Source organism: Apus apus, chromosome 2 (genome assembly GCF_020740795.1).
Source record: "Apus apus isolate bApuApu2 chromosome 2, bApuApu2.pri.cur, whole genome shotgun sequence".
NCBI lineage: Eukaryota > Metazoa > Chordata > Aves > Apodiformes > Apodidae > Apus > Apus apus.
The window spans coordinates 71,547,676-71,655,647 of record NC_067283.1 but is presented as its reverse complement, the minus strand read 5'-3'; the positions used below and the strand labels follow the sequence as shown (position 1 = coordinate 71,655,647).

Sequence of the window (107,972 nt, the reverse complement as noted above, 5' to 3'; positions counted from 1 at the left end):
TTGAGTAATTTTTCCCCATTTCTTGCCTATTAAAAGAGAAAAAAAAAAAAATTACCAGTGGCCTGAACTGCCAACTGCAAAGGGGACTGTGTGAACAGTTTGCTTAGTTTGAGAAGTTCTGGCTTTTCCAGTCCCTGCAATACACATCGAGTGTAGATCCCTGCACCTGTTTCATGCCTGTCAGTAGGCCATCACTTCTTTTCCTTATAGGTTCAGGGAATGTGCTGAAGTATGAGATGAGATCCTCCTGCGTGTCCAAGCCTTGTCTAGCTCGGTGGTACTTAGAGAACTGGGGAGGCTTTTGAGGGTGCCTGCCAAATTTCATCTGCTAGAGTAGGAGAACCAAGTTAATCAGTTGATTAAAAATAAAGGGATGGATCTACCCCTGCAAAGAAATGCTTCCTGGATTGCAGGTAGTTTCTGCCTTTTGGTGTCATATCTCTGGCACGCCTTGTGGACTGTGTTAAGCTGTGGAAGAAGGAAAGAGATCCCTGCATCTGGAAATGCACAGGTAGTAGATATACTTTTAATAAATTAGATATATTTCACTGATCAGTGTCAATATTGTTTAAGGGGATGAATGCTGCTCCCGTTCATTCATGGAGTGGCACATATTCTTCTCCTTAATGAGAGTCTACCTGGCAGTAAATCCTAGACTCTTGATGATATGGTTGTCAGGAAGGTGCATCTCTCTGCTTGCGGCCGGAGTGCTTTGTGTTACCATTAAAACATGATGCATCCTCTAGTGACCTCTACTGGGTGCAGTACACGGGACTGATTGCCTCAAGGTTACCCTCTTTGGCCACGGTGGGAGCACGCTTGCCAGCCCTTATTACGGGACTCCGTGATCCCTAGTAAGGCTTATGCCCGTTAATTTCCTGTTGTTGTAAAGTGAATGTAATATTATCTCTTGAAAGACCTAGCAACTCTGGTTACTACATCACTAAATGTTGTGTTCAAAGATAGTATGTACATTTGCTGTGATTTCACAAAGTAATACAGTGCTGTGATAATCCATCATGTTTTATCTCCAGAGCTTCTAGAAGAATTATTGACAGGAAACATTGCTTAAATTAAACAGATGTATGAGTTTAGGAAGGCGAAAAGGAAGACACTTGTTCTAAAGTAGCTCCAGGGATGCAGATTGCCAGAATGCTGAGGATTAGAATTAGTTTGCTGCAAATGTAATTTTTCATTCTTTCTGTGAAGAGATCCACCTGCAGAATCTCAACACTGTTTTTATGTCAAAGGTTTGAGATCGGAAAAGTCTGCAAACTCACACTTGCATATTCTTTTAGCACTATTAGCCAAAAGAACCATGACCTAGTGTGAATATGTAACAAATTTTTTCACACATTGTTTGAGGAGCTTGCAGTACAATGATACGGAGAATAATTGCAATATTGCTACACATATCAGCAGTCAAGATTAATAAGAGTTATAAAGAAATCGAAGAAAGCAAAAAAAAAAAAAAGTGTAGCATTCTTTGTATACTCTTCCATGATGACCTATGAAGCTCATTATATGAATGTCCTCTAATCCATCAGAAAAACTGGTTGGACTTGATGATCTTCAAGGTCTTTTCCAACCAGGAAGATTCTGTGAAAAAAAAATTCTTTCAGAAATCTGTACTGATGTTCGTCTCAGCAAAAGCAAACCAGACAGATCTTATTAAGGTTTTTGATGCTGTTTCTAATTATACTGATTCTACTTCTATGACATACATGCATGGATAAACAGAGATAAAAGCTAAGGGGATGCTCGGAAAGTAAAAACATGTTCAAAATGTCTTTATTCATGTGATTAATTAGTACTTAATTTGATAGTGTCAGTTACTGAATTATGATTTTTATTTTTTTTTTTAATGTTCACTTTAATGATCTTTAAGCCCATTGGTTAGCCAGTTTGATAGATGATGAAGAACCAAATGTTCAGTACCATTCTGTCAAGGAGAATGTTGTCCCTGGTATGCAGCTCGGTTGAATCTAAAGTTCAGTCACATTTAATTGCTGAAACTGCTAAAAGTGTAGTATTGTGCTTTTCATGCAAGACAAACAAGTGATAAAGAGAAGATAATTAATAGACATGTTAAAAATCTGTTCCTTATAAAAAGTGGTTCCTGTAGATCTGGTGGCAAATTAAAAAATCAAATCTGTGGCTGCTGGTTTGCATTTTGTCTTTGATGCAGTCTGCAGTTGTTGCTGCATCCACAGATGAGCTTGAAAAAAAGATCTATTTTTTTGCTTATGCCTAGCTCACTAGGATTTTTCATTTTTTCTTGCCTAAATTGTAATTTGTAAGGAAAAAGAAGTTTATTTCATTCCACCGTCCTATCCTTATTGCAGTTCTACTGTTTTGCTACTGTCAACTTATTTTCCAGCTTATAATACTTAAGGCCAATGTACTAAATGGTATTTGTCAACAATAGAGCTATATCCATTGCACTGCAAAGAAAACAGATTTAAAAATACCCTGTGTTACGACTACCAAAGATTGCTTTCCAGTTCTTATCTACAGTAAAGTATTTTTTCCTCAATTTTGCATGTCAGTCACTGTCGGAGCTCTTTGCTGGTTTTGTTGCACACATCATGAAATCACTTTTGAAATTTGGATAAGTTATAAGTTTTGCTGTTCTTTTGAGTTAAATTGTCTCTCATTAAGTGCAAGTTTCCCAGGCTGTCTCCTAAGTACTCATACATAGACAGGTGGCATGGACTCAGAAGTATTTCAAGTGCAAGGGCAAGTGTCCTTGCCAGGGAGAAGGGCTGTGCTCATGCAGGGGACTCCTGGATAATCTGAATCCTTAGCTTTGGGAGAAAATGCGCCAACATCAACCGGAGACCAACACTGCTATGTCATCTCAGGACTCCATGGAATGTCCATTCCAAACTCATCGTCCTCCCTCTCTTTCTAGAGAAGTATTGTAGTCATCTGCAAGTAAACTGTTCCTAGAGCTCCCTAGTTTCTCTGCATGCTGCTTTGTTTCCCATGGCTCTCAGACCTATGAAGGTTTGGACAAATGGCTGGTGTGATCAGAAAAGCTGGTCATCTCTACCACAGTTCGTATTTGGGAATGGTACTTTCTTCAACTCCCAAAGTGTGAGGGAAGAAGAGGGATGGGATCTAAAGAGCCCTATGGGTCTTGCTCAATTTTTTGTGGTTCTGGAGAAAATGTGAGTTTGGCTTCCTAGGGGAGTGTGAGGTAACAGTGCTACTTTATGGTCGTGATGGTCCTTCTTCAAAACAGCATTAATCAAAAAGAAAATTTAGAGCGATAACAAGTAATTTTCAGTAAATCCATTTTCTTTCTGTATGTGATGCTACAGCAGAATACTACAGCCAGTGTCAGTTAACTGTACTTTCAGGAAGCCTGTATCTGTTCAGTGAGTTGTAAAGGGCCTTTGGTAATAATTACGTGCGTTATGTGCAAGCAGAGACCTTAACTGAGATTGTGTGAGGCACAGTACAGGTCAGATCCCCTCCACAGAATTAATTATCTGAACAGCTGGTTAAGGGAGATGTAAATTGAGAAACAGGTAAAGAGATGGATGAAGAGTCTCAGGTCATACTCTCAGTCAGTGACATCCATACAGAGACATCTGTAATATGGAAATTAAATTGCTGACCCTCTGTCTAGTATCCTCTCTGCATCGCTATATGCTGAGATCTGAGGGAAAGCAGGCCTCTGGTCCCTCAGCCTACTGGATCCCAGCCACTTCATGAGTGCTGATTACTTTGCAAAGGTCCTGCACAGCATTTGTTCCAGGATCTAAAATTTCAAAAATCTGTAGCAGCTTCTAGATGTTTTCTGTATTTTTCTGATGTTTATTTACATGCAATTCACTCCTTCCTCCCCCAGGTAATTCTCCTTGGCTTTTATTTAGATCCTGTGAATACCGGGGTGAGAGGTTTATCGTAAACTTTGGAATATGTAACTGTGAAAACATATGCAAATCAGATCAGTTTTGATACAGCAAAGGCATAGATATTTATTTCAGTGTAAAAAATGTTGAATCTTGTCTGTCTTCCGTTTAAAACTCCTCTTTGACCTTAGATGCATGGCTTAGCAAAGAATTGTTTTGATCGTGATCATTCAAAGGTGTCTCATTACAGATTACCTACCCAGCCAATTTGTAATATACACGGAGATGCAGGGAGATACATCCAGACCATCCCTGTGACCTTTCTCTTCTGGCACCCTTGTGCAATATCTAGTGGACACATGTAGCAGAAGTCACGGTGCAGCAAAAGTGACTTTCCAGTGCTGAGTGCATTGTGAAGATTCCAAACAGGGGCCTTTGCATAGGAAAGGTCACATTCCTGTCACCTCAAATGGAAGCCTCACATGTAATGAGCATTTTAAGGAGCTGAGGATCGTAATTTTTCCCTTTATATGGAAAATCCAACAGAATTCCTGGTATTTGGTCCTTCTGTGTTTGCTGAAAATGGTTTGTTTTTCACTTCTGAGTTAAACAAATCCCTTAATTTTTTATATTGAAACCGTAACTGTTAGTTGGACATGTATTGTATAGTGTACAAGTGAGGATTTTTTGAAAGTCCTGTGTAGTGAAGGACTTTTATGTGCCTGAATGACATTTGAAAATGAAACTCCTGAGAGAACTGAAAATGGGGGCTCTATAATATGACCTTATGCTAAAGAAAGCACACAACATGTTGTTATAATACGCATAAAGAGATTTGTTATTGGTACTAAAGAGGGAAGAGAGTGTATTTTTTCTATAATTCCCTGTCTTCACGGATAACTAGGCAGACATACTGGTACACACGACGTCCATAACTTCAGGCCGGGACTAAAGAGTGATGGCTCAGATGCATGGGCACATAGGTTTAATTTCAGCTATGACACTAATTATGAGCCTCTAACTGACCTCATATCTTAAATAGTGACTGTAGTTGAAGACGCTAGGAGAAAATTACAGCGGTTTATCTTAACTATTGGCAGTGAGACAACAAGATGCAGGATGATTTTCTGTTGACCTTTGACGATGCCACTGCCCTTAATGTAATCATTACATTTTAAAGGACATGTTCACCAAGAGAATTGTTGCTTTTGTCAAACCAAACACTTTCTGCTGTCTCTCTGAAATTTCTGGTAGACCTATGTTTGGTCATTCTAAATTTGGAGAAATTAATTAAAGCCTCTTGGTCCTTCATGGTTTAGACCATCCCAGAGGCATCTTATGTCTCCTATTTATACCTACCCTATGTATTTCTGCCAACTCATATGTTAAGAGGGCTTTATTAAGGTTTCATAAGAAGCCTGTCAGAATAGAAATACACACTATGGAAATGTAGCTTGCTCATGGGGGCATCTAAAGTGTTGGAGGTTCTAAACATGAGTCCATGTAGCACCACTAAAATGGAAGAATGAACAGAATTCAGAAGCTTAGGACAAATGAATCAGACTAATTGACTAGAGCTATTAACTTATGTTTCTATAAAGAGGTATTTTTATTTGAGTCACTTGTAATCCTTTAAGTTGTCTTTCTTTCAAGACCATATTCTAGCTGCTAAAAGACAGATCTGTCTCCGTGTTGCATCTTTCCAGCACTACATCCAAGATCTGTATGTTTAAACTCTGTTGTGTACGTGCTTCATTTTCAGTTGCGCAATAACTCACTGTCTGTTGGAATAGTGCAAAGGTATGGATTTATCCAAATACTTAAATTGCCCATGTTTCTGAAGGCATTTTCTCTTCACTGTTATGATTCCACATACTGCTACTGCCTCTCCAGTCATGTTAGTTGCCAGGTTCATTAAGCACAGTATTTACAGCACTTTCCTTGCTGTAAGGTGAACACCTTGTGGACATAATGCTGCATAATAAAATCTGGATTTCTAGTCTTTATAATATAGTTTTACAACAAATATAAGTTACAAATTCTATTGTAAGTCACTTATTAAAAATTGTTTACATTTATCAGGCATCTCTTTGGAGAACAAGTATGAAAATCTTTAGCTTTTCCATCCAATTCACAATTGAAATTCCAACAAGTCAAACAGATTTTATTATTTAAAGAATCTCTATAAAACATTTTCTGGCTGCCACCAGTTGCCAATTTAACTGATTAAAAATGGTTGTTAGGGCTAGCATGGAATTGTAAAGGAAGTTTGTGTGATGCCTCTTTGCACTTTTCCTTGCTTACACCTGTGCTGTACATGCCCCCCCCGCTTCATTAGCAGTAATTTAATGCATGGTTAAATAGTTCAGGAGGCTGGCACAGGAGGAGCAATTGGTTCTTATGTCCTCAGGCAATACAAAGTTTCCCTGCATTAGAGATTGTTTATGGACAGTGTGAGTGAGTGACAGTTGTCACATCAAAGACGTGACAGTCTAAGTAGGCAGGCTTTTACAGAACTGTGTGGAGGAGCAGGAGCTCAGAGGGATGGAAAGAAGCACTCAAGGTCACCCAGCAGATCTATGCCAGAAGCAGGGCTATATGCCAGACTTTCTGACTTCCAGGCCGGGGCCTGGGACATACTGCCACCACAGCATGACCCCCTTACAATGAAAGAAATGTCTTCCTTATCCCAACTGTTTCTTATATCTGGAATTCTATTCTCTGACACACATTGTTTGAAAGCCTTTGTGTTATTAGCTAGCATTTGCCAAGTATGTGGAATATCCTTTTTTTTTTTTCCCCTCACAAATTCTTCAGGCATCTCCATTTCAGCATCATGTGACTGTGGTAGAGAAAATTGGCTTCTTAGCTATTTCTGGGTTCCAAAATTGGTGGAAGGCTTAATTGAAAGAATATGGGTTGGCAATAATTATTTAAGCTCTACTTCCAGATCTGCCAATTCTCCCATAGTTCCCAGGATCTCCTGCATCTGGAATCATACCATTAATGTATACAGTGTCTGGAACTATGAATCATTTTCCAAAATCTTAAGCAGGCACCAAAGAAAAAATTAGACTCTTAAAAGTATCCCCCTGCATTATCAAATGGCATTTTGTGTTAAAGCTTGGAAATGATAATAATTTATAGGAATTCATTAATACAAGGAAGGTCAAAAAGAAAGTGGATGTCTGTAGTGTTATATACAAATTTTGTCAGCATGATGTTGGAGTGGGAATTCATTTGAGTGTCAAATGAAGCACTGAAGTTTATGCCAAATACACATTTTATAGAAAAAAAATCCACAAACAAATAAAACCATAAACATTGCTTTGGAGTATCTCTTTATTCATTGTTCAGTATGAGTCCTGTTTTTGTTTTGTTGTTTTTTTTCTTCTCAGCTTATGTAGATATAATTCCTTTGGTCTTTGTGATACTCCAGTGTAGTCCAAAATGATCATTCAGTATTAGAAATAACTAGATGAAGCTAAAGTGTAGCTTTCTGAACTACACAGGATATTTGAAATGCTGCTATCTGTTGGTCAATTATAATTGCAAACAAGTAAGTACTCTCTGTTCCAGTGGAAAGCTGAGATTTTCTGTCTTCCAGTGAGCTGAAATGACATGCTAAAGAATATATTAGAATTGCAGAATCACAGAATGGTTTGGGTTGGAAGCAACCTTAAAGATAATCTAGTTCCAGCACCTCTGCATGAGCAGGGACAACTCCCACTTCTACCTCCCAGGATGCTCAAGGACCCATCCAACCCAGCCTTGAACACTTCCAGGGATGGGGCATCCACAGCTTCTCTGGGCAGCCTGGGTGAGACACAAGCCTTGTGTCTCACCACCCTCATAGTGAAGAATTTATTCATAATGTCTAATCCTCTTCCAACTTAAAGCCATTCCCCCTCATCCTATCATTACAAAGAGCTCTTATACTAAGTATAAATAAAAATGAAAGGAGAATGACACAACAAAGCAATGAAGTTCATGTTCAGTGAACTTGTCTTTGTTGCTAGCCTTTGCTTTACAAGTATAATGCTTTAATCACATCAGAGGATTTCTTCCAGCTTCATTCTGTAGAGTTTGATTTTTATTAGGATTTTTCTGTCACATGGATTTTCTGATAAGCCTTCTTTTGCTGATTCCTTGGAATAGATTGAAGTCTAAAGAATAAAGGGAGAGCTGAAAGACAAATTGGAGGAGTGAAGAAAAGTTGGGCCCTTTTTAATTTCTTCTTAAATTGTCAGAGACCCAGATTGCTTCTCTTTTACAGAAGTTCTCCATTTAGATAAAACAAAGCTGAAGTTCTTTGGAGTTATTCTGGTTGACACAAGCCAAAATTTGGTCTGCTATTTTTCACTGGGCAGAAAATAAGGAAGCCTGCATTAGGATGGCTCCCTGTCCTCATCAAAAAGTGGAATATCAGTAAATGAAATGTGCATTTCATATAAAACTTGCCCAGCTGCCACCGGATAATTGTCAGAATTGTGGTCAAGTGGGAGTTTCAGTTGTATCCCTGAAATGCAAATTTAGTCTATGAAGCTGGATTTTTTTTACCTATTTATTTACTTACTTATTTAATTTATTAATTTATAGCAATTTGGAACCAGCTGGGTTCATTTGTCTTTATTCTTTTCCAATGCTTTCATGCTAGTTTTCCCTGGAACTGACCCAGCATCTCTGTTCTGACAACATCAGCTATTTCTTCTGACAGTCATACCAGTAGGACTAGTATGGGAGATTTGGGATATGGAAGATAGGAATTTAGACTAACATCTCTTTACTGTCTGAGCATCAGTTTAAAATCTGTAGTATATATAGTATATATGCACAGCTATCTGATCAAATGGTGTGGGCTGGGAATTGTTTGAAGGATTGTTCACAGTAATGGAAATCTGAATGCAATGAAGAGATAGAAGAAAATTGCATTCAGATGAACTGTGATCTATGGATTACATAAGATGTAAAACTTCAAACTTAGCAGGCTTATGTTTTTATTAGGAACCACTGCCAAACATTTGCCTTGTTTTAGAAATCATAATGCAGAAAACCCTAAATTCATTTTCTAAAAATAAACCACTGAATTTTATGAGCTGCAGTAGTAGGTCTCCAGATGCATCCCCATCACCTTATCTGTTATTAGCTTACTGGTGTTCAAGAAGAGTGTCTGCAAGACCAGTAAGAGAGGCAGGCTGACAGATGCACAACTGATCCCTGTGTATATGCGGGCACATGCCTGAACGCTCAGCAGTCTGCCCCTTGCTCTGCTTGTAATAAGTTGGCGCAAGAATAAGCCTGTCTCCAGCAAAGAGAAGTCCTTACCGATTAGTGAGGGCTATTTTTTCAGATACTTTGCAAGTGATATTTGAGTTCTGACTCACCTCAAAGCGTGGACCCTAGATACCTTGCATACTTTGGTTTTTTTTCTTTCGAGGGACTGATAAAGAGCAACTGCAGTTTACAGTGACCTCCAGTGGTGAAAAACCTTTTTGGAAGAATGGCGTAGCTAATACCCCTATTTTACCTGAAAGTCATTCCTCACAGGGTTTAGGTGTTTCAGTCCGCTAAAGCATATTACATTCGGATTTATGTATCGTGTTCTCTACTTTGTTTCTATTGCTGCTTTTTAACTAACTCTTGGATTTTTCTTCTTTCTACTCTTTCTCCTCTCAGGATCTTCTTGGGTTTTGGATTGACAATAGTTCACAATAGTCATACTGGAGCCATATTATGTATGAGTTGTATGAAGCTTTGCTGATTATGTGTTTCTGTATACGATGGCGTGTGATCAGTTCTGGTCTTCCCTCAGAAATCTTATTTTCTGTAGTCTCGGTGCTCACAGTTTCTTTCAGCTCCTTCACATCTGCCTTTCTGGCTTTCCCATGTATTTACAAAGTCTCTGATACATTGTTCATTAAGGACTTTTTCCATTTCTCTTAAGCTTCTTCAGTGTTCCGTGTTAAGGGTTGATTCTGCAACGGTTTAGCCATCTGGCTAGCCCAGAACCCACAAAGAGAATGAAAGAGTAGATTTTTGGAATCAGTGACACTGGGATAGGGCACTGGGGATAGGGGAAGATATTTTCATATTCTACAAGGCATGATATACCTTTTTGCTCAAGAGTCTTTCCTAGAATTTTTTATAAGAAGGATACTTGTCTTTGCCTATGCTGAATTCTGTGCTGTGGGCAGCATGGATTAGCCTGATTGCTGTGAAATGATTGGCATTCTTTACTTCAATTTCTTAGCATTACTGGCCTTTCCCTGTAGAAAATAGAGAACTGTCTTCGGAAATGAAAGTGGAGCTGAATTCTACAATGAGCAAAGATGTCAGGTCATTTGTGGTTTTCTAGAGGTGGGGAGGACATTTTTGGGGGTTAATATGATACAGGAATCACTTGCCTTTCTCAAATGGTTTTCATTCTTTTACACTTCATATACCAAGTAAATGTGCTCTGTGGTAGACATGCAAGAGATCAGAAATCATGAGACTTCAGCCAGCTGCTGTGAATGTAAATTCACATGTGCGTGACCTGAGTGGACACATTCCGAGTTGCCAATGAGCCTATAATGGGTGTTGTCTTTTCCTGGGAATATCTAGATAGAGAAACAGAAAAAAACAGGTATGAAGATCAAGTTTCAGAATTTGCAAAAGAAGTCTTGTTTGCTGAATTTCTGAACCAGGTTTTGCTGTTTATAATGGTTCTTTAAACCTCATGGACTTTGTTTGGGATGATATTTTAGGGTTTGTCAGAATGAAGTACCTTGTCTTGCTTGAGACAGGCTAAAACTTGGCAAATAAACTAAGCAACTGAACGCACAACAGAGCAGCCCACTGAGAGATAAATCATGAAACATTCTTATGCAAACTGTGCTTGGACTGTCTGTGTCATAAATCCTTCCTGGAGAGATTGGTTGGATGGTGTTGCATTTCTTTTAGAGAAGTTTTCCATACCTTTGCCACAACCACAGTGCCTGGGAGTGAAAGATCCTGTTGTCCCTGGAAAAGAAAAGGGAGTGTTTCCTGTCTTGACTACATTTCTGCTTTCCTTACACTGGACCGCCAGGGACATCTATGCTTATAAATGGGAATATTCAAGTCCTAAGAGATTAGGGAGCTTGGATGCCATGCTGGCAAGGAGCCAGTTAACTTCCTGGGAATTTCTCAGTAGTCTGCTCCTTGTGAAGGCTGCAAGTGCCTGGAAGTTGAGTGCATGTTTCTAATAGCTGTAGAATAAACATGTATAAGAGTAGCCTCTTTGTTTGAGTTTCCAGGCTAACAAAAAAAAACCAGGGCTCACATTGGAGTTGGGGTGAAGAACTGGTGATAGGCATAGCCATGTCTGGTTCTGCAGTGGCCGGCATATTCTGCTCACCCTGTAAGGTTTCAATGGTAATCTGCAGGCAGTGGAACACAAACATCAGGTTTCATGCCCCTCTGAGAGGCTGTGGGACCTCTGAAGAGATGCTGATGATATCAGAGCAGCTTGAAAGGTTAGAAGACTAGTTGTCAGCAGCACAGCAGGTGGTGGAGTGACAAAGGTTCAGACCTGTGACACGAAATGTAATGTGCAATGGCTGTAGCTGGCTGCTCTGTTCTGGCTTACAAACCATTTATATCAAAGCTAACTGAGAACTGAAGTACCTGCAGATGGTGATGAGTCTTGTGGGCTTAGGAGACTTTCTAAACACGATGTTCAATGATACGAATGTGAACTATAACAAGTCCACCTCTCCAATTGTTTCTGCTCCTTAAATGGCTCCAGGCATATTCATTTATCACTGCTAATAATAGATGGGATTTGCAAATGGCTCATATACGAAGGAATTAATACCAAGCATTATCAAAATGTCTCATAGCCTCAAACCATAGTTTTGGATGTTCTCTGTGAACCTACTTTCTAGGAGTACTTCCCAAGGACAATGCTGTTTCCTTTTTTGGTTCGGCAGTGGTAGGTATCTTGACAACGAGCTGTTTTCTGAGGTACTCTTGAGAATCACTAGATAATCTTTAGGAACTAATGCAAGATAATTAGAATACATTCTTAAAAACTGCTCATCCTATCAAAAAATCTATAGATCTGTGACTTCGTGTATTAACATAAAAAAATTAAAGCTGCTTGCATCCACCAGTCTTATTTCCCAGCTCAAGATGAAGCAGGAGAGAAACAAGACTTGTGCCTTCAGATGATCAGTGTCTAGATAAGGAGTGAAAGATATCACTGTACAAGGCACTTCTGATGCCTTCCTTAGAGACTTTCATCTATCCCATCTTGGATGAAGGAAAGCCAGGATGCAAGCCACTAAAACACTTTCCAATTTAAAGACATTTGCAGCGTTGCTTGTTTTGAATGATTTGAATGATTTGAATGATTATTACTCTACCCATAGATTGGGAAGGTAAGATGGGAAGAGAGGAGAGGGTGGAAGAGCAGAAACTGTTTATTTGTTTACTTACTGATTGATTGATTTTTCCTTCAGTATTCCTGACTCTTTCTCATCTGTATTCTGCTGACTTATATTCTTCTGTTGATATTTAAAAGGCAAACTAAATTTTAAAACAGTTGTACTCAAATTGTCTGTCCTGATCTTGAGCAGACTAATTCGCAGTGCTGTGTGGGGGACTGCAGCACTAATGGAGCAGACTGAAACCTTTTACTTTGCAATCAGGTTTCAGTCTGTCTCTACAATGTCTAGTGAGCTCTGAAAGCCGAGAAAACTCAAAAAAGGGTTTATTCACGTTCAGGCACACCTCTGAGTTTCTATTTGAGTCTTAAGTTATTGTCCCCACAATGGAATCAGGTATCTGATTCATGTGAACTGTTTCTTGTATGTAATGCTCCCTCACTGCCCCATGTCCAGCGAAAATTCTCCTTGATCAGGATTAGCTGGTTCAGGCAGGTGAATGTATGTTAGTGTGCTGAAATGGTGTGATTTAGAGCCTATCAGCAGCTCCCTACTCAATCTTCACATATACAGTACTAGCCCATGGACTAAGTAAATTGTTCTTCTTTGAAAGTTTCTTCATACTTCAGGGGCCTAAGAGATGTTCTACATGAAGTTAGTGTGAGGTTCGGTCACATTTGAACACCCAGGTTACAAGAATCAACAGCTTTGCACAAATGCTTCCTAACAGTGACCTGAGCACAGTGATAATTTGTTCAAGAGGAGCAGAGGGCTGACAGGGCCTTGATACTCAGATTGGACTGTTTCAAGAAATCACGTCCTTTCAGCTGTTACTCTTGGTTTGTGTCTATGGGTTATTTTTCATATAGCAGTAAGCAACATGTGAGCATTCCTTTAGAAAGCAGAAAGGTTAAAATGTATTACTTATTTTAACTATCATTACTCAAAAGAGGCATAATTGTTCTTTCTGTGAGTGTGAAGCATATCCACTCTGTTTCAGCTCTGATTACATCCATGACAGTTAAAGATACTCCTTTGGATAGCTTTGGATATCAGTTCTTTGCATTTCCATAGCTTGATGTCTCCTTCCAATCTCAAAACACTCAAAACATCATATGACTCCTTGCTTGTCTAGAGACACACCTGTATGAACAAATAAATGTTTGGCAAAGAGATGTCAGGCTCACCTAAGAGAGCAATCCCTTAATCACCTTTGCCTTGGCTGCCTGAATCCTTGACAGCCAATGGTGAAGCTACAGAGATACCATCCCCCCAGGGAGGTTCCAGGGCAGTATCTGCTCCCCGCTCTGCCACATGTAACACTTTGTTCCTTGCAGTTACAGCTCTGATCCATGACACTTAATTCTGGATGGTGGCAGTGTGGACATCTGATCCTTCATGCTTGATCTTGGACACTGGATCTCCCTTAGGAAAATTACTGGTACCTGATCTGCCTGATCATAGCTACTTGATATATGGCGATGTTCCCCATTGTGGCTTGTTTACCACTGAAAGTAAATTTGAAACAGCTAGTACAGCAAAACTGAATAATTGAAGGATTTGGCTGTAGACTGAGGATACTGTGGCCAAAACATGATGTTAAGAAACCATATATTTTAAGGAAAATGGCAAGAAGTAGTAGTGCAGGTGTAAAAGGACAAAAGAAAGAAAAAATATAAAAAAACCACCTGTGCCAATCCCAAGTAATTTGTGTTATCAAACATTCATGCTCTGCCTTAACCCTGTTTGTTGTGCTCAACACAGACTAGCATTTAAAATAAAACAAATAATAGCTACCCCCAGGTTTGTGTAAGATCATCTTTGTAGGTAAAATTTAGTTGTTCTGTTTCACAGTAAGTATGCTGCTGCTCTATCAGTAAGTTTCCAGAAGCTAACAAAGCCTTTGACTAAGCAAGCTGGTTGAAAACAGTTGCAAAGAATTTTACAATCTGGCTCAATTCATAAGGTTTTCAGTTTTGTTGTAATAATTTTGTGCCCCTGAAGAGAGGGCTTCAATAAGCAAAACCACACTGAAATGAAAAATAGATGTGCTTTATTCCAGTAGGGTTGTAAGCATTGCTTTACCTTCTTCCCTAGTTAATTTTATTTGGAAGTAGCACATCGTCATGTGTCCATCAGTCTTCTGTTTTCATGAGCCATCATTTTCCAACATATTCCAGTGTTTTGTTTCAAAATTCTTTGGTTAGCTCCAGTGACAACTATTTTTAATTCTCGCATTGGATCATATGAATTGGTCAGGGAATAGAAACTTGCACTCCTGGTAATCACAATTCATTTTCCATAGTGTCAGTTGAAAAATTTAGGCAAAAAAAGAAAATGCAGCAATCATGAAATTCAATCCCACGGGCAGAAAGGTCAATGAGGTCACGACACAGCTTTCAAATGTTTCCAGGTGCAAGCAGGATGGGAGAGAAGCCGAAGAGCCCAGAGTCTTTCATGCTGTTAGGTAGGATAGACCTGGAAGTAAATATCGCCGCTATGTTGGGGGGGCAGAAAGAAGGGATTACAAATAAATAAGCAGGAGTTTTCATGTGACTATTCTGGATTTCGAGGTCAGCCAGCATCCCAGCTGCAGGGGGCTAGTAGTGCTGCATAAAATCAGGGAATATGAGGTGAGATTCTTCCCCCATGAGATCCTTCTCTTCTGACAGTCAGACAGCAGCCCATGGCCAGAAGTTACATCTTCACTATTACTAATAATGAAGCTCTCCTTTTTAATTTTCTCCAGTGCCTTTTTATCTGTCCATTTACCTTATCGCCCCATCAATATCCTGTGGCAGGAAGCTCCACAACAAGTAATTAGTGTGAGAATCTTTTGTTTCTCATTTGAACCTGATGTGCAATAGTTGCATAATGTGTCCCCATCTCCACTGGGCAAAATGGCAGTCAGTCATTCTGCATTTATCTTGTCACAGCAATCATGATTTTCTAGAGCCATGATACTATTTACAAGCATATGTATGACTTTGTCTACTGAGATTAAGGCAAAAGCATTAGTTAGAAAAAGCATATTTATTTTAAAAATACAAATAGGAAAAGGAGAGCAAGTGTGTGAGAGAGGAACAAACTGTTTTATGAGACTGTAAAACCAGCTAAGCAGGCTAATAAGAAACTGAATGGTGTGGCCTAATTTCAAAGTGAGATTGCTGTGTGAAATTGCCCTGCCTTTCAAAGAAGCATGGATTTCTTCCAGCTCATGAAAACTGCCTTTCCAAAGGGTGAAAGGTAGATATTTTGAGAGGAATTTTGAGAGCACTTTGCAATGCTCATCTGTGTTGTGTGAGGAAATAATTTGTGATGTCTGATCAGTTCTCATATATTTTATACCCTTAGGCCATACCTTTAGGACAAGGTCAAATCTATGATGCCTGCTGATACCATTTCTCCAAACATCAATGAGAAATACATTGATAGGAGTCATAACAAAAATGCCACTTGCCACATCTCACAAAATCAAAGACATACTACTTAATGTTTTGAGACAAGAAGAGGCTGTTTTCTTGTTCTCTCTAGTTTGAGCCTACCCCCATGGTGCAGAAGGATCAAGGTTGGAGCACTGCCTCTTTCCCAGGACAAAGGCAGACATAATTTAAATGATGCTGAAAGCCATAATTCAAAGTTCTGTGACCATGACAAACTGTCTTGTAAGCATAGTTGTAAACATTTTCAAAGTGGGGGTGAAAGGTGAGGTTGATCTTCTTTGCCCATAGTCCTTGAAGAGTTAGCTGTCTAATCAAAGCTGGTCTCCTTTAGTCAGAAGGGAGAGCAAAATCACCAGGGACACTTCCCATTTGTCCTCCACTGTAACATGGGCTGAACTGTCCTGTAGACATCGCTCAGTTTTTTTCTCCCTTGTCTACAGAGGATGCTTACCTTAGGCAAAACAACTTTTAGATTAGTGGAGTTAGATTTGTTGGTTTTAGAAGTTATGTAGCTTCATTTTCCGTATGTTTGCATCCACCTTCACCACTGTAATAATACTAATTGCTGGCTATTTTATTGAAGAGGAGAGGAAAGCCAGACAGGAATATCAGTAGGGCTTTATCTACATATGCCTTTCCTTCAAATAGGAAAGATAAAAAATGTGTAACATATACCTGTGATCCAAAAAAGTTTAAAAGGGGAAAAAAAAACCCAAGAAGCCTATAACGTAAGCATTCACCATCTGCATGAAGTGAAAGGGACATTTTGATCCTCTGCTCTGCCCTTCAACAGGGCAGAAGCCATGGAAATCAGCCAGGTAGTTTCTGTGTGGAGCCCAAAAACTTGTGATCAAATTAGAGCGAGTGATGTTAATGGAGTTCTGTAAATAGAAGTGAACAGATGACGATAGGTCAGGGGAAGAGAGGAAAGGGTCTTTGAGGTAAGAGTAGAATTTGTTTCATAACAAGACTGCTCTTCTCATGTTTCCCTGTCCCAGAAGCAGAGTCACTAAACACTCCGGAATCCAGATCTGATCTTTCGTTAACATAAATACAACAAACTTATTCTAAGCAATATTATGTTTACTTTCAATACTGAAAAAAGATAACTATTTAGCCCAAAAACACATAAAGAAATGTAAAAGATCTGTTAGTTTTCTTACATCACGTGGCTTTGTTTCTTAATCCTTGTATTTTTTCAAATTATTTTTTCTATTTTTGAGGGTTTATTAAATGTTATATTACTGCATAATACAGATTGATCACTATGGTCAGCTGTACATGCAGCAAGAATCTTAACATTTCTGTTCACTGCTTCTTTGCATTTTAACAATGCAAATTTAGAGGTTGCCTGAAGTTCCACTTATACAGAAGCACGGGAAAGTTACAGGTGCAGGCAGACCGTGCTGGCTAAATATTGTCACCCTCTTTTCTCAGATAGGATAAAAAGCCAGTTAGTGATTGTGTCAACTACATGGGGCAATTGGGGAAGGTAAGGGTACAAACTTTTGCTCTGTCTTCCCTTTTTTTGGACACGTTTCTAGGAGTGCAACAAGGCTCTCCTGAGGGCAATGCTTGCTATGACCATCTGCTTCATTAAGAAACTAGGCCTGTTTACCAGTGCATGCAGCTGGTGTTCTGCATGAGTTGCTCAGGGGATGACTGCTTTTCTCTTCAGCTTCTGAAGTGTTCCCACTCCTAGATCATAAAAGTATAGCTGTTTTCACCTGCCTGTTCAAGCAGGCCCTTCAAATGTTTGAAAGTAAATGCAAACAGCGGGCAAAACTTTTCCCTAAAGGCTTTTCAAAGAGCAATCAGAAATGCTTCTGGATGCACATAACAACATCAGATGGTTAAGCACACTGACACATGACCACTCTCAGCAAAGGTTCTCTTGCACCTGTTTTGGCTGCCTGTGTGGAAGTTCCTTCCTAAATGGATCATACTTCAGATGTGGTGCCTTTAACTTAAAATCATCCTCTTAAAACTAATGCTGAAACCTGCAACATGGACTTAGCAAAGGCTTAAAGCCTCCACTTCAGTAGCTTGCAGGTGTGCACTGTAACTGAATTTTAATTTGGAGCAGGTGACAATGGGAAAGCAGAATGCATACGTTTTGGCAAAGAAGTGATACAACTGCTGAGCCCAAGTAGGCAGATCAGGTCCATTGGTTTGATTCTTCTGTACTCACTGGGAAAAAATATCCAGGTTTAGACACTCATGAGCTAGATAAAGCTATTCATTTTGGACTCTAGTTTAATAATGCTGACAGCCAAAATTCTTCAAAGTCTAATGAAAGACTGCCTCACACTTTCTGGAAGAAAAAAAGAAAAAGAAAACAACTCTGGTAGTTGCATGAAATCAGGGTTTTAAGAAAACAGACTGCAGTTGTGTAGGTGATACGATGTGGTAGTGAGGTGAGGCTTCTCAGCAGGCAGCATAGCAATAATAAGATATTTTTTCCTAAAAGGAAAAATAAAAGTAATTCATCAGCATTTACAGGCTGAAACACACTGTTTCAGCAGTGGAATATTAATGAACCACTAATGCCAGGCTCTCTTTTATTTAGCCAGCTTTTGTAACACTGGTGTACTTTATTGTTTGTTCAAACTGCAGACTTATCCAGGGTTGCATGTTGATAAAATTTCTATGAAAAGAAACTTCTGTCTGGAAAAAGGTACAGCTGGCCAAAGGAAGTGCTCTTCTTGCTTAGCCAGTTGGCCCAAAGGCCAAGCACTTCAAATCTTATGTGGTTTTACTTAGCATACACATTAAGGTAAGGGAATAGTGCTTCAGTTATAGTTGCTGTGAGCCAGCTGTGTGTCTTTTGGGTCATTGTGCTTGTCAGATGCCCAAAGTGACCTCTGAAAGCATTTTCCCTGCAGCATTTCTATGAAATAAATACTTATCTTCTTTACTGGATGATGCTGCTGTTATTTTACTCCTGGCCTGCCTTAAGGAACACTGCTTCTCATGAAAAGCACTGAGAAGTTGACAAGTACACATGTACAGCCACAGAGTTTCTCCCTCAGTTCTTCTGGACAGTCCTAACATCTGGTCACATGCTACTGTTTTGAGGATCCTCCTGGATGATAAAAAGGAGCCTGTTACCAACAACTTGATTCTTCAGGACTTTTGTTTCTTCCCATTGAGTGCATGCTTCCTTACTCACTCTGTTCCATTTAAACAGGTTCTTTACTGATTCTAGAGTGCCTGAAGGGTGTCAGAGAGTGAAGTGAAAGCACGGGAGAAAAGATGTCAGGGGTACATCTGCCAGTGCCACTGCAGGCTCTCGAAGGCAAGAGAAGCATCTGCAAGGTAAATTCTGCCCGGTCTCCCTGCATCTGCAAGGAAAGTCTTCCCTTAATTTGATGGCCTTCAGGAAAGTGAGTTCCATGCAGCTTGCCTATAGCTATTAAGACTCTATTAAGTCCCTGGTGTAAGAGCCTTAGAAGTTGGAGAGGTCTGAGTAGTTTTTTTTTTTTTTTTTTTTTTTATTCAGTTAGTAAAGGCAGGTAATTATCAGCAAGAGTCCTGTCCCCAGCTTTTCTGTAAGAAGTGACAACAATATATTTAGCACACATAAAACATCTTTTTAAGTGTCTTATTTTCTTGGAAATAATTTAATTTGAAATGTCTCACAATATTAAGGTCAATACTGATATTAATTTTTGGAAGTTTCAAGTTGAACTATTAAAGCATGAAAAATTAAAACAAAAAGGCTTTATTATAGAACGTATTTGGTGAATCTCAGCTTGTTTGATATATATTAGTGTCCTGCCAGCTACCATATCACCTTTTACATCTCATCAGGTATTTGAAAACTGAGGAAGTACCACACAGGGTCTTTGTAATGGTTGTTCATAATGTTAATTTCCTGAATGTCTTTTTTTGGGCACTAGATTTGGCTGATCTTTACAGCTAAGTGGACAGGCATCTGGAATGATCATATAGTTGGAATATGTGGGGGTTAAAGGAGACAAAAATAGGTGGTGATTGTGATGGCTTTCAAAGTTCAGCTCTAAGTCTGAGAATTTGCCATGTTTCATCTTGGAATAAATTCACTAGAGGGAAGAAAATAGCTATAAGTGAAGGCTTGTAGCTAAAAGGCATTTCTGTCACTGAAAATATCCACCAACATAAGATGGTATTAGTACATGCACCCCTGTCAGGGCAGGAAGACAGAGAGGGAGATTTCTGTGACCTTTATTTACCTTCTATTCATTCATTCATTCTGTCATATGAAATTGAGCAGAATGGACTGTTTGTATTGGTATAAAATGAACAGATCAAACCAGAGAAAACTTGTAATACTTAACTTCCTGAATTTTAGGGCTTTTTAATATAGCTCAAATGTTAAATTTCATGTAACACCCTTCCTTTGAATTCTTCATCCCTAAAGCATAAAGGTATGCTGTGGAAACTTGCCAGACACAAGTTACAATCTATCAAAATATCAACAAATATTTGACAGAATTAGCAAACCCTACAAATAAAATAAACTCAAATTATGCCTTCCCTAAAAACACTATTCTCCAATATATACATTTCATGGTGCTTTTTCTCTTCTTCTGTGCAGTCCTGGATCCTGACACATGCTGAATATGAATGTGGCATTTATTTCACTTTTTTTTGACACTAAACTTTCCAGAAGAAGAAGAGATGGGTCAAGGTATTTTCTGCACACAGCTTTTTGTGCAAATTTACTTAGCTGAAGTCTGTTTAATTCCAACTCTAGTTGCAGTCATACTGGTAGAAAAATGTTTGATTCAGCAGAGCCCGCTGGGGTAAATAACCAGTGCCTTGGCTCACCTACAAAATGAGTGGATTCCTAGTTTTGGAGCAGTGTCTTAGCAGTGGAGCAGAATAAAATAATTTCTTAGTGAGTATAGGATGCAGAAACAGCCTAATAGTACTTGTGGAGAGTGTTGACTGCTATTTATAAAAAAAACCCAAACAAGCAAAAATCCCCAAACTTCCCAGTTCTGCACTTCTGTAGCTGGTCTCACAGTAGAAGGCAGCGGGGAGCAAACCACCATGAATGAAAATGTGTCAGTCGTAATACAGCAGAAATGCAGGACATACCCCTTGATTCCATGCTGGGACTGTCACTAGCCTGGGTGCTGTTACCTCTGCAGTATTCTTACAGCAGAGAAAATAGGTTAACTCTTAATAACTCTGAAGATATGCCTTTGCTTTTTAAAGGTTAGTTTCGTAAAGCTATCTGATCACAGAGTGACAGCCTGAGACACACATGGAGCTCAACTGCTTTTGCTATTGATACTGCCTCTTGGATGGGCAGCCACCACAGAGGATGTCCACAGTTTCTGACCAGGGCTCTGATACCATGGACTGGACAGTAGGTAAGTTTTGCAGCTTGAAGGAAGCTGAGCTATCAGTATGTTTCTTCTGGAGAAGATAATACATTCTTTGTAAAAATTCTACCTCCCAACAGGCCAGGCAGCTTCAGGGCTCTTATCCACAGCTCTTTTAAAGATGTTTAATCAATACAGTTTCCCTTGCTCACTGAAATTACATTTGCTGTATTTTTAGTATGTTCTGATGGAGTGAAAGGTGTTACTTACATCCAATTTTCCATATAACCACTTCTGATGACTGTCCCTTTCAAGTCTTTTCAGCCTATCCATCCTGAATTAACTTTTTTGTAAGAAAAGACCTTTCGTGGTTTATAAATTTTAATACAGGATGCTAGCTGCCAGAAAGTTTTGGATTGCTACCAAAGATTTTAAACCAGTCTACCCAGCAGATGAAATGAGGTACAGCTCCTGCTGCACCTGGAGACAGTACTTCTTTCATTGCTCTGTTTCAGAATTATGACACCTCTGCTGTAGCCTCAGAAAGTCAGGAATTTTCCTTTAAACAGGCTTCCTGGAAATAGCGTTTTAGGCTATTAATGTGTAATTTATCACAGTATTTTTCAGCCTTAAGAAACTCTGGCTTCTGTGGTTTGTTTTGTTTTTAGTATAGTAAAATGGGGACAGCTAAGCGGAGGTGATACTCTTGATGTGATATCTTGACAGCAGGAGTTGATGACAGTGGAATTAACGCTCAGTGAAAGAACATTGTGCGCTTGGACAGTGCAGTGCTTTGAACCAGTGATTTGTGCTTGTCCTGGATGAACGCTGCACCGTGCAACTTTGGATTACCTCTCCTGTGCAAATGTATGAAAGAGATCTGCAGAACTCCAGACTACAAGTATCACCCTCAGACCACGGGTAGTGTCTCCCATTATCGGATTAGTCTTCAAACATCTAGGTCTTTTCTACAGAAATATATACAGCTCAATTATCTTTTTTTTTTTTTTTTTTTTTTTTTTTTAACCACAAAAGAGTGGTCATATGAACTCCTACAGAGAGGCTCAAAATTTGAAGGTGGTGGTATATCTAAAAGTCTGCCTGCAGGCTGGTCGCTGAACTGTAACCAGAATCTCTCTGTAGTTTGTTTCAGGAACTTGCTTTCATGATTTATCGCTAAGGTATGTCCAGGATACTTAGTTACCAAGGTCATTATAGTAAAGGAAGTCAGAATTCATAATTAATTAACAAGTCGTAGAGTAGTTGTATGTAGAGAGCCCTGTGGAACAGTAAATTCCCTAGTCCTACCTCATGAAGTTCAGTGCCAGACTTTTCTTGCAGTATGCTCCTGCCCTGTATGAAGCTCTTTCCTTTTCTGACCTTAAGCAGAGTTCCAGACTAGGGTTTTGGGCAGACCCCAGGGGAGGCATAAAGGTATATCACTTATGACACAGTATGTCACTTAATCTTAGACATACAGTTATTTCAGCCCCCATGGTGAAAGAGTCCAACATGACTTCTGGTTGTAGACATGTAACATTTTGGATAAATTCCCTGATCCGTGTTGATGAATCTTTTTTGGTTGAGAGGGGTAGGAGGGAGGAGGAAAAGAGAATGGTTTTCCTTTTCTAGCATCATGGACATGTGTGAACTTTCAGTAAACAGCATGGCTTTATGATTCTGGTTCATAAACTTCATGCTTGCTCTCTAATCTATTTCAGAGCTGAGCAGCTGTAAGCTTTTATTGTTTCTCAGGAAGCTGTTGTGTACTAGAGAAAGACTAGACATGCCTTAGCTCTCAGTTGTGCACTACTGTATGCAGCACTTGCTGCTTCATGACCAGCATATAGCAAATCCTTGAATATTTTAAGTAGAGGCACTTCTGTTCCCCAAAATTGGAGGTTGTTTTTTCTTTGAAGTTTTTTTGAGGTTTGAACCTTACTGAGATTTCTACAGAAATATTCTGTAAATGATTCAGAGTTCTTCTTCAAAACACCTTATTTGCAAACGATTAAAGGAGGCAGCCTTCTTTGCTAGGGATGTCTCCAGTTTATGACCACTATCACAATGGGAAAAAATACAGACATGATTTTTCTGTAAAACACAACTGATGATTCAGATATAAAAGATATTATTGGAACTTCTCTGCTAGGTCCTATGGCCAGTCCAGCCACAAAATGGGCATCATTATGGCCTATCAGAGAACATATATTGCCTACTCTTTCTTAGCTTATGACTGAGTTTTCATCAAGAGGATGAATACAGATTCACTGTCAGCTAAAAGCTGAAGACAAGAAAGTGGTCAAGATTGCGGGAGAGAATTCATTTTTTAAGGAAGGAAGGGGAACACAGCAGTTTCACATATATAGGGCAGGGATATATAAGGCGTGAAACAGACACTGAAAGGCATAGAAGAAATGAAAGGTCAGCAGAAAAGTAAGAGAGTGGTAGATAATCTTACAGAGGTCTTAAGTTATTAAAATTAAAAGACAGTAGGTAGTAATTTTATTACCTGAGCTTCTGCTAAGTTGACTTCTGCTGTATGTTTTTGAATTGACATTTTTCCTTTATCTGTCCTGATATTTTATTTTAGGAATTTGAGGAATTTCTTTTTACTAGAAGAGGAAATCAGTATGTACAAAGGAAAGCAAATTCTGACATTGTTTTCTGGGAGACAGAGCATAACGTGTTCACTTGTACCATTTAAACAAAGGAATTTATTATATGTCCATGGCTGCTCACAGATCCTCTTCAATTCCTTTTCACATAGGAAGGCAAGTTCTTCAGAAAAATATTAAAGAAATATTTTCCCGTTTTTTTATCAATACTGATAACTTATTGAAAATTATATTTATTTATAACTATATACTTGAGAAAATACGTATACAAAACAGTAAACTTCAAATGCATTAAATGTATCTGTATAGGATAAGAGAACAAGCTGTTCTTGTCATCCATGGATAGCACAAGAAGAAATTAACTTAAATTGCACTGGGGGAAATTTAGATTATGCTTTAGGAAAACCCTCCAACAGAAAAATTGTCAGCACTGCACCAGGTTGTTTAGAGAAGTTTTGGAAACTGCAGCACTGGGAGTCTTTAAGAATAAACTCAGTGTGTGAGACAAACGTTCATACAAGAAAGAACTGGATTTGCTCCACGATGCCTTTTAGCTGCATAAAGACAGCTGACTTTAGAATCATAGAATCATAGAATGTCTGGGGTTGCAAAGGACCTCTAAAGGTCATCTAGTCCAACCCCTCCTACAATAAGCAGGAACATCTCACACTAGAACAGATTGCTCAGAGCCCCATCAAGCCTGACCTTGAATGTCTCCAGGGATGGGGCCTCCCCCACCTCTCTAGGCAACACATTCCAGTGATCCACCATCCTCATATTAAAGAACTTTTTCCTAATGTCCAACCTAAATCTACCCTTCTCTAGCTTAAAACCATTACCCCTTTTCCTGTTATTACATGCCCTTGTCTTCCCCAGCCTTCTTAAGCTCCTTTCAGGTACTGGAAGGTTGCTGTAAGGTCCCCTCCAAAGTCTTCTCTTCTTCAGGCTGAACAACCCCAACAAGGCTGAGAAGCCTTCAGCCCCAACTGTCTTCATAAGAGAGGTGCTCCACCCTCTGATCATTTTTGTTGCCCTCCTCTGGATGTGATCCAACAGGTCCACATCCTTCTTGTGTTGGGGGCTCCAGAGCTGGATGCAGTACTCATCAGGTGAGGTCTCATCAGGGCAGAGGAGAGAAGCAGAATCACCTCTCTTGATCTGCTGGCCACACTTCTCTTGATACAGCCCAGGATGGAGTTGGCCTTCTGGGCTGCAATTCCACATTGGTGGCTCATGTCCAGCTTTTAATCCACTAGTATCCCCAGGTCTTTTTCCACAGGGCTGCTCTCTAGTGTGTCTTCCCTCAGTCTGTATTGATATCTCTGGTTGCCCAGGACTAGGTGCAGGACCCTGCACTTGGTGTTGTTGAACCTCATGAGGTTCACCTGGGCCCACTTCTCCAGCTTGTGCAGGTCCCTCTGGATGGAATCCTGTCCCTCTGGTGTATCAGCCACACCACCCAGCTTGGTGTCATCAGCAAATGATCTCAGTGCCACTGTCAGTATAATTAATGAAGATACTAAACAACACTGGTCCCAGTACAGACCCCTGAGGGACACCACTAGTCATGTTTTCCATCTGGATTTAGAGCCATTGACCACTACCCTCTGGATGTGACCATCCAGCCAGTTCCTTATCCACTGAACAGTCCACCCATCAAACCCATATCTATTCAACTTAGAAAGAAGGATGTTGTGGGAGACCTTGTCAAAGGCCTTGCAGAAGTCCAGGTAGATTACACCCACAGGTCCATCTTGCCTTCTAGTTTGACCAGCAGGTCTTGGCTCAGCCATGGTCGTTTCTTGCCTTCCTTGCCTGATTTCCTGCACTTGGGGATTGAGATCTCTTGTGCTTTACAAAAAGCATCCTTAAAGATCTGCCAGCTCTGTTCTGCTCCCTTGTCCCTGAGGGCCATTTCCCAGGGGGTCCTACTTACTAACTCCTTGAAGAGTTGGAAGTTTGCTTTCCTAAATTTAGAGTCCTGTCAATGTTTCTCATCTGCCTCATACCCCTCAGGACAGTGAACTGCACTAGTACATGATCACTGCAGCCCAGTCTGCCTTCAACTTTGACATCCCTGATGAGTTCACTTGCATTTGTGACCATCAGGGCCAATAACACAGCCCCTCGAGTAGGGCTGTCAATTTCTTGTCTTAAGAGTTGTCATCTAGGCACTTCAGGAGCCTCCTCCATTGCCTACAGCTTGCCGTGCTACTTTTCCAAAAGGTTGTCAAGGTGGTTGAAATCCCCCAGCAGGATGAGAGCCTGTGAGCGTGATGTCTCCTTGAGCTGGAGTAAGAAGGCTTCATCTATAGGCTCCACTTGATCAGGCTGCCTATAATAGATTCCAACCACAAGACTCCCTTTGTTGTCCTGATCCCTAATTCCTACCCATAAGCTTTTGACATGCTCATGGCTGTTCTTTAGGGACAACTCTTCACATTGCATCTACTTCTTTACATAGAGGGCAACACCTCCACCCCTTCTTGCTCTCCTGTCCCTTCTGAACAAACTGTAGCCATCAATAGCCACACTCCAGTCACAGGATTCATCCCAGCAAGTTTCTATAACTGCCCCAATGTCATAGCTTTCCTGTAGCACGGTAGCTTCCAACTCCTCCTGTTTGTTGCCCATACTGCTTGCATTGGTGTAGAGGCACTTCACTTTCCTCCAGATCTTCCCACTATTTTAATAGTACATGTAGAGGAAGATTCAATGTGGATATAACGTGAAATACATTATGGCCTAACCACTCTTACCTGGATTGCATACAATTTCAGATAATGCACCTGTGAGTCATCAATCTAGGTTGTTTTATACCATCATTTTTTCCAAAGGTGGAGGTGACCTTTGGTCTAAACTGGTCTAAATTCCCAGTTATAAGTCAGAGCTAATTGTTCACTCTTCCCTTCATCCCCCACTTAATATATACCCTATGCAAACCTGATCCTTGCCAGGATGTAGGTACAGAAATGTCAGGAGAACATACGCTGCTTACACATACGAGTGAGCAATGGCTGGAATGTGGAACATGCGTCATACACATGCTGCAAGCTCATGCATGGCAGGTGGCCCCATGTTATTGCTGAGGAAGAAACACCCCAAGCCTTCACAAGAGTAAAATATCAAACTGGGAGATTTGCAAGTACCTTGTCTAGAGTGACTCAATATTGATAAACATGGTACCATGCTCTCCCGATAAGGTTTGGTGATAGCAGTCTTCCAGGAAATGCAGCATATCCCAGTATGTGGCTTACAGCCCAAGAAAGTTGGAATAAGGCTCTGTGACTCAAAACATTTCCACTTGTACTGTTGTTTATGTTTGATGCCAGCAGCCATAAATTCACAAGGTGCTCTGTTTCACCCTTTAATGATTAGGAAATACAAATAATTGAACTGAGCTGAACTAAACTGAAAAGATTCAGGCTAAGAAAGTGGGGAGGGAAGGGAAAATTCCTTTTAATATGGGTTCAGTAGAACAAGATGAGGTAAAGCAAGGCAGTTAACATCTCAGGAGTATGATTAGAGGACCAAGAGTTGTGGAAAACTAAATGAACAACATTTTTAAACAGAAAGCAGGGCTTTTTTTTTTCTTTTTTTTTTTTTTTTTTTGCTTTTTTTTTTTTCCCCGCCACTGATAACTTGTCACCTGAAATTTAAAAAACCCAGTTATTACCTCTTTGGACTGATTACAGACTGTTTGAATATTTTGGGCTATGAGAGGGTTTTTTTTAAAGATGTTTTTCTGACATCCTGACATTTCTGGCTGATATCCAGATGCTGTGGAACTTGAGGTCCTGCTGTCATTCATAGGCTTCAGGTCAGAACATGCTAAAAGCTTGGTCTGAGCATCTCTGAACTGGAGGCTTGCTGTTCAGAAGCAGACAGCTAACAGAGCTTGGGTGGCAGACAGGCTTGTCTGCTTGTGATAATTTCCTAATGCTAACCAGCTTCCCATATTTGTGTGTGAAGACCAGGTGACACTGACTGCAGTCTGAGTTCAAGAGAGAAAGCATGAGGAAGACTTCTCTAGCTTGTCCAGTCTTCACTTAGCCCCTTCAGCTGTGGCTATCCAAAGTATGGTGTTTTATCCCATCTTTTACAGACTCATTGTATCATGCCTGTAGACATGTTAAAACTGTGAAAGTTGCAGTAGCAGCACCTTATCCATGGATACTTCATTGCTATTTCTTCCCAATACTATATACTTTGAAAATTACACATGCTTCTTTAAAGGCTTTTTCAACTGAACTTGAAATAAAAAACAAAGATGGGTTAATTTTTTAATATAAAACCAGTTAAAAGAATTCAACATCGACAGAGCAGCAATTGTGTGAAAGAAATAAAACTCTTTTGGCAGATTATTAAACACCATACATTTTCACAGTTGATTAGTACTATGTTATATAGTGCAGGTGTTTGTTACACCTGTATGCAAAAATTCCCAGGTTCAATGTCAGCAGCCTGTGGGCTGATCCTGTCACCACTATGGTGCAGTGGCCTAGTGTTAAAATTCGGAAGTGTTATATTAGGCAATGTTAGGCATATGGATAATTGAGTAATCTTCAAAACCAGTGGAATTCTTTTATTTCTAAAGTATATTTCTTCAGTATTTTGGTGAGCTGTTTTTTCTTTGTTTTCCGTTCATGAAGGGTAACAATTGCTGCAGCTCATATGATTGAACTGCATCAGACGTCTTAGTAGTTTTGGTGCTGGGCAAATCCAATGACCAGTCATCACTAAAATTTGAGATGAAAATAAGAAAGTTGGTTTATGGGCTTAAGTGTTAATGTTAGGTACAGTTGCTAAGATACTCTTTCAGTGACTAGTAAAAGTGTATTCAGGTATTTGCCTATTAAAAATATCTCAGATTATTATTTAATTTCATAAAGGAATGTTAAAATACCTTGAATAATAATATATTTTTTACAGAAGACCCTCTCTGAAGTAATTAAGTCTTACTGAACTCTTAAAAGGTATCTGAGTATGTAAGATTATTTCCAGTATACACAGAAAGAGGCAAGGATCACAGATTCCTAGCTGCAAAGAAGCTACGAGCAAGAGCTTTCTGAACCCAGATAGCAATCTGATGTTAGTTAGCTTTCTTACATTTATTCTTCTTTTCTAGCCACTACACAGCAGTTTTCTCTTCCAGTTCACCTCAGCTTCAGACAGAACTACTAACACATACTGATGAGCTTTTAATGAAGCATTTTTATAGTTTTCTTTCTACGTTTTAAAAGTGTCTGGCATTTTTTAATGTCATGGCATAATATTAAATCAATAGGACTTCACAGATGATACTTGATAATAGGATCTTACCTCACAGAGCTTAATTTTTTTATTAGTGTTTATAGTATTGGTTTGAGGTATTTCACATAATGTTACCCTGGGCAACAGTTAGGAGAGATTTAAATGTTTAACATATGTGGCTGTGTGCACTAATATAACAGATGATTTTACCATTACTATCTGTATGTCCTTTTTTTAAAAATAATTTTCACACATTTCCAAAATTATATTATTTTTGGAGAGCATCCTTGTGGCGGACAGGCTTTGCCTGTGAAATCCCCCAGAGCAGGCATCCTAGCTGGATGGGTGGCAATGTTTAATAAACCTTTAATGTTTTTTTTGTGCAGGGAGTGTGGGGGACAGGGAAGCTCACCATGAACTCCTACAGGGATGTTTAATCCAAAATAAATGGCTCTTCAAACCTGGCCATTTCACAGACATGTAAACACCTGTCCTGGAAGTTTGGGTCTAACAGGGGCTTCTGCAGATGTGGAACTGTCAAGAGAGTTTAGTTTATGTTTCTAACAGAGGTGAGCAGAAGAAGGCAAGGGGATTCGAACATAATCACTCTCTGTTGGAATCAGCGTGATGTTCTTTGCTTTAGTAATGTTTTCTCTTTTTCTTTTCAACTGCTGTTCTGTGTATTAGTCTTTCAATGAAATAGGGATCCCTAAACTCCCTCTTTTTTTCTTTATTTTTTTTTCCCTTTTTCCTATTTTAAAACAATTTAACCTTCTCAATCCACTCAGTGAATATGCTATGCACCATAACATGTGGTGGTCACCTCTTGATAATGTTTGTTATGTAAAAAAGAAATTTCAATCCATGTTTTAGGGTCATGCATGGACATGCTTCACCTTTCAGTGTCAGTAACATGCTGCTCTCAGAAGGTGAAAAAATGTACCTAGGAACATTTTTCTTATATTAACCTGTGGTAATCAGAGAACAAGCTCCTGAATTAGCTTGTAAACACTGACTACATGTTGATTAATAAATGCCTGTGGGAGAATGCCTTTGGAAACTTTTGAAAACTTCAGGCTCTAAAAAACATCTTTGGCACCTAAAAGAAGAAAAGACCTTTCATATTCTCCATTTAGTGAACTGATGCATTTTTCAAAGACTATTTAGTGTGTTGGATATCAGAATTAATTATATGCTCTGTCTTATTATCCCTCGTGCTCTCCATTTAAAGGATGAAGAAACTGAGGTTGGCAAACAAAGTAATTCTCTAGGATCACAAAAGAAGCTCTTGATTATGGAGTAGAGCAGCAGTCTGGCTGTTCACAGCAGCAGCTGTAAAGTCAGCTGGCTGACTTTACATATTGATTTTTCTAGGAGGTACAGCACAAGTGCGGACTGACCCTATGTGTGGTCAATCTGTGACAGTCATTTGTCCAAGGTAGCCTTTTCTTCATATTTCAGAGCCAGCCTTTCTCCATCAAAGTGACCCATACTGATTTGTTTCTTGCTCATGTGGAATATAGTTGGCTTGAGATGAGAAATTCTGGTTTTGTTACTTATTTTTAATTCAGTTTTTATTTTTCTAACAATCATGAAAAACATTCAGCAATTCAGACATACTCCTATGGGAATCCTGTTCCCAGTCACGAGGTTTTGTCGTTGTCCAGTGTTGTCTTTCTGAAAGAAATTGAGGCCCTTTTCCTTTTGAGTGTTGTTTGAGTTACAAGTGCTAATCACTGGTTTTGAAATGTTTACTGGCAGTCAAACGAAGCAAAGAACTGTCAAACTTTGTATTTTGTCATCATATGACCAGATCATAGTAGAATGTAAGAGCCTCTTCATTTATAGCACATCAGTGCAGTCTTGTAAATTAAGATATTGGCTATGAAAAGAATTGCTTGTGTATAAACGGTATGTGGTACCAGCTATGTGGTAGCTGAAATATTGGGTAGAGAAAGGGGATCTGATTTTTTCAAGTATCTTCATTCCCGTGTCTCCTTTGTATTTTACTTTCTTTAATGTATTTGTTTTTTAACAACTTTCTGTCTGGCATAGCAGGCTTTTCAAGCAATAGAGGTTTTAATCTGAAAAGCTCACCTTAAGACATAGTAATTTCAAGCAGCCACATTTAAGGTCCCTGTAAGGACCCTTATTCTCTTCAGAGCAGGAGATCACCTTACATACCAGGCATTTGAAAAGCAACAACACCACTACCAAAGTGTCTCAACCCTTCTCATGTGTCACATAGCCTTTTTGCTGTCAAATTCCATTGGAGTGCAAACAGTTCAGTCCCTGGAAGGGCTGATGTCACTGAACCAAGTGCATTTAGGATGTGCATTGCTAATTCACTGCATTTGGGAAAAAATATATATACACATGTATATCCATAAAAGAATGGAACAAAAGCAATTTTTGTTCCTAAATAATTTGGATGATTTCTTCTATTTAAGTCAAATATATGAGAGTATTTTATAAATTAGTTGAGCTACAGTTGCCAAACTTGGCTGCATATCTGAGCAGTCTGGATGGGAAGCCTTTGCAACTGATATTGTCCTCAAGCAGCTGATCGTCAGAGCATTTCCTTCCCCTACCCAAACCAGCAAAATGACCACATCCAGCAGGCAGAGCTTTTCTATGTCTGTGGTCAACAACCTGGCCAAAATACTTGACCCAAACGCTGTGCAAGACCAAGGGCCTGATAATGGAATGGAATCCCTCCAAATTCTTCATGTTGCAAGTAGTGATGTGAGCACATCTGAAAGTTTTACCATCATGGATATGAAATTTGCCTCCCTTGAACAGAAAATAGACAAGCTTTTGGCTCTACAAGACAATGTCCTTAAGAAGCTTAACAGCGTTTCCCAAGAAGTCTGTTGCATTGAAAAAGACATTGAGAGTGTAAAGGCAGAAACATCTGAACCTGGATCGAGAATGGGAAGAAACAAAACTCGGAGGAGTAATGAGATGAAGATGGTTTGCCTTAAAATGGAAAAATCTCTTTCTGTTATAAACAGGAATGCAAAGCAGCAGGTTAAAAGACTAGATGGACTGGAACAAAGTGTTTCTGGATTACAGAAGCTTTTAGGGTCTTTGATTGAGAATGTTAAAACATTACTAATTCATGATTCAAGTGTAAAATACCATGTTAAAAAACGTAAACTTTTCAAAGCATGTGATTATAGAAAAGGAGCTGGACAACATTTTAAGATGCACGTATTCTCGGAGACAACAGCTGATGCCCTGCTCAAGAAGAAAAGAGAAAAGGTGAGCCCAGGTTTGTGTTTCGTCTTGTCAGGAATCGTTGCAAGCTATGGATATGTTCTACTGTATACTTGGCTTTTTCATTTTGTTAACATTTAAGAGACAACAATCAATATACTATAAAAATGAAAAGTAGTAGAACAAATTGAGCAAGTTTCCGATATAAATATATCTGAAGATACAGAAAGCCTACTACGTGATAAGTACCTTCATTTTTTTCTAATGATTTCTTTACAATTGTAAAACAAATGTGGGTGACAAAGATTGACACAGACTTCAGGAGGCCTTGGTTCTGGCTGTGCATTTTACTGTGATCCTCTCTGGATTTAGAATTATCTGGGGGAATCAAGTTGTAGCAGTCATGTTATATGCAGTGGGGTCTAGAGCTTAGGAAAACTGGTAAAAATCCTTCTTGGGTCAGGGCATGTACATATGTATGTCCTTTATTTCAAAGAACAATTTAAGCGTGATGTTCTGATCTGGTATTTCTGCTGACATCAGTGAGGGGTGGGGACTTCTAAACTGGGATCTGAGGTAGGGTTACTGCAACTGGAGCTGCAGCTTGTGTAAACTTCCTCAGGGGAAAAAAATTCCTTTGTCACCATAATGGGAGTTTTGTCATGTTCTTTACAGGTCTTCCTAAAAGACCACAAAAATCTCTTGAAAGGCTCCATTGATTATAGTAGGCTCTTGTAAGGCAGTTGGACTATTCCTTGTTTGGTAAAGAAGCCCAGTAACATTAGAAAATTAAGGAATTTCTTCTGACAAAGAGTGTTGATGTTTAATTAACCTACAGTGAACCAAAAAAGTTGTTTTCATATTGTTTTCTGTTTTGTGTTACTTTTTTTTTCTATCCAAAAATTCACAGACAGGCATTAACATCTTGGTACATTTGAAGAATTCTTGAGTTTGTTTTTCTGAAGTTTTTGGCCTGGAAAAGCATAATACAAAAGTATTATTGGAAATGTCATTCCTTGAAAAAAAGAAGCACCCAATATTACTCAGACTAGTGTGGTCAGCAAACCAGGTGCTTTTCAGCTTAGTCATTCTTAGGCAGCCCCACTTCTCAGGTAGACAAGGAGCTTTTGAGTCATCTTAGGAAACTATAAAAATAGTGGTCAGTGCTGAGGAGCAGCAGAGAAACATCTTGTAAAGAACTGGCTGATCTGCTTCTATGTAAGGATATAGAATGTGCAACCTTATTTCCAGAACATCATTAACTGAAGGGAAAAGTTGCAACCCTGCCAAAGGAGACCAACAACAAGTTGGGTTTTGCAGGCCCTTCTTGAACCAGATCTTACTGGTTTCAATAAAGGAGTTTTAACAAAAGATAAGTTTTCTTCCTTTGCACCATCACTTGTTGAGAAAGGATTATTTTGAGCATCTGAGTTTAGGGCTTCTTTTGCTGTTCCAAACATCAAGAGAGCGATTAGATATTGGAATGGACTTCCCAGGGAAGTGGTGGAGGCACTGTCCCTGGATATGTTCAAGAAAAGACTGGATGTGGCACTTAGTGCCATGGTCCAGCCGATGTGGTCGTGTTAGGTCATAGGCTGGACTTGATGATCTTAAAGGTCTTTTCCAGCCTTGGTTATTCTGTGATTCTGTGAAAACATCTGTTTTAAAAGTCCCATTGCAGCGAGACCCATAGGTCATGTCTGTAATGCTTGCAATCACTGCAGTTTGTGGTAGAGCTCTACCTGTCGCAGTGAAAATACATCTTAATGTAAACTATTTATAAATATAAACTGAATCAGGGCTGGGATGTTAATGAACTGGCAGCTCCTGGAGGCCAGAATAGGTCCAAAACTCTCTGAGCTAGAAACACAAGGTAAAAGAAAGGAAGGGACCATGCAGACTTTGTTGGTGAATGTGTGGGAGTTTGTGGGTGTAGCAGAAGGGGCAGGTCAGAGGATGAGCTCCTGCTCGGGCACACACAGAGGAGCCAGAAGGGCGGAGACGTATGGGGGGAAGGGGAGCTTGAATGTGATGGAAGCAGAGGCAGCCTACTCACAAAGACCCAAAGAAGAGAGGGGTGAGCAGGGTCTCTGCTTTTTTTTTTCCCAACAGCAGGTCCATTTGTAATCCCCTCACTGATTTATCTTTGTTTAGTCAGACTCTCAGTGATGTTGAGTAGACTTGGTAGGAGCTTATCTAGCATGAGGGCTTAGGAAAGATGGCACGAGTGTGTCTGGAATCACACTGGTGATATTATTACATTGTTAATATTTTGTTTGGTTTATGAGATAGCATACATATGTTAGCTTGTCATTACCTTCCTCTCCATGCATATGATTTATTAGTTAAGGGCCACCATAAAATTATCAAGCTATCCTGTGAACAACAGCTGGCTTTAGTAAACACTTAGTCATCTTGGGTTTAAGTAAAAACAGACTTGAATTCAGCCTTGCATTAAGAATAATGAAACATGCTATGATATCCTTCAGCAGAGACTGCTGAGCTTGGCTGCCAGTTTAGTAGGAGTCAGTATTTACTGGCATTCAGGTTGCTTGAGGGGGTTGGAATCTTTGAGCAAGTTAGTAAAAAGAGTGGTCCACGAGAGACTGAAGTTGGTTGCTTGTGCCTCTGCCTGCCATTTATTCAAACTGGATTTACAAATGAGGTTTTTAATTGTTATGGCAAAAGCAAAAATAAAAGCAAAGGAATAGAAAAATGATGGATCTCACCCATGTGAGTTTTACGTCTTAAATATACCAGGTGGCATAGCAATGAACAAACATACCTGATTATACAGAAAGCAATTCTTGCTTCTGTTAACACAATCCTTATCACTGCCTCCAGTCCACACTTGACAGCAGTTTTGAACAGTGCTGACTTTTGAACAATGTTGAACTTCAACAAGAACAAGTGTCAGGTCCTGCACTATGGTCACAACAAGCCCATGCAATGCTACAGGCTTGGGGAAGAGTGGCTGGAAAGCTACCCAGCAGAAAGGACCCGGGGTGTTCATCAACAGCCATCTGAATATAAAAGCCAGCAGTGAGCCAAGGTGGCCAGGAAAACCAACAGCATCCTGGCTTGTATCAGGAATAGTGTGGCCAGCAGGAATAGGGAAGTGATTGTCTCTCTGTACTCAGCACTGGTGAGGCTGCACCTCGAGTACTGTGTTCAGTTTGGGGCCCCTCACTACAAGAAGGACATTGAGATGCTGGAGTGTGTCCAGAGAAGGGCAACAAAGCTGGTGAAGGGTCTGGAAAGCAAACCTTGTGAGGAGTGGTTAAGAGAATGGGGACTGTTTAGTGTGAAAAGGAGGCTGAGGGGAGACCTTATCACTCTCTGCATCTACTTGAAAGGAGGTTGGGGGCAACAGGGAACGGCAGTGGGAAGGGGTGGTCAGTCTCTTCTCACTAGTAACTATTGATGAGAGGAAGTGGCTTCATGCTGTGCCAAGGGAGGTTTAGGTTGGATGTTAGGAAAAAACCATCTTTATTAAATCCTGTAACAGGCTGCTCGCAGAAGTGGTTGAATCACCATCCCTGAATGTACTTAAAAATTATATAGATAAGGTGCTTAGGGACAAGATTTAGCACTGGTAGAGCTAGGTTAGTAGAGTTAAGTTAAAGGTTGGATTGGATGGTCTTACAGGTCTTTTCCAACCTGAACCATTCTATGATTCTATGAATCTATGACCCTGCAGGAGTGCTAGCTGCCAGGCAATAAGACTAGCACATCTTTCATCTAAGGTGGACCCTTTATGGCAGCACTGAGCAGCCCTGCAATCACTTTAGGCATAGACAGTCCTATTCTGTTTCCTTTCAGCCATGAGTGAGGTGATCCGTTCACTACAGTTAGTTCAGAAAGACAGTATCCAGTTCCGTGCACTGCCAGAGATGGTCATCTGCTTTGGATGACGTGCCTATTTGTCATCTACCCTGCCCCAGCTCTGAGCAAAGGCCACCTCTTTCTTCTAATGACTGAGCTGTCTGACAAACACTTGGCTGTCCCCAGCCTGGTTCTGCAAAATAATTTAATCATTCTTAATTGCTAGTAGGTGGTGCAATAGGTGCCCATGGATACAACTGGATAAGGCAGTGGATTTTGTCTACATACTGCTTTCCCATCCTTTCCTCTTTGGAGAGGTGTTGCTCTTTGCTTTATTATTTGTAGGAGTGTTTTTTTAATTTTTCCTAACTGGTTTATTTTACAGAACTGGATTAAGTAGAGAGGAGCAAAAAGGCAGAACAACAGGGATGGAAGAGGGGGAATGGGAGAGGGGTAAAGAGGAGGTGATAAGCAACTGGGGTGTGTAATGTCTCTTCTGACTTCACCAGCAGCTGGAATAGTTTCCAAATCATAAGCTCCACACGGACTTTTTGTGCTCTTGCAAAATATAGGGATTGCTCTCCTCTGAAGCAAAATTTCTGCTTTTCTGCCTTTTACTGCCATGCTGAAGTACCTCCACCGCCTCATACAGGAGGTTAGTTTATTTCTGTTTTGAGTTGGAGTTATAACATTGTGTAGCCTGCAGACAACTTAATGCTTTGTTGGTGCTGCCAAATGTCCGCCAGTCATTTTCCACTGAGTGCAGTGTGACCCTGTCACCACATGGCTGAAAGAGGTAGCATGTATTACTTGTCATTTTAAGTTATTTTCTCACTACTACCACCCAGGGAAATCAGCAGATCTATGGTATGGGTCTTTAAATGTCTTGAGTTTTTCCTCAAATTCACCTTTTTAAGTAGTCTGTGACAATCCTCCCACAAAATGACTCAATTTTCAGTCCTACTCCTTCCACTTATAAAGAAAGTAAGAAATTCACTTATTTCCTCCAAATTAAACAGTTTAGAGATTCTATACCATTAACCTGCATATACTCACCTGGAGAGTCAGAAAGTCCCTTTTGTTGCCATTGTAAAGTGGTGTTGAACTTTCTGCAGTTGCCTGTAGGTTGCTGTAGCTTTGGTCTCCTGCCATTTCTACAGGCTTTCCCACAGGACTAATAACTATTAGCAGTTTGAGGCTGTTTCCCTCACTAAAAACACCCCAGCAGTGGGAGCTATGCTTTCTATTTGAACCCTCTGTCCCTTTTGTGCGGGTATCACACTACAGTTGCAACCCACAGACTGCTTTAGGAGTTGCAATGAAACTGCTGTTTGCCATGTGTGTTTTAATATCCATTCAGCCTCAGTCTATAACTGTTCTGATTCCTTCATTTTGCCTACAAATCCTAATGGGTCCCTTATGCGTTATTTAAATTCTCTCCAGATTGTTCATGTTCTGTGAAGTTTTCATATTCCAGCCAAATAGGCAGGAATTGTTTGTTTTTTTTTTGTTTTTTTTTTTTTTCATCTTCCTGCAAGAGTTTCTGTCATCCTTGGTGGTTTTGAGGTTAGAGGACTGGCAGATGGGTTGTCCACTCTTTGGGCATTGCAGCCAGTCAGCACCTCCTGGTATACTCGGGAATTCTCTTCTTCCCCTCAGGACAGATGGCTTTACCTCAATATGTTCTTGGTAGAGTTATTCCAGTTTTTGAGTGAGCTATAACATATTAGAGTTATTACTCTCTCTCTGACTTTCTCTGTCCATAAAACTGGTATGTTTTCTCCAGACAAGACATTTTCATCTTGCTTTGTGCCATTTTCTCTCTTACTGACACAGGAGGTTCATTCATGCCCTTCCAATTCAGGATGCTGTTTGATTTTTCTTTCATTTAGCCTCTGAAGTTGCTGCCTGCTCTATAATGTTCCCTGGGTAGGATCCTGCCCTAGGCATGGTTGTTGCGGTTTTGCTCTCTCTACAGCTCTGAGGAATTTGTGGAACCAAAGCAGCCACAGCTGATTTCTAAATACCTGCACGCCACCTCAAATGTCTTATGGGCATGACATTAACACCAGAATGTTACAATTACCATTTAAGGAATCCATTATAATTCCTTTGCAAAACTGGAGAGACCTGATGATGAAGAGATAACTGTTAAAAGCAGGAGAGCAAGACAAGGAGATTAGCAGGGAGCAGTCCTGTAAAAGCAGAAGGTTCCTTGAAGAGGTAAGCCAGTGGTAGGAGGGATTTGCTCAGGCAAGAGGTCATCACGCACTCCAGTTGTCTAAAATCTACATTTTGTCATCAGATATCCTACCCATTTAGTCTGTTTTCAGGTGAGGACTCCTCTCAACCCCTATCAGATACATCTGCCAGTAGTGAGGGTACCAGGCTTGCGTGCCTCCTCCAGTAGAAGACTGCCATTGCAACTAAATGTGGGGTCTCCACTACACTGACTTTTGATGGCAAGGGTGGCTTCTCGGGAATGCAAGTAATTTGGTGCCATCCTGGCAGCACCCTGGGTTTTGTGCACGTGTGCACCAAAGAGAAGGAGTTGTGATGGCTGGCTGGGCAGCAGCCCCAGCAGAGCCTGGGAGGAGTCCCACCACATTCCACTCACTGGGTGCTGCCTGCATAGTGAGATGCCACAGGAGAAGATCTATAAAGGGGAAATAAAGAGATCTCAGGTCTTTCCCCTCCATCCAAACCCCCCTTCTCAATAAATGAAGTGAGTAATTTGGGAACCTGTGTTTCTGGATCCTAATTCAAATTGAGTCATCAAAGCTGTCAGGGATGACTTCTGAAGTTTGTAACCCTTTGGAAATCTTCCAGCAGTGTGATATCTCAAAAGCAGCTTAGGAAGGGTGGTTCAAGTAGTCTGAAGATATTTGCCATTTGTATCACCACATGCTTAGCTCAAGTAGTTAGTAAAGCTGAGAAATAGCCTCTTAACAATGAGGGTACTTAACTGATATTGTAGCAAAACATTGCCTGAGTAGTTTGACAGATTGGTGGTTTATGCCTGCAGTTAAAAAAGCTCTGCCACTGATTTGGCTTTCAAGACAAAGATTTTTTCCCCTCCTTCCTCACACTGTGACAATAGTGGAGTCCACTTTAGAGCAGAAGCCATGTAATGGCAATGGAGAAAATATGGAAGAGTATCACCACAAAGTTTTGAGCATATGGCACAGGTACATATGAGGCACATATGCACCTCTGAAGCACACAGAACCCCATCAGCTATCGCACATGTGAGGTCATTGAGCAGTATAGAGAAGGGTCATAGAATCATAGAAGGTTCAGGTTGGAAAAGACCTGTAAGAACATCCAGTCCAACCTTTAACATAACTCTGCTAACCTCTGCTCTACAGCCCCACTACTAAACCACATCCCAAAGCCCCATATCTCTATGATTTTTTAAACAAAAAGCATTCAACCACCTCCCTGGCAGCCTGTTCCAGTGCTTAATAATGCATTTTGTACAGACGTTTTTCCTAACATCCAACCTAAACCTCTCCTGGTGTAACTTGAAGCCACTTCCTCTCATCCTATTGCTAGTTACTAGCAAGAAGAGGGTCAGATGTGAGGCTGTCTAATATGTTGGTTAGACAAGCAGCCAGAGTCTCCAGTGGTTATGCTTGCCTGATGTTACCCCTGATTTTTCAGCTGAGAAACTCAGAAGTGATAGGAGCAGGTTGATTTGATTTCCCAGGTGCAGTGAAAGGACATGTGTCAAAGCCAGGTAATGCTGAATGCTCTGGTCTTAGGAGATGGACTGGTAGCCTCAGATTTGCAGGCCTCTGTGTACTCCAGAGGCATTAAAATTATACCAATCAATTTGAGTTTAACAAAATCTCTCTCTGAAGCTCTTCTTATGCCTGATGCTGACTCTGTTAAATGACAGTGCCTAGACCTCAAGATGAAGATAAAGATGTTTAAAAACAACCTGTTACTGTTAGTACAATATGCTGTGCCTTCACCATAGCAGATGGCGTGCTCGAGGCCATGGCATCTGTCAGGGGCCACATGAAAGCTTCTTGTACTCTTCACTGCAGGACTCTGTTTTGAGAAGAATGTCCTGGCAGGGGGAAGCATCCAGTTGAAACAGGACAGCTACTGCTTCACCAGTGCAGCAAGTGGAAAGTCTCAAAACTGAAGTGGGAAACAGACAAGGCTTTGGCTTCACTGGTCTTCAGTTTCTCACTTAGGATGGTGTTATTCCAAGGGATTTTTCAGTATTTAGAATATGTTTTGATGCAGAGGTTGTTACCTCATTACCAAAGTGCTTTCAAGGCAGCAGGTCACATAGAAATTCTCCTGTATTTCCTAGTGGGGGAATTACTATTCTCATGGCTCAGAGGTCATTTCTGTGTATGATTAAACAATATTTGTGACCTGAGTTTGATTTATACAGAAGAATTATTTCTTTATCTAGTTCAAGGAACTCTCTAAAGATTATGGAAGAGTCAAAAACTTTGCCTGAAGATGCCAGCAGTTTGTGTAGTGTAGCAAAAAATAATGACAGGGAAGCAGATGTACCACCTGCCAGTAAAAGCAGAATTCCCATGTGTACTTTTTCTACAGTGGCTAAGTTTGTATCAGAAACACATTCACTGATTCTTTTACATTGCTGGGGGGGTGGGGTGGATGAAAGGATGTGTATTCAAAAGGAAAAAAAAAGGGAAGGAAGGGATGGATTCCAAGCTCTGGGTGATAGCACAGGAGACATCACCATGCCTGCTGTTGCCCCAAGGTTGTGTATGATGCATTGTCTTGCATACCAGTACAGTGATACTGATACCATCCACACTACCATGTTCAAATGGCAAAGCCCATGGCTGATTTCTGGCTGTGAGTGAAGTTAATTCATCACAAAGCTCAAATAACTTAATTGTGTCAGTAAATGGATGGTCTTACACAAAACCAGGATATCTTGACAAAATAAAGCTCTGCAAAGCACCTAAAGAACATGAGACATCTGAAGAACAAAAGGCATGGAGTAAGAAATGTGGTTTAGACATATGAAAAGTTTTAGGTCTCAGTATTGGCTGACTGAAGTTTCGAGTAATGTCTTGACATCAAATGAAATGTGATGGGGTAATAAAGGATTTCTAACTAAAAGGCTGGGGCTGGTTTGTGAGGCCATTCATTATACAATTTTTTGCCATAGGAAAAAAAAAAAAAAAGCAGAGTTTTTTTAGGTGAATAAAAACATATTTGAAAGTTAGCTATGAAAACATTCCAAGGGTAGAACTGCTGCAGTATAAAGAAGCTCATTAAAACGGAGTCAGATGTCTATAAAAAACATTAATTTCTCACTGCATTTCAAATTTCTGTTAAAATATATTATATTTATATATGCAATTGCTTATTGCATAGTTTATGTAGGTTTCTAAAGTCAGTTTTCCAGAAGTGTTTGGTTTTGTTTTTTTTTTTCCATTGCTCTATACTGAAGTTTTAGCTTCTGGAGTATTTTGCATTGTTCTGTTATCATCACGTGAGCTTTTATTCTGTCTCTGTTACTTATGATCTAGCAGTACTCCATATGAAATATTATGTTTAAGTCTGGAAAATGTGTTTTTGAAGACACAATACCAACTTCTGTAGGTAGAGACACCTTATTGCTTTGGTATGTTTTGCAGGGTCACAATGCAACCTTTCATATTTAACCTTTTGTGGAATTAAAATAAAAACTTAATTGAAAGCTTTTGGCTTGTATAAATAGGGAAAATGGCTGTAGTACCATTAATCTCATTCTGCATATTCAAGTCATTAAAGAAAGGGGAGAAAATAACATGGGATCATAATTTCACTAAGAAATATTGATTCCTATAATTTTAGAAATTAGAGACTAGAAAAAGTCACATATCACAAAAGTTTATGAAGAATAATACATAAATAAAATCCCATTAGGGATTAAGTTCAAGAAACCTTCAAGAAAGCGCTACTAACAGACTGAAGGAAGAGTAGGGGGAGGAATGGATGTTATTGACAAACCACCACACCTTTTGGATGAGATTTTCCAAAGAATGTGATGGCCTTGGGTGCTCATGACCGGTGGAGTGTCAGAGCAGCTGGCTTGGCTGCCTTGGGTTGGACATCACATGGGCACATGCCCCTGACAAACTGCAGGGACATCTTTGTGCCTCCTGTGGCATGCATCCATCACAGAGGGATGCACTGACTTCCATCAGCTCTGGATTGTGTCAGCCTGGCACAATCCCACTCTTTGCAGGAAGAAACAATGAGTGAAAGTGGGTGTTTTTATTGCCAGACCAAGATTTGACAAGGTGAAGTCACATCTTGCTACAAATAGCAAAACATGGAGAAAACTAGGATGCTCATGTGTAGAAAGCTCATGTGTCTACAAATAGTCCAATATCTAGTCCTTATATTTGTATTTCTTATTCTGGTGCCCTACTGACCCTATATTTATTTCAGATAACTACATTTGTTGATTCTGAAGCATACCAGTAAATGTTTCATTTGTTGTTTGGGTTTTTTGGAGTTTGTTTTGTTGTTTGGGTTTTTTTCCTGATTAAATTAGTGAGAGCTCCTTCTCTGCTGTTAAAATGTAAGAGATGAGAAATGATGCTTAAATAAACACTGTAGTAATTTATGTAATGCTCTGGCAGTTTCAGATATTCAGCGTCGTCCAGCGTTCCACTAAGTGGATTTTCAAAAGCTGGCTTCTGTATTTCACACCTGCAAACTACAGCAATATTTAGTAGGAAGCACTATGTGCCTGCAATTAATTCTGAATGCAGAAGTGAAACCTGGCCCCATGCATCAAAGACCTTGGAGGCCATTTCTCTGGTTATTTGCTCAGCTGACTGTATTTGCTCAGAGCTGGTGTCCTCAGTGGCGCGGTGAGGTTGACACACTTACAGGAATCCGAGTGCATGACTAATTGCGGTCACACTGCAGAATGAATAAGTCTGAGGCTTTTCCCTACTTCTTTGGGAGCTTTTCACCATGAAAAAAACCCAAACCCAAAACAAACAACAGAGTGAGCATGGGTTGCTTCCCTAAGATCCATCTGGAATAGTGACGTTTATGTTTAAGTTCTGTGTGAACAAGGCTGCAATTCATATTTCAAAGGTACTTACTTACCTAGCTGTGTTTAGGCCTTTTTAATTTTGTGGTTTGCAACTTTTTGGGAACAATTGGATCCCAAGTAGCTATCAGTCTCAATTCTCCTGCTTATATGACAGTTTCTTTGTCCCTTGCAGATCAAGATTTTCTGAAGAATTCCTGATGAAATCCTTTAATGCAGTTTCATCCAGTTTTTCTCAGCTCTTTTTGTTTCTCATGGAGTTTCCTTTCCCTTGAGCTCAGTGTTTATAGTGGATACACATTGCTTTAATTTCATGCCTGTTCTCTATATAGCCTGATGAAATAAATAAATAAAAAACTCACACCATAAAAAATGCAGAGGGTTTACGAGAACAAATGTTTAGTAAGAGGACAGATTCATGCCCAGAGTACAATATGAACAAGCTGTGGGACTACTTGCATGATTAAGACAGTCAAAATTAAGTGGTTGGCCCTGTATATTTTGTTGAAATATGTATTGCACTGCTTCATCCAGTGGCTCAAAGACAAAAAGTAGTCTCTCTGGAAAATACTTGGAAGTATCTGCATTTTTCACACCTAGTGGATCTATTGATCTGATGATTGCACCAGTTTCATAGTAGCGTGAGAAAGGGAAGGCAGGTGGAAAAGGAGCGCTGAGCAACCACAGATAAGCATGGTTTACTGTGGTCACTGTCGTACTACTAGTCTAGGCATGGCTGATGAAAGAGCACATGGAGCAAATGGCATAGGAATATGAGTAACTGGTCATAAATGGAACGGTGACAGTTTTTATGAGGAACTGGCTTGGTATGAAGCACCTCTAGGTGTCACTGTAACATTGTAAAATGTAGAGAAGATGAAGCTACAAAGCTGACATCAGGGTTTATATGCTCCAATTCCTGGCAACTATTTCCATCAGCCTGTAATAAATTATTGCATCATTAAAAATGCTGTTACCAGATGTTGATTAACAGCAAAAGACTTTATGAAATCTGTCAGACTGTTACTGAACATTTTACTAGGATATTCCTATCTTTGGTTTAACCAACCTAGTTTTTAACAGCAAAAGCTAGTGCAGGGCAATAGCTCATTTCCACGTGTTTTTCTCTTTTAGTCCCTGAGACTCAAACCTGATCATTTTTGGGCCATTTATGCCGTCACTGGTGTTGACTACAACTGAGATTATTTCACTTGCTTTGCACTGGTACCCATCTGATCAGCTTGGTAGTGATTGAAGTAAGGACCATAATTTATAGGAAAAGTGTGAGATAGAACACAGAGCACTTTCAGTTGACCAAAAACATCAGGCTGTAATTTTGTGAGGAACAATCCAACATGAACATTGTATACACTGACTAATACATCAATTGCCTTCTCCACAGGTCATCCAAGAAAAGTCACATTTGAATGAGACAGAAACAAAAGAAACTAAGCCACCAGATTCAACAGGTTAGAATATTATTTTTTTTCTGATCAGCTTCTAGTTCCTAAGAGTACAACTGCACAGAAATAGCTAGTACTCTCCTGAGCAGCTCCAGGTTGGTTGGGTTCTGTGCATGCTCATCAGCATGAGTGAAAATTGTTCAAGGAACCTCTACCTACATTTCACATTCCTGTGCACATGGTGGCAAACTGCTCAAAGAAGTACTTTGCATGAGGAGATTATTAACCTTGGCTTCAGTGACAATAAATATCAGTGAGAAAACATTTTCCAGTAACTTGTCTGGAAGGAACAGTTTGTGACCCATGATATCCCAGTTTTAAAAAAGTAGTCTGCTCTTGCTTAGGAGACATTTAAACTGACCTTGAAAGTGTGAGAAGCAAGCAAGGGCTTGTTCAAAATGCAACAGAAGTTATGCTAAATGTGCAACCCTACTTTAATACTGTTACTGACTATCAGAGAATTGCTGACAGATTCCTCAGTAACCTGTTTACTTACAGAGGGGGCCATCCAGAAGAGTCAGTCCTGCTCTCAAGAAGAAGACGTTGACAAGCTCAATAAGGAAAATGCTGAGAGGGAAAGTTCTGTTCTGCTTGAAATCGATCCTCCCAAATTTCTTACTGAAGAGCTAGAGGAGAAAGAAGAAAGGAGAAGCTCTGTTCAGATATCCCTCACTACAGAAAAGCAGGAAGAAGAAGATGCTGCTGACAATGTTTGTCAAAGGATAGCTGGGCAGGAGATAGAGAATGAGTCCCCAGCAGATGAGGAGAGCAAGGAGGAACATCAAGTGTCTGGAGACGAAAGACAAGAAGAGAGGGAGAATGGAAGGGAGGGAGATGCTGATAAGAGTGAAAAATATGATGAGGAACCACCAACTCCTTCTCAAAATGAAAATGAGGCAGGAGAAACCCATGATCAAGAGGAGGTACCAGAAGGAAGGTAAGGTCTGAAGCTCAGGCTGCACATTCTGAAGTTACCCATCTGTTAGAAAAATGTGTAGTTCAAGCTTCAAGTCAAAGCATCTTGATTAATATAAATATAGGTAAAAATCCAGCCCAATAGATAACTGTCACATGAGTTTATCTCTTATGTGTGCTCTAAGCTGAAATTATACCCCTAAAGAATGCACAAGGTACCATACACAGTAGTAGCAGTGTGCTTTGGTTATTTGCTTGGGAAATAGGTTAGGAACATGGGAATAGACTTTTCTTCATTTCTGAGGAGAATTCTCCCATTGTTATGTTTATATACTGCAGCATCATATAACCTATGAGCAAAGTAAGGTTAGATTAGGCTGTGAACCATTTGGGAATTAAGTTACTGGAGAATGAAGTAACTTAAATGGTAACATAAAACTGTGAAACTTGCCCAGGCAACTAAACTGATAAATTTGGTTACTGTAATTCTTTCATTGCTGCATTGATATATAGTCCTTCAGGGATAAACCATATTAGTTCTCAGGAACCTGTATGAGCAGAGGGAAGTCCCAATGCTCTCCCATTGCTGTAAAGGTTGAGATTGGTAGCCAAATGTTAAATTTAGAAGAACTCAGGTGAGGATTTCAGTAATGGAGAAACATTTTGCTGTTGTGATTAAATTAGAGGTCATATTTGTTTCTCAAAGTGATGATTAAACCAGTTTATTTTACACTATGAGGCAAATAACCTAATATTATTTGAATGTAATGTAGGTCTGAGCATTTTTCACCTGTGTTTCTAAATTTGCATTGCTGTGCCCTACTCTAATGCCATGTTTTATCCTTGCAGGTGTAAAGGCTGCGAAAAAGGTACAGGATATTATAGTTCTCTCACTGAACAAATCTGCCAGTTGGAGCATGGAGGTGAATGAAGCATCGAGTGAATGATGAAGGCCTAAACAAAGATGACAGGGTAGATGAAGAAAGTGCTGATGGCATATGTAAAAACCAAGAAAGCTCTTACAGGAAGTATTTCTAAAAGAAAAACTTTTGATTCCACTGCTATTAGAGTGAAGATTAGAGAGACATCTGTAGAAGAGAATGATTTCATAATTGTAGTTAGTAGGATAAAAAGGTGTGCGTGGTGGCTCTGAGGGGAAGCAGTTGTTCTTGGGCCATATCCTAAGCTGATGGGGAATAACATGGTTCTGTTTGCTTCCATCTTAGAGGCTTCTGTTCTGGCAGATATCTGTTGCTTCTGCCACAACTAGTCCACTAATACTTTCCTCTTTCCCTCCTCTTTCAACAACAGAGCTGAAACTCATAAGTATAGAGTGGTGGGAGAAATTATATCATGTGTGCCAAAATTGGTTGACCTGTGGAAGTGCTGAGAACATGTGTTAGTACAGAATCTGCAATGTTCTGGATGTAGCCTTGAAAACCAGCTTGCTCATACTCATACCACTGCAATCTGAAGTGAGAACAACTGCAGTCTGCACAAGAAAGGAGTGCAGATTTTTTGTGTGGAAGCCTGACTGATGTTATTGAACAGTCAGATAAATGCTGCCAAGGCACTGAACTCTGAAGCAGTGCTTACTAGGGTGAAGCAGAGGTTTCTAATATTAGAATAAGAATTTCAGTGCCTATCCCTGTGTATGAAATGATGGGATATGATAGGATGGCCTGAAGGATTTGAGATATGTGTGTGTGTGTGCATTCCTAGGACTCAGAATGAATTTCCTTGCTTTGGGAATGGGGGGAGAGGGAAAAGAGAAACATTCACTCAATGTTCGTGCTAGATTTTTGTAGCAGAAAATGGGAGATAGTGTATTAAAACTGTATACTCCATAACCTATCCTGAGCTCTGGCAGATAGTTAGGGGTGACACTAAGGTTAGAGTGGGGTCTCTCTTGGGGCATCTTTGATCTGTAGTGGGAGATCATTCTTGAATAGGAAGAAATGTCCCCTGGTATTCAGGAAAAGAAAAACAGAGGGTCTATCACTGGGAAAATCTTGAAGGCTGAAACTTAGGCATAGTATTAAAGAGGCATTCTGATCTCTTTAAAAGAACACTTCCTTGCCCAAAGTTTGGTCACATTTGGGAGCTGAGCTTTCAGAAATCTATTTTATTCTCACATGCTGGGGCCCTTGGAGTTCATGTTATTATAGTAAATATCTCTTTTTAGAGGCTTTATTGGCATTTTGTGGGTCTCAGGAACACGCAAAGGCTCATACTTAAGGTCATGCAATTCAGACTCTGCAGCATCCCAAGTAGGTGGCAAACTTCCAGAAGCTCCAGCTTTTCACAGTTTCTTGACCATGAACTAACTTCCTGACCATGTAAGTTATTAACACTGTCAAAAAAAATAATCTAGGTACACAGCTGGTGTCCTGGAAAAATAGACACTCACTGTGAATGCAGACAATCTACTGCTACATTAATGACCAAAGTGTTTCTGCTAGCTACATGCTGTCACAGGGCTTTTTTTTTTGTTTGTGTTTTTAATCATTTTCACTGGAGTAATGAACGGTTTTAAAATTGCTCAACAAGCCTCACAAGAAAGGGAGCCGGCATTCCAAACCAAAGAGCTCATGTTGAACCACTGGGGCTGTAGCCCTCCCAACCAGTTGAAGAAGTATTTGTCACCTTGGTCAGCCAAAGGTCGCTCTCAGGAATATCAATCAAATTAAAAACAACGTGGGTATGAAATCGTAGTCGCAACACCCTGCAAAAAATCCAAAGGGAAATTAGGCATGCAGGGCTGGTCTCCAGCAGGAATTTTGACAACGGGATGGCAGACTGCTCCAGGATGTGGAGATCTGGACAATAACACCAGAGGCCTGCATTTGTGCCGAAACTCCATAGCTGCTGCAGTGTGATGTTGGGAACCCATTCCTTCTCTGTGCCCCCTTTACCTCTGATCTTTTCTTAAGAACAGAAGTTCTTCCGAGCAGCACATGACGGTTACCATGTGTCCTACCAGACTGGGTCCTGAGTCATGCTGGAAATCGCCGGTGCTGCCTGCCAGGGTGAAACTCCTTGACATGCACAAGCTCTAAATGTGATCTTTGAAAGTGCTGACCACAAGGTGGAGAGTGACAAGTTGTGTCAGTCAGTAGAAAAGGGGATTACTTCCCTATGAACAGAAAAATATGGGAAATAGCCTCTTTTAAGCGGGGCGTAGAGGAGAGCTGAGTTTCTCTTCTTACCCTACTGGAGAGTTACAGTACATACTCACCTATTAACAATCCCTGACGTAAAAAAGAAGAGAAAATCAGCCAAATTCCTTCCAAATGAATTGCTAAGGCCCTCTGTGGCCATGAAGCTACATTGGTTTAGTTCAGTGGTCTACACTTTGCCTCTTTCTACTGTTATGCAGAAGATCCTAACTTAATAAATAAAGCAGTCCTTGTCATAGTAGTGTAGTTCTCCAACCACACCCTGTTTTCTGAGCCAGAGCTCCTGGAATAAAACCCTTCCTAAATAACAGAGAAAGACCTGTCTATAAAGCTTACAGTAAGTGTATTCAGTTCTTAAATGAGCTTATCTGGGGAAAAGAGGAACTAAAATATGAGATAAAAAAGCACTGCATGTGGTTGCTCATGCTATCTGTCTGTTTTGTCTTTTGTAGATAACAGTCCTACTCCACCAGCACCATTTGATCACCGGATTGTCTCAGCCAAAAGGGTGGAGATCAGCAATTATTATAATGTCAATGAGAATGAAATCCTGGGAGGGTAAGTCAAATGAAACCGATCAACATGGAAAACAAGGCACAAATTTACAGTCAAGCACCCTGGGAGGTGAATGGAAGCAACATGCCTCACTAGACCTGAAGTCAAGGAAGTCTAACAGTGTTTTAGATAGGGGTGACAACAGGAGACTGATTTTACTGTGTGAGTGAATTTTTGCTCCAAGTCTGGCACCAGCAGACTTGGCTTGTATTTGGTATTGTTCTGGGTCAGACAGCTGCCCTCAGGCTTTATGACAGGGCTGCTAGGATGCTGTAATACTTTACATCACACTGCAGCCAGCAGGACATAGAGACAAGTTGTATCCTGCTTTCTCTTGGTGGGTCCCATCCCTGAAAACACATGCGTATTTTCAGATAGATCAGCAGGCTAATCTGACAGGTGACCTTACTTGATCTCTCACGCTGACATTGTTTCGGAGAGAGTGATACTGCCATTTTTGATGGCAGCATGGTCTTGAGTAAGGCTTTGTTTCATCATGAAAACTCTCCCTTTGGAGGAGAATGATGAGATTGAGAGGGGCAGATTGTGCACATAAGTGAGTTGTTATCCTTACAGTTTGTTGACTTGCCCAGGATTAGTCACTGCATGTTACGAGGTGAGTATAGTGAATCATACAAGTGGGATAATGTCAGCTAGAACAGTGTGTGATTTTGGTGTGCCTAAATGAATAGTAACAAATCTAATCTGCACAAGAAAAGAGCATCAATAGAGAAATTGAAATGGAACCCAGTAGGAACAGGATAATTACACTTGTTTATAACCTAGTTTACATTCAGGGCTTACACCAGAACCACTGGATGATTTTTTTTTTCTCCTTTTTTTCTTAGAGGGAGATTTGGTCAAGTGCACCAATGTGAAGAGAAGGCAACAGGTCTCAAGCTAGCAGCCAAAATTATAAAAGCCAAAGGTCCTAAACAGAAGGTTGGTAGAGTATGATATTAGACTTTTGCTCCCCAATGGATCCCACGGTGTTCTTCAGCTACACAACAAACTATGATCAAGTGGCTGAAAATTCTTCATGCTCAAAGGACCATTGGCTCTAGTTCCTTCTTCTCCAGAACTTCTAGTAACTCATCAAAATCCTCTTTTTTTCTTTTTCTTTTTCTTTTTCTTTTTCTTTTTCTTTTTCTTTTTCTTTTTCTTTTTCTTTTTCTTTTTCTTTTTCTTTTTCTTTTTCTTTTTTTCTTTCTCTTTTTCTTTTTTTCTTTTTCTTTTTCTCTTCATTTTTTCAACTGTGTTTTCAACTCTTTGTGTTTCTCTTTGCCAAGCACACTGCAGCCTTTGCTGCAATGACTTGATTTCACTGTGAGGGGTGTTGATAAGAGGCATGATTTGTGCTCCTCACATAACCACAAATACAGATGAGAAGAATTAGTCTGCTCTGTTTTGCAAACCCCATGGCCATCCGGGGCTTGCTTTCACAGGAAAGACATGCAGAGTGTCCCTGTGTGACAGCAATATTGTTAATGACATTCAAGGGTGGGATTTGTCTCAGCTAGCTGGGGTTGCTAAGGTGTAGCTGTGGCCAAGCTGATCACCAATTACCTTCTAATAGTCAATGAAGACAGACTGGCACCATCAGAGAATGGTTCAGCCCATCCTAAACTGCATGTCTAAAATGGTTGGGCTGAATGGAGGGACCAGACTCTCTCCCCTGACTGCAAAGGGAAGTTTTGAGGACTGTCCTGGACTTCTCATACACAGCTTGATTTAGTATACCTACAGCTGGTTGACCCAGGTCCTGTTCAGCTTCTCTCTTTTCTTTGCAACCCTATGAACCCACCACTTGTCCGTGTGGACACTCTGCTTCCTTTACCCTGCAAGTAGCTTATTACTAAAGTAGTTCCTCACTTGAGCTATGAGTTCAGTCTGGTAGCTCCTATTAGCCTTGACATCTACCACTGCAGGAGAAATCAAAGGAAACCTTGAGTTTGGTTGCCGTGAATGAAAACATGAAGATAATGTAGATGTTTAGTTCAAACTATATCCTGTTTCATGTAGCTTTCTTACAAAACAGGCTTCTGAAACAATACTCGTGACTCTTTACAGGATGAAGTAAAGAATGAAATCAATATAATGAACCAGCTGAATCATGTGAATCTCATCCAGCTGTATGATGCCTTTGAATCGAGAAATAACATTGTCCTAGTCATGGAATAGTAAGTGTGTTCTTTTCTTTCCCTTTCTGTCTTTACTACTTCTGCTAGAATTGTCCATTTCTTTCTTACTTTCTCTTGAAATTAGAAATAAAGCATTGTCGCAGTTTGACTGGGACAAGCATCTTACAGGTGGAAAGCGCATATGAAAGATATTCTCAGGAACAACATCAAAAAAGGCATTTTAGAGAAAAGTTTTCCCGTGCAGCCATTTATGCATTTTTCCAGTGATGTGCCACATTCCTGGTGCTGTAAAGCCACTTCTCCATTTGAAGATAGAGCTGTATTGTGTATCTTCCCGTTCATTTCAAGTTTTAATTTGTATTGGCTAAGAAACAGACATCTCAGAATATCTCCAGTTCTGGGAAGCAAATGAGAAGATATCTTGTACTGAAGAGGAGACAGCTTTAGGTGTTGTGCCTAATCCTTATACTGGGAGGCTGAATGGACAAACCTGTTTTTTTGTGCTGGTTTATCACACTAATTAGGCACAAAATAGCTGCCCGTCAAGTTAAACAGATGTTGTCTTGAGAAAGCCAAAATAGGCATAACTGAAAAATTGAAAGGCATGGAATGAAGTTCAAAGTTTTGTAAGCCTGGCTATTCCAAACATTCTCAAATAGTCATCTGAGCTTGGTATACAAGATTAACATAATACTAAAGGTAAATGTCTGCATAGCTATGAATGGGTAAGCTGGAGTCATTCTGAAATGTAGCGAGAAATTAAGAAGAAATTTTTGTTGACTTCAGATAGTTTCAAGTTGAAATTTTGGATTCTGTAGCTCTTAAACTCTGAGGGAGGAGACCACAGTTCTAAATTCAGATTCTTCAGCACGCTGTCTTACTTTTCCACAATGACTTCATTCATTTCACTAGTACAATGTGAAGACTCAAAACAGCATCAGGTTCAAATTTCAAGACTTTTCATACCCATCAGTGGAGGGCAGGCTGGACTTTCAGACTTTGAAGAAGTTCAGGCCACTATGCATCAGAACCCAGTTCTTGAAAAGTTGAAACTGGAGTGCAAGCTCATATTGTAGGCGCACCTTACTGAACTTGATTGTGAACAATTAAAATAGCCAGTTGTATACATTCTGTGTTCCTCTAATTGCATGGGATTTGATTTGGACTTGGTCAAAACTTCATTGTCTTTCTCTCATCAGTGTGGAAGGAGGAGAATTATTTGAACGAATTATTGATGAAAACTACAACTTGACAGAGATGGATACTATCTTATTCATCAAACAGATCTGTGAGGGAATTCAGTACATGCACCAAATGTACATTCTTCATTTGGATCTCAAGGTAAATAATTGAGATGTATGTTTTGTGCCACGATGGCTGTGGAAATTCTTATTTTTAATGGTAGGCCATACACCTTAGCAGATTCCCATGGCAGAAACAACAAAGGGCTTATTCTGCTTTCCTTAGACCAATGTGTATTTACTTTAACCACTCTGAGATCAGCTAAATTTACTACCAGGGTTAAGTAAATTAGATGAGAATTGTGGTCATACATCATCAAGCCTCACAGCGCTTGAATTTTCCACAAACTGACTTTACAGAAATCCAGCAGCTGACTACAAATGTCTTGGGTTTTTTTTGATCTTTGATTTTCGGATCTCAAGATATTGTGCAAATATTACTCAGTTCAGCTGCACAAGATCTCTGTTTCATGCATCAGCCACGGGATGGGAATTATCCCCATTTTTTTACCAAGCAGAAACCAAGGCATAAGTGAGTGGAACTAAATTCATGGGCCATCCAGGATCAGTGGAGACACTGCACATCTTTCTGAGGACTACACTACACTGTCATGGTCATGAAAAGGCATCAATAGATAGCCATCTGAAGGGAAAATTCATTAAAATATACTTGCTAAAATAAAAGAAATAAAAATAGACGATATCTGATGTAACAAATACAACATCTCTGTTTTGGGTTAGGCAATAGCTACTAGCTGAAGGTCCAGAGAAGAACAGCAGATTCTCTGCCATATGCTTGCTTAGTTATCTGATCTATTAAACTTCATACACAAAAAGTTTCCTCATTTCTTTTTAAAAACAAATCCACTGACTGCACATTCTTACCTCTGGTTGGCTGCTAATGGTTAGCTGTCACCCCTTAGGAGATATTTGTTGTAAAGGTATTTTTCATTCCACTGTACATTGGAGCTGGCTCTTTCTCCTTTAACCCAAGATTTTATTCACGTAATAGACTTGTTTCTTACCTCTGTTTAGTGCAGGAATAAAATGGGATGATGCCTTTAGTTTTACGGCTGACTGTAAAGCTTCCTAGTGATCCTCAGCTTTGCAACAAAGCAAAAATAAAAAGAGCACATGATGGTTTTCTCTTTGGTGAAATTTTTATCACGGCTGCTGTTTTTGGCTTATAATAATGCAGTTAATATAGTACACCTTTAATGTTGTTAGCATACATATTGCAGTGGTTTTGCAAATGAGCAGTTGCTTGTTGGGACCTGCTTCAGTTGCTAATCAATGACCAGAGTCACTTTTCACTTTCTTTACAAACATCCAGTTACCTGGAAACCTGTCAAGCAGAAGTTTGCACAGTTCTTTAGGACACATTAATTATGTTCTTGGAGATGACACAGTTTCAACATGAGGTCAAAGTGCTGACAAAAAGGTACATATACAGTCCAAGAAATTCTTCCCAGAGACCTCTTTTCATGTGCTTGACGACTATGGCTTCTCCCTTCTATTTTACTTATTCATAGGTTTCTGTCAGTAACAGATGAGTTTGGGAAAGAAAGCTTGAAACAGTAAGAAAATAATCCTGACCATAATCATCCAGGACCTCAGAAACTATGGGCAGATGGTGTTTAAAAGTCCTATGGTGTTTGAAAGTCCTACATGTAAAATGAATTAGTAATGGTGGCAAAGGTTAACTAATGTTTTAAGTGTTGAGGGCTGTTTTGTTTCAAAGAGGACTCAATGAGCAACAAGATGGAGTAGCTATAAAACTGCTGGCAGTGAATATGAGACTCTCTTTTAGGTATTTACATTTCAAAGACAATTGGCCAAATTCTGTTCTCAGCCCCTTCTGTATGAATTTGGAATAATTCTAGGAAGTTAATGGATTGCTGCCATGGAAGTGAAGAACAGCATTTGGCCCTATGAAAATCCAGGGGGATTAAACCTGTGAATCCTACTTCTTGCTAAAATATCTGAGAAAAGCATAAAGTTGATACGACTGACTTAATATATCAGTGTTCAGTCAGACAGTTACTGCCAAAATATTAATGAACTCAGAAACCTAAAGCTGCAAGATAAACTTCAAAGCTCAATAAATTTTAATATTATTATTTTTGTTTTGATTAGTGTCAGCTTATTAAGGTCTGTAAAATCACAGTGCCTGCATGCTGAAGCCCCTCTTTGGAAGTCTGCATTCTCTGTCCCACTCCCCCTCATGAGTTCTTTATCTGAACTGCTGCCTTATCTCAAATTGAAAAGCCAGGGAGAAGGAAAAGCAGTTGCAAAGCACAGAACACGACCCCAACTGCTGTGTGATAACAGGGGGGTGTTCCCATGCAGAGAAATCTGACAAAGGAGGAAAGCAAGAGGTGCTTATGAGATGTTTGCTTGGTTTTTCATGTTTTTTCTCCCTACAGTTTGCTAAAAACCCGGTTTAGCTTACTTGCCTCTCATTAAAGTGTTTTTTTATTTCTTGTGGCAGCCTGAGAATATCCTGTGTGTGAACCGTGCAACAAATAAAATAAAAATTATTGATTTTGGATTGGCAAGAAGGTACGTGCATTTATTCTTGCTAATTATAAATTAATTAGGAAACAGTGAGAAAAAGTATTGCATCTACAATGACATATCTGATACACAGTGGTCTCCTACTGAGAAATTTCGTGTGTCTCTTTAAACCAGGGATATATTTTAATATGGAATTGGAGCTGAATAAAAATATAAATATTTGTTCTGAAGCCTTTATGTTCAGCTAGAATGCTTAGGCAGGGCTGATTCTGACTAAGATTGCACCTAAGTCTCTTGGAACACCTAAAATGGACAAACCCACTAGTATGTCTTGTCTGATCTCTTGTCTGCAATGTTAGGAGATTCTTCAAAAGAAAGTGCAGGAGACCACCAGGGGCTGTTACAATATATCCCGAGCTGTATCACTTTCTAGTTTAATTAGGTACCATAACCTCAGTGAAGGATTTACTGGGTAAAAATTCCATGCCTGTGATATGGAGAAGTCCCAAAAGATTGATAACAGCTGCTCTGAGAAGTCATTGAAATCTGAATATCTTCCTTTGTATAACAGTTGTGTTTTGCCTTAAAGTATGACATAAAGCTTGCAAACATTTTCATTCTATATATAGGTATATTTGTTTTTACTTTATGCCTCTGTCTGTCCTTGTTTTCCTACTGAATTTCCTATATGCTTCTGAAATCCCCCTAAGTGCTAGACAGCTTATGATGCAACTTTAATTAGAGCTGTAACTGATGTCCTCTGTTAATCTTTCCATTTCCCAGGTATAAACCCAGGGAAAAACTTCGAGTTAACTTTGGGACTCCAGAATTTCTTGCTCCTGAAGTTGTGAATTATGACTTCGTCTCCTTTCCTACAGACATGTGGAGTGTAGGAGTCATTACTTTTATGCTGTAAGTAGGATTCAGTATCTCCTTTGTAAGATGTTTCTAGTTTGAACTGTGTCAGTCATCCAGATGTGTTGTTATACTGGAATATTGACAAAATCAGTACCAAAAATAGAAAAAGTAGGCTACTTTCCAAAATCCATATTCAGTAATCTTTCCTCTTTCCCAATCCATGAGCTTTTCTTCTTTGTGTCATTGCACATCTCTCATGAGTGTTTGAACATCACAATTCCAGAATAATGTAGACTTCCTGATAAGTTCCCAGTAGATATGTGCAAGGGTGGTGAGAGTTCTCAAAAATACAACCCACCATGAAGGACAGTAATGCTTGGTTTGCTAGGGAGGAAGGGTGATTATTTAAATACGTAAATAGAAGAGAGAAGGAGAATGGTCTGGAGACTTTCTTAGACAATAATATAAGATAGGCCAGAAGTGACATAATAATCATAGGTAATGCATTGGAGATCATATACAGGATGGGGAAAGACAGGAGGATTGAGCATATTTCTTTTTACTTTAGCCTCAGTGGATTGTCTCCATTTTTGGGGGATGATGACAACGAGACCCTCAACAATATCCTGTCCTGTAGCTGGGATTTTGAAGATGAGGAATTTCGAGATGTTTCTGATCAGGCCAAAGATTTCATCTCAAAGCTTCTCATCAAGGAAAAATGGTATATAATCCTTGACTCTTAGAAATGTGTGTTCCATGCTGTTAGGTCACTTATATTACTCCACTGGAGAACTATCATGACAAAGCATTCTATGTCCGCATAAAATATTATTATAATGCCATTTCATTGATGTTGCTCATTATGTCCATAAAATGATCTGAAGTCACCTGAGTGTCTTTTTGCTGTGAAACCAGACTTTATGCATTAGCTGCCCTTTGGCTAGTATCCTGAAATGACAGCATTGCATGATGGCAGAACACATGACCTGTAGGACATGCTTGTTGAATTGTAAATTTCTAGGAAAAACACTTAATCGCATTCTGGTTTTCCTTTAGCTGGAGAATAAGTGCAACTGCTGCCTTAAAACACCCATGGTTGACAGACCACAGGCTCCACTGCAGACTCCAGGTCCCTAAGTTTTAATATCCTTGTGCATTGTAGATCTGCTGTTGCCTTCTTTTGTTGCCACATCACTATTGGCTTTGTTTTTGAGTCCTCCTTGCTGCTGTGTTTGTTGCCACTGTGAGCCACCTCTGTCCCTTTGTTTTTATTTAGCTGTTACAACTCATGCTCACACTTGTTCATCAGATATTGCATGTCTGGGAAGAAGTATATGGTCATGCAATCTCTATATGTTGAGAAGTGGATCCATTTCTTGGCAAAATGAGACTATTTACAAAACAAGCACTGAATTACCATAGGAAAAGAGTTTTCCAGCTGTGGATGGTTCAGCTTCCAGCCTTGAAAACCCATTCAGGCTCTCTCTGGAGTTCCCCATGAGTGCTATTAGATTTCATCCTATCTCTTCCCAAGGGATACCTTTCCCAACAGAGCCTGGAACCTCTGCCACTGCACATCTTTGTACTTAAGCACCTTCCTGCCCTTCAAGGCTAACCAGCTTAGTGGTCAATATGAAAGAAGCAGTTGTTTGTTCACACAAACAGTTCCACTGGGCTGAGTTGGAGGATCAACTTTTTTTAAATTGAGATTTTAAATTGTTTTGAATATTCCTCTGTTAAATGGTCAGTGAGTTTGAGAGATTCACACTGTTAATGAGATTGCTGTTGGCTGAATCTAAGTGAGTCCACTCTGTGGATCAGTGGTTCCTGAGGGGATCATTTTAAGCAGGTTTCAGAATATTTTCAGCATTTGTAGTGCACTATTCACTTCCTCCTGTGCAGGCAAAGCACATCTATATTAAGTAAAATGAGTACTGTATTGCCTGGGATGTCAAGGGGTCTTTTGAACTACAGTCATAATTAAGAATTAATAGTCCATAGTATTAATTAATAAAATAATTTTATAAAGGTACAAGCAAAGATTATAAGAAAGCAGTAGTAGCTCTGCTGATGAGAAGATGTAGGTTCTGGGCAGGATGTGTCCTGGAAGCCTTGTCCTTGTGAGATGTTCCTGCTAATAATCTAAGTAAGGATAATAAGTATTGTAAAATGGTAAACAATAACAATAAAAAATTGTTACAATTTCCATTGAAATTTAGTTTTAATTACAATCTTCCAGAACAATAATGCCCATGAGATTATTAGAAGATTTTGAAGTGTTCATACACGGTAAAAATAAGAGAGTTTGTCAGAGATAAGAATCTGTTTAGAGGGTTTCATAAGATAGCATTTGACTCCTTTACTTGGGCTCCAGCGAAGCTCTGATTCTGCAACCTGGGAAATAGGCTGTCTTTTCCAAATGCTGCAAGAACATGGGCTGCTTACATGCTGTGCTGCTTCCTATCACCAATTTTCTGCTAGGGAAACCCTACCCTAATAGAAGCCTTACAAATCTCATCACCCTTTATAGCTCCTCTCCTGGTATTTTTTGTCATGCTTCTTGTGCTTTACAAAAACAGCTTAACTAAACATGCAGGTGTTGCAGTGTTCTGCCAGTACCTTAACTAGAGGTAAGATGTGATTAATCTTCAATTAATGCTCCAATAATGGTATTTTTCCTTTTTTGTTTTTCTTTTCCCCTAGAAGAACATTAAAGGTGTCCCCCGAGCACCCCCAGCTAAATAACCTCTCTGGAGGAGCTGCCAAACAGAAGGTTTGTTTCGGGTCCCAAGTGTTCCTTCAGATCTAAATACTGTAGCCTCTGTGGGAAGGGATCAGTGGGCAGCTGAAAACCTTGTGCAGTCCAGAATGCACCATCCAAACTGTATTCACCACCACCATTCCTGCTGTTTTTGGAAAGCATTCAAAATGTGAACTGGCCCTATCACTTATACCAAGTCGTAGCGAAGTGAAAAAAATCATTTATATTAAGCCATATGTGCTGTAAACTATGGCCATTTGAGAGGGAATAGTTATGCTCCCACTGGCTCTCATGGGGCAGGATTTCACCCAATAATTTTTCAGTGTTGAAAGCTTCCAGGTTTTCATGCTGTGGTTAGAAGCACAGTTTAAAAAGGGTAGAAATATGAAAAGTAATTACTTTTTAGCAAAGGCGCAGGCCAGACCCTCAGGGCAGCTCCACTAACTGTAGTGAAACAAAAGAGAAGTGTCCCATAGAAGCTGCTCCACACTTCTGAGGACCTGATTCGGACAGGGCACTTCTCCACCATTTTAGCAACCCAAACAATTTTGACAGACCATCTCTCTCTGTCCTGCCTCTCTTTGCCCTTTCATTAAGAAACACTTCATTAGTGGTTCTCAGGCTGGCTTGGTTTCCTTCCCTGGGGATCAGGGAGACTCCAGTTTGCTCTCTTGTTCTGTCTCTGGTCTTTGACCAAAGCCTACTCCCTCAGCCACTTTGAAATCAGGCTACCTCCAGCAGTACCATATCTCCATAACCCAGTACACCAATTCCCGCAGCCCCTTTTACCAACTACCACAGAAGCTGATGCCTCTGTTGAAGAACCATGGGAACCACTCAAAGGTTCTGGGGCAAAACTCGGTGGGGTCAAGATGTGAACGAGGCTGAGAACACACACACTGCAAAACCACTTCCTTTTAGTCGTGCGTCATAAGTAACAACCAGGATGCCAAAATAAAAGTAGTTAACTTTTCACCACAAGTGAGTTTTTAATGCTGCCATCATCCATCATCTGCTTGGTAGGGCTAGTGATGTACTGGGTTTTTGGTTGCAATAGGTTTTGTCCAGAAACATGTAAAAAAGAGACTATTGTGAGAGGCTGAAGTTTTTGCTCTGTTTTGACTAAATAGAATTAGAACAGATTTTATACAATGTAATGTAGTAACACAGAAGTTAACGATCTTTGAACGAGCTATCTAGAGGACGTGAAGCTGCCTTTCCATGATATACTGGAGGCCAGTTAGGGCCAAGGTACCATTATTATATCCCACTTGCTCTCTGAAGCCACGTAACTGTCTGATATGGTAATGTCTGAGCATCGACTTCTGCAATGGGAATCCAGTGGGAATTAATACCTCTTCATGATCCTCAGCATTCACCTCCACTGGTGCTGGGACAGGATGCATGAAGCTTTGGTCTGCTCACCTGTGTGCCTCTACACAGTAGTTTTCTAAAGAGGTTTTCCTGAGCTGTTATAAGACTAATGTTTTTATCTATCTCCCATTTCAAGCCACTAACTGCACAGCAACCAAATGGTGAAATTTATCCCTCTCTAATGCAGGAAGCAAAGTATTACATGGTTTTCTTTTACAACCAAAATCGACTATCAACTGTGAGATAAATTGACTGTCCAACAGCAGTCAAAATTATTTTTAAATAAACTTTTTATAGCTTTGTAACATAGTAACCTACCCATGATCTAACCTGCAGGAAAACCTGGTTTTGGCTTTTGCAGTGTTATTTCCTCTATGTGTGTTTTTCTTTATGGAGTTTATTTGAGTTTACTTAATGAATGGATCTAAAGTCATAGCAGTGCTTTGTTTTTAAATAATCCCTTTAGCTATTTTTATCAGGCAAGTAGTCCAGTTACCACATTTAACCCAAAATAATACACTCAAGTGCCAGTTGATTTAGGCCTGGCATCATAAATGCTTGCAGTGGTAGCACAAATAAATGGAGAGGTTTTCAGCATGTCTTTTCATTGTGTATGACAAGAAAGGCAAAGAAGTAGAGTTGTTGCATTTCAAGAGCCATGTCCAGGACCATTTGTCCATTAACAAAGAGGCCTTGTCATTTTAATATTGTATAGAACATCTCACAAATAAAGTGGCTGCAAGAATCCTTCGTAAGCAAGAAGCTTACAGCGCTGCTTTCTTTTCCTTATGCACAAAGAAACCACCATGTGGTTGTCCTAGAATGCTTAACCAAATGAAAAAGTATACTGCTGAATTAACTGGATTCTTGTTTTGTTTATTTTGCAGAAAAGCTGCTGTGTGGTTACTGCTGCTAAGAGATTTGAAAATATCAGCAGTCTTGGTGCTTTACCCCCCTGCCTTGACGGAGACTTCAACTAAATGGACCAACAGCACTTTAGCTGCAGGACAAGTCCCAGCACTGCTGAGCTGCTTCTCCTCTATTCAGCTGTTGAAAGAAGGAAAGTATTTCTCCAGGTTGCAGGAAGGTCTTTATTTTCTGGAGCACCACGTTCTCCATGTCTGAGAATGCTACATTAGCTTGGATTTATAACGAACTTTCTCTATCTTGTCTGACATCCCCATTTACTTATCAAAGGCTCATTAAGCTTCCAATTATCAGGTTAAATTGACTGTTCCTCATCTGAGTCTGGAAGGCAGTCTTTCACTATGTTGTATCTATAGGCAAGGTTGATTTGACACTGGAGTAAAATAATAATAAAAATGCAGCCAATTTAAAGCTGCCTTATGTGGAAGATTTGAAGTTTGTTTTTCCTGTCACACTAAAATGAGCTAAGGATTAGCTCAACCAAAGCTAAAACCATGTTAATGTAACACCAGTGCAAGTGAAAAATGAGGCTTTCCTTGCACGTAGGTGAATTTGCTGCAAGTGTGATATGATGCATTTTAGGATTTTTTAGCCTAATGAATTACTGTTCACTTTAAATACACTTGGATGAATTAAACAAGAAAGAAAACAAGGCACTATTTGCTTGTACCCATGCAGACTCTCTTCTCCAATATGCAAGTATAATTCAGAGTTATTTTAACAGAATGATTTTATACCAGCTAATTTGTTTAATGCAAATAATGATTAAGACCATTGGCAAAGGAGTCAGTCCTCTGCTCATTATAACCTCCGTGTACAGGCCATAAGAAATTTTTCTGTTTTTCTAAAGTGTTCTTTTTTTTCTCTTGCTCCCAAGCCTTTCTGATTCTGAACTAGATAAAAAACTGGGCGTCAGAACAGCTGAATTCTTTACCTGAGATTGTTTGAGTATGGCTTGTCATTAAGTGACACAGCCTAGGCTGTGAGTTTACAATAATGAGACTTTTTCACTTCTGTATATGACTTTCTGACTGCTTGGTTTCAGAACTACATAAATGCAAAGTATTTTGAGCATTTTATCAATGATGCTGACATGTTGTGATGCCTTCAGATTTTCTTTGATTAATCCAGTTCTGATCCAACTAGATATTAACATATCTATCTCTATATATCTATCTATATATTTTCATATGTATTTTTATTTAAATTATGTCTTTTAAAAATGAGATTAACATAAAGACAAAACAGTATTATCCATCACCACCCAATGAATTGTTTTTCATGCCTTTGTCCTTTCTGGATAGCGTTCGTATTGAATTAAAAGGGACCTATTAATGGGATGGCCATCACTTTCTCTACAGCCCATTAGATCAAATGTTCTAAAGCCGTTGTAGCAGAACTCTTAAGATTGCTCCTGTAAATGAATAGGACTTCTTACAGCTGTGAAAACTAAGAAATACTGATGTGCTGTACTACTTGTTGCAAATACATGAGACTCATAGCACACAATGACTCACCATGTAAATGTGATACCACGTAGATCACTGCCACTATCAAATCCTTATCTGTAGTCTTAACTAAAGTAAACTTTTACTAGGAGAAATAGAAGTTTCTTTGGGAAAAAAGAAAAAGTAAGCAGTCTCAAAGCAAGAAAATAAGCATATGACTTTTAAATAGAACCTTGGCTGCGTTTTTAGTCTCTGCTTATGTTTGCCTGTGCAAAATAAATAGAAAAGCTACCTTTCTGTTTGGGCTGGAGTTCCCACTCCTGTGCTGACTGCCTTCAAGATATTGTAGATTTTGTACAGTAAACAACTCAATGATCAGACTAAAATGCAGCAGACCACTTTGGAATGACAAGATCTCATTAGCACTTTAGTGCCAGTATTGTAGGATTGGGTTGGGAGTTTTGTTTTTCCTGTGGTAGATTTACATGGGTATGAATAAAGTGCATGTAATTTTGAATCTTATTAACTAGACTAAAGTAACAGTGTGACTACAGTCTTATCTGCTTTGATGCTCAGTTGAAATAAGTAGATCTACCATTTGTGAATATATACACCTGAGTAGTAATTAAGGGCATAGTGCCATAATGATCAGCCCTGTGTTAGAGTGTGTTGCAGTGTGTCAGACACAAATCTTCTAGGAGCTGTAGAACATGGCCTCTGTTACACACATCCACAGAGCTCTCTGTCAGTAATTCCCGCACACAGGAATTACTAGGGAGGGTGGAAGAAGTAGACATACTTCACACACTTTGGGTGGCTAGGCTCTTTGGCATGAGTTGAGGAGGGCCTTGCTAGCCCCTTGCTTGTGCAACAGGGCAGTGTATTCATATACTCAAAGGGTTGAATTTTCATTCTTACTAACACAGATAGTGATGGCCACAGCCTTGAGTCTTATCTGTAAATTATCCCACTGTTTCATCCTTGGAGCAGCTCTTGTAGTGGGTGATGAAATTGAAGTGGGGACAGTTGGAGTAGGTTGGACTAAGAGAGCCTCTACAGTGACTGAAGATGCCTTTTGATGCCCAGAGTTCAGCACAAGTGTGGGCCTCCTCTTTCCTCCTGGCAGAGGAGGAAAAAATTCCAAGTGTACTTCTTGTTACTGTCCCATAGACTCTAGATCTGCAGTGCTGAGTCAGAAGGGAGGCACTGAGGTCATTGTCATTATTAAGTATAAAAAAATTATACTGCTGTGGAATTATCACTAGGTTGTGTCGCAGTGTGCCTGAGAAAAATGTCTCCAGGGATGTTTGAATGTATCTTTTCTGGCTGCTGTGCTTTCTTTTAAATAATAACTTGACACAGCTTCTTTTTTTAGTGGCTTTCTAATTCTGTCTCATTAAACTTCACACAGTGTGCTGTTTTGTGTGTGTGTGTGTGTGTGTGTGTGCAAGTTTGGGTTTGGTTCTCTTTTCCTTAAATATGTTCTGTAATGAATAATAGCTAGAGAATGCTATGTTCAATTATTTGTTTTGACACAGCATTATTTAATTTCTACTAGGTAGTAGTAAGTTGACTAGGTTCTAATAATTCAGCTGCATCTCTGTGAGTTTGCTTGTTACAATTTTTGTTGCTTCCTGGTTGATGTGATTTAATTTGGAAACTGTGAATAACTGTGCTTGTGATCAGGTTTAGGTGTGAAATGCACTGTACTAGCTGCTGTACTCCACTTAACTGTGTACCCACAGACAGTCAGAGGTGGCTGCAGGTACTACAAGAGTGACATAGAAACATCCATCGTGGAGAAAGGGATAAAGTGTCAAGATGCAGTATTTTATCTGTGTACACACCATTTTATTCTTCTTGACATCTAAAAATGAAAGGCCGTATAATGGGAACACAGTGCTTTGTACTAGGTGATGATCGGACCCTCACTTTTGCATACAGATTCCCTGCTGGACTTGAAAAAGGCAGAGAGGGGGCTTTCTGTTTGGAAAGGCAGGTTTAGCAGGAATGTTAAATAGGGTTTTGCCTGCAGGCATGACCTCCAGGAAGTCACTGGAAGCTGAAGACACTCTGTAATTGACAGATTTTCTCCTGGTCTCATAAATAACTGCACACAGAAAAGCATGACTTGACTTGTCAGGCACTGAAAGACAGCTCTTACCTGGCACTGAAAAGAATTAGGATGCTGCTATTTCCTTTTTCATAGGTGCAGTGGAGAGATCAAGCTAGATAAAAACTCCAAGAGTGTTGCCCAAGATACACCAGGGTATTAACATTAGCATCAGGATTAGAAGCAAATTTACTGGGTCAAGGTGGAACACTAAGGGATTTCCAGCTCTTTTTACATATTGAACACCTGGAGGCTATGAAATGTGTAAAAATCTCTACTACAGAATGATGTCTGTACTATCCTATCCATGTTTGTGAGCACCTGCAGCCAATTGCTCCTCTGAGTCCCCTCACAGCATAAACAATTGGCAATCTGTGATAATCCGTTTTGGAGATGACAGCAGAAGCTACCTCTTAATTTGTTTTTTATATTCCTTCTGATTTCAGAAGCTGAATAAAGTTAAAACCTAAGTTAAGTTCTGCTATAACTTGATTCCAACCAGGAATAACAGTGCAGCTCCACAGAATTAGAAGAGGGAAGTGCTTGGTCCACCTTTTGTGTGATGTGAGAAGCACAGAAGCTCAGTTTAACCTTCCCCCTAACCCCCCAAAAAATTAAAAGTCTATTTTGCACCAGTCTCAACCAGTAAGAATATAAAAAGAACCTTAATTTCTTAACAGCTAAAGAATACCAATCAAGATACAAGGTTTTTTTTTTTCTGCAGTGGCTAACTTGCTGCAGTAAGAATCAAGGTAGGGTCCCTTGGCCCCACCAATGAGCAGGGCAATTCTTAGCTTGTGGATGCTTAATATGTGATAACGATTGCAATTTTGCTTAGTGTCAAACCCACAGCAGAGATGAACGAACACTGATGCTCCCAACTCCTTCCAGGAGGATGCTGCATCTTCAAGTACTGCTTTTATTGTCACTAGATACTTGTCCTTGTGTCTTGTTCGAATAAAACTAAACACTGCATTAATCCATTTAGGAACGTTAGACTGTTTCACCTTCCATGAAGGCTTGGTAGCTGAACAACTACTTACCTGTTTCAAATCTTAGATGAAGAGTGGTAGAGATAACACTTTGTAAATATATTGTTTAGTTATGTCCATAGAGTTAGTGATCACATTTTGGTGTGGCAGAACTAATGTCTGTGTATCCCACAGCAACCTCTCTTGAATCTAGATGATAGGCATGTGCCAACTAAATTATGTAGCACGTGGATTTTCATGTACCATACTGCTTTGGTTTGCGTATCTGGTTTTGTAGATTAAATCATTTATCTCTGGTATGTGTTCTTTTGTGAAGCACATGAAGCAATCTTGTAAAAAGATGACTTAAGGAATAAATGCTGATTTTGTTTACTCCAGGGTTTTGTTTGTTGTATTTAATATGCCTGTCATTTATACTAGCAAGTCACAGAAAGAAACACGGCCTTTTTCCCAACTGCTGTCTCTGGATACAAGATAAGGAAGATTAAAGAGAAGTAACCTCCATTGAAACAAATATAACCAAGTTGAAGGTTTGTTCAGAGTCACAACTTGTGCTCACCCCTTTAAGAAAGCCTCAGCTTTCTCTGCAAATAAGTAGGATTTGAGGTGCTTGGCTGCAATCTTGCTGCAATCCTTAGAAGCAGGTCAGTAGGGAGGAAAGAAGAGATTATTGAAATTTCTGGTGCTCAATCACTCAAGGGACCTGGTGTCAGTCTTTTCTCCCTAAATTGTCACACTTTGTTGGCTTGTTATTCATTTTTGCTGTTTGGAGATTGCAATTTAACCTTACCACGTCTAGGAGTTCACCGACTAATAAACCAGCCTGAAATTGGAAGGAGTGTTTCCTGCAGAGTTAAATCAAGCTTAAATTGGACTGGCTAGTGAAAAAATGAAGAGTGAGGGCAAAAATTGAGAAGAAGATTAAAGGCTGAGAAATCAGGAAGCAACCTGTGAGATGTACTGGCCTACATTTAATAAGTAGCACCTTTTTAGCATGGTTTATTCACAACTGTGTTTGCAGCTTTTTGAGACATTCACCAGGCTTGAGGAGCAACCTCAGCTTCTAGTGCTGGAAGGCTCCCAATTAATATCAACCTGTATTTGATGAGCCCGAGCTTTGCAGGTGGGCAGATCTGAGCATTCAACAAGACACCCTCCTGATGAAGCTGTAAGTTGGATCAACTGAAGAGTTACACTCATTCCCCTTGGAGCTCAGTGCTCCTCACCAACACGGAGCAAAGCACCACATCGCAGCTGGCAGAACTTGTGGCTGGAAGAACCGAAGAGCCCAGAGAACAATTTTACAACAGCCAAGCACAGGACACGCAGCTGCATCCCTTTACACACACCCCAGACAGCCCCAGGACCACCAATCACTTCAACAGCACCACGCCGCTTAGCCCAGGCAAAGCCTTCTTCTTGGCATCCTTCCTTCGCAAGCAGGCAAGAGATTTCCCTTCCGAAGTAGTGGGCTGTGTAGCCTTCACACGGACCTCTGTTTCCCCTTTCTCCTAGAAAATGTCTCCTGGTGGGCTCACTAGCATGATCAGTGCTGGTAGCAACACTGCATGTTGGTACCGTAGCCACATCTTGAGTCCATGCTCAGGCTCCAGTGTGTGTCTGCACGGGGCCCTGAGTTCAGTAGGTGTCCCCAGATCTTTTGGGCTGAAACCCCAGAGCGAGTTCCTGCTTGTTATCAGACCTTAAACATTTTGCTCCTCATTTGCCTCTCTCAAAACCAGTCCCTGTGTGTGAATTTTCAGTGCCTTTGACCCTGGCGTAGTTTTTGCCCTGAACATACTAGCATCTGTGCTTTATGGCTGATGAGGAAGACTTTGCCCTAGTACCTCCATCCTCTCAACAGCTCCTGTGAAATGCCTGCCACTGGTGAAAATAAAATGAATGGGGATAAAATAACACTCAGCTCCCTGTACGTGTCTGTAAAGCAACTCCACACTTTTAAAATGTGTTCGCTGAGATCACGTGGTTAAAAATATGTTGACTACAGGAAAAAAAGTCCAACAAGGGACATTCATTATTTTTCATTAATTAATAGTCAACCCTTTTTCTCCCCCAATTATTTCAAACACCTGCTCACAGTAAATTTCCTTTGCAGTTCTTTAATGCTACTTTAATATTACCCAGAACTTGGAAACATACACTAAGCTTCTCTTATTTTTAATTATTTTCAAATTAATTTTAATTTTCTGAATATTTTCAGTGCTGCCCATTTGTTCAATAAAACTGAATTTTAATTTTAATTTATTTTTTTTCTTAAAGGCCTCCTAAAGTTTCCAAAGACTGCTTTTATGGGCTGTTTTAATGAAAGCTTTTGGAAAGGAACTGAAGATTTCCAAATCCCCCTCTTGAAGCCTCCTCGTCCAAAAAAAGTGAGGGTGAAAAAAAATCACTTCATCAGGGGTGATTCACATCTCTTGCATACAACAGGTATTCATCTGGGAGCTAAGCCACCTTCTACTGGGAGTGCAAGCTGGTGATTTACATGGAGGTAAGGGCCCAGACCCTCATTGGCTCTGGGTGACTGCAGTGAGAACCAAGCATGCCTGGCCATGGAGAGGACCAAGCTCTCACAGCTCCAGGCTATGCCACTTGAAGGCCTTCCATAAAGCTTGCACAAAGTGAGGAGCACCTTCTCCCTTTTTGGGCCAGGTCCTAAATTCCTACCTTTGCAGCGAGTGCAGCATGTGGGGGTCTTTCCTCACTGCTGGTGGTGGGACTAACTGCAGAGGGAGGCAGTGCTGGAGGGCTTGTTCCATGAGTCGTGGGTTTTAGGCTCTTCTGGGTGCAGCAGCAGGGCCACTGCCCCCAGCAGTGCTGCTGCTGTGCTGAGCTAGCCATGTCTGCCCTCAGGCTCCCAGCTTGCACCCATCACCAGTGAGTGCATGACAAACTTCTTCACTGCTGCCTACAGATTGAACACAAAGCTGTCTTCAGGTCACAACATACTGTTGTTGTCCATTCTGGACACAGGGCTGTGACCATGGCACAGATCAGGAAGAGAAAGGGCAGGTGAAAGTTGTCCTTTCCCAGAACTGTCCACTCCTCACTGGCTAATTTAATGCACCTCCCTTCTTTGCTTTAGATGTCCAGCCACTGTTCCATAAACTCTTATCTGTAGCTATCTCTGTAACATGCATAAGGTATGATATCTGACCACTCAAAACAGGCCACGGCAAGTGACCTTCAAGGCAATCTTGGTCCTTCGGAAACAGGGTTACATAAAAGGAGAGGGTACCAAGACCCTCTGCTCTGAAGCAGAGACAACTCCTTGGACCTATCAAACACATTTCAGGCTGTGTGGTCTCAGGGGCCAGAGACAATTTAGAAACACATGGAAGGGTCTGGTCTTGTTAAAATGTGACAGCCTTGTTATAGCAACAGAGCATTCCTACTGCAGTGTCGTGTCACCTGCCACTTGGTACCCTCTGCTTCATCAGGCTGTTCGTAACAGATTTCTGATCCCTCACTGACAAAGCTCACGTCACAGGTAACACTTGAGCAAGCCAAACCACCACAGTGCTGAAAGGAGCTATTTAACTGGCCCTAGCATTTGGTAGGTTTCTTCATTTTGCATTTAGCTTTATCTTTTTGCTGTGGTTCACTTGTGCAGGCTTAAGAAAAATCTATTGCAAGGAGCTTTCATCTACTCTGTTCTTAATCTCTGCAGATGCACACATTTCAGGGTCTGAAGGAAGCTTTCTGAGTGCTGGAGGTTTGTTTTTTTGTTGTTGTTGTTTCTTTCCTTTCTGTGGAAGTGCTGTCTAAGCTATTCAGAGGGCCTGAATTGTTAGACTTTGGCCTACGTGCATTGGTGGGCAGAGAAGAAAGAAGAGTTCAGAAGTCAACTAAAATGAGGTATGTTACATACAGATGCAGGTTTATTTATTTTTTTTTTTTGATGGAACTGCCACCTAAATGATGCATAACATTTTCTGTGAATTATTTTACACTAACTAGTAGTAAAATTTTATCTTGTGTACAACCTGCTGTTCCAATACTCTTTCTGCTGCTGCTGTTGTATTGCAATGGTACTTTCAGCTTCAGCAGCACTTGGCCGTGCCCAGTGATCCCTAATCAATCTTCTCCAGGGTAGGTCATCATTCAGCAGGCAAGAAAATATGTGCAGCCAGCTGAATTTCCATGCAACAGCAGCAAGTTTGGTCCTGACCGTGGATGCCTTTCTGAACTGGGGCCAAAACTAGCAGTCAGTACCACTTGGGTGTAGCTGGTAGCAATGGGAAGGCGATACCCTCGTTATGAGGAGCATCTCAAGACACAGTGTGTGGGTCAGGTGCCTGTTCTCTTCGTGCCTCCTCCCCAGGGCCAGTGAGCCTCTGTCCCACTGGTACCCAGCAAAGCCTGATAGCTGCCTACAGCTGGTGCACAGATGCCACTTGTGAAACCTTGCTGCAAAAGACTCGTATGGCCGCGAGAGGTCAGCATTGTTGTTTCTTATTTAATAGAATGGCCACGTACATGTTTTTCTTGAGGGGCTGCTTTGGAAAGTAAAGTTGCACACCGAAATGCCAGCACTGTCTGGGGTAGGTAGTTTTGTGGCACCCCCAAACCCCAGTTAGGGACCACTTAGCCAGCCCTTATGCATGGAGATGGGTGACTTTAAAAAGATCTCTGACTAATATAACACTATTTTCAGGAACAAGCTGGGCTAAATACGGCTTTTGACCTCTCCCCACCCCAAGTCTGTTCTTAGCACACCAAGTAGAATAACCCATTGGAAGGGCATCAGAAAAGGATCAGAGAGTATGTGCAATATGGAGACTGGCCAAGGCAAACGTGGGGAAATAAATGGTGGAGCTGGGAGTTCTTGTTACTTACTGCCATTTTACACCATTCTCCCTTTAACCATAGCACTACTTTAAGCCCCCTGCAGAAAACAAACAGAAAAGAGATGTGATTTAGGATTTGCATGTAAATCAGCTGGCATGAGTAGAAAAGCATGAAGAAATCTGCACATTCCTGTTAAAAATAGAAATCTCCGCACCACATGGTTTGTATGTTGAGAAACAGCTTCTGCAGGAAACACATCAAGTGAGATGGTGAGCACCCTTCTACTGGCTTGATTCAGACATGAGTGCAGTAGACAAATACTAGGGTTGGTTCTTTAGGTTAGTACTAAAACACCTATTCTGTCTTTGCTGTGTGCACAGAAGTCCTGTTGCTGTCCTGAGAAAAAGGACAAGAATAGAGGTCCCAAGTTCCACGTATTACTTCTTTCTCCCTTTGTATGAAACGTGAATGATTATTCCTAAATAGAACCAGAAATTATACCATCAGAAAAGACTGTTGTGATGGCCTTGTCTGATCTTCAGTACATTAGATGACATAAGACCTCTGGCAATTAATTTTTTTTTGAACTATACCACATTTTTTTCTTAAAAAAAAATTTAAAAATCTTGTTTCTTGTCTGATTTTGTTCATCTTCTAGCCATTGTCTCTTGTTTTACACTTGCCAGGCTGAACAAATCCCTACTAGCAAATGTCTCATCATCACCAAAGTACTTCTAGACTGACTGTCCAAGATTCCCCTTGACCTCCTTTGTAAGATAAGCAGGATTATCCTTTCCCGACTGTCACCACAAAATGTTTGGATCATTCTCACTAGTCTTTTGTGTATTTATATGTTGGTTTTCCAAGGCCATTCTTATACTGCAATACAACACACCGTACCAGTGCCTGTCATCTCGATGGAGTCCTTCCTATTAATTTCCCTGTTGCCTTTTTCCACACTCTTGATCACCATTAGGTCACTAACTTTAGGCTGTGACCTGCCAGTTCCCAGTGCCTGGCTTTCACTGCTGCCAGGACAGAATTTCCCAGTCCACATGCAGGACCTGCCTTCCTTTGGCATCTGGTCAACAACATTAATTTGCAGATATAAAACACTGGGCTCCATAAATAGCGTCCATTTGTTGTGAGTGGCCTTGCCCTCTCTCTGTGTGTCAGTTGAAGAACCCATGTGAAAACAGTGTCTCAGGTAAACCCAAAGGTTTTCACCCCAGCCAACAATGGCTGGAGATAAATATTCTTTCAATCAGAGCTTAAATTCCAAGTAAACCAGTATGGTCAAAAGAGGAAACTTGTTATAGAGATAAAGCATGAATCAAGAAAGGCCTTGTTTGTGAGGGTTAAGGGTAAGAAGGCATCCACATGTAGTGACAAAGTGAAGTAGAAACAACCCAGCCTTAGAAAAATCAGAAATGTGGCTCACTGTAAGCACATGATGATTATGGAGGTAGGAATGATAAAGTCCATCAATATAATATTTGCCAGTGAGGAAAAAAATACTCTTGAGAGTTCAGCAGAATGTTTTAAAGTAAGACTTAAAAGAACTGAGAGCAAATTCCTCTGCTGTCGTTCATTTTGGTCTTCCAACACACAGCTAAGAGAGTCCCTTACCTTCACAGTTTACAATCCAAGCAGACAAGCAAGCCAAAGGCAGCAGAGACCAAAGGTGCAAAGTGTCTTGACCAGAGTCCACTCCTGTTTCAGGTTAGGTCACACATGCCCTCTTAGGTCCTGTCTAAATGAGCTACATGCCCAGCTGCTGGCCAGCCCCCATCCATACTGCTATAAACCCCTGCCACCCAGGTGTGCTGCTCCACCACTACTGTGAGCACTCCCCAGCCTTTCCAAAGCAAAAACTGAGCTCAGTAGATCACTGCTAACCCAGCTTATGCTGACAGAGAGCAGCTAATAAACACTAGGAAAAGCAGCTCTGGCAGAGGGAAGACAAAGAGCAGCCAGGGCTGGGGTGAAGCTCCTCACGTCCACAGCCAGCTCAGCTGCAGCCTGGTAGACCAGTCAACACCTTCTGTGGAAGAGCTTCAGCCCAAGTCTCTGGTGCTTATCCCAGCCTCAGCTCATGCTGCCTGCACAATTCCCCAGCATAGACAGGGAACGTGGCTACTTCACTTGAGAAGTTACTGTGAGCCCCAGCAACCCAGTCAGTGACAAATCTGTTAGTTGATTGGAGGATAAAATGGGTAGAGGAGGGCAAAAGGCTGCAGAAAGAAGATTGTTACGAACAGGCAAAACCAGATAGCAGAAGGTAGAGAGCACAGATCATCCCATTCACACTCTGCTCCCTGCCATGGTGATTACCATGGAAGTTATGGCAGGGCAATTTTGCTAGATAGAGTCAGGGTCTTTGGTTGAGCTGGTTTGTGGGGAAACGTCTCACCCCAGGACAGTGAGAAATCAGTCATTGGCCTAATTTTCCTGTGAACGTCAACCCTGTGTTCATGTGTTTCCATTTGAATAAGAAAAAACTCCACACTGTGCAGTGTGTGGTGACATCAGCTTTCTTGTATGTGGTGAGATATCACGGGTGTCTTACTAGCTATGACATGAGGGATGGGCAACCTCAGAAGGCAGTGAGGGTGACATGGGCAATGTCCTCCCTCTTTGCTGCCACTTGAACCAGGAAAATAAGAAAACAAGCTGAAAAAGCTGCTGAAGCAGATGGAGGGAGTCCTTACTCTTCATTTCATGAGCAAACTCACGCATGGTGGCACACTCAACATAAAGGCAGCATTGTCAATTTTGAGCATCAAAGCATCACGCCTTCCAAAATTCTGAGAGTGACTTAAAGATCCTGAGACTTCTCAAAAACCAACAAATGTCAATTTCCTTTTATTTTCCTTTGGGTTTTGGAGCCTTTTGGGGAGGATTTGCTTCCTCTTTGTTACAAAAGTAAAGGTTTTCCTTTAGCACTGAATGAATGCAGAGGCCCTATGGACTTCCTTGATTTGAGCTTCTGGGTCTTTAAGGGAAACACCAAAAGTCATTAAGATGTGCAATTAAATCACAACCGTGGCTAACACAGCAAATATAAATGCAAACCCTGCTTTAGAGAACAAAGACCCGTTCATTCTGCTTAAATTGGTCTTGAGACTTGATTGCTGCTTCTTTCCACCCCCTCGTCCCTGTTTCTTCAGAAGGAGGGGGAGCTTTCTTGGCTTATGCCACATCCTGGATAGTCAGAAAAGCCTGTGCTCAGCTGCCTGAGTCGGTCTTGCCTCCTGTCTGCCAACCCTCTAGAAGAGAGAGGTTATGGGCAAACATCAGCAACAAGTGAGCAGAAATGAAGAGCCTTGATAACTGAGGTAAAGTGGCCATTATGCAACCATGAATGATAGGGGTAGAAAAATAGGAGCTGGACATGTCGAAAGGCAGCTGAGGTTGCATTCCTTATTGGAAGTAAGAGGTGAAGGAAGATCAGTTGATGGCAAGCGCTCTTGCTCCATACATCGAGAGGGATTTGCCAGCAAAGGATATTAATGATCTGAGAGTGAATTGCAAGTCCACAAGGGAAATCTGAACTGAAAATGGAAAAGTCAGAAAGCTAGGCAGGGGGATTTGTATCAGGTTAAAGTGTCAACATTTAGAGATGGATGGACCACTGGGGCTCAGGCTAGGAGGAACAGAAAAAACCAAAACAACCCCACAACCTTCTCAACAAAGAAACCAAAGAAAACAACAAAACCTAATGCCAGTGTCTCCCTTTATCCCAAAGTTAAGGCTCTGCCAGCCTGACCTTTTTTGCTTGATCATATTTGCACAATAGAACTGGCTCAGAAGTCAAAAGTGGTAGTCTACAGAGGGGAACAGATGGCCTATGCCATATTTAAAAAAATAGTTTTGTCCCTTTTCCCCCACATTCCCCTTTTTTATCTATCAAAATGTGCCTTTGCCTCTCTGGTATTCAGTGAGATTCACCTGACCAAATCTCTGTTATCAGATGAAGGGTGTTCAGAAGGTAATCCGTCTAAAGGCATTGTTGGCCAGGAAAGCAGAAAGGCCCATGGTGCAATATTTGGGGATTCATTTTTTTTTGGAGACCACAGTTTGTATTGGACTGCTTTGTTCTATAGTCTTATCTCTGGTCCTGTCAAGGGTATATTACAAGATGTCATCTGTGAAAAATATCTCCTATATTTTTCACTGAGCAGAAGACCTCTTTTTAAACATAAGGACCACACATTTGAAATTTTAAGTTCTGTGCTAGTGCTGCCATTTACAGGATGGACTGAGGCCTTGATTATTTTTTCCTTCTTAGGAGTCAGTTGAGTTCCAGGCATTTCCAAGACTATTTATGCCCCTTAATTCCTAGAAACTGGCTAAGAGCCTTGAATTTGTCTTCCTCTTTCTGAAATGAGGCATGGTCCACTTGAGCCCTGTAGCTCGCTAATGAAAAAGGTAGTGGAGTGTGAGCCAGAACAGGGCTGGGGAGGAGGATGGGGAGGTTTGTGCTCCCCCTTCCACTCTGCCCCAGCACAGGTTAAGTCACAGAAGAGCCTCTCCTGAAGAGACAATGAAGTGCAGATGCACAGAACTAAATAAAACTGGCACAAAATGCCTTACTCCTTCAGACCACAGGGTTTTTCAATAAAATACAGATTTTAGCAACAAGATGTAAATTTTGGCTGCTCCTGAGGCTTAATTTATTAAGAATTTAATTCAAACTTTCAGGCAATTTTCCAAATTTGTTACTTTGTTTGGCCAAGCTAGAAACTGGTCCTTGTGTCATTGGAGAAAGAGATTCCTTAAAAGTTCCCCAGGATGTCTTGGTTTTGGATATTTGAGAAGTGAAGATACACCAAAACCTATTCGCCCCCTCTGGTTTTCACTCTCTCTTCTTCCACTTCTAAATGTAAGATATGCTGAAGTGTGTGAAAAACATTTACATGCATTTCCCACACTTTCCCAAAGCCCAGTCTGTATTCCAGGGGAATATGTAAGCTAACTTTTTCCCAAAGCTGTCCAGCCTCTTCTAAACAACATAAAAGAAGGAGTCAGGCTACTTCAATTCTCACAACATGGTATTATGACTGTTGATTTTTGTATTAGCTGGGAAATGGTCAAAACTTTCTTCATGTTTCCTTTCTGGTGACAGAAATCCTTAGTTGTCTCCTAGAAGTATCACCCCATGATTTTTTACTTACTGCTTTTCTAATGTTGCTAATTGCCTTATGGAGCTGGACAAAAATGTTCTGCAGCATGAAGATTAGCTGACTGTTTCAAATAAAACTAAAAGACTGATATGAGTAATAAAACTGTTCTGAAACCCACCTATATATTTTTGTTGCATTTAAGCAAATAGGTTGATTAGATAAAGCACCAGCTAGAAATGGAACATGCCCATTTCCTTGTTCTTACAAGAAAGGCTTAAGACATTAAGAAGTCAAATCTATGATGAAGGCTTCCAGCTTTCATCACTTAGCTCAGTGAATTGTCAGTTATATCTCCATGCCCTGCTTGCTTCTATTTTATGGCAGAAAGTTAGAAGCCATGTGTTTTCCAGGAGGCCCAGAGAGACTGGCTCATTTCTGGAGTGTTTCTTCCAGCAGGACATGAGAAAGAACAGAATATTTGCAAAGAATGAGATTCAAGAAAAGGGGAATATATTCATTAGCTGGCAACCATAGCAGAAGGCCGGAGAAGTGAGCAGGGAAAGGAGGTGGACGTACGCTCTGGGGAAATTTCCCTCTCCAATATTGTGGTGGAAGAGGCTCTGCCTCTGCTCTTCTTTCTTCCTCTTTTTTCCCCCCATTTATTCTAACTTGTAAAGAAGAATTGGATTTTCACTAGCCTAGAAACTGCCAGCCAACTAGTTAAAATACACCCTGGGCCAACAAAGAGCAAAGCCCAGATGCACACAGGCTGTTAGACACCTCATTTGAAATCAAGTACCTGCCTCTCCCCTCCTTCCCTGACCTGGCTTCCAAGCAGTGCAAACCAGGCACGGAAGCTGGAGGGGGGCTGCTGCTTCTCACTCCAGGGGCCAGAAGTCTGCTGCCAAAAAGAGGAGCCACACAGCTGGATTTCACAGCAAACGAGGAGCCACAAGGTTAAGCCAGAGGAAGACCAGGTGGGTAGACCCAGGAAAACCATGCTCCCACACCTGGAGTAAGATGGATCAAGGCAGAAACTCTCCCAAGGCACCTGGTGTGGAAGGGCAGGGAGGGCTGTCACATCCAGCCAGTGCTGCCTCTTGACTTTTGGTGGTACTGGCTGAGTCACTGCTGGCAAATGGTGTCCCAAGGAAGTCACCGAGACTGCCTCGTGTGAGTAATTGCTCACTGGCGCAGACCTCCCAGCCTGTCTCTCCTGTGCTCTTGGCAATGGTGTTTAGAGTGAAAACAAATAAATAAAACCAAAAAAACCTCCCTCAGCCCCCCAGCCAGTGTTTTCCAAAATATTTGGAACCTATTTTCAGAAAAAGTTCCAAAGGTTTCCCAAAGCCCAGATTTGTCTAGACTCTCCCATCCTCAGTGCAGGGAAACAGGGTGAATGGATAGGGTGTGATACAGATTTTTTTGAAAGTTTGTTTGGATTTCAGGAAGTGAACAAGATAAGCCAAACGGCCCTTTCCTGCTTTTGCTCTTTTAGTATTTTTTTTTCCTCAGTAAGTCATGACAAGAAATGCTTAAGCTAAAGAAAACTCAGATGAGTTTGTTTAGTTCCCCCGCCTCACTTCTCTGCTAAAAAACCACCCACACCTGTGAATGGGAGATAGCACCAAATCAGTCTTTACTGTCTGAGCCCCATGGCACATATGAAAGTTGTTTCCTTTGTCATTTCTGCAACACAGAAAACTGTTTTTCTGTTTTTTCCACTTCATCCAAAATGGGCAGGGAGACAGTGGGAAATGATCCACCAGGGACTTCAGGATGCACCAGAGGCAAGGAGGGTCTGATCTGGAGGGCAAGAAAAGAAATAATCCTCATTGCATTAAGAGTTGCAGGCTCTGATGTAAAGAGGAGCCATTTGACTTCACAGTGGTCTTGCTGACAGAAAAGTCTGAGCAAAGACAAGTGGGAGAGGCAGGTCTCCAGCCCAGCCATCCCGTGCCTGATGAAGGGGATTATGTGACAGCCAGAAATCATGTCCCTCTGTACGGTTTTGCTCCTAAGCACACTAATTTTCTTGGCATAAGGTGTGGTGAAGGACACTTCACATCCCTCTATTTTTACATAGTTTAATGTATACATGGATGTTCTGTTTAGCCATAGGTGTCTGACCTGAACACAGACCTTCATGTCCTAAGTTGAACAGACCTCTGAAATTTAGATGTAAGAAATCTGGATCTCATAATGATGCACCAGTGTCCACAAACTTGTTTTGTCCTGGTGAGAGTCCCTTTCCAAAATAGCACATTTTCAACAAAATTTTTGTTCCGATACAATTTTCTTTCCTTGCTACCAGACTCCAGCACTACCATGTCACTCTCCTTTCTCCCAACTCTCTGGCCCGGCTTTTGTGCAAAATACAAAAATTAGCCAGTCCTGCTTTGTAGAAAGCTGGATTTTAATATTTGATCAGAAAAATCTCTGGAACCCTGAATATTATTGTAACTCTGAGGCTGGGGAAATAAATTCTGCCCCTCTGCTGGAACATGCTGACCTTACTACCCTCTTGTTTATTTGTATGATCTGAACTAATTTCTTATTTGAAATCTACACCATCTGAAAGCATTTCTTAGAACTATTTTTCTTAAAGAAGCTTACTGAATCGCGTCTAGAAGTTGTTTAGTGGTTGTTTGCTATTTGAGGGTCATTTACTGTAGTAGACACTTTTCCACCAGCAGATGTTACCATAGCATAACAGGAAGATGGAGAAGGACCACAACAGGCAGGATATTAATGAAATTAAAGGAATGTAAAGGATTAATGCACCAGATAGCCTTTGAAAAGACAAGCGATGAATGCTCAGAACAATTTGAAATCTGTAGCAATGAAGTGAGCAGCAGGCCATATAGCATCTGGAATGACAAAACATTTTTCCTTAGCAGTGTTTCTCTTTGCAGTATCAGAAAATCTGTGCAATTCCTGTAAGAGTTTCTGAAATACATATTCTTTTACAGGTCACTAAGTCATTTGCAGATAGTTGGTGGTCCTTTCTTTGAAGATACATCCCTGTTGTGAAAAATGTAAGTACTAAAAAATCTTAATAAAGCACTCACAGCAATGTAAACATCTGCCCTTCCAAGGGGCTTCACCTCCACTTTGGAGATCTTTAAAATGGGGGAAGAACAGTTTAGATATTTTCCACATTTCTTAACTCCTCAGCCTTTTCAATGAGGCTATCAACAGTGAATCATGACAGTTAGATCTTATCTTTGTTCCAAAATGACTCCACATCTCTGTAGTACCTTTCTGTATTTGTCCTTATCAGCTAGGTCATTTTCTTCTAACCTGAGTCTAGTTCACCAGGCTTACTGGCTCTGAACCCCTTAATCTGTAAAACAGAATGAATGATCTGCCATAAGGGTGCCATAAGTTTGAGCAATAAGAAATCATGCCAAGACTTCCAGGTAAAAAGCAAAGCTAACCCTGGTGTTCCCATGGTGCCAGGCAATGCCAGCTGTGTTGCAGGATGTGTGCATCTGTGTGTGTGCAGGTGTGTGTGCATGCCTGTGAGTACACATCTACGTGGTGCTGGTTCCTCTTCGCTAGGAGGGGTCCCATGACAGAAATGCCATCAGATTATGAAGTCATGATCTTCCCAGAAGCCCAGCCCTTTGCAGACTTGAACTGTGTTGCTATAAAACCCTTTTTGACAAAGTGATTTTTAAAAACAATATGTATATTTCATCACCCGTTCTGCTGCAGCTGTAATTTTTGCCTTTTCCCTCATTTTGTTTCTTTCAACTAGTAATTTGTCTCCCTGGTGGGAAGAGAGATGAGATGCTAATGTATAGAACCTGTAAACAGCCTTGTTTTTAGGATATCTGGAACGAGGATAGAGACACTGTCATTTGGACAGAGTAGGGTGGTCTAAAGAAACAGAATCCCAAAGAAATTTTCACCTAAGAGTCAAAGAAAGGAAATATTACTCTAGCTAGCCTGTTATAATTAGTTTTGGGCTCTCCAATTGCTAGTAATTCAGGCTTGGGTCAAAAAACAAAAGTAAGTGCCCAGATTTGGCCAGTATCTCTTGCAAATAGACTTCTTTAAAGATTTGATGACTTCAGCTATACCTAAAAGTCTGAGGAGCCAAGGACACCCACTGAAAAGTGTGGGTGGCTACACAAAACTCCAACCCGTCTGGCAGGCAGTTAGACTGCACGTCTCAATCTGTCATGCCTAATTTCACCATTTATGGCTGCAATGCATAATGTTCGGAGAGGGAGTATCAGCAGCATGCCACGCATTATTCCAAAGGCTGAATTCCTTAACAGATTAAATAGACTCAATCTCTGATAAGTGGTTGCATATCTGCTGCATGAATGGTGCTGTGAAGCACATAAAACTGTTAATAGCTGGGAAAGAATACCGCATGAGAAAGTCCCTTTCCAGACTCACTTCCTCAGGATGTCATTTGGATTTAGAAATATCTGTGGGCTGCAAAGCTTCCACCCACATTTCTAACTTCAATCTTTCCTGAATGCTTGAGCTCCCTTAGGACCAACATATCATGGTATACCAAAAATTCTTGTATGTAGCTTTGCCCTCCAGATGAGCAGTGCCCTCTGGAAGAACCCCTTGCTTTACTGGCAGCAGCAAATACACACGTTATCTGAAGTTGCAAGATCAGCAGACATGAGGAGCATTTCTCTTTGACAACAGCTGTAGTTGTCTTGTCTAAACTACCTCAGATTAGAATGACAGTTTACCACAAAATATCCCCATCCTACCAAAGAAGTTTGCCCAAAACATGCCTTTTCTCTCCTTACCTTCCAGTCTTGGCAATGTGTGAATGCTTATTTTCCCAGTCTATCAATCATGTAAGAAGCTCTTAAGAAGTGTTCCTTTCTCAGTCATTTCTGCTAACTCTAACAAAAGATTAAAATGCAAGGGGACAAAACTACAGAAAAGACAAGAGAACAGAGCAAATTATGTTTCTACAACATAGAAGCAATAGAGAGCAGTCTATAACCAAAGATTGAAGCCAATGATGCTTTTAGATCTGAGATAATCACTGAAGAATTCAGCAGAAAAGAATGTTATACTTTATGGCATGCTCTCTGCCTAAAAACTGTTGCTAAATGGGACTGGGGTGACAGAAAAAGAAAAAAAAAAACAATTTTCCAAGAATACGGAGAGCATTGTTATACCCTGAAAATAAGACATGCTTTTGTAGTCTTAAAAAATAAATAAATGTGGAATTACGTTCATAGTTTAACAAATGGAAAGATAATTTGCTCTAGCTCCACTGTTGGATATAAAAAATGGAACTGAGCTTTTGCTAGCATCTGAGATATTATTAATAAAAAAGATTCCGAAAATAAAATTCTGTACCCTGTTTTCTGTCATATCCTCCAGTTCCAAATATAACTGAAGGAGGGGTTTGGTCTTTTTGCCTGAACTTAGAAATCTGTTTGGTGATGTAAGAAGTGGAAGAGATTCTGGCTCATTCTTCTGGAGCTGCATGCAGTCTGAGAAATAATATCAGGAGTAGAAAATAGCCATAAATTACTGATGAGACATTAGATTAACTCTCCACATCCAAGAAATTTAACATGCTGTTACTGATCATCCACAAACTAACTTTCCAGGCCTCTTAACTGTATTGTCTTGGCAACACTGTGTATTTGGGAGTTGTTTTACCTATACATGTGACATAGACACCTTCTTCAAGAATCATGTGCATATATGAAGACAGGGACAAAGACTTGGTTCCCTTATTCCCTTCCACATCTTGCTGCAGTGTGTGCTACAGCTTGTGACTCAATGGATCAGCCATGAAGGTCATTCTCAACATTTGCTTGACATCTCTTTTCACAGGCCTGACTGCAGGCCCTGGGACTATGTAAGAAAGAGTCTTGCCTAAAAGCCAGTTCTTTAGAAGGCTGGGTAAGTAGATGAGGGGGGAAAAAAAAGGAAGTCTCTGGTCTTCTTTTGCTGACACGCTTTTCTTGCTCTTAAGATACCATGGTTAAATTAGATGAAAATAAATGACTTTGAGGTTAAAATTCACAGCTGGTGATTAGTCCAGGGAAGCCATGAACTTTTCCAGTTTTCTGTGAGCTACCTTGCTTACCAGAGGCAATGAACACATAAAACATAAAAGCTCTTTAGAAGCAACGTTGCATGTAAAACTCATGCTGTTGGTTTTCAGTTTGCTGATGTTCACTTCTCTCATGGGGCTCTGGTTGTCGTTTTGCATTAGTCTATGAAGTGATGTCATACAAAAAAACCAATACTTAAAATTTTATGCATTAAGGAGGTCAAAATCTATCACTCACCATAGTCTTAACATGAAAATGAGGTTCTCTTTAGTATCGTTTGAGCATTGCGTGTCCTTACAACATACCGGTCAATAGGAAGATGTTCATCTGCAAAAAGATTATACTTTTAAAATTATTTGTGTGTACACACATAATGCACAAACCCTCTTAAGTACAGGATTTTCCTCATAGTCAAGAAGGATTGTAGCTGTGTTTGTATCTGACCTTCACCAGAAGGTGCTGGATGCTCACACAAAATGGATAATAGTTAGATATATCTACCTGGGACACAGTTAACCTATATGAAGACCTGTGCATAGGCAAGCCCAGCTGACTCAGCCTGTGGTGACAGTGACTCTGGCATCACATGTACAAAAGTGGAAATTTTGAAGAGGATCAGAAGTGTGCAAGGCTCCACCTTTCTGCTTCATCACTCTTCTCCTATAAGAGGATATCACAGAAATTGTTTTTGTCTCTCTTACCTCTCCACACCCAAAGGATTCTAAAAAAAATATTTCCTTGCCATAGTGTTCAGGACAGTGTCATTTACATTTCATGCACTTTCAAAAAAGCATGCGCAACAGTTTGAGATTTGCAGCTCTGACCATAACCGCCTAAGCCAGGACTTTCTTACAGCTGGTAAGGGCGGTGGTCCCTACATGCTTGTTGGGAAGTTAATGGCTGGTAAGTGCAGTTGTCTGTAAGGTGCTGGGGCATTTGTTGCAGTGCCTTTATGGGCATCCTTAGCACTAGAAGTTTAGACGAGTTTCCCAGCCATGACCTTGAGGCACAGATGGAATCACTGAAAAGTCCTGTGGGGTGTGTCAGACCTTAGCTTAATTCTTGCTTCTGTTTGAAGTGATCTGAATGCACATCATCTACTTCCAGTGAAGGTGCTTGTGAGCCAGGATGTATAGGACACTCCAGGCCTGGCCTTTCCAGCCACTGAAGCTGTTTCACTTTGTCAGTAATAACTCTTCACCAGACTGGAGAAGGTGAGGTCTAGAGGTCAGGGCATTTGTGTGGGAATACAGAGATCTGAGTCATTTATCCCAAGGGGAGGCTTTGTGTGTGGCCTGTGACATTATCACTCATTTTCTCTCTGGCACACTGGCTATTTATGCAGGTTCAGATTACTGCAGAGAGAGGAAAGATCTGAACCAAGGTTTCCCAGATCCTCAGTGAGTGCTTTAACCTTTCAGTTCTTGGGGAAGACAGTGAGGGGGGACCACCATCTCTGGTTGTGTTTTTTGTTGGCATCTATCCAGTTGGGGTGTCCAAGATCAACTTCACAAGTGAAACGGGCAAGGCATAAATGAGTTGGTTGTGGATCATGGCAAACTGCAGGTGTGGAGGGCTTGCTTTGAGAAAAGTAAATTATGTTGAGTCTGTCTAAAAGCCTGAACTTTACATGGCTAGAAGATAACGGTGTTGGAAACAGATGTGACAAGAGACTTTACAGGGGAATAGCCAAACAGTGGCTTTAGGCACTCTCAGGTTTTTTAAGCCTCTGGAGCCTTTTGAAATTGAGACCAGTGTGTTTTCCTCAGGCAAAGCCTTTGGAGATTGAGTCCTAGGACTTCACCAGGGGCCTTATCATGCAAAGCTAAATCCTCAGTACCAGCTACAATTACAGTAGTATCCAAAATGAACCCATCCTTGTCTCCAGTCCCCCATATGCTCCCTTGGTGCTTAGAGTGCATTTGGAGAAAGGGTGTTACTGGCTACAATGCCCACCTTTACCAGAGTGAGGGAGCGTTCTGGCCGTCTCTACTGCAAGTGGAAGGATAGGCTCCAAGCAATCCCATACCATAACGAACCTAAATCCCTGGATTAGCTTCCTCTGGCCCTGGCTTCAGTGGAGCCATTACGTAAGTATGATAGTTATATAATATATACATCAGACAAAGAGCTCATAAGACAGCATAGCAGGGAGCAGAGCTAGGAATGGTAAATTATGTTTTTCCCTCTTGCTGGAAAAAGAGAGGCACATTGGCTGAGGTCTGTCAGAAACAAATGCAGGTATTGAGACCAACGCTCTCCTGCAGAGCTCGGTGCTGGCTAAGCCTTCTCTACCGGTCTGGCGAGGAGCAGTGCGAGTGAAGAGACTGAAAAGGAATAATTATTTGGCACCAGCAGGTTTGTGAGTCTCTGCAGAAGAGAGTTAACGTGCAATATTCCAGCAAATCATGGCATAATGCTGACTCTGCCACTTTGGATTCAGCAAATCTCAGTCGCAGCAGTTATGCAAGCACAGCTATAATCAGAGCTCAGCTGTTGCTATTTACAGAAGACCAAATTCAACAGGGGAAGCCCTGAGTGGCCTGGGTATGGACATGTTGTTCCTTCTGATCCAAAGGTCTTTATGGGTTTTACTGGAAGCAGACAGTTGCAAACTACAGCAAGGAAGGTGAGCAGTTCCTCACAGCATCCATCCCAGTGTGACCAGGCATCTACATAAGTGCTCACAAGCATGTACAAAGGTTATGAAAGCTGGCGTATAGCATTTGTTCCCTTCTCATGTACGGAAATTCTCAGTGAAGGCAAGGTGAGATTTTTGCCAAAGTAAAGACTGAATTAATACCCAAACATTGGCTCATTACAGCCTGTTTCTTATTTACACTCATGTTCTTTTGCACAGTTGTGATGTCTCGAAAGAGTCTGGGACCCAACTCAGTCAGCATATGGTCTGTCTAAACTGGAAGCATAAGGTAAAAAAGTCACAGCATAAATGGGGATCTGTCCTTTTGCTGTTTCTATTGACAGATTTAGTTAATACTGGGAAAAGTATATTCTGGAAAAAAAAAAAAAAAACAATAAAAAAATTGAGGGCACCAAAGCTTTCTTAAAACATCAGAAAATTACTCAGCTTAGAAACTCAAAATTAAGATTCTTCTTGAAAGAGAGAGAGCAGAATTCAAAACAGGAATGCACAAAAAATTGTGCACAAGGGATAAACTCTGAAGGGACATGAGCATGCCCTGCCTGGAAATCTGTGGTGGTGCAAAAGCAGACAAACTCTATTCAGCCACCAACCACCACAGGGTTTTCATTACAGGCTCCCTGGGGGAAGTGAGAGAGGATGTAGGCACATGGTTTAGAAACAGTTACCGAATTCCCAACCTCACTGTTGTCAGGGGTTGAGGCCAGCAACTGAAAACTCCTGCACAACCAGCCCACCCCTTTGATTTCCTCTGCCCTATGTGCCACCCCTGAAGCAGTCCCTGAGGTAGCAGGTACTTGCTCTGGCGGAGGACAAGGAGAGGGTTTGTGGTCTCTTTTGTAGCATAGCACGGCAGGAAGAGCAAAGGCCTGGAGGGTACAGCCTCCTGGCTGTTTTGGGACAGCAAAGGAAAAGCCCAGACACCCAAGGAAGGAGGTCAGAGGGACACAGGGCAGAAAGCCCAGCCAGGGTTGAAGAGCGGGCAGGCTGCACAAGGTGAAGACTGAAACTCAGGAGTGAAGATGTGGTGACCTGGATAAGCAGCAGACAAAAAGGGTTGGCTCCGCAGAGCCCACCTCCAGCCCGTGCTCTTGGGCCCATCTGGATATTGTTAGGCCCCCTGCCCACCCACCCACCATGCTTGGAACATGCAAGTACCTTATCTTGCATTTCTTGTAATGCAGAACACCAACTTCTTTTTATGCTTCTTGGCACAGTTAATGACCTTTTTACAACTCTTTCTCTGTCAGGATATAGGCCATAAAGATATTTTAAATGGTTTCTCTTGGTGGTGATCTATTAGTTGGAATAATGGCTCCATATGCAAAATATGAACCCATAACCACTGTAAGCTAGCCCTATGCCTTCACGTCGTTGAAATCCTACATTGAGAGCCACTTGTGCTTGGAAGCTACAAGAAAATAGCCAGCAAATAATTAAGAAGAAGGAGTATTGAGCATAATTTATGTAATCTTTCCCATTTTCAAACTGCAATTACCTATGTAGGGTCTGGATGAATAGTGGGTTTTCAGTTCAGTTGCTGAGCAGAAGTATCAGAGGAAAAAATATTAGGTTTAAACCAAAGCAGAGTTTTTCAGAGTTTCTTGAAAAGTAAAATATAGGAATTATTTATGTTCTGTTTCAAATTACTTAATCCTTTTGAAATGCTTTAGAAGCTGTAGATTGCCTCTGAGGTGAAAAATGTCATTTTTCAGAATGAAAAGTCACAGTGTCACTTCAGCTTTCAAACACAGAGGTTTGGCTTTCCAAAACTTCTTGCTTTATAAGACTATCAGAACAAACTCCTTCAACAATTTAAAATCTTCCCACAAGCACGTTATTTTTAGTTTCAAGTTTGCAAAAAGCTTTGTCCTAGAAATGCATTTTTCAGCTAATGTATTGTTCAAAAAGAAACACCAAACATAGAGCACTGGTTGTTGCTGACTACTACTCTGACCCCTCTGCCTCCTTATTATCTTCCTATCCTGCACCATCCACTCATTTGCATCCTTTGGATTGCAAGCCTTGGGGGTCATGCTGGTCATGTTAGCCAGAGCACAGCCACTGCTCTGCAGGTATTCCCACCACCAACGCCTGAGTAGAGAGCTGTTTTTCCAACAAGTACAGGCATTGAGCACTGTGAGTCAAGGGGTTTCACCTATGTTCCAGAGAGGAAAAATTTGTCCCGTGGTTTGTAGGCAGTGCAGGGACAAATTAACCAGCAGCAAAACTCTGCCCAGTCATCTAGATAATCAAGGTGTAGTAAATATAAACTTGTTTCTTGCCTGAATTCCTGCAGCTATCTCAACTGCCAGAGGAAGAAAAGTGTCCAAACTTGGAGTTCACCACACTTCTTCACTGCTGCTCATGTGCTTGATGTGTTGCACAGCACACCGGCTAGCCAGAAAAAGAAAATGTGAATCCAACAGCACGAAAGACAAAAGCTATCAAAGGCCTGTGGAGCAGCCAGGGCAGGAAATGGCAGTTTCTTCAACCATTGTGGGCCTTCTCTGGCAATCTGTAGCACTGTCATATTTTGGGGAGGAGAGGTTTCTGCTCCTAACTGCTTGTACTAAATGTTCAACCACTACACAAAACATATTGTGGCACGAAGAGATTATTGCAAACTGGTATGTATATATGTTTATATAAGTATATATGTATTTACATATATATGTTTAAAAATAAAATATAAAAGTAATTCTCTGAGTTTTCTGCATCAAAGTTCAATAAGGAATGCCAGGTACTAAGTGTTGGACACTGATGTTACAGGAGAAACCCTTATTAAAAAGCTCTTTTGCACTTCTGAGAAAATGGGGTGAGAGACTCTGATTGCAGAGGGTCGTGATAAGGTGTTTCAGATACATCAGAGTGTGTGCTTTGTTCACAACAGATACAAAGTGATGCCCAGCACATGCATTTTAAGTAAATTTGCACCGTCACCCAGTTGCCTCTAAAGTGTATGTGACTACAAGCACAGCTCCAAAGTTGTCATTAGAGCAATTTCCTCATGTGTTGAGAAATACAGAGATGATGTCTTGTTAATGATGGCTGTCCTTAAGCTGTGCTACATGCAGTACTTGAGCAACAGAGGACTCCCCAGGAGGTGCAGCATGGATGCACGTGTCTGCCTGAGGGAGGGGGTGGGTGTGCACGTGGCTGTACCAGCAACACACACAGCAACACACACCACATACACCACACACCCGCAACACACCACACCACGCAGCAGCTACAGAGTACCGATGTGCTATTGCTCACCAAGGCAACATACAGCAGGTTTGAGCAGGACAAGGTGGAGAATACCAAGGTCATATGTGGCTTAGTTGTTAGAGTCAAAAACTTGAACTATGCATGTCACCTCTAAACTGGTGAACTGCCTTTTATTGCTTCGTTTTCAAACCCACAAAGGCAATTCCCATCACAGGAGTTCAGCCAATGTTAATGGCAGTCACATGCCTTGAATATTCTTGCACGGCACCTTGGAAGTTTAGTTGGCATTTTGTTGGATTTTCCCCAGCTTTCTTCACCTCCTTACCTGGGAGATAAGGGGGAGATGACCAGAAAAGCGTGAATTTAAAAACAAAGACAGTCTATTACTGCACATCAGGTCACCGTCACCTGCTCGACTGACCCAAACAGCGTGTGGGACCCCATGGGGTTCTCATGTCAATACAGCCAGTTTTTCCTGTGAATCACTCCCCTCAGGGAAGTGGTTGTGAGGTTAAAATTTAGAAAGTGGTGCTCTACAGCTAAAAAACGTGCGGTTTTACCCTAACCATAAAATATCTCAAATCTTTGGGATTAGCCCTTTTCTGCTTTCCCGTGTGCCTTCAATTAGCCGCATGAAAGTGAACCCACGGCTTTAGGACTGAAAATAGCTGGAGCGAAGTGACGCAGGCTTCGCCCGAGATGAAAGAGCAGCTTCCAGAAGCCTAATTAAAAGCAACTGAGAAACCAATACTTGATACAGCCTCTACTCACCTGAAAAAATAAACGGAGAGCTGCAGCCAGGCTTCAGTGCGGCGTTGTGGGAAAGCGGCTGGAGGGTTTCTCCAGGGTCACGGGAAGGCCCAGCTCTGCCGGAGCACAAAATCTTTCTGTTTCTGCCTGCCCTGAGTCAGGAGGAGGTCAGCCAGCCAGCCGAGGCCACCACCACCCCAGCAGCCCTTCACCCTACCTCGGACCAAAGGACGGCAGCATCCGCCACCATGGTAGCCACTGTCGCCCCTTTCCCTCCACCGTGTCCTGGCCACGGGTTAAGGGAGAAACCCTCTCCCTGCTGTAAAATGGCATATGAATACAGCCGCCTCTTAGAAAACCCCATTTCTCTTTGAAACTTCACTGTCAAAGGGAACGTCCCTGAAAAGCTCTGTTCTGTTCGTGTGGGGTGCCACCATTTCCATACATTGTGTTCTTCAATTTGACATTTTTTTTCCTCATCGAATAACCTTCTTTTAGTTCACCTGCACTCAAAATTCTATGGGTGGGGGTAGTGTGAAAAATCCTGCCAGAAGGTTTAACCACAGCTTAAAAGTAATTGCCAGATCCTTGATGTTTGCTCTGTTTCCAGATTTTGGTGAAGGATCTTGACTGGGAAAAAAAACCCCTCCACAGAATGTGAGAGAGCTTCACAGTACTGGAATGACACTCTAAAACTAAAACAGCTCCGTTTTTCTTCTGAAAAGAAAAATATTTCAAGATATAATTTACTGAAATGAAATTTTAATGGGCAAGGCAATCCAGGAAATGAAATGCCTTTAATAAAATAACTGGCTCACAATGAAATTTTTATCTCAACAGGGTGAAAAAATATTCTTTGCAGGATAAGGTGAAAATCATGAAGGAAATATTGTGTTTTTACTGATGATGTGAAAAATCAAATAGCTTTAGGCCTACATGTTAATTAAGATTGCTCTATCTGCACTAACACAGATATGAATCAACAGTTTATACTGTAGTGTAAAGAAATGAGCAGCTGTTTGTAATATGCAGTTGTCATCCCACGGCACAGACACAGGAATGGAACAACACAGTTTGAATGGATTTTAAATTCCGGAAAGTAAAACTAGAAGCAGCAGAAGAGAAGGGAGCAAGACAAAACAACATGTTGTCACCTTTTTTTTTTTTCCTTTTTTTTTTTTTATGGCTTTTTCTCATTCTTAGTTGAAACATTCGGTTTCAGTCAGAAATATTAGTTTTATTCTCTTATTTTGATCTTAGAGGAAAGAAGTGGCCAGTTGATCCCTACAGCACGCTTCTGTGCATTTCACAGGTAGCCTGAATTAGGAGCTGAGAAACTGTCAAGAAACCCCACTAGAAGCAGCAGTATGCAGCAAAGAAAAACACAGTGCTCATAACTTCAGCCTGATTTAGAATCTGATAAAGTGGATAGAAATTGCACAGAAATTGTAGCTCAGACCCCTGAACAGAGACACACCGTACACTGAAAAGGGATTGTTGTGTGTGGCATAGACATTTCCTAAATTGTAGAACAAGGTGAGACATAAAACCTTATTCTCTTGTAACAGGGTAGATCAAATATCTTGAACAAAATAAAAACCTAAGCAGGCAAACAGCAACAGTTGCAGTAGGGATTTTTTTATAGTGTACCCTGTAACTGCTGCTTAAACTACAAGTTAATGGGAAGGGATATATTTGGTATATTCTTGTTCATGCCCAGTGGAAAGAGACATACGTGATCTGTGACTGTGGTGTATATTCTGCTATTCTGATGGAGCTGGGAATTCAAAATCAAGAGAAACAGGAAACGTTTAAAAAAACCACAAAGCCAAAAACCCAACAAAAACCCAAATCAAGTGAAAACCAGAAAAGAAGTGTTGAGGGTTTTGAGAAACACTTCGGGAGGGGAGTGAGGGTGAAACCAGCAAACACTGAGTTCTCAGTAATAAAATCATAGTTACATATGTGACTAGGAAGACTTAAGAGAGCAAAGAATACACAGGTAATTAATTCACACCAAAGGAAACACAGTCATGTGGAGGAGAAGCTCAACAGAAAGCACTTCTGTATTTTACAAGGCTGTGTGAGGAGCTCTTTTCCTTAGAAATCATTGAAGTAACATATTCTCCTTTCTTCAGTTAGCTGAAGTGTGAAACATTACCCTGAAAGCTGTTTATTTATGAGCCCTCCACAAGGCACATGGAATTCTCAAGGACAAAAATCTCTCCATATCTTGTAAAAATGCCTCACTGCACCTCTGAATCCACCACTCCTGACTCAACGGCTGTACTTACGAGGCAGGATCATCTCAGGGGCTCCTTTGGAGAGTCACAGCAGAAACTTTTTGCCTGACTTTTTTTCTGTGCAGCACTCAACACGAAACAGGTTCAGCCTATACAGTGAAGTTTGAAATTAACAGGGAGTGTTAGTTTTTCAGTTTTGAAGTCCAACCTTGATGTTTATGGCTATCATTTCTAATGGCACACTTAGAAATAAAGCACAACTGGTCTGAAGTACGATCAGGCAAAATTAGCAAACGGAATTATGAAGGAATAGTCTTAGAGATTTTTCTTGAGGCAAGAATTTTTTACTTAATAAAAAAATAAACAAACTGATTAACTACTGAGAAGTTTAATTTTGAATTATCCAGCATTTGAGAAAAAACACACCACAAAAACAACCTCTAGAAACATTAATAATTTCAGTTAGAACTCAAATGTGAAATAAGAGTTGTGTTTAAGTGTAATTCAAATTACTTTATTTCTAAAATGCTTGGACATTCAAATGATCAGATTTAGTATGTTCATTAGTGAGAATTTTTAGAAAGCTTTTTATTCTTGATGTTAAGAAAAAAAGCCTGGTTTGCCATTTCTAAGTTGTTCTTTACAGCAGTATGTGAAGTATGAGTGAGGGATTGTGTATGGGAGGGATGAGGTATGAAAAGGAATTTTTGTGTATGATGGGGAAAGAGTAGAAAGTGGGTATGTGAGAAGGCACGTTTAAAAGGTAAAGTGTCTTCAAAAGACAAAATTGTTAATAATACTGTAAGGAGGGTGTTAGTAGTAGTCTTAATGTTTTAAAAATAGATGTAAACATTCAGATAAGGAAGAAAGTGTATAATCTACACTTTCTGAATTGCATGACTAAAACAATAAAAACCATTGTCCAACAAACTGAAACCTAGTTTACAAATATGGAGATCAATATATAAGCTTTATAATACAGCTGCCACCTGAGTGTTTTCCAGTCCTTGGTAGCAGTAGTAGTAGAACCACATCACTGCATAACAACCCTTAGGTGCTAGTTTTCTGAGTGCAATTGCCATTCTGTAATAGATTTTAACAGGGTTTTTTGGGATGTTAATCCTTCATGAGCTTTTTCTAAAGCTGTATTGTCACTTGCTTAAGAAGTGTCTGTGTATGTTTTGAAAAACAAATATTAATAGGGGAACAAAAAGTCCTATTCAATGTTCCTAACATGCTTGTGTGACAAAGTTCACATTGACCTCAGCTGCAGTCAACAGATTTGTCTGTGTAAATCGTAAGAAAGGAGAACTGAATAGAATACAGAAAGGTAACTTATAATAGTATAAATCCCCTTAAAACTCCTGTCCTCCCGTGAAGAAGCAGTGGATGGATGGCTGTGATTCTCTCTCTGCTTGCTCCTCCAGAACTGTTCCCTCCTTTCCCCCTGCTTTTCAGAAACAAAAAACATCCATCACATCAGAGACTAGCACAAGATTTGGGTGCTTAGCAGCATCTCCACACTGGAAACTTCCAGGACACTGCAAATCCCAGTGAAATTATTAACTCTGAAGGACTACCGACCAGGATTGGCTGGAGAAGCAGTATTTATGAGAGAACTACCAGTAACCCATAGGATTTCTCAACGCTGGTGGGAATGGTTGGGTCAGGACCTCTCTGTTGGCTGCTGCATGGGGGCTTGCTGGGGACCTGGCAGTGCTGAGGATGGTAGAAAGGGATGGAGGAAGGGTTCAGTGTGGGGGCAACTGGAGACAGAATCTAAATGAGGAAGAGGTAAAACTAAATAGCCCGAGTCAGCTAACATGTTATTCTTCTGCATTTGGGGGCCATTGGTGTGGCAGGGAACTAACAGATTTGCCTTTCACAGCCTCATCATCTTCACTGGTCAAGCCAGGAAGGAGGGGAACATGCTACCTGTGCTTCAGAGTACTTAATGTAAATCTAAAAGGGGGCCTAAGGTGCTGTGTTTCCAAATACCAATCAAAGATACTTTCACAGTTTGTTTTATTCCTCACAGCTTTATCTGGGTAGAAGAAGCCTGGTGGCAGCAGGAAGATTTTGCTCTTGATTACCTGCTGGTATGTCAAGATTAATCTGTATTTTTCTTAGCCTAGTCTTAATTATCTGAATTAGGGTTCAAACACAAAAAAGTGTTGTGTTTTTTTTATTCACCTCTTACTTCCTTACTCTCCAATGTCTTCTCCACTAAGGAAAAAGAGGAGAGATATACCCCTCCCAGGGGGACACTTTTTCATTACACACTTCAACAAGGGGGGGAAAACTGAAGTTAAAATTTAATTTTAATATCACTAAATTAAGCTACTAAATTATCTTCTTAAAATGAGCCCTGCAATACAAGAGAGAAAATGTCACTCCCTGGGCTTAATTGAGAAAACAACTAGATCTAGATAAAGCCAGCTCTTGCCAGACGACACAGTCCAGAGCACAATGAAAGAAACCAAATCCTCAAAAGCAGAAATGAGAAATGAACATTATAAAATCTGTCTTTTCCAGGTTTCCCTGGCATTTCTCTGGGAGCTCTTGCAGCTGCCATGTGGAGCTTCATAAAGCATAGAGCAAGATGACAGTGCCTGTATTGCAGGCTGGGAGCTCCTGAGCAAACCCTGGATTAGCTCAAGACAGAGCCCTGGGACAAAGATGTCTGTCCCTTGTGGGTGTTGTACTCACCCTGTACTGGTGCTCATAAATAAACCAGCTTCACTGGGTGAGGAGCTGGGCAGAGCAGGAACATGTTCCTAGGTAGTAGGGACTCCTAAAAATCAATCTGAGGTCCCTGCTCTTCTGCTGAGATCCGGATTAGGCTTTAGTCCCATAGCATGGATACCTTTCAGGGCTACTCAAGAGCTGAAAGCAATGAGTGCCAGAATGGAAAATCAGTTGTGAGGATTTTTTATTTTTTCTTAAATTTTCTTTTCTTTTTCAAAAAACCTTCAATTATTCACGCTTCCTGTAAGTTTGCCTGGTGTTACCCAGCGGAGGAGCTCCCCAGGCCAGTCTGGGAGTGGGGAGTGTTGTTCCAGCTGGGCCTGGTGGCCCCAGGCAGCCAGTCCCTGCAACAAACCAGCAATTGTTCAGTGGCCCCAGGGGCCCCGGGGAGTCTCTGTGCCCCCCAGGCAAGAGGTCGGTGGAGCAGGGCAAGGAGCTCCTGCAGCCTGGTCTAACGCTGGTGCCTTGGTCACACCACGTAACTGTCCCGCCTGTGCTCCCTGCTAGTTGTCCTTTTTTTTTCCCCATCTGACAAGCTGTATTCTATTTTTTTTTTTGCCTTTGTTTGTGAAGACTGATTGAGTTCTGTTTTGTTTTTTTTTTAATACAACAAAATAAAATAGCTGTTTCCTCATCTTTTCCCTTTAAACAGCTCCAGAGACATCAGCGGCAAGTGCAGCCCTAGAGTGAAGACCACGTTGCTAATTTATTTCCCCTCTATTTCTTCTATTAACAGAACAGAAGCACCACTTGCACCTTTTTGTGTGGCTTTTGTCTGTTAAGCTGGCAACACAAAATATTTTGAACAGTGTCCTTACTTTCCATACATCTCAATCACAATTTTGTGTGTCAGCATGATGATGTTTTCCAGGAAACTGTGACTTTCCCCTAACCCCCTAAAAAGAATGATAACCAAGTAATTACATGGCAATCAATGGTGTGTTAATGGGTAGGTGTATGTACATGCGTGTTTGTTAGAAAGGCAGAGTCTGGAGGGGACAAGGAGATAATTAAATACCACACATGCCTACAGCAACAAGAGACTTCAATCTTGATGCAGAGTCAAGATCTTTGGAGAATATAAGTCACTTAAATTTCAATGAAATAGCAAAAGTTTGTTTACTTGCAAAGCAGATCACAAGTAGTACGTGCAAGACTTCTCATGTTTATCCTCTATGTTCACTGGTTAGGAAATACTTCTTTCTTCTTGAGCTGAAGGAAGTGGTCTGCAGGGAATAAAAGGCATCTCTTTCAAGCTATGCAAAGCCTAGTGCATTTTACAAAGAAAGGTAGTACTTCCAAAAACCACTTCATACTTTCTCACTGCTGCCTGCTGGAATGACTATCACATAGGCCAACTGGCAACTTTTCATGTGCATTCTTAATTCAGTGGGGAGTGAAACAAGGAAAACATTTTTGTAAGACTGTTTAAAAATTATACTTGAGGGAAACAATTAAAAAAATGTGTAGCCATTTTCTTGATGGTGCAGAAATGGCATATCCAATGTCCAACTCAAATGGGCCAATTTTCTACAACTCAATTTATGTAGCAAAACCTGCCAGACAGACATAAAGTTAAATAGTGAAGAGTTTCATTTTAATATAACTTTAATTTAACAATAATGCCAGGAACACTCAGGCAGGTTTATAGTGCACAAGTTATACTATTCCACTACGTTTCTTTCAACTGCCCCAAAATGATAGTCAGGTTCTTGTACACCTCTTGAAGAAACTGGTTAGTGTGTATCTGGTTGGAACAGATTTGGATTTAAGAGCTTCCAAACTTTAATAGGACCCAAATTTTCAACCTTAACCCATCAAATATCATGCCTTGGGGCGTACTCAAGCCACAACTGCCACTCATTTTAAGGGGCTCTTTATTGCTTCAAATTGTGTACCCCACAGATTATTTTCTCAATAAGTCTATCTATACTTATTTTTTGTAACATTTTTACAGTGCAAAATTGACAGCAGAAAGAGCTCAGTGCCATAAAAGAGCATCAGAAAATGAATGCTTTTTGTTTGAATACAGGAATTATAAGAAACTCCTGCATCTATAAACTGCTCCAGTTTGTGCTACACTTCACTCTGAGAACTCGGTGTAAGGGCTTGTGGCAACGTCAGCTTTGCCAATATGGAATCACAGAACCATTTTGGTTGGAAAAGACCTTTAAGATCATCAAGTCCAACCATTAATCCAGCACACTGCCAAGTCCACCACTAAACCATGTCCCTAAGCACCACATCTACATGTCTTTTAAACAGCTTTTTTAAGTAGGCATGGTGACCACTTCCTTGGGCAGCCTGTTAAACATACTTAAATTTCTTCTGTGAGGGTGAGTGTTCAAGAAGTAATGAAAAAAGTAATTGTTTAAATGTAGTAAGTCTGCTAAGTGAGGTTGCGTTATAACTCCTATAGGAGGTTGGGATAAAATGGCAATAGTGTTACCTTCTGGCTTTAAAATCTGTGATGGATAAATATGCCTGTGCCTCCATTCACAAAGTGGAGATGGGCCTGGTTGGACTAGGACTCAGCCTTTACTGTGCAGATGGCTGAACCGTGTGTGGAGGAGCTGCTGCACAGCTGCACTTTGCCATGAGGTATTTTAAGGGACACCCTCACCAATATCATTTTGCCTTTCAATGCCTCTGGAGAAACTCCGGTGAGTCTGGGGCTTGTTCACATGTAGATGAATCATTCCCACACATAGGATGGGGATAAATACATGCAGGGACTATTTTCTTCTCAGCTGCAACAGCCATGCCAGCCCTTCATGAATCAGAGCCCCAAGTCTCACTAATGACAAATTCGGGTGTAGCTTATAGGGCAAATAGGTAACCCTTACTTATAGGGCAAGGTGTTCCTTGGCAGTTTCTCTGAATGGTATACATCCTTGAGTGTGGAAAAAAATATCTTACTCAACATGCAGTAGTGGATAACTCCAGGTAAGGTGGGAGTACTCAAAGAGAAAGCTTGTATTTTTTGTTGGTGCTTTCATATAAAACTTCAGCACAGGTAGAAGAGATGCAAAGGAAGGAGTAGGGAGAAAAAAAAAACAGAAGAATATCCATATTCAAGTAAAGCAACAAGAATAATAGACTGAAGGGTGGGTAGGGGCTAGAAACTGAATAAAATTTGTGCATCCATTGCACGTCTTTTCCATGCCTTTCATAAAGAATGTGGGTGAGGTTGGGATGCTCTGGTTCCTCTCCCACTTTTGTGGCTCAAGTGGGTGTAGATGAGGCTATTTCTCTTCCTGTAAAACAAGATAAATAGCTCAGTATCTCACTCAAACATAGTCAGATTTATTTTATTCATATGGATAAAGCAGTTAAATCATTGGGTAGTCTGCACAGTTGTTTCACAGAGCTCTACAGCAAAATAGCTGCTTCTGAACATATTTCCATACAACCAGGAGATCAAGGTTACTGTTTGGTTGTGCAGCTTATTCAAAACAATGGAGAAAATCAAACATTTGTGAAGAAAACTCTTTTTCAGGAAAGAGAGATCTGGACTATAATAAATGTCTCTAGAATTAGTTAGGATAAAAATCCTACTGAAAACAGTAAGCAAAATATATACTGAATCACAGTCTGTGTATGGATTATTTGTGGGCTGGGAAACTAAAACAGAAAATTAAATAAAAGGAAAGACAGAGCCTGAAATTTCTAAGACCACAAGGTTGCACCAAGAATATCCATCTTTAAAAGAACAAAATACATTTTGAAATCTATTTCTTTCTACCTTCTCTTATCTTTCATAACTTAAAATTTGTTTACTTTACAATAATGCCTGTTATAATATTCTTCTCTAATTTAGACATATTAAATTATCCATTGCACTTTTGCTAGAGAAAGAGATGTATGCTAATTAAAGACTGATTATGTTTTAATTTTCTGGATATCTAATATTGAACAAATGGGTCATTTCTTCCCTGAAATAACTTCTGATTTATTCAACACTTTAAAAAATATTATAAATCATTTGAACACTAATCCTATTTCAAAATGTAATTATGCTTGTGATTAACTTTAAAGATCTATTTTAAAAATGGAGAAAAGTAAAACCTTTGTGGACTTTCAGGGAAAAAAAGAAATGAAGTAAAATTTTCAAAGCACTTCCCAGCATTAAAACTATTCAAAAAACATCAGTATAAAACTAATAATTGCATGTATTCCTTCATAGAATAAGAAAAAAAAATTGTCTTTCTTTCTGCTCTTATCCTGTGTCTTGCCAGTTCCAGCAACTTTCTGAAATACTGAATGCAAAGAAATATTTTTTACATATTTTTTATTTTATTAAACAAAAAAATATACAAAATGTAAAAAATGTATTTATAGCTCTAAATGTATAGAAATTCACATTATATATAAAATATATGTACAAAGCTATGTAAAGAGCAAAAGGCAAACAGCACAAGAGTTTGAACAGAGAAAACCTAGAAATGAGAACCTCTAAAAAAAGATGACTTATTCCAACCTGTTTTACTCAACTCCTTAATTTTTAAAGTATGTTTCTTCTGAGGTTTTGACATTCTTGTTGCTTCTACGTGCTTGCTCTAGCTGTGATCTATTTCAAACATTTTAAATCAGATTTTTTTCTTGATACTTTAAATATTTTGATTTTATTCTTAGACTGTGGCTGTTGGAAAATATTTGGTGGAAAGAAAGATGAGAAAGGTAAAGAGGAAAAGCATACATCATTGTAAAATAGCTTACTGAAAAAACAAAAAAAGTACTGAGATTTTGGTTTTTAAATGAATTCTGCCTTCTTATGTTTTAGCTGAGAAAATAGGAGTTAAGAAAAATTGTTCAGAGCTGATGTGAACACTAGGGTGGATTTTGAGAGAGGGCAGGTGACAAATTGTGGTTGGTGGAGCTATGTCAGCAGCAGCACAAAAACCAAATGAGCCAACCCACGTTGCTCTGCTACTGTGATCCCCGGGTCCTGCAGGGACAGGGGCTTTGACTTGCTTCCAGCGCTTTATCCTTCCTTTTCTCTCCAGCCTGCCTGCACTGAATGATGCTCCAAAGAATGCTGCTGCTTTTCAGCTAGTGTCACTTTGTCCCCGTGACTTAGAAGGCAACTTAATGGCTTTCCCTTTGATCTGTCTTTTCCCTAAAAGTCTTACGGAGGGGCCAAGAAATGCTGCAGACATTAAGTTCATGGTGACCTTGTGCTGAGCTGGCTTTTCTGCCCTTACATGAACTTTGTCAGCTTAGATAGGGCCATGCTATGTGTACAGCCACCTAAACAAGGCTGGTGTGGGTGGAGTGAAGCATCCCACTAGTAGAAATTGAGCATGTTTTCTTTTTTGATTGTTTCCATTCTTTTCTGTGATTCGCAGCCTAGAGAAACACTGCAAGAATGAGGAGAATTTTGCTAGGTCGGGTGCAAAGGCAAGGCAGAATGTCAGGAGTGGACAAAAGATAAGAACTTACATTCACTTAGAATTTGGGAAAGTCTGACTGGTAGTTTGAGAAATAACTAGCTGGAGGTATTCAGGAAAGCCAGTGTGGAAATCAAGAATCAATTTTGTACCACCTGGCCACAAATACTGCTGTTATGACTCTTGCCATTATGGCGACCGATGTCTTACTCCCATCTGTAGGAATTGTGAATGATGAGATGCTAGAAGAGCAGACTGGTATGGTAGTGATGCCAGAACCACATCCAAACAGGATGTGCTGAGGGCATGCATTTATCCTCATCTTGCCTCTGTGTCCCAGACATGGCCGACTCACTGCTAAGTAAATGAAGGTGAGTGGAGGAGAACCATGACCTACGTAATGCTGTAGACTCAGTCAGCCTGGCAGCAGGCTCAAAGTGACAACCCCAACAACACATATCGATACACGGCTAAGAGCAAGTTGTGATTGATTTATTTTTTTTAAGGAAAACTACACCTGGAAGAAATGGGGTAGGCATTGTCTGAAAGCTCTGTGTGTGTCTGATGGAGCGGGTCAGTGACCTTCCTGGTGGTATCAGAACAGTCACAGAAATTAATTTCCACAGTGCTCTCTGAATGCCAACAAAGACCTGTCATCATATCACACTTATAAGGCTGGGGATCCCAGAAAGGTGGCAGTCTCCACCTTGTAGAAAGCTGCTGTAGGAAACCCCTTACAGCCATGAAGACAATGAAGAGAGGGCCTGCAGATATTCTCAAGCACTCAAGAGGCCTAGAATTGGCTGAAAGAGCCACCTAAATACTCTGCATCTTTCTGTCTCCATCGGCCTGCCTAAGACTGTGACACTCATGAAAATTTTCCCCAAACAAGATGGGTCTTAATGGGCAGAAACACTTTGGCTCTGGCATTCAGTTCTTCCTTTGGTTTATGGCCAGTGGTCGTCTCAACATCCTTCACATCTCTTCCTTTTTCAGAGCTCAGTCATGCAACTGGGCACTGGGCTGCTTATATGCTTGGCAGGAATACTTGCTCCATGAGACCATCCACAAGAGCAAGGCATGATATCTTCATTACCCAGCACTTTCATTTAAAGGGCCCATTATAAGTTACAAGCACTCTTTCAAAAGTTGAATTCCTCTCAGACCTCAGATACACAGATAGAACATGCAAATGAAGTACCTTTTTTGAGAACTCCAAAGAGTACATGAATTAGCATGTTAGATATTTGCTGGTAAATGTTGGAGCAAATGGGTATCACATAGTTCTTCTCACTGTCTTGATCTTTCATATCAGAAAGCAGTCAGTTTTCTTGCTCTGTAGGTTTAGGAGAGGGAACTGATACAGCCAGTCAAATTATTATTATTTTTTAAAAGATGTTAACAAATAAAACATCCTAAGGGAAAGTGGGTGATTTTTTTTCCCCTAGAAAGACACCCTTCTCTGCAAGAAGCTATACAGATGGTTTACATTTTTGTAGCCTTTTAGTTTTGGAAAATATGGAGAAATACTTACGAAAAATGCCAACAGTATCATTCTTTCTATTCCTCCAGCTGTATCTAGGTTAGGGAGTTGCTTTGACACAATTTTTAAATACCTCTGTGAGGGTTATTATTTAATATAAAGGGGCTTGTTTTATTCATTTTGTTAAGATGAACCTATCTAGATTTGGATGGCATGACAAGTAAGTATCAGAAATGTAATTTCCTAATTTCTGTGGCAGGTGAAGCTTCTTATAAAATAAGACATAAGAGAAGCCACTACAAGGAAAAATGGGCAACAAAGCAAAGTATTATGAAATGGAAAAGAAGGGACGTGGAAAATAGATATTATATCAACCAAAAAATCCCCGGTATTTTGTCCTGAAGGTTCCTCAGGCAGAGCATGGACAAATGACTGGGTGAGTAGTTACAGAGTGCTTTTATGGTATCTTCTGCCTAGCAGATTCCCAGGGCATTTTACAGAGCATCTTGCATGAGCAGAAGACACCACTGGAATGCCACAAATGTATGGGTAATAAAATGTGTTGCCAGAGTGGAGTTAATTAGAGATGTCATTGGTCTTTGTTTGGGGCCAGATGCCTCTTAAAATTCTTTCATTTCTAAGTTTTCCCACGAGTCATGAAAGACATTGGGTGTGAGGACACAATGATACACTGTGCGGGGTAATGGTGTCAGAAGGGTGTGTTGTTTCAAACTTTGTAGCATCCCAGGAGCTAATCATCCAGGCCCCAGCCTGCCAGTGGAAGGGACTGTATCTGTGGTCAGGAGGACTTGGGTTGCTCGGGCACTGAAGCTGTCCTTGCTGGAGGGCCAGGTGGGGCATTGCTGTTTAAAACCAGGGGCATGTCTGGTGTTGGTACAAAGAGAGCCAGAAAGTACGAGATGGTGAATGAAAGAAAAAGTCCCTTTCACTCTTCACCTTAGACAGCAACTTAAATTGCATTTCTAAGGAGGGCAGTGGATGTTGAACTGCTCTTTGCAGCCACGTCTCCTTGCTGGTCTATGATACCCAAGCAGAAAGGCATGGAGAACCAGCAGCAGCCTCTCTGCAACTAATTTACAGGGACACAGAAAGATACATGACAGGCAGGGTTGAGAAGAGTTCACCTCCCCACTTTCTTTCCCTCTTCTTTTTCTTTTTCTTTTTTTTTTTTCTCTTTTTCTTTTTCTTCTTTTTTTTCCCCTTCTTTTTGCATCAGAACACATGCGGAGAAATATCTGATTGCACTAATAGCTTTATTACTTTTAGCATGTACTCACTTAGCCAAACAGGTGAAACTGATTTGTGCCAGGTTTTTACGAGCCCAAAGGCCGAGCAAGCAAAACGGGAGTTTTGTGTGACAGGGCCCAGCTTCTTCTGGTTCTCATCCCAGTTTGAAATTTGTGAGAAAATTCAATTTAAGCAAAGCACCCTTTTCAACTCTGAGACAAGCTCGCGGCCACCTGAATCAAAACCAGATGTACTTATCAGGCCTAAAGATAACAAATAGCGGCTTGAGATCCTGTCAGCAGAGGACCACCAGAGCAAGGGCTACAAAACTCGCTTGCCTCATGAAATTCTAGCACGATGCATATTAATGCTCACCAGATCTGGAGTCAGGTCTCCTCAGCTCCATTTTTTTTAATTTTCTTTTTTTTTTTTCCCCCTTTAATAAAGTCTGAAGAACATCGCTGCATTGTAAACTGGTTATTTGAGACTGTTTAAGTAAAACCAAAAGCCCCCACATCCCTCTAATTCCTCCCCCTTCACCCCCTTCCTTTCCCTCTTCCCCTGCGCTGACAAAAGCAGGTCTTTTCAAGTATGCCCATAGCGGGAGATGGTTTGTTTTGGCAAGGGAGCAGGTGCCTTCCCCAGCTTGGAGATCTGGAGTGTCAGCAGTGACCCTGAGGTCTTGGGTGGCCAACTTCACGCTTATACTTCCCCGTGTCAGCCGATACACCTACCACCCACACACTGAAAGCTTCCAGCAAGCTCAGAAATGCTTAAAAAGGGAGCTGACCTTTCTCTCCTCTCTTACCTCCTCCTCCTCCTTCCCCATCCCTCTCCTCCTGTCCCCTTGGAGCAGCCCAGGAACGTTATGAATTTCAGGCCCCACTTTTTATAAACAGCAAGGTAGGGGATAATTTGAATGCTGGGGTTGTGTAACCTTAGCTTCTTGCAGATTATTAAAATATGACCATGTAAACAAATGATGCCTTAAATCCCTGCAATATTCTTCCCCCCTCTTATCTAAAGAGAAAGAGAAGATGGGAGGATTAAGTGGGTATTTTTCAGGGTAATTTTATTTGGTGCTCTAAGCCCAGGGTATCTTTTTCAGCACTACGTGGACTAGTCTTCTGTTACCTTTTAATTATTCTCTTCTATTTGCATCTTCCAAACAAAACAATTTTCCCTCATGGGGAAGTAGTCAGTAGTCTCCACTGTGCAGAAACAGGGCTTGAAAATTATACCACAATATTTTTTTTTATTATTATTTTATTTATTTTTGGATCCTGTTCTGTTCATGGAAAGCTGCCAAATTGCTACCTTTTTTCTTCTTGTTTTGCCTTTGAGGGCAACAGGAGAAAAAAGAAACCTATTCTGCAGTCCTGCAAGATAGCCACGATGCTCTGTTATGAAGGTGAAATCCAGCCTTTCTCCTGGATTTTGTTTTTGGTGTTCAGATCCAGTGGGTCTGATTTTCAGATCCACTAATAACCTGAAAACCAACAAGATCTCCATCAGAAAGTGTGGAAATGCTCACACCAGATGTCCTTCATTTCCCACAAAGAGCCTGTGCTAGCTTAGGGCACGTGCAACATGGTGAAGCAGGGACGTGGCATAGCTAAAATGCACCAACAAAATGACATGTAAAGTATGGCCTAAAACAGTCTTTGGGCTGCTCTACATTGACATGTAAGCAGACCCCAGAAAAACTCTAGCTGTCCATGTTGAAGGATTTCCAGCCTGTGCTGAGCTGAATGCCTATTAATTCATAAATACTTTGACTTAAGCTGTTAATTTAATAGAAGAAAGGAAAAACTCCATTTGGTTTTCCAGAATTTAATAATACAACCACAAAATATGTCAATTATGAAATTATTGTTTCATTATTGCTTCTGGCCTGCATGATCCTGAACTGAATGAATGTCTATGGCACTGTAAATTTTTTGTTTTAAACCCACACATGTGAAAACCCCTGCCTAGAAACAGCTCTCAAGACATAATCCACAAGCTCAGCACATTTAACAGTGATAGACTGGTAGCAATGGTACATCCCAGGCACAGATTTTGCTCTCAGGCACCCTGCTTGAAACCTCCTCACTGTCCAAGCATCCACCCAGGGGAAAGAAAGGTAAATTTTGACAAAATAAGGACCTGTGAAATGGCTTTTTTGGGATAAAGCCACCAAAGGGCCAATGTATGAGGGAAGTTAAGGTTCCTTGTATGTCTGTTCAGGGAAAATTACACAAGCAGTATGAGACTGAGCTTGATTCAGCAGTTTCTTTACCAGTTATTTGGCTTTCGAGTGAACCCCACCAATGTGGTCACTGGAGCAGGGGGGAAAAGGTTCCCATGATTACAATCAGGCCAAATAAGCCACTTCCTCTGCTAAGTGCTAATCAACATTTTCCTTTTCCCTTCCTAAGCAGTTGCAAGGGGAATATTGCCTCCTCCATGGAGGCCAAAAGAATTAGTCAACCAAAACACCGCCTAACTAGAACTGCACATCCCCCTTGCCCTGGCCATAGGGGGCTGGATACAACACCCAGGGCAAGTTTCTGAAATGGACCAGCAACCCTCAGACTACTGCCCAGCTTCTGCTTTCTTTCTCCTATCACTCACCTAATCAAGTCATGCCATCCTTCTGACTGCTTCTTGGTAAGGAGTCAAGTTTCCAGAGGCCTTTTGGGTCATCTGTCATGTCAAGACTTTTCCTTTGTGTTTACACTTCTCCAGTTGATATTTGCTTCCCTGGTGCTCATCGCAGGGCTCAAGTCAATGGTGGACACTTCTGTTTTTGGTGAAGATTTCAAAGCCTGATGTTCCACTTCCCCTCTTCCTCAAGCTCTTTTTCTTCTTACCTGCATCTCAGTACTTTTTCACGTTTTTCAATAGCACTGAATCATAAATCCAGCTGCACCTTGAACTGCAAAGGTTCAGAAATGGGGTTGGATTTGAATTTTTTAGCTCAAGCCTATGTCTACTGTAAAGTCTTAATTTGCTTGTGCCGTGTGATACCTTACCTCTATAGAAACAGCAGCACAGGAGTTCTTGTTGCTTCCTTCTGACAGTCCCTTGTGCTGGCAGAATCTGGCCACAGGATGGCAATGTGTGTATGGAGCCAGAGAGCCAGACAGAGGTGCTGCTGTCCTGCTGGGAGGTGCAGGGTGAGGGCTGAAGTTGAAAGCTAGACGCAGGAAGAAGAGGGGAGAGGCCACAGTCTTTTTGTGCTCTACTGTGTTTCGCGGTTGTTGTTTGGGTCAAATACACTGTTTACTGGAAAGTACCTCTCTCCAAGAAGAGACTGGTATTTAGCTAATTATCCCAAACCAAGCTATATGTAATTACAGCTTTTGTTTTCAAAGGCGTTTGCCAGCTTGGCCCATTTGCTATTTTGTGAATAATTCTTTGTCACAAGCCTGCTGGCAGGCTGATGTTAGTGGCTGCTGTGCATTAAATTTGAGCTATGTCATTGGTTATGTATTTAATAATGTGGTATAACTCTCCTCTCTTTCTGTCACTGTAACTCTTCAAAAGAACCCGTTGGGGAGGAAGAATGACACAGTGATTTAGACTTCAATATAGACTGCAGGAGACCAGAAGTTGGACACCTTGGACTGTTGCAGCCTTCCTATGCGATCTTTGGCAAACCTTGTCAAGGCAGATCCAAAAAACTACCTAAGTGTCTGAACGTCAGGTGCTTCAGCACTTTTTCAAAGTTTAGCTTTTGTCAGAAGTGGAATCCAGAACAGAGCATTAAGAACCAGTGCTCCCAATCTGATGCATGGGAATAGCAGGGCCTTTCCAAAAGGACTTCATTGTCTGCCTCCTCCTGCTCCCTGACAAACAAGGAAATGTCTGCACCTGGATTATAGGATCTGGGATGGAATGGGGTCAGCCTTCAGCCCTGCTCCTTTCTCCTGGGTACTAGAGGTCTGGAGCCTGTGGTACCATCTCCTGTGATAGGCACCATCAACATTTCTTTCAAAGCAAGGTTGGTGTTTTATGTTCTTAAGTGGCGAAACTTCCTTCCTTCACCCGCCTCTGGATTTTGTCACAGAATACTCAGGGCTGTAAAAGACCTCTAAGATCTGAGTCCAACTGTCCACCCAGGAGAAGAAAAAAACGAAACAAAACCCACACAACACACTCACCATGCCCACTAGACCATGTCCTGAAGTGCCACATCTACATGTTTTTTTAATACCTCCAGGGATGGAGACTCCACCACCTCCCTGGGCAGGTTGTTCTAGTGCCCAACTACTATTTTGATGGAGATTTTCTTCTTAATATATATAGTCTAAAAGCCCCCTGGTGCAACTTCAGGCCATAACTTCTAGTCCTATTGTTATTTACTTGGGAGAAGAGGCCAACACCCACCTCTCTACAGCCTCCTTTCAGGCAGTGGTAGAGAACAATGAGGTCTCCCCTCAGCCTCCTCTTTTCCAAATTAAACAATCCCAGTTCCCTCAGCATCTCCTCACAGGACTTGTTCTCTAAACCCTTCACCAGCTTGGTGGCTCTTCCCTGGACTTGCTCCAGCAACTCATTGTCCTTCTTGCAGTGAGGGGCCCAGAACTGAACACAGTACTTGAGATACTTGCAGCTTCACCAATGCCAAGTACAGGGTCACCATCACTTCCCTACTCCTAGTGGTCATACTATTTCTGATACAGACCAGTATGCTGTTGACCTTCTTGGCCACACTGCTGGCTCATGTTTAGCCAGCTATCTACCAGCATCCCCAGGTCCTTTTCCTCCACACTGCTCTCCAGACACTCTTTCCCAAGCCTGTAGCGTTGCTGAGGGTTGTTGTGACCATAGTGCAGGACCCAGCCCTCAGCCTTCTTGAACCACAAACAGTTGTCCTCAGCTCATCAATCCCACCTGTCCAAGTCCCTCTGCAGAGCCTTCCTACTCTCAAGCAGATCAACACTCCCACCCAATTTGGTGTCATCTGCAAACTTCCTAAGGAAGCACTCAATCCCCTCATTAGGTCATTGAAAAAGATAGTGAACAAGACCAGCTCCAAAACTGAGCCCTGAGGGACACTACTGGTGACTGGCTGCCAGCTGGATTTAACTCCACTCACAACAACTCTCTGGGCTCTCCTTTTTTTCCTGGTCTCCCTCTTCAGACAGGCCAGTCGTCTTTCCTGCCATTTCATCTTATGACACAGTGGGACAGCCTGATCTTGCACTTTTAGGTTTTCCTTTTTGAAGAGCGTCCAGCCTTCCTGGACTCCTTTGTCCTTCAGGATTGCCTCCCAAGGGATTCTCCCAACCAGTGTCCTAAATAGGCAGAAGTCTGCCCTCTGGAAGTCCATGGTGAATGTTTTGCTGACCCCCCTCTTACTTCACTAAAAATGGAGAACTTCACCATTTCATGGTCACTAAGCCCAAGACAACCTCCAACCACCACATTTCTCACCAGTCCTTCTCTGTTTTGGCACCTCCCCTGGTAGGCTCACTTACCAGCTGTGTCAGGAAGTTATCTTCCACACACCCTAGGAACCTCACAGACTGTTTCATCTCTGCTGTGCTATATTTCCAGCAGAAGTTTGGTAGGTTGAAGTCTCCCACCAGAACAAATGCTGTTGATTTTGGGACTTCTGACAGCTGCTTATAAAATGTTTTGTCCTCTTCCTCATCCTGGTTGGGTGTTTGTAACAAACTCCCAACAGGATAGTCACCTTATTTGCCTTCCCCCTCATCCTTACCCATAAACGCTCAACCTTACAATCACTATCATTGAGCTCTGTACAATCAAATCACTCCCTAGCCTATAGAGCCGTCCTACAGAGCCATGCTACAGCTTCTCCTTCCTTGCCCATCTCTTCCAAAGAGCTTATAGGCATAGATGGCAGCATTCCAGTCATAAGATCCATCCCACCATGTTTCTGTGATGGCTACTAAGTCATAATTATCCTGCTGCACAATGTCTTCTAGCTCCTCCAATTTGTTGCCTACGCTGCATGCATTGCTGTAGATGCACTTGAGTTGGGCTACCAATTCCATCCTCAACTTTGGTGTGTTACCCCTAGGCTCATCTCTAGTAGGCCTGGTTTTATCCCCTTCCCCCTTCAAACCTAGTTTCAAGCCCTCTCAATAAGCCCCACCAACTCCTGGTGATAGCTCTATAACACCTTTTCCCAGCAGTCCTGGTGCCATGTAAACATCCCTACAATCAAAGAAAATGCCACCAGCCTCTAAGCCATGTGTTAATCACAGTAATCAACTGTGCTTTCAGTGCTCCCTGCCACTGAAGGAATTGAGGAAAACACCACCTGTGCTCCAGATCCTGCTGCCATTTAGCCCAGTGCCCTGAAATACCTTTTAACAACCCTAGAACTTCTCTCAGCAACTTCATCAGTGCCCACCTGCATGACCAGTAGTGAGTAGTAATCAGAGGGCCGCACCAAAGCAGTGAGTTTCCTGGCAACCTCTCTAACCCAGGCCCCAGGGAGGTAGCAGACCTCCCTGTGGGATGGGTCTGGCCATCACATCGGGCTCTCTGTTCCCCTCAGGAGGGAATCTCCCATTACAGTTACCCACCTTTTATTCCTAATAGAAGCAATCCTAATGATTGGGGCTGACTACCTCAACAGCTGCCTGGATGAACCTTTATCAATAGCCTTGTTTGTTGAGTTGTCCAGTTCCAGAGCACTATATCTGTTCTGTAAGGGCACCTGGGAAGGTGGGGGAAGCTAGGAGGGCATTAACCTGCTGCCTTGAGCAGGGATCTGTTTCCATTCACTCTCAACTC

The 107,972-nt window shown here is 40.8% G+C and overlaps 1 protein-coding gene across 4 annotated transcripts; it reads left to right on the top strand.

Annotated features, from left to right (window-relative positions):
- The first annotated feature begins 292 nt into the window (after positions 1-292).
- MYLK4 (myosin light chain kinase family member 4) lies at positions 293-65,854 on the top strand. Of its 4 annotated transcripts, none has more exons than XM_051609879.1 (14): positions 293-511; positions 44,401-44,467; positions 44,960-45,398; positions 46,226-46,299; positions 49,008-49,113; positions 49,959-50,052; positions 51,181-51,290; positions 52,451-52,592; positions 54,984-55,054; positions 55,793-55,921; positions 56,436-56,588; positions 56,924-56,996; positions 58,571-58,640; positions 60,890-65,854. In XM_051609879.1, exons 1-13 carry the CDS (start codon positions 374-376, stop codon positions 58,610-58,612), a joined length of 1,638 nt encoding a protein of 545 aa, XP_051465839.1. In that variant the 5' UTR covers positions 293-373; the 3' UTR covers positions 58,613-58,640; positions 60,890-65,854. The 4 variants fall into 4 exon arrangements, with proteins under 4 accessions (XP_051465839.1, XP_051465836.1, XP_051465835.1 ...); XM_051609876.1 differs by lacking the exon at positions 293-511 and adding an exon at positions 31,210-32,164 and having other exon boundaries at positions 58,574-58,640; XM_051609875.1 differs by lacking the exon at positions 293-511 and adding an exon at positions 31,211-32,164.
- The last annotated feature ends 42,118 nt before the right edge of the window (positions 65,855-107,972 follow it).

Coding starts and splice junctions, on each gene's coding strand:
- MYLK4 (XM_051609875.1), top strand. CDS start 31,505: ATGACCACATCCAGCAGGCAGAGCTTTTCTATGTCTGTGGTCAACAAC. Junction 56,589..56,923: donor CTTCTCATCAAGGAAAAATG/GTATATAATCCT, acceptor GTTTTCCTTTAG/CTGGAGAATAAGTGCAACTG. Junction 56,997..58,570: donor GGCTCCACTGCAGACTCCAG/GTCCCTAAGTTT, acceptor CTTTTCCCCTAG/AAGAACATTAAAGGTGTCCC.